The following is a 107,350-nucleotide window of genomic DNA, read 5'->3' on the forward strand; positions in this document are numbered from 1 at the left end:
AAGAGAACCTATGGAGAGCACATAGTAGGTGCTCAGTGCAATGCCGGCTGCACCCAGCTGACCAAGAATTACCCTCCTAGGCCCTAAGGTTTGTGCTGTCTTCAAGGCACTAAAGACTTTTTTTCAAAAAAATTGATTTGAGAGAGAGAGAGAAAGGGAGAGAGGTAGAGAAAGAGAAAAACATTAATTTTTTAAAAATATATTTTTATTGATTTCAGAGAGAGGAAGGGAAAAGGAGAGGGAGAGAGAAACATCAATGATGAGAGTCATTGACCAGCTGCTTCCTGCATGCCCCCTGCTGGGGATCGAGCCCGCAACCTGGGCATGTGCCCTGACCAGGAATCAATTGAACTGTGATCTCCTGGATCCTAGGTCAATGCTCGACCGCTGAGCTACACCTGCTGGGCAAAACATCAATTTTTTATTTATGCATTCATTGGTTGATTCTTGTATGTGCCCTGACCTGGGATCGAACTCACAACCTTGAGATACTGGGATGACGCTCTAACCAACTGAGATACTCAGCCAGGGCAAGACACTGAAGCCTTTAGCCAGAAGGAAGCAGATGTCTAATCTGGAAACCACTGGACCTTGTAGGTTAGGAGACCAAGTCTATCTGTCTTTCCCCTGGGCTGACACTTTGACACCCAAGTAACCATAAAATAAGGAGAGTTGGCCTTTGGAGAACACAGGCTCTGCCGAGAACCCCCAGGGGCAGCCTTAGGAACCTGGGTCCCTCCTGCCTTTCGCTGGGAGCATCCAGCCCGCACCCAGCCTTTGTTTGCACTCTCAGTTATTTGTGCAACCCTGGCAATGGTGCTAGGATGGGGCACATCCCAGATCACATCCTGGAAAGAGGGGAAACACCAGGAGAAAGGATGGTTGCTTAACAGGGTGTGTAAACTGTCCCACGAGTCACCCAGAAACCATCCAGGGAACCAGCAAGGCCGAGTGGTCTTTACTTTTGCAGAACAGGAGACGTTGCCATAGAAAGCTCTGGAAACACCCACATGGCAAACGAGCTCCCTGGAGCTGCAATGAGAAGACCATTGCAGCTCATCACAAATTTCAGGCCGCCACAGTCAGAATCTCGGGGACAGACCCACGATGTGCTAAGTTCCACCTGAGGCAGGAAACCCCATGGAACATGGTGGACGAGGCGGGTGCCGTCCATCACCCTCTCTGTGCACTTGCACGTTTCACCATTTCCCGAGCACTTCCACGTGCATGATGGGGCCCGGCCTCGGAAATGACCTAACGTGTCTGTGCCCATTTCACTGATGAGGAAACAGAGGACTGGGGGAGCTGGGACCAGAACCCAGGTCTTCAGACACTTGGTCTTTCTGTGGCCTGTCACAGCTCATTTGAGTCATGGGGTGTCAACTCGTGAAGAGCTCAGCATTGTGGGATTGGACCCAGGCTGGCGCTGGCTGTGGGGGTGCCCCATGGTCAGGACAAGAGGGCAGGAGGGTGGGGTGTCTTCACCATTCCCCTCGCCTGGCCTTGCCCCCTGCCTGAAACACAGCCCACCTGCTCCCGCTCCCTCCCCTCCTCCCTGCTTTGCGGGACTCGCCACACCCCATTGGGTACCCACCACCCTGCCTCCTGCTGGCTTCTAACCCTGGCACCTCAACCTCAGCCTCTGCCCAACTCTGGTGGAGTCTCCAGGGATGGCCACGCTGCCAAAACCAACTAGCGAATGTCACATTTTACCAGTCCCCATCCTACATCCCCACTGCTGCAGGCCCCCTCTTCCGTTTGGTTCCTGTGACACCCCTCTCTCCTTCCTGCCCTCTCACCCTTTATGTTGAGGTGTCCTTCACTTGACCTCTGCCCTTCTCACTCTATCGAGGTTCCTCCTGAGTGACCCACCTGCTCCCCACCTGTCACTTCCACGCTCAAGACGCCAACCTCCACTTGCAGTCATGGCTGAATTTTAGGCACCATTTTCTGGAAAGTTCCAACAGCAGGTCTGTCAGGAGCTGCACTTTAAGCCAAAAGGTCTCACATACGCTCTCCAATATTCAGATTCCGCAAATCACGCCAGCCAGGAGTGGGGGCCAGAGGAACCGCCCAGAGGCCTGTCCCCAGCTCCATCGAATCAGACCCTGGTCCTGCTGATTTGACTTCCTAAGGTCTGTCAGGCCCGGTCCCTAGGGTCTCCCAGGCCCGGTTCCTAAGGTCTGCCAGGCCCGGTTCCTAAGGTCTGACAGGCCTGGTCCCTAGGATCTACCAGGCCCTGTCCCTAGGGTCTCCCAGGCCCGGTCCCTAGGGTCTGCCAGGCCCGGTCACTAAGGTCTGCCAGGCCCGGTTCCTAGGGTCTGCCAGGCCCGGTCCCTAGGGTCTGCCAGGCCCGGTCCCTAGGGTCTGCCAGGCCCGGTTCCTAGGGTCTGCCAGGCCCGGTTCCTAGGGTCTGCCAGGCCCGGTTCCTAAGGTCTGACAGGCCTGGTCCCTAGGATCTACCAGGCCCTGTCCCTAGGGTCTCCCAGGCCCGGTCCCTAGGGTCTGCCAGGCCCGGTTCCTAAGGTCTGACAGGCCTGGTCCCTAGGATCTACCAGGCCCTGTCCCTAGGGTCTCCCAGGCCCGGTCCCTAGGGTCTGCCAGGCCCGGTTCCTAAGGTCTGCCAGGCCCGGTTCCTAGGGTCTGCCAGGCCCGGTTCCTAGGGTCTGCCAGGCCCGGTCCCTAGGGTCTGCCAGGCCCGGTTCAGGCTCGTGGGCTCGCCGCAGCTTCCCAGCTGGCCTCTGGCCCTCAGACCTCCTCCCACAGCGGTGAGGTGAACTTTCTAAAACGCATGTGCCCTGCAAGCCCTTCTGTCTCCTGTTGGCCCGCACTGGGCTCTGCCTCAGCCTTCGGGGGAATGCCCAGCTGCGCAGGCTGCCCTTAGGTGTCACCTGCCGCCAGACACCCGCAGGCTTTGTCACCTGCAACCTCTGGCCTCACAAGTCACCCTAGTCCAGAACTGCCTGGGGCCCGCTGTGTGCCCTGCAACGGCTGCTCAGGCTGTTCTCACTGCTGAGATGCTGTTCCCTGCCTTGAACTTGGCTTCAGACCTGGAGCCGACCCCTCCCCTTAGGGAGGCTCCTCTTTGGTGACCATCTCTACACGACCTGTGCCTGTGTGTCTCCTCTATTAAACCGAGAGTACCGAGAGGGGGCCCCGTCCTGTCCTCACCCCTGGGTCCCCAGCCTGCGGTAGAGTGAGCCCTCGGTAAAGACTGATATGGAATCTGTCCTATTTCCGTCCGCCAGTGTGAGCATCTTGAATCAACTAGGGGGCGGCCTGGCTCACAGACTGTGATTTCTATTCAACTGTTTTTTCATGAACGTTTCAAACCGAAACAAAGTACACAGAACCGTGTGATTAGCCCCGTGTGCCCACCGCCCACCTGTAATAATTATCAGCATTTGGCCATTTCCGTTTCATCTTCTCGTCACCCGTTGCCCCAACTCGATTTTTTAAATATAACTCAAAGATTACGCTATTTTTTCTCTCTTCTCCACACACCGTATCTCAATGAAGGGGCCTCCGCAATTTGCCGTTTTGCCGGCATAAGGGAGAAGAGCGGGCTCTGCGAGGCATCATCGGCTGTCACTGTGCAAAGAAGCTCTGATTCCGTGTCAAGAGCCTGGGGACTAGGGTTTCGTGTTATCTCACTTAACCTAAAACTCTGCAAAGTAGCCCGATTATTATGCCCATTTCACAGCCGGTGACACCGAGGCTCGGGGATGCTAGGAACGTGCTCACAGTCACAGCTAGTCGGTGGTGTCCAGTCCCTACACAGCCCAGCTGCATGACTTAAACCAATGGCCACCTGAAGCTGTCCCCTGGCCTCTGCCGGCTGGTCCCAGAATTCCCTTCAGGGGGGAGCCCCAGACCCCGCGGGGCCCTGAGCTCGCACTCTGAGCCGCCTCACACCAGGGACAGAGGGGCTGCTCAGCCACACCCCCATAGTGACCTGGGGAAGAGCAGAAGCCTGGGGGGGGGGGAAGACGGGCCGCGGGCTGTTTGGGAGCATAGGGAGTTACAGTCACGATGCATCCCTGTGACGGGGGCACTGATAATTTCCAAAGACTGAGCACCTGAATAAACCTGAAATATAATTATATTACTTACAAAATTGTAGACCGCATACACTTGTGTGAGCAGGGGTTTAAGGTTTTTTCCTTAAGCTTCTCTCTCCTAGGCCTTTGTGCCCTACACTCCCCTTGACCCCAAACTGAAGCACTTCAGGAGGTGGCGCAGCTGAGAAAATGGGTTAAGATATCACCTTGCGGAGACATCGCCGGGGACCAGGATCAAAGGAGTGAAGCTATCACCGTATCAACACGTCACCAGGAGACCACGGTCAGAAGATGTCTCCCGGGGCTGCACCAGCTGCCTTCCCTTCCCAGCCTGTTTGCCCCGGAGACCCCGCTCCCTCGGGGCACCCTAGGACAGGTTTGGGACGCTCGCGTGCCCCGTCTTCGTGGTCGGCGGCCTCCTCAATAAACGCCTTACGATCCGACCCTGCCTCCGCTGAACTGGGCACAGCGACAGGCAGCCGAGCCCCACCGGGTTTCCCGGTAACATGTTTCGGGACTCCGCCGGGACCCTCCTCTGAGCCCTAAGGTAAGCCCCTCCGGGGACTGCCGAGGGACTCGGGTGGTCGCCTGGACTTGGGGGGCTTCCTGCAGGCGCCTGTAGAAGCTCCCGGCAGCTGCTGAGTCGTCTAACGCGGGGACCTTCCTTCCGCGTCCGAGCTCTCCCTGTCGCCTCCCGTCGCCTCGCTGTTGGTTGACTGGGTTCTGTCTGCGCCTGTTCCGACCTGACCTGTCAGTCCCGGCGTTGCAGGCCAGGCTGGCATATTTAGGGCACCTTCTGTTTCTGTTGTTTGTGGGTGTATAACTCGAAAGGCCCGGGAAATGCACTGCAAGCCCGCCTGGCAGCCGGCTGGGCCGCATGCTGGCGCACCCCGTAAGGGGGCACCTGTTGTCCGTCGTTTGTTGCCTGCTGTCTGTTGCCCCCCATCTGGGGTGAACTTGGCCAGCTCCTGGTTGCAGGCGGCCTCTCAGGGTCCTTGCCTGGTCTCGCACCCCAGCCTGGTCGGCTTAGGGTGGAGACGTGGCCCTAATGCAGGGCATTCGGCCTGGTGTTCTGTCTGGCTGTGCGGGTTAAGCCGCAAGCGGGGTCCGCCTGCCGTCTGTCTGCTGTGCGCATTTGTAAACACTGTATATTGGGGTAGTTTTGCCTTGCGTGACCTGGCCTGCAATCTTGCTTAGAATGTGTTTACAGATGGGGTCATATCCCGCTTTGCTGGGGTCCCAGCGGCTTGTGCCGGGCTGAACCCAGGGGGAGGGCGATCGCAGGAACTTGCTGCCCTGCCCTCCTCTCAAGGCATCAGCGGCCGGAGATGCTTAACTAGCGAGGGTTCTGTCTGTCCGTCTGCAGTGTGACTTTGGTTGTAGGCGTTCTTTGCTTGCTTTGTCTTTTTAGGGACTTTGCTCTTTGCCGTTTGTGGACACTGGAACCCTGCCTGCTGTCTGGGGCTTGTGCCACGTAGAATGAAGGTCCTTTGCTGCGCTGGGCTCCTTGGGATAAAGAGTCTAAGGCAACTGTCCCAGGCCCTCCTTTTGGGAGCACTCGCTCATTTACTTTAGGAGTCGTTCTGTTTCTGTTTTAAAATAGGATAAGATCTCTTCTTATGTACAAGATGTCATTGTATTATATTCTACTCAGAAAGGAAAATATGGGAAATAAATCTTTTTAAAGCCCCTAAATTTTCTCCCGCGAGGGCCAGAGCTGTCGAAATGCCCTCAGGCAGAGGGGGCCACACCCACTTTGTAAATAAGAAAAAAAAAAGTATTTTCACTTTAAGGCTGGCTGAGGCTCAGGAGTTACAAAATTTGCCAAGAAAATGCCTTGGGGAACAATAATTGTCTTAAAAATCTCCAGGTTGTTGAGACATAATAAATTAGATATAACTGAAATGAAGGGTCTTTATAAGGCTTTTCAGTAATTTTATACACACACACACAGTTTTCCAAAGTCCTTGGTAAATTAAGACTGGAGTTTTGCTGGGTTGAATAATAAAAATTATTAAATATTGAGGTATTTTGAAATAACAGGATTCTGAATTGTTAATCTGAGTTGCCTACTCTTGGCTTCTTATTACAGAGACTCTAGAGGATGGATTTGAAGCTGTTAATGAATATTTCTTGCATTTTATTTGAAATATATCTTTAAAAAATGTGAATATTGCTAACCTGAGGAATGTTAATTAATTACATGTCACCTAAAAATTAAGGTTTCTAAGAGTTAAGAATTCTAACTAGTTAGAAAGAAACTATGGTTTTGGTAAAAGAAGGCATGAGGCTTGGAGATGCATTTTGAAGGGAAAAGGAAAGTGAGTTGCTCTAAAGCTGATTATTTCTGAATAGGTAAGAAGGTTGGTGAAAGTTGTAGAGGGTTATAAAGAGAAATCTTAAAAGGAAATTATAGGTAATCTGAATAATAAATTTAATTAGATAAATTAATCTAAAGTGAACTAATACACAATTTGTTTAGTATTAAACACATTCTATTAAAAGGGAAAAAGTCTTTCCCATATTTGCTTAGGATGCAAAAGTTTTATAAATTATTAAAATGGTTACATATTATGTTATATTAATCAGGTACTTGTTTACTTAAAAAAAAAAAAAAGCCATCTTCTTAATCATGGGAACTGGTTTTACTAGCCTATGTTTGTGTTTAATATCTCGTCACTTTGAATAAATAAATACTCTAATACTGTTTCGTAATAATAATGATATAAGATCTTTTGGTCAAATAAGTTTGACAACCTTCCCAGTTTGAATTTTAAGAATTTTTTTCTTGACCCCGAATTGGCTTTAGGTCACACCAATAGGCCCTGGAATGCCTCAAGGACTTGGTTTCCTCTCCTTATGAAGGAAAAGCTTATACTCAAGCTATGTAGGAAGCTTTGGCAAGTAAAGAAATAATAACTATATTCTATTTATATATACATGTTATTAAAATAGATGTAAAATCTCCAGGAATCTATAAATTCTAACATACTTTCATTTATAACTGTAATTGTTATTCTGGAATATTGTGTTTTGCCGAAAAGACAGGATTCCATGTCCGTTGCATTATAATCAGATCCATAACTGTGTTGTTTTAAATCTCTTCTTGTTATATAGAGACGGTCACTGTTTTTTGTTGTGATGCATTTGCAGAAATGTCACATCTTCTGAGCGACCCATGGAAAGGACTCTAACTTATTATAAATTACATTCTCTGCGAATAAATTTTCAGGTCATCCCCTTCGAACTGCATGAGAATTATTAGAACTCCATAGAGTATCTGGATTTATAGAAGTACTGGCAAGAAAAATCAGGAGAAACAAAAATTGATTATGGCACTGAATGAACAGAAAATAATTATAGTTTTTGTAACTTTGTTAAAAGTATTTCTGCTTTCTAATCTTTCTGTTTTTCAGACATAAGAGAAGTTGTTTCTTTTCTTAAAGCAATTAGGTAAATTATATTTTTCTCTCTACCTGATCCCTCCAGAGTTTGGCGATTCTTAATGAGCGAGTCATGGCAATACGTTTCTTTGCATGAATTCAGTAAGACCAGTTTTCAGTTGTGGTTTTATTAACCAAGGCTTGGGCCAAATGTCTTGTCTGAGAGAGACATGCCTGTCTGGATGTCACATGAAAGCCTCACGAAAACGAAGACCGACTCTGAAGCTACTAAGAGCACCTTGGAGAAAGCCTGGTACCTTGCTCGGTCACATGGTCCATGGCAGTCTTTCCTGGTAAGGGAAGAAGGTTGCTTTCTTGGGAGATGGCAAGGAAAGAACCTCAAGACATTTGGGGGACCTCAAGAACTTGAGGAACTCACCCAAGTCTATAGGTCTTGCAGGCAAAACCTGATGGCAACTAGGTGGCTTGGCTTCTCTGCCCTGAGGGGCTGATTAAAGCTCAATAGTGAGATCCCAGCAAAGCAGGTTTTAAAAACCTGTATGGTCAAGTGCTCTTCTTATTGGGTTCATACAAGCAATCAGGCCAAATGGAAACTGAATAATACAGTAAAGAGATTGGTCTTAGTTTGGCTTTTTAATAAAACGAGGGTGATTTTAGGGGGAAAAATTGTTTCAATAGGGAAATATTAAAACTGAAATGTTTTTCCTTCCACCAGACCATTTGTCATCATTCTTGTTGTTCTAGCTTTGCCCCAATAATACTAAAATTTATAACATTTTGTCTCCACCAGGTTACAAGCCCTACTTGTACACAGGGAAAACTGCCTTTAGATACCACCACCACCTCCTTCTGTGGCCAGGCCTCACCCTCCCTCTGACAGAGCGAGGATCTCTTGGCTCTGAAGGAAAGCGTGACCCCCTTTCAGCAGGAAGTAGCTATAAGAAGAGACTCTGCGCCCCTCTTCCCTGAAATAATTCAGAGCCAAGATCCTTGAGGGGGGTGTAGGAGGCAGTTAGACACGAACAAAGACAAGGGGCCAGGTACAGAAGGCCATCGGGGTGGAAAGCCCCAGATGCCTAGCAAGGGACAATTATAGGGCAGGTGGGACCTCCACACCCGGAGAGCCTGTCTCAGCACATCACTGGTCTTGTGGTTTGGATTCCCTGACCTTTCCTCAGTAGGGATAACATCTAGGCCTCAGGAAATGTCGGGAGCCAAAACTATGCCCGGAGACTCACCTGCATGGGGACCAGATGCTATCAGTTGTTGAAAGGGATCTTACTGTTTCCTATTAAAGTAGCCCGGGGCTGGGATGGGTCCACAGGAGAGTGTGTCTACTTTACAAGATGTCCAGGAAACTGTCTTTGAAAAACCAGCAGCAACTGAGCTGTTCAAAAGAGAATTCCTCTGTATCTTACGGAAATGGGCATGTCTGCCGCCCCCCTGGCTGGGTCCTGCCCTTACGTACCTGTGAATAGTGCTGGAGGCCCTCGCACCACGGGACGGCCACCGAAGCCCCGTCCTCAGGAGTGTGCCGGGAGCTCCCGCTAGACGAACACCGCGATGGCGAAGCCCATTGTTCAGCCGGGTGAATCTATGTCCCTACGGCTTGTTTGTCACTCCAGTGAGGGCAGGATGAGTGAATGCTGAAGCGACTAATTCGGCTCGTGCTGTGGTAAGAGCTCTGGATTCTGCCTCCCAGGCTAGGGCGGCTGTGGGTCGGCAGCTGGGGCAGGCGGGGGAGCCGTCCTGGGAAACCGAGCGGCCACCGATTCCCCGTTAGGCACCGTCAGGGGTGAGACGGCTTCAAGGGTACGAGCCGCTTCGGTCTAACTGCCAGCTCTCAGCTCACACAGCCTAAGTCACAGAAAGTCAAGGCTGCTCTTTCCCGTGTCCCACAGGGAAGGCGTCTTTCTAAGGGGCTCGCTGCCCTGGCCTCTCGCTGCCGGCTGGACCGGGTAAAGGAAGCCTCCCTGGTCCCTTCGCCTCCCACGGGCATCTGTCTGATTTCCTCTTGTCCACAGCGCCTGCCTCTCCTCTCCCGCCTCTGCGGGTTTGCCCGCCCCAAGCCGGGCAGGCCCGGGCGGCCGAAGCAAGGATTTTAGCGCTACAGCAACATGACAGATGTAAGACTAAGATGTAGTTTAGTACAAATTGATAGACATCAACTAATTTACCTAATCAGAGGGGGAAATGATAGGGCACTTATAATGTCCAAAACCGAGCACCTGCATTAATCTGAAATAGAACTCTATTACGTATAAAATTGGAGAACACACACACTTAGTGAGCAGGGATTTAAGTTTTCCCCTTAAGCTTCTCTCTCCTAGGCCTCTGCACCCTGCACGCCCCTTGATCCCGGACTGAAGCACTTAAGCAGGTGGCGCAGCTGTGAAAATGGGTTAAGGTATCACCTTGTCGAGACACCGCCAGGCGACCAAGATCTAAAGAATGACTTCCACAGGCAGCTAATTTGGATGCTCGTAGGCTCCCTGTCTTCTTGGTTGGCCGGCCTTCTCAGTAATCGCCTTATGTGATTCAACCCTGCCTCCGTGGAACTGGATACAGCGACAGGCAGCCCCGAGCCCCGCTGGGGTTTCCCGGTAGCAGCTGGTCTGACGGGGCCAGGGCGTCGTCCAGTGGGTTTAGGTGAGTGACAGGCGGCCAGGTGTGCTGGCTGTGATGTAACAGACTAACTGTCCGACTATCAGCGGCCTGTACTCACTTCCACTGCGGTGAGAGTGGGTGTGGCAGCTCCCATGGCCAAGACGGCCAGGCAGCCAGGCACGGAATGCCCACCAGGCATGGGGTGCCACTCACATGCCCTCACCCCGATGGTGCTCCATCAGTTGTCATGAGGCCTTTGCTCCAGCCCCCAGCCCTCCTGGGCTCAATGTAGAAGTGACGGCAGCTTTGGTCCACCAGCGAGCCGGGTGTCCTACTGCTTGGAACGGGCTGTGTGGGAGGATAAGGGCTGTTGAGGCTGCTCTGAGGATGTGCAGGTGGAAACCACTCGGGGGACATTTAAGACAAGGTTTCTAATAGGAGCCACGGAGAAGTGGAAGGAGGCTGCCTTACACATAGTGAGCTTCCCATCATGGGAGGTGTTCGAGGGCAGGCCAGCCACCTGGTTAGGTCGCATTAGTGTGGATGGCATCATGCTGAGGGGCCTTTCCAACGGCGAAACCCTAGGATTCTAATTTGACAGCACCACTGAGGTGGCTGCATTGAGCCATGGTATTGGAATTCCTTTCCGTGCAGATGACAGCCCTCTATTTGGGCCTTACGTGCGTCCAGCAGCCTGGAGAGCGGGGCCAGCCCTGAGGAAGGAAGTGAAGAGCAGGTGGAGGGGGCACGTTTGCAGGGCCTCTGGGGAAGCCAGCGTTCAGGGAGCTGCTGCCAGCTGCAACCCCAAGCTTGTTGCTCCCAGGAGCCTGGGCAGGCCCTTGGTGCAGCTGGGCTCATCTTCCTGCAACTAGTGGGGGCAGAGCATGGGGCAAAGAGCAGGGGGCCCCACGTGTGGCACAAGCACCCCAGCTTGTCTACACAATAGGGACACGCTTCTGCACCAGCTGGCAGAGCTTCCCCCGCCCCAACCCCCAAGATTCTGAGCACCTAACACGGGCCAGGCAGGAAGTGTCCCGTGCAGGTGGGGTGAATTCGTCAATAGCATAAGCAACAGGGATGAAGGGAAGCCACGCTCAGCACGCTGTGCCCCCCAGAGGCTCTGCAGCGCAGCCCAGGATCTCCCGCTCCCGCTGCCCCGGGTGGGAGCTGGGCCCCAGGGGCTTCCCCGAGAGAACCACGGGATTCATATTTACAAACACATGTCTGCTGGGGGTGGCGTTTCCTATTAACTGGCTTTGGTTTCAATTCACATTTTGGGAGAGGCTGCAAAATCGTTTAAAAAATCACCATCTCCTGATTATTTAATTTGCATATCTTTACATATTGCAAATAAAGTTAACTTTTGCGCTTGGGCTATCCCTCCTTCATTTACACACAACTTTACACTGTGGCTGTTCCTCTCTGATTGGTAAGCGGTTTTTATGTTTGAGGATGTAACTTAGTACCTCGTAGTCCGTGTTACATATTTCTCAGCGACAGCCGGGGTCTTCGGGTCAGAGATGGCTGCGTGCAGGGCCCTCTGCTCATCTAAGGAGTTGGGGGCCACCCAGGGGGGCCAGGGAAGAAGCCCAGCCAGCTCTGGGCCCCCACCTGGAAGTGTTCCCTTTTGATCTGTTTCCTGTCTCAGGGATCCCGTGTAAGATTTCCATGAAGAATTTGTGGTTAAAAAGACTGGAACACTCACTTCTGGTCTAAAGTGTTCATTCTGCCAGCAAAGAAGCTCAGGACCGGGCCAGGAGTAGGTTGCTCTGGACACACGTGCACCCACACACACAACCACAGCCTCCGAGCCTCGGTGTCCGGCCTGCACAGCCGGACAGCACAGTGCTGGGTGCTGGCTCCAGTCCTGGTGCCGTGGCCTCAGACATGATTGAACTGCAGCCTGCCTCGGTTTCCCCACCTGTAAAGCGAGGACGGGACTAGCAGCACCTTTCCTAGGGCTACGGCGAAGCTTCAGTGAGATAATTCATGTGAAGAGCTTGGGGGAGTGTCAAGCACAGGGCTCAATAAAAGTTAATTATTATGATTTGGCTGGGGCCTGTTACCGATTAGCTGTTCAATTAACTTTTCTCTCCTTCCCAGCCCTGGGGGCTCCGCTGGGCCTGGGCGCTGAGCACCCCCTTAGTCAGAACCCTGAGTGGAGACAAGAACCACGTGCTCCTCCCTCCCTCGGGGCAGCAACGTCTCCCCGTCGCCACAGACCTGGCAGGGGCCCAGCTGCAGGAGACAGCACCGAGTTGTCTCTGCGACAATCAGACGAGACAGAGGGGCACGCCCTGCCTTTGCCCCGTTTCCTCCGGGCACCTTTCCTCTCTGCTCCTCCCTCGCCACTGGCTTCAGGCTGGGGTGCATCCAGCCATGGGTGCATCGTAGCCGGTGGGAAGCGGGATGTGACACCCTGCACCCTGCCGGGTCCACAGACTTGGAGTTTTAAGCCTTGTCTCGAACCCTCTCGGAGGCCGGGAGGGGACCTGGGAATTAGGGCAAGCCCCCTGCCCACTGTTGCTGCCCCCACTCAGAGGATGTACTGGGAGCAGGGCCGAGTCGTCTTCCCTGCACCCCTGGCAGGGCAGGCCCTGGCGGGTCCAGGCTGGGACGGAGCACGAGCAAACAGCCGAGCCCTGTCCTCGTGGGAGCCCCTGGGGAGGTCAGGGAGCCCCAGCTGGACTGTTAGTCTCCCCCAGGAGGAGGTGGGAAGAACACCGGAGCCCTCGATGGGCACAGCTGGTCCCTGCGGTGTAGACCACAGGCCTCCAGGTGGTGGAAACCGGTACAAGGGCCCCTGGGCTCCTCCCAGCTCTGCAGGAGGGGGATGGGGCAGGTCCAGGCCCGGACCACAGCCCCCGATGCTGGTCTGAGTCCTTCTGCCACATGGACGGACTCAGCTCCACCTCCACGGAGAACACCAGTGTCCACAGCCTCGAACTCTCCCACCCAAAGTGTGTCCTCAGCACCCAGCACGTGGAAAACAGGCCGCCCCTGCGCTCGTCAGCACCTGCTCCCGCCAGGCTCTTCCCACCTCTCAGGACGCAGCACACATAAGTTTCTCCCAGCTCCTGAAACCTTTTACAGGCCTCTATCGGCCACGGCCCGAACACGTCTTCCTGCCACATTTACTCGGCTCGGCCAGCTGGCCCTCACCCAGCCGTCTGTCCTTCCGACACTGGTCCCAGAATCCTGGAGGAGACGCAGCAGGCGCTTCCCAGGTGCTCGTCCTGGCCTTGCCACACCAGCGCTGTCCTGAAATTCTCCTCCTGCGGCGTCCGTGGCGCCGTCCTGTCCAGCTGACCTTGCCCTGACCTTGTTCTGACCTGGCCCCATTCTGCCCACCTCGTCTCAGCTGCCTGCTACGCCGGCCCCCTTCCTCAACCCACCCCTCCAATACCGATGTCCCCGGGGAGCCAGGACACCGCGGGTCTCAAATGACACCTGCATCAAGTGGCTTCCAAGTCCAGCTCTTTCCTGACCTCCCCTCCAGCCTCCCCCAAGCCCCAGGCCCTCAGGTTCATTCACAGGGCTTCAGGGACCGGCTCCGGGAGGAAGTCTGCAGGAAGGCACCTCCTTGCCCGGGCCCATCCCGCAGGACTCGGGGACTGCAGGCTGCCTCCCTCCCATGCCCATGTGCCCCTCCACTCCCTTGGGCTGAGTCCTGCTAATCCCCCCTGAAATCACTGTTGCTGGGCCTGTGTTCCTCTCCATCTGCCCCGGTTCAGGGTCTCCGTTTCCCTCCTGCCCTCCGCTCAGCCTCATGCTACTGGCGGAATAATCTCACATGAGCAGAACCACCCCGAGCGCCCCGTAGTCTGTCACCAGGTCGCAGGCCCCTGGGGCCCTCGGCCACTGCAGCCTGGGCCCTGGCCTCCTTGCCCACTGCTCCTCCCCTCCTTGTTTCATCACTGAACTGCTTCTCAGCGTCACCTCTTTGCACAGGCCGTTCCCTCTGCCTAGGATGCCCTTCCTGCCTCACCTGCCTGGAGCTCTCCTCTTCACCCCTCAAATTCCCCTCTAGGAGTCTGGCTCAGGGTGGCCCACTGGGTCGCAGTGTCCTGGCTTCTCTGCCCCATGGCATCCACTCCTGCACTAGGGTCATGTGCACGAGATCCTGGAGGTGGCAGCCTGTCTGACCTACCTCCGTGTCCCAGCCCTGGGAAGGGCCCAGCACACAGAGGCCAAGCCGTGACCGGGGGTCCAGAGTATCGGTTGTGGACAGAAACGGGGGTCCAGGGAGGAAATCGGGGGTCAGGCAGCAGAAAGAATCACACTCCTCCCAACTGGGAGCCTGAGAACTTGGTGGAACCTGCCCAGGGCGGCAGCTAGCTTTCTGATTAATTAGTGAACTCCGTAAATCACTTTGAACATGAAACGCACTTTGTAAAGGCTAAGTATTATTAAAAAGTAAGAAGTTCTCTAATATGCCAGGCTGGAGAGCCCCAGGCGAGTCTAAATAAAATGAACGAATACAGAAAATTAAGCAATTAAAAGGTGATATTTCAGGATTTGCAAAAAGCCAAAAAGGCCCAAATGGCCACGTTCTGTGCTGGGCGCCTGGGAAGGTCACTCCCACTGGCCCCCTGCGCCAAGGCCATCTCCGCCAGGAGTCTGGTTCCCACTCTGCCAGGTCGACCCCAACACGGCCCCCGACACGGGTGTCAGCCAGGGGGCCTGGGAAGAGCTGGGCAAGGCTGGGGAACCCCGCTGTGCTCAGGCTCACAGGCTGGGTGGCGCCTTTGGCCAGTGGTGTGGCTCTTGGCAATCAGTCGTCCTCGCGGAGCCTCAGTTTCCTCGCAGGGGGAGTGGAAGGGCCTGTGGTGCTTCAGCTCGGGCACTGCCCCACCCCTACCAGAGGGTCCTCACCAGAGGCTGGAGGTGGCGGGAGTCGGACAGGACCAGGCTCCAGCTCAGCCTCCGTCCTTCCTGGCCGAGTGACCCCAGGCAGGACACGTGCTCTAAGTGGGTGGCGTGAGTCAGGTGAAGTTCAACTTCATCAGAACTCAGGGTGAGAGAGACAAGGCCCCACCAGGGAGGGCACCTGGCCGGTGGCTGGGAGGGGAGAGCTCGAGCGGACACAGGCAGAGACCCCTCCTCTTGGCCAGCTCCCGGCCAGGCCGGGAAAAGCAACGGGCTGGGGGAGACCTGTGCTTGCCCACAGTCCTTCGAGCCCGGGGGACACCGGGTCAGCCGCTCCGTCTCCACCACAGCAGGCAGGGGCCTGGCCCTTTGGACTGAATCCGAGGCTCGCAGGCAACTGGATATGCGCACGCTCAGTCCACTCACTTGGATCTTAAAAAAAGCCTGTGGCTGGGGACGTGGGTCACACCGGTGGTGTATAAATGAGCGAATTGTGCCCGGCCAGGCGTGGCTCAGAGGTTGAGCATCGACCTAGGATCCAGGAGATCGGGGTTCGATCCCCAGTTGGGGGCGTGCAGGAGGCAGCTGATCAATGACTCTCTCATCACTGATGTTTCTCTCTCTCTCTCCCTCTCCCCGAAATCAATAAAGATATATTTAAAAAATAATAATAATAAGCGAATTGCTCTGCAGGCCACTGGAACAGTGCATTTTTCGGTGGCGCAGCTGGGACTTCCTGAGGCGAGGCATGCTCGCCACCCCGGCCACCGAGGGGACAGCCGTTTTGAGAAAGATCATTCGGGAGAGTTTCCACCGCGTGCTGCAGGCCAGCGCCCGGACGGCGGGAGACCTGCCCTAAAGCGGGGAGTCAAGGCTGCCTTCCAGAACTTTCCGCGTGGCCTCGGAGGGTCAGGTGAAAACAAGGTTGACCAAAGAGGAACGTAAGCTCACGCCTTGCTCTGCACTGAACACAGAGGCGTCTTCCAAGGGCAGTGCTCGGTCTCCCTCCCCGCCTCGCCTCCAACCCAGGGAAAGGGGGACCCCGCTCCTTCTGCACAGCCACCGGGAGCCCCGGGCGCGCAGGGCCCGGTGACAGCCTCGCGTAGGTGACTCCCGAGGGCCCGCACTTGGGAAACTCTGGCCCAGATGTTTAACGCAGTTTTAGCAACTGCATTCATGGGCACTTTTGGGACATAGATATTTTTTGTTTAACAAGAGGAACACAAGCCAGGATTTCAGGCAAACGTGAGCGCGAGGTTTCCCGTCGCCTCGGGAGACTGTCAGCAACCCCGGAGCGCGGCGGGGCGGGGACCGGGCAGGGGTGGAGAGGAACGCGGGACGGCGAACATCAGGGACCTGCCACCCAGCAGGGCTCGCCCTGTTTCATCCCGTCAGGCAGATTAAAACCCCAAAGCTGACGCGGGCGGATTTTGGAATATTTAAGGCAAAAATGCAAATTCTAATTCAGCCAGAGGCTCTGTTCTTTGGACTGACTGTGAAGAAGTTTACGGAAGGCACGCATATTACGTTATAGATTACGTTTTGTTTACGCTGCTCTAGAGGAGGCCGTTACCCTGGGCTTGCCCGGGAATGAACCCGCCGCGGTCACCTCCTACTGACTAGGAGACTCGGCAGGTGTGTGAGCCCGCTGGGCCTCGGTTCTGCCACCTGCAAAATGGGCCGTTTTGAAGCTATCGTCTTCAAAGAGTTGTTACGAGGATTAGTTAGCATAACCAATCCCAGGAGCCCAAGTGCCTTTTCGGAACACGGTAGGCACTTGATGGTATTGTTATTATTACATTTGAAGCTATGGGCTCCGTGGGTGTGAGTGCTGAGCCCGCCCATCAGAGCAGCTGGGAGAGAGCGAGGCCTCGGCCCAGCCTTCTTTAGAAATTGACGGCGCTCTCGAAGCTCCCTTGTGAAATATCGAAACATTGATACGGAAGAAAGGAAGACAAAGCCCAGGCTCTGAATCAACAGTAGGTGTAGCATTTCGGAGACTCCACAGCAGGGTGGGCCCCGTGACTCACCACGGTGATCCTTTTACTATTCCTAGTGACCAACCTGATTTTTTCATGGCACGGCAGTGATTCACCATTTGCTGTCGAGGTTACGTAAGCGAGGCTGTTTTGATCGGCTGGGGTGTCTCTCTCTGCATTTCTATGGCACCCCTGGGAGGCTTTGGGGAATCTTCTTTTTCACACACCCTGCTACATGCTCTAACAAACAGCTGCTGAAATGCTGTCCCCGAGAATGAAATAACGCGTCTCCTTGCTCCCTAAGAAGCGGGCAGCGAAAGGGTGGATTGCGTCCTGGACGGGAGTCAGACGGGCCTCGCTGTGAGGAGCACACACGCCTCCTGTGGCCCTTTCCTTCTCTGGCCTCCGTCTCTCCACCCTACCGCGAGATGCTGGGCTACATCCAACCTAAGCTTGGTCATTCAAAGAATTGACGAGATGGGCCCCTTCTCCGTGAGTCGTTCGGCTGGGCAAGTATTCCCAGCGCGTCTGCCGGCAAACCCCGGGCGCTCGGCGCTGCAGACGCAGACACGGAGACCAAGCCAGAGGGCAGAGCAGGAGAAACTATGGACTTACGCTAGGCTTCTTTTTTTTTTTTAATATCGTTATTGATTTCAGAGAGAGGAAGGGGGAGGGAGAAAGACAGAGAAACATCAGTCCTGAGAGAGTCATCGATCGGCTGCCCCCTGCACGCCCCCGACTGGGGATCGAGCCCGCAACCCGGGCCTGCGCCCTGACCGGGAACCGAACCCCGATCTCCTGGATCCTAGGCCGACACTCACCCGCTGAGCCACCCCGGCCGGGCTGTGCTAGGCTTCTTAATAATAAATTAATATAGCCTTGGGCGAATGGGGCTTCCAGCATTTCCTCCATCTCTCTTGTGCCATAAATAATAAACACAAAGAGGGTCCAATAAACTGGTGGCTCGGCCGTCACTGTGCCAGGGCCTTCGGCAGACCTTGGCCAGCAAAGGAGGAATGGGCTTTTCAGAGACACTGTTCCCCTTGCACCTGCCTTACCCGTCGCCCAACAGGAGCTCATGTCCCAGGATTGGCCAAGAAAGGGGGAGACGGCGACACCGGAGCCAGAGGAGCTTCCTCTCTGTAGGCGATCCCCCTTCAGCAAGTCACGCCCAAGCATTTTCTCTCTTGGCAGAAGCATCAGATGGGGCAAGGGACCAAGAGGACACGCCTGCCACACTTCGAAGACAAGTCTGACAGGCAGATGGCTGTCTTCCCCTTCTGGGTAGAGCACCAGGCTCTGTAAATTATAGAATTTACAGCCGGGCCCATCCTCGGAGAACTAAACCTGGGAGCCCACTGGGTGCATATTTCCAACACAAGCGAAACATCTGGGGCCTTCAGTCCTAGGGGGACGGTGAGAGACAGGCTGGGTGGGAGAGTTGGGGGTGGGAGTGGCAGCCTGTGTGGAAGAGCAGAAGTCCATCCCTGCAGAGACAGTCTTTCTGTGCTAGCCATACGGTTTTCTTTCCGTTTCTCCTATGTGCCACGTACTTCCCAGAGGCAGGGCCTTTGCACGTGCCACTCTGCGTAGGATGTTACCTCCCAGCCACACCCTGATTTGGGTACTTCCACAAAGTCTTCAGACACCAGCACCTTATGGAATCTCCTGACCACAGGAGCACATCCTGAGCCGCTTCATGACACTTGTTACCCACCCAATGAGTTACTTGTTACCCAGCTTTCCATTGGATGGAAACCTGCTCGCGGCCGGGACTGCATCCGCCTCATTTATTGCTGTGTTCTCGGTGCCTGGCGCCCACGTGGCGGCAGAGGGCAGGACCCCAGAACCAGCGGTCTCAGAGACAGAGTAGAGTCCCTGCCCTGCATACTGGCGTGTGGTCCTAGTGAGTCAGCCTGACCTCTGGATTAGTTTACTTATTGCTGCTGTAACAAATGGCCACAAGCCCAGTGGCTCATGCAACCAACGGATTCTCTTACAGTTGTAGAGGCAGACACCCCCCCCTTCCTGGAAGTCACCAGGGCTGCTAGATGTTGCACAATAAGGCTGCTGGCAGCTCCTTCCCCTTGCACAGTCGTTTCTCCAATCCTGCAAGCTGACCCACTGCTGGTAACAATAGGTCTGCTGTGTCGAGGGCCAGCCTGTGCTGGCCTGCACCTCGCAGAGTTATTATCTGCATTTTATACAGGTGAAAACCAGGGCTCAGAGAGGCTGAGTGACTTGCCCAAAGTCACATGGAGAAGAAGTAGAGTGGGCAGGATTTGAACCCAGGGCAGACCAGGGGAAGTGCCCTGCAGGAGCCCCTCCGCTGCCCACCAGCCAGCGTACCTGAGGGGCACGCCGCTCCTGACGGACTGACACGTACTGGCAGGACTCACTTGAGCGTGTGTCTCCGTGGGCCCGAAACACCCACCCATCCAAGTGTCCACCTGCGAGAGAGGGACACCGCGCCCTGGGGCCCATATGGAGAGTCATGTTTATCCAGCACCTCCCTGAGCCCTTTCCACGTCTGATCTCGTCTGAGCCTCATGACAACTACTATCCACTTTAAAGATGGGGAAACTGAGACACTCGAAAGGCCAAGCCCCTTGCCCAAGACCAAGGGACAGAGAGGAGGACATGACCCAGGTCTTCCGAGTCCTGGTCCTGGCCTCAATCCACGACCCCAGGGGGGTCCCCTGGAGGCTGTTTTTCAGTGAGAACAGCTGCCGGAACCCCGGCTGGAGCCCAGCTCTGGCTAGGTCAGGGCCACACTACCGTCCGCAAACCCAGGGGTCTGTCCCGACAAGACACAGGTCCCTGTGCAGACAACTGTTCAGAGTGACCGCTGTCCAGAGGGACCTGCCAGCTCCATCTGAGGCGCAGAGGGCCGGCGGCCTGGGCTGTCTGCCTTCCCGGAGCAGAACCTCGGGCGCCGGCTCCCGATCTGGCTGCTAACGCCAGATTTCTGCTGCGAGTAAAAATGGGCCTGAGTTTTAAAGCTTTGAAGATACAGGTTCTTAATGAAAACGCCGAGAGAAGCCAATTAGAGCGGCATGAGTGGTAATCACTATAATAAGGGTAATTGAGTTGGATTTATTATAGCTGACGATGGGCTTTTTTTCCTTAAGGAGAGAAAGAAAATAATTTACTGATATTAAAACTTTTAAGTTTTCTTTCGAACCCCTGGGAAACAGCTGGGCTTCTGGAACTTCATCTGAAACGTGAGGCTGGCGGGAAATAAGACACCTTCAGTGACCCGACTTTCTCAAGTGGGAGCTCTTCTTGCAAGAAGCACCATCAGGTGGACCCTGAAGGATTTGGGAAGCGGCAAAGAGAGCGAGAAGGTCGGAAACTGGGGAGTCAAACTCTCTCATTCACTTACTGAGTTTTTCAGCCTCTCTGAGCCTTAGTTTTTTCATCTGTAGAATGGAGATAATACGAACACTGCCGGGTTGTTGGGGAAATTAAATTAAGCTAAATTATATAAAATTTAATTAAAGAGGGTATATAATATGCCTGCAAGTGGTAGGCACTTAATAAATGTTAATAACATTCCCTACTAGTAAGGAGTTATCTATGGAGAGAGCTCATGGCTTTTTTTAAATTTTAAAGCAAGATAAAATTTTATTTATCTCATATAAAATTCTACAAGTGAGCAGTTCAGGCTGGAGGGGTGATTTCACAATCTGCAGGGACCTGAGCCATTTCTCTCATGTGGTTCTGCCACCCTCGGCAGGAGGCTTTCACCTCATGGCCCAATGTGGCTGCCAAGCTCCAGCCACTGTGTCTGATTTCCAGCCAGCAGGAACGAGTAAAGAGCACAGAGTGGTTCTCTGCCTCTCCTCTTGGAAGTCACACACAACACTGGCTTACAGACCTTTGGACAGAATTTGTCACGTGCCCTAAGGGGCAACAAGCAATTCTGAGGAATGGAGTCTTGATTCCAGCAGCCGTAGGTTAGGGAAGAAAGGGAGGGACCCTGCGGGAGACAGGCCGTCTTCGCACCACTGCCCCATTCCACGGGTTGCCACGCGGGCTGATGGGAAGGGCGCACGCGGGCTCCTAACCGCGTCTGTGACTTCTAAGGCAGAGCCAGGCTCCCCCCCTCTGCTGGAGGACAGGCCTGCCTTCTGGAAGGGTCTCCTCCAGGTTTGAAGTTGGCAGGGGGTGGGGGAGGCTCCAGATCTCTCCTGTCTGAGTTGCTTGGCGCTGCTCAGACCCCGAGACATCCGCTCACAGGTGGAGGTTGTGGGACGCGGGGACAAAGGCCCTTTTATTTAGGTGTTTATTTGGCAGTGAGCACTTACCGCACGCCCACACCACGGGTACCTTGACCTCTCTAAGAATTTAGGCGTTAAAAAGGTGAATGAATAATTTGGCTTTTGGATAATGTCTATTGATATTGGAAAATCCACAGAATATTATATTCAGTTTTTAAAAACCCAGCACACGAAGCAGCAGGCGGTGTGATCCCAGTTCTGACGACTTTGTATTACATTGACACGCTGGAAAAGGCCTGGAAGAAAGGAGACCCCAGCGGCCCACGGTGTTGCTCGGAGCGTGCTTAGGAGAGACTCCCGTCTTCTTCGAGCACTCGTCTCTCTTTTCCAAGGTTCTTTTGAGCTCGGGTTACCCTCACAATGATAAAAAAGCAAATCGAATTACAGACACGGGTGAGTGGTCAGGTGATCGGATGCGGGCAGGGGCCCGGGTGGGGCAGGCGAGCAGGGGGAGCAGGAGACCCACACTTCTTTGCCCTGGGCTGACTTTCAGGTTTGGGACAAACCCTGGGCGACCCAGCTGCGCCTGTGCCAGCTGGACACCGAACACAGCGGTTCCAGGTCAGGGGAGGCCCTGCAGCGAGGCTGTCTTGCTGCCAGGTTCTCGTGAGAGCCCGACCTTGGGGCTGCTCCTGGGAACCAGCTGACATCTCAAGTTAGACGGTCAGTGAGCTAAACCTTGAGATTTCTCTGTTTTTGAGACCTCTGGGTTGGCGTCCTCTCTCCCAGGACTCTGTTCTGCCCTCTCCCTTGGGTGGGGGCCTTTCTCATTCATTCTTCACACAGGACCTCCGGGCACACCTGCAGGGAAGGACACAGGTGGCCTGGGGGCAGCCTGCAACCTGGAGTTTGGGGGTGGGGGGGCGCCGGTGAGTCCAGTGGGCTGAGGATGGGTTCGGTCAGACCCTCTCTCCACCCCGTATGTCTGTAACAGTAGATTCTCACTCTTTCCTCTCCTACAATCCCCAGATCCCCTGCACTCCCCAGGCTCGAACTCCCTCCTCTCCTGGGCCCCGCGGGCAGGGGCTGCCTCCCCTCGGGTATAGTGCCCGCCTTATGTGCCCCTACCTGCGCTCACCTCCTCTCGCCCCTGCAGCCAGGGGCCATCCCTGTCCGGCTCCCTGCCTCGCTGCATCTCTTTCCCTCTAATTTACTCACCACGCTCCTGCCAGAATAATTTTGTCTATAATCACACCAGCTGGCTGGCTCCCGCCAGACCTGGGGCCCCCCAAACCCAGCCCTTTCTGGCCCTCCCTACCCTTACCGAAGTCCCCTCCCTCCTCGCACCGGCTCCCTGAGGAAGCTTTTGGTTTGCATATTTATTTGGTTTTTTTCTGATCACAGAAGGAGTGCTTGCATCCCAGGGTTTCTGCGGCAGGAGCACAGTCCCTTCCTGCCAGTTCAGAGGAGGTTTGTCACCGGGTACCGGCCAGCTTGCCCAGCTTCTGGATGCCAGCGAACCAGCCTGTCGGGTGCAGCTCCGTGTCCCCCCACCGGCCCCCCTCCGGCCGTTGGGGCTGCGCCTCCGTGGACCTCAGTGCTCCTCAGGACTCCACCCCGCAGGCGCGGCCTCCTGCTCCTGCAGACCCGTCTTGAACCCAGGCCCAGGCTTCCCTCGGCTGCTGGTGCCGTGGACAGAACTGTGTCCCCCCCCAAAACATGTTGAAGTCCTAACCCCCAGCACCTCGGAATGTGACCTGTTTGGAAATAAGGTCATTGCCAACGTAGTTAGTCGAGACGAGGTCATTCGGGAGCAGGCTGGCCCTGTTCCAATAGCCTGGTGTCCTCAGAAGACCAGGCGATGGTGGTGGGACCCCAGAGGCAGAGGCTTCGGCGCACTGATTTGTACTTTCTGCTAAATAAGAGAGTAACCGTTAAGGTTCCTGAGTTCTGTGGGTGGTTGCAGGGGGTTATCAAACCTGAGGGACTCTATGGGGAGCCCCAAATTTGTAACCAGCAAGTGAAAGCGGCCTTGGGCCTTTGGCTGGTGTCTAGAATGAGGTCCGCCGTGCAGAGGTCGGGCCCTTGAGTTCGGCTGGCCCCAGGCAGCCCCCCTTCCTGAGGCCCCTCCTCCCCCGGCCACCCCACAACTGCAGCGCCCCTCTCGCCGGCTCCCTGCCTCCCATCTCGTCTTCTCTGTGTGTCATCGATCTTCCTAAAACTGCTCCCTGACACTTCCCTCTTCACCCTCATTGGCCTCGGGGGCCCTCGGGGTGAGGGGGCCCAGGGCTCGGCCTCGCCCACACGGCCCGTGACTCCTGTCGCCCCGGCTCAGCCTCAAAAAGTTCCTGCTTTGCTTTATCACGTCCCGTCCTTCCCTAGATGTTGTCCTAACGTAGGTCACAGCTCCACCTTGACCTTCAAAACAGCCTCCTCCTCGGAGGTTTATCTTGGACTCTTTCTGTGACTCACCCCGATGCAGGCGCGGGCGCTGCTCCCAGCACCCCCCCCCACTCCCACCCCCAGTGCAGTTGTCTGTCTGCCCTTCCGGCTTGATGTCGGACTGTGCGCGTCTCCACGGCAAGGGCCCCATTATCCAACCCCGTGGCTTCGCCCCCCCCCAGCATCTGGAACCCGGCGAGCAACGCTACGTGCTCCTGGGGCGAGGGGCCGAGTGGGTCACTCAGCCTCGAGTCTCCACTGACTCCATTATCCTGAGACAGTAAGGTCTACAAATATTTATCACCGCAGTTGACACCGGGCCCATCTGGCTCGTATGTCGAAGGCGACTCTCACGCGGGAGATTCGGGGAGCTCCGGCCCACATCGCGTCCCTCTGTGGCATCGCGTGACATCTGCCGGTCACTTGCACCCCGAGGAATCATGGATATGTGGGTTACTGCCTCTCAGTTTAGCTAAAGTAACCGTCTTCAAGTGGAGAAGGGACTTGGATCTAGAAAAAAAATCCTAAAATTGAAAACAATCCTAACGTACAGCTCAGGTGAGCAACAGGCATGATATTAAAAAGGAAAGATCCGGCCTTTGTCCCAGCTCCTGGCACAGAGCCCCTAGGTGGCTGGGGGCGGTGTTGGGGGAGTTTGGGGGCTGGGTAGTTGAAGGATGGCGGCTGGTTGCTGGAAAGATCCAGCCGGGGTTAGGGGGCTGGAAATGTCAGCCCCATACCCTGACCCCCGGGGAGACAGGAGGCTGGACGTTGAGGCCAGTCTCCGATTGTCAGTGATCTAACCATGATGCCTGCGAGATGGAAACTCGTCAGGGGCCTTGGTGAGCACATCCCAGTGCCTGGAGAGGGTCACAGCTCCACGGGCACGGGGCTCCTGTGCTCCGTCCCTTCGTGACCCGGCCCCCTGCTCATCTGTACCCATTATAATAAACCGACAGCAAGGAAAACTCTTCCCGAGTTCCCAGTCATTCCAGTGAATGAGCAAGCCAGGGAGGGGGTGCGGGAACCCCTGAATTTGTAGGCAGCCGGGCAGCAGTGAGGGTCACCCAGGGAGCCCACGCGTGGCTGGGCCTGAAGTGGAGGCGTCTTAGAGGGACCGAGCCTTTAACTGTGGGGCCTGACGCTGCTCCAGGCAGACGGGGTCAGACTTGAACTGAACGACTGGTCACCGGCTGGTGACAGAGAACCGGAGGCCTGGCTACTGGCGTGGGCCCCCCCCCCGGAGGCCTGGCTACTGGCGTGGGCCCCCCCCCCGGAGGCCTGGCTACTGGCGTGGGCCCCCCCCCGGAGGCCTGGCTACTGGCGTGGGCCCCCCCCCGGAGGCCTGGCTACTGGCGTGGGCCCCCCCCCCGGAGGCCTGGCTACTGGCGTGGGCCCCCCCCCGGAGGCCTGGCTACTGGCGTGGGCCCCCCCCCGGAGGCCTGGCTACTGGCGTGGGCCCCCCCCCGGAGGCCTGGCTACTGGCGTGGGCCCCCCCCCGCCCCCCCGGTGTTGGCAGCGCTGTCAGAAGGCACCGCTCAGCGGGGTGTGGATCTGACGAACGCCAGTAACAGGCGCAGGCCGAACGGGACGTGACAAGAAGTCAGCATTTTTATTTTATTTTAATCCCCACTTGAGAATATTTTCTCCATTGCTTTTCAGAGAGAGTAGGAGGGAGGGAGGGAGAGAAACATCGATGTGAGAGACACACACTGACTGGTTGCCTCCCGCACACACTCCGACCGGGGCTGGGACTGAACCTGCAACTGAGACACGTGCCCTTGACCGGAATCGAACCCCGGGCCCTTCCGTCCGTGGGCCGACACTAACCACTGAGCAAACCGGTTAGGGTGAAGTCAGCATTTTAAAAAACAGAGCAAGACCATGGAAAGGTGGACGGGTCTCTCTCCATTGCTGTCGAGGAGCCTCCTCTAAGCACATGTTACGCTCGGGGGGGGCCTGACGCCTCTTCACCGAGCTGGACATTTAAACCGAAGCATCCAGGACCCGACGCTTTTCACGATGGTCACGGTCCCACACAACCCGGGGCTTTCACAATGCTTGGAAATTTAATCAGAGTGTTTAGAAGCTTTGTTTGGGGTTTACTTTTTAACAGAAAAAGTTCGCGCCGCATGACTGCCGGAAAAACGCTAAAATGAATTAGATAATGGAATATAAGGTGGGAACACACCAGAATCCACGCCTCAGCCAACACACACTGTTGGAAAATGTCTGGAAAACAGTGGTGAAAATGACAACAATTATTAGAATGAATTACTCAGGGGCAACGTCACTGCGCGATTGGATAAAACCAGGGATATTGTTCCCGTACCTGGAAAAAGATTATGTTCCAATAACAAAGGCACAAAGAACTACTCTTTTCACGAGTCACTAAAGGAAGGACCACAGGGAAGGTATTTTCACTGTGACCTCTTTAAACAATGAGTTATTGAAAAGCTCTGTAAACTACTGAGGCTGCATTTTACTTGCAATTCTCTCTTAAAAAAAGAAAGAAAGAATTCAGGATCCGGTTACGAAGAGAGCGACCCAGGGACTCATTCCTTTCATTGTTGAGAAAGGGGAAGGCCGCGAGCCGGGAGGGCCGCGGGCCAGCTGTCCTGGGTTTTATGAAAACAAGGCCTTTCAGCACAGTAGGATCTTTTCACTACTTTCCAGTGAGATAGGAGCCAAGAAAATCTTCCGTCTCAGAGATCCACACACAGGTGATCTTCTGGCAGAAAACTGAGAGACCAGGGAGCTGAAGGCAAACAAAACAAGCTCCGAATTGTGATCCTTACTCTGTTACCTAGCAGGTGCTTCACACACAGGCACACACAGCACACACAGGTACACACACAGGCACACACAGCACACACACAGGTACACACAGGCACACACAGAGGCACACACAGCACACACAGGCACACACAGAGCACACACAGGTACACACACAGGCACACACAGCACACACAGGCACACACAGGCACACACACAGACACACACAGGCACACACAGCACACACACAGCACACACAGGCACACACACAGGCACACACACAGCACACACACAGCACACACAGGCACACACACAGGCACACACACAGCACACACAGCACACACAGCACACACACAGCACACACAGGTACACACACAGGCACACACAGCACACACACAGGTACACACAGGCACACACAGAGCACACACAGGCACACACAGCACACACAGGCACACACAGGCACACACACAGACACACACAGGCACACACACAGGCACACACACAGGCACACACAGACACACACACAGACACACACACAGCACACACAGGCACACACACAAGCACACACACAGCACACACAGCACACACAGCACACACACAGCACACACAGGCACACACACAGGCACACACACAGCACACACACAGCACACACAGGCACACACACAGGCACACACACAGCACACACAGCACACACAGCACACACACAGCACACACAGGCACACACACAGGCACACACACAGCACACACAGCACACACAGCACACACACAGCACACACAGGCACACACACAGGCACACACACAGCACACACAGGCACACACACAGCACACACAGCACACACAGGCACACACACAGGCACACACAGGCACACACAGACACACACAGGCACACACAGCACACACACAGCACACACAGGCACACACACAGGCACACACACAGCACACACACAGCACACACAGGCACACACACAGGCACACACACAGCACACACAGCACACACAGCACACACACAGCACACACAGGTACACACACAGGCACACACAGCACACACACAGGTACACACAGGCACACACAGAGCACACACAGGCACACACAGCACACACAGGCACACACAGGCACACACACAGACACACACAGGCACACACACAGGCACACACACAGGCACACACAGACACACACACAGACACACACACAGCACACACAGGCACACACACAGGCACACACACAGCACACACAGCACACACAGCACACACACAGCACACACAGGCACACACACAGGCACACACACAGCACACACAGCACACACAGCACACACACAGCACACACAGGCACACACACAGGCACACACAGGCACACACAGCACACACAGGCACACACAGGCACACACACAGGCACACACAGGCACACACACAGGCACACACACAGGCACACACACAGCACACACAGGCACACACACAGGCACACACAGCACACACAGCACACACAGCACACACACAGCACACACAGGCACACACACAGGCACACACAGGCACACACAGAGCACACACAGGCACACACAGGCACACACAGCACACACACAGGCACACACAGAGCACACACAGGCACACACAGAGCACACACAGGCACACACAGCACACACAGGCACACACACAGACACACACAGGCACACACACAGGCACACACACAGGCACACACAGCACACACAGACACACACACAGACACACACACAGACACACACAGCACACACAGCACACACAGGCACACACACAGGCACACACACAGCACACACAGCACACACAGCACACACACAGCACACACAGGCACACACACAGGCACACACAGACACACACACAGACACACACACAGGCACACACACAGGCACACACAGACACACACACAGACACACACACAGCACACACAGCACACACAGCACACACACAGCACACACAGGCACACACAGAGCACACACAGGCACACACAGAGCACACACAGGCACACACAGCACACACAGGCACACACAGGCACACACACAGACACACACACAGACACACACAGACACACAGGCACACACAGCACACACACAGGCACACACAGGCACAGACACACACACACACAGACACAGACACACACAGGCGCACACAGGCACACACAGGCACACACACAGCACACACACAGCACACACAGGCACACACAGGCACATACACAGGCACACACACAGCACACACAGCACACACACAGACACACAGGCACACACACAGGCACACACAGCACACACACAGCACACACACAGCACACACAGGCACACACAGGCACATACACAGGCACACACACAGCACACACAGCACACACACAGACACACAGGCACACACACAGCACACACAGCACACACACAGACACACACAGACACACAGGCACACACACAGCACACACAGGCACACACACAGACACACACACAGACACACACAGACACACAGGCACACACAGCACACACACAGGCACACACAGGCACAGACACACACACACACAGACACAGACACACACAGGCGCACACAGGCACACACAGGCACACACACAGCACACACACAGCACACACAGGCACACACAGGCACATACACAGGCACACACACAGCACACACAGCACACACACAGACACACAGGCACACACACAGCACACACAGCACACACACAGACACACACAGACACACACAGGCACACACAGGCACACACACAGCACACACACAGCACACACAGGCACACACAGGCACATACACAGGCACACACACAGCACACACAGCACACACACAGACACACAGGCACACACACAGGCACACACAGCACACACACAGGCACACACACAGGCACACACAGGCACACACACAGGCACACACAGGCACACACAGCACACACACAGGTGCACACACACTCTTTCCCTTCAGAAAGTAATTCTAGGAAAGCGGCCGCTCTACCTGGTGCAGCTGAACACAGGATGCGCTTGAACAGGTTACTGTGTGGTTTCGGGGGGACAGCTGGCAGCGTGTCAGTGAACCCGCTCTCGCGTGGCACGCTTACACGCTTGGGGACGTAATGCTCTGACCTGGCGGCCGTGCCGGTGAAGGCGCTGATGGGCGTGGAACTCGCTTATTTAAACGAGCGAAGCCTCCTGGCCCGTGTGCACGATCCCCGAGGGACAGCGGGGGGCCGGGCGGCCGGGAACCAGGAGCTCACCGCCCAAACCCCTGGGCGCAGCCGGCGGCCCTGGGGAGCACGAGTCGGCCTGAGCCCACGGAGCCCCACTGCGGGCGGACTGGTCCTTCGTTCTTCGTTGCCTCACTCGGCCCAGGGGCCCCGCGGTGCCGCCGGGTCGTGGGATGAGTCGGGGCTGCACCTCCCAGGCCTTTGCGCGTCCCCCTCACCTGTGCCTGCCTCTGGCCCGTTGCCCTTTCCACGGGTCCTTTCTCGAATGTTCCTCCGTTTCCATTTTCTCAGCCCTGCCTTTGCTGGGGAAGCGGTCCTGAGTGACAGCGTCCCCGAGGGGCGTCTCCCCTCCGGGCCCAGTGCCCTCCCATCTGCGCGGGCACCCCGGGCGGCGCCTCTGCAGCAACGGGGTGTCTCCCGGGTGCCCCCACCAGGCCCCCTCGCAGGCTGTGCGCACGGCAGGCGCCTGGCCGGTCAATGCGACGCCCGTGAACAACGCGTGATCTGCCCTAAGTGCCCTCTGCACGGCTGGTCGGTTCAGTTGGCACCCACGGGGCCCGCCGCCCAGTGGAGTGAGGCCTGCTTCTGCCTGGGGCGGGCACAGCTCCGCCTGAAGCCCGAGGCACCGGCCAACGCCGGCTGGGCCCCTCAGTGCTGCGGGCCCGGTCAGCCTCGGGTTCCTCACCTAGCAATGGGCGGACCCTGGGACTTCCAGGGTCGGCGTGAGCAGCAGCTGGAACCGCGTCGGCGTCGGTGTCTCGCGCCCCAGCTCTTACGGTGCGAGTTCGCGTGGGTGAGGCACCCAGCTACCACCCCCTACCCGCCCGAGTCCTGGGCTCTCTGGCCATCCTGACGACCCCTTTCACCCCGACCCGAGGCCACACGCTCACCGCCGCTGCCTGGCTCTCGATTTCACAGAAGGAAAGCTGGCAACAAAACAGCACGGGCTGGGGCCTGGGCCTGGGACCGCAGGAAGGGTGCTGGGACCCGGGACCCAGCCTGTGCCAGAGGACAGGGGGGTCCGATGCCCCTCCAGTCAGAACCTGCAGCCCCCCTTTCATTCTAACATTTCCCCCAAAGCCAAGTCCCCAGAACTGGAATTCCCGAAGCTTTTCTCCCCGGCGACCCCAGCAACCCGTCTGGCTGACCCCACTGTTGAAAACAAGTCCAGGCTCAGAGAGGGCTGTGGACAGATGCTCCTGGGGTTTTTTCTTTAATTGTTAATGGTTTATTTCTTAAGAATCTATTTCAAATGTTTCTTTTTAAACCACAGAAACAGGCAAGTAGGCTTTGCGGGCCTAGAAACAATACAGATGTGTATTAGAGAAAACACAGAAGTTCCTCTCTCCCCACTGCACCCCCAGCAGCCCCTGGAGAAGAGACCAGGGCCGGGAAGAAACTGTCGCCGTTAGAAGAAGCCACTGCTTTTTCGCCCAAAGGAAGTCGGCCTCGTGGCCCCTGACACTGTCCCCTCTCGTTCCTGTCACTGTGTTTCCTCGACGAGGGGGGTTGCTGGCAGGCCTGGCTCCCCAGTGCTGCAGCCCAGCTGCGTCCACAGCTCCGCCGGGGAGGGTCCGTCCACGGGACACACACCGTCTCCGCACCACCGGCCGGCATGGGACAGCTGACCCCAGCCCTTCCTTCCGGAGGCTTTCCTCTCCTGGGCGCTGACCCACATGTGGCCTCAGGCTAAGGAACTTCCATCTGGAAAGAGTGGATCTAAGACGTGGCATAACCCAGTCTCAGCATAAGCTGGGTCAACAGTGAGCGTGGCGTCCCCCGGAAAGGCGGGGAGGACCTAGAGAGGCGGCGTTCAGGATGCAGAAAGCTCGTCAGACACGGCAGCGTGTCGCTGCACAGGGTTTGTTGCTGCCTGGGTAGCAGGAGATGAAAAGGTTGGGTGGAGTCAGCTCCAAACGCTGACTAGGCGCTAGATGTGTGAGACATTAGAGACCGAAAACCTGGCCTCTCCCTTCAAGGACATGCAAGGTCAGGGGCCTTTCCGTCCTTTGGCTGTATCTGTCACTCCACTTCGCATTCTTTCAGCGCCTCGTCCCCGGGGTGCATGCCTTGTCCTCACGGCCCAAGGTGGCTGCTGGAACCCGGCCGTCGTGCTGAAATCCCAGCGCTGGCGGCGGAGGCAGGCAGTTGGGAGGATGTTCCCTCTGCAAGGAAGGCCGACTCCCAGAAGCGGCACCTACCACTTACTGTCATGTCGCCTTGCGCAGAACTCAGCGACATGGTCACACCAGCTCCAGGGAGGCCGGGACGGGTGCCTATTCTGGAGGGGCAGGTGCTGGCGCCGAGGATTTCTATGGGGAGGGAGGGAGGCGAGGTACTGGGACATTCGGGGGCAGCGCGTGCCCCCCACGCTGTCCGCAGGAGGGACGCTGCTGTGTGGAGCAGTGGGCAGGGAGAGGCTGGGACCCCGGCCTGCATGCCCCGTTAGTTATAAGGGTCCCACAGCTGCAGGTGGAAGGCCTCTGGGACCACCTGCTCCGGTGCCTTCGGCACCAGGGCGCCGTCAGCAGCTCTCCGGCCGTGGGGTGGCCGCCTCCTGTCTGAAGAGACCCTTGGGCCCTTTGACAGGTCCTCATTACCCTCCGAGGCGGCTGTCATCTCTCTGACTTAGGTGCTTCTTTTTAATTTTAAAAAATTTTTGGATTTCAGAGGGAGGAAGGGAGAGGGAGAGAGAGAAACATCAGTGATGAGTCATTGATGGGCCGCCTCCTGCACGCCCCAGGGGGATCGAGCCCGCAACCCGGGCAGGCGCCCTGATGGGAATCAAAGGTGACCTCCTGGATCCTAGGGCGAAGCTCAACTGCTGAGCGACGCCGGTGGGGGCAGGGGTTCCTTCTTTAGCTTGAACCTAAACCTGCTCCCAACTTCTACCCAGGGATACGCAAACGGGAGCCGGGCGGGGGACACGGACCACCGGATTCCGATGTGTGCAGGCTCTGACTGAGCTTGAGGGCACAGGAGTGTGCCATGGGTGAGCGGTCGGGCGCCCCGGGGAAGTGAGGGCAGGGTGAGGGCAGGAGATAAGCTAAGGCGCTGCGGCCTTGTCCCCAGGGCCACCACTAGTTTTCAAACACCTCTAGCAATAGATCCCTTTCCCAGCCTGAGTCACCCCAAGCAAGAGCCCAAGGTGGCAGCTCCTCTGTGAGGGGAGGGGCGCCGCAGGGCTCCCTGATGGCCTCCCTAGGCCCCCACACTGCTGTGGGCAGTGGGGATCCCCACACCCCCTGAAGTGACACGGCCCTTCTGCCACGGCCTGTCTACAGGCCAACCTGACAAAGGCCCAGGGGTCCGGACACCCCACTATCGCTGCCCAGAGGAGGGGGGCCAGCGGCAGGGCAGGCCACGTCCCCCAGCCAGGCCGCACCCCCGGGGTCAGGCGGCCTGCCTGCCCCCGGCTGGCTTTTTCCATATTTACTCCCAAGAGCTCCTTCAAACAATGCTGAGGAAACACTCGAGCCCCAGCTGGCAGGATACACGTGTCTGCGCCTTTCCAGGGCGGGGCCGCGCGGGCTGTCACGGGAAGGAAGCCCGGCCCGCACGGTCACGCAGCAGTAACGCGGCCCGCTGGCTTCACATGGCTTCGAGGCCCGCGCTGACCCTCCGGGCCGCACACCAGAGCGCTGCGCGCGCCCTTCCCCGACACCAGGATGCAGCGGTCTGGGGGCTGCGCCCCTCCACCCCCCAGCAAACCAGCCCGGAGAGGGCTGCCCGCCGGCCCTGCGAGGCCCCCGCGCTGACCCCTCGAACGCGCACAGCTCTGCTCAGGCCCACTTAGGGGCTCAGGCCCCTCGCCCGGGGACTGTTTTCCAGCCCAATTGCGAAGCAAGCCTGGATCAGCCTCGACCTTTCCCTCCACTGCCCGAGGGCCTCGCGGAAATTCACAAACTGCCCCGGAGCCCGGGGCGTCCCTGTGAAGCCCTGGTCTCTGTGCCCGTTTGCCAGGGCTGCCCAACAAAGCACCCCAGATTGGGCTGGGCTGGGCTGGCCCGTGGGCATCCTGAGCTCTCTTCTGTATTGAGAGTTGGTCTGCGGGAGGTGCAGCACCCCCGGGGCTTTATCCAGTATTCCTGAAACCCAGATCTCGTATGTGGTGCCCAGCACTCCAGGGAGAAGAGCAGGAAAGTTACTCAAAGAGATGGTACGAGAGGCAGTCAGGATGCACCCAGGAGCTGAACCCCACCACAGCTGAGCGGGTGCTGCACTGCAGTGTCCCTCCAAGGGCCCCATGCGGGGTGACTCACCAGCAGTTAGACAAGGGCGATCAGCAGGACAAGCAGAAGAATTGGGAGAACAGGGTCCCGGGACCCAGGCCTGGTGGCTTAGCTGGCTCAGCCCTGTCCTGCAAACATGGCCAGGCTGAGCAGAGGGGCGGGGCTGGTCTTGGCTCCCCACAGCCACGGAGGCCCCATCGGACCCTTGAGCTGCGCTAAGCACCACCTTCCAGTCTGGGAGCTGGGCCTATCACGTTTGGCTTGCATCTTCCCTCTGATGGGCTGCTCACTACCTCTGGCTTCCCAGTTCCAGTGAAATCTCAGGTGTTAACTCCCAGAAAAGCTCAATTTGGGCAGTGACAACACAGGCCCAAACCCCAGGAGTCTGACTGTGGGTGGCAAAACTTATCAGATGAGGGGTTGGGATGTCTCCACAGTTTGAGGAATCTGCCAAATAAACTGGCATGACTAAGAGGGGTGAGCCTCCCGTCTCCTTCAGATGCATCACACTGGTGTCTAACACTGGCATGGGCTTTGTTTTCCTTTCTCCTAACAATTACCTAATATCCACACTCATTGCTTCCCTGAGTGATAAAACTGCACCCAGAGACCCACCAAGTGAGCACTGCCCCTGGAGCTGATGGGCGCTGACGGGCACAGGGAGGCATGCAGGAAGGGGCTGACCCAGGTGGGAGGGGGCAACCTGGGCTCACAGGATGGGAGCCGGGGATGTTCCTGAGGGGGCTTAGGAGAGAGGGGCCTGGCGCATGAGCTCGATGGGCAGAGCAAGGCAGGTAGAGACTGTCCGCAGGAGGTGGGGCAGCGGCCCTCCCTGGTCACCTGCCTTGGCAGTCACTGCGCAGGCTGAGGACGGGCTCACGGGCTTCAGGCAGGCCATGGAGACAAGGGAAGCCCAGCCCCACCGTGGGGCACTGAGAACAGGGTGCTCCATAACCAACACCCAAAACCGTGGGAGCCGCTTGGGCACTGGGTAACCAGGAGGTATTACGAGAGTTCTGAGGCGCACGCTAGGAAATGTGGGTGCTAAGGGCGAGTCTGGGGAGAGCTCACAAAGGAAACAGGAGCTGAAGAACACGCCAGTCTCCTCGGAGAATCCCTAGGTACCCACGAACCCCTTAGCAGGAGCAGGGACGGTGAAGGCCATTCTGAGGTCTCCATGGAAACGGGGAGCATGTTGCTGGCCCCCGGAGGCCAGGCGGTCCCTGTGACACAGCCTCAAGGAACACGCTGGATTGTGTCTGTGGTCTAGTGTGTGGAAGGCAGAGCTCGGGGGCCATGAGTTCTGAGCAGAGCGCTGAACCAACGGCCTGGCTCTCCCGGAGAAACGCGAGAGAAATGATCTGAACACGGAATCGTTAAGCAAAGAGGAACCAGAACTTAAGGTCTGGAAATTTCTCAGCCTACCCATGTCGTGAAAAATGAAAAAAACACGGATGAAAGAGAACACTAAGAGTGTGGCCAAGCGGCCATTTGGTAAAAAGCGGACTAAGAAATTAAGGCAGATGGGGTCCTCTGGAATGTTCCTTCACGGGTGGAAGGAGGAGGGACTTCTCCAGGGGCTGGCTTTTGTTACGTTTTTGTTTCCAAGCTTTTTACGTGGTGGTGTCACTCAAACACATTGGGATCAAGCTCTGGGAGCAGCCACGGGTACCTGGGACTCCCAGCAAGGAGCTGGAGCTCTGGGCACAGCAGGTCTCCAGAGAACACGGCCTAGGGCGCCGAGGAACGCCCACGTTCAACGCGCAGCCTCCTGTGGTCAGAGCGTCTGTGGATGTGGCCAGCCGCCGATTCTCCAGGGGTCTCCACCTGTCCTCCAGCCACGGAGGGGCCTCCTGCTGCTTGGCCCTGGACCGGGGACCCACTGGGGGTGTGCTGCTAAGGAAAACCAGGTCCTGGCCTTGAGGACTGTGGCGAGACAGAGGAGCATGGCCCTCTGTGAACACGGAGGGCAGAGCTGGCTCCAAGGGGGCCCTTGTCCTCGGCGTCCACCTGACATCCATCCAGTGACCCCTGAGGTTCAGAACGAGAACCTGGGGCCCAGCCACTTCTACTCCTAGACAGGACTCTTACTCTACTCGTCCAGGTGGAGCACGGAGCTGGCACGACCCATGGTCCGTGCTGGCAATGCTCAGGGAGCTTAGCAGGGACACCTGTTGGCGAGCCTGTGGGCAAGGCTGTGGCAACCAGAAGATGGGAAATGCCAGTGGCTAAGAAACAGCCTTTTCTCCCTCTCACCTAACGGCCTGTGAGGAGCCAGTCTGAGCTGGGAGGGGGGCCCCGTTCCTTCCACCCAGGGCTCTGCCGCTCCTCGGGGGCATGCTCGCAGCTGGGCCCCCACATCTGATCAATGTGATACACTTATCGTCACTGAACTGTGCACCTAAAAAATGGCAAAAGAGAGTAATCCCCTCTGTCCCCGCCCTTGAAGGGTCAGGCCATTTTTACTTATGTAAAGAACGGTGGTTTCAGCTGAGCAACGGCCCGGTTGCAGAGTGGACCCTGCTCAGCATGGGGCCAGTGTCTGGCTCAGGGCAGGCAGGTGCCACGATGGCGCAGAGGCTGGCCGGGCCCCCGTGGTGCCACTCCAGCTTTGTGTGAGCAGATCACGCAAGACGGGGACGGGAGGGAAATCCGACTGAGTCACCTGCAGGATGTGCGAATCTGGGAAGACCTGCACACTTGGCAACCGTGAAGGAAACAGGCTTCATTTTTTCAAGACTCTCAGTAACCAGACGCTCAGCTGGGACTCTTCTTCCTATTTCAGGAGTTTTCCACACAGTTGTGTGTGCAGGACCTTCACAAACACACATCCCGGGGAAGGAACCGGGAGGAGCAGGGCTTCTTGGGGCTGCTGGTCAACTCCCTCAGCTCCCAGTACTCAAGTGTTTTAGCAGGAACACGGGAGCGGAGGATGACCGGGACAGGGAGGACAGCCGGGGACAGGGAGTGCTGGGGCTCTCGGGGCTGTCCTCCTGCAGCTGAAAACAAGCGCAGGAGTGTGAGTCGAGGACTTACGGGGCCTCCAGGCCCCCCTGCACTGAGGGAGAGGCGCGGGGCCTCCACGGGGCAGCCGCCTGGCTTTATGCCACGACTCGTGCTTCTGTCCCAGCCCAGACACACACACCTGCTGGTCCCCAAGGGGCACCCACAGGGCCCTCCTTGAGGCCTTACTCGGAGCATCCTGGGGGAGGGAGTGAGGGAGTATATTTCATCACACTACTCAGAATGGTACACAATGTAAAACATATCATTTGTTTATTCCTGAAATTTTCCATTTAATATTTTTGGACACGGCTGAGCTGCAGGTAAGTGAAACTGTGGATGGGGGGACAACCGTACTATGACCACAGCTCAGTTTTATACGGCCAACCACCACCGGGAGCTGGGGGTGCCAGGCACTGAGTGCACTCCAGGCGGAGGGGCGCGCACCTGCAGAAGTGACGCCGTGGTAACAGCCGGCTGCGGGTGCGAGACTACTGGTAAAGGTTCTTAATTACAACAGAAACCAGCAAAATAAAACGTACTGATTAGTGTGAGATTTGTAACCACGCCCTTCTACATTTTTCAAATAAACCTGTTGTCATGGCAACCCTCTTAAAACGAGTCGCAACCTGGCTGAAAGACCCTGAGAACTAATTACGACAGTGCTTTATACTTAGCTGCACTTTCTTCTGAGGGGGTTTAATGGACCTCACTCATTAGGCTCTACAAACATCTTCTGAAGTCTTTAGGGGACAGAGATTATTAAACCCATTTTACAGACAGAGACACCGAGGCACGGATGGGTTAAATGACTTGGCCACTGACGGCAGCTCAGCCACGAGCAAGTCTGGGCCAGACCAGGCCTGCTCCTGTTTCCTTCTGTTGTTTCCACTCATGAGATTCCATCTGGTTCTGAGAGTCCTTTATCCTGAAAGGCTCCGTTTCCCACAGTGCACTCTGGGCCCCAGCTTCTGCTGCCATCTGTATGCAGAAAAGGCTGCCAGGCTGGGAAGCTGCAGGGGTGAGTGGAGGGAAGAGAGGCGAGAAGGCACCCACTGGAGGCCCAGAGGGTGTGACCTGCGGCTCTGGGTGGACTCAGCCCTTAAAGTCAACCCCCACGGCCCCCTTCACTCCCGATTCCCAGCCCTCACAGTCCTTATCACCTTCACCGTTTGTTAGATGGGGTCTGCCTCCCCCATGGAAACGTGAGCCTCATGAAGACAGGGCCCTTGGCTCAGTCACCTGCACTGATCAATAAACATGGGCCAGAACCACGATCTGACTTTGTCACTTGGTGAAGGGTGAGGAGGAACAAGTGTCTGAGGGCCGGGCACAGCCCACAAGTTCTGTTTGGGGCACGTGGAACTTGCTTCCGTGGGCCTCTTAGACAGAGGGAAGGTACAAAGGCTGTTTGGGAGGTGGCTCTGGAACACGGGGTGATGGTGGTGGTGGTGACACTAGGTAAGGAAGAGGAATGAAAGATTTAAAGAAGAAATCCTGGTGGACATCAACATCTGCGTGGGTGGGAGGTGAGCAGCCAGCAGCAAGATCCAGGAGGCCAAAGGAAAGACCATGTCCACCATGACCAAGGACTGGAGCAGGGTTGGAAAAGTCTGGTCTCAGAGGTGGCCAAGTTGGGAGATGAGCTTCTCACCCGAGAGCCACAGTATACGAGGGTGTGGGGGGTGGGTGCCCCAGGGAAGGGGGCTGTGCAGGGGAGATGGAGACAGGGATTGGGGCCACAAGGAGAAGACACTCACCAGGCTCCGCAGAAACCCAGAAGATAGAGGAGGAGTGGGGAGCGAGGCTTCGGCTCCCCACATTGTAAGTCCCAGTTGGAGCGCCCAAAGCGGGAGGAGAAGGCCCCTTGCCAGCTGGGTGCGAGCAGAAGCACAGTGAGTTCAAAGGGATGGGACGGAAATCCCATCAGGCAGGTGTCCTGCCAGCTGAACTGAAGACCCCCAGGACTCAGGATTCCGTCCTGGATCTGAAAGAATCCCAAGGCTACTAGAGAAACACAGTTGGCCTCCCTCCCGCCCAACAGGAAAGCGCTTAGCCCTACAACTTTGAAGTCCCACCTGGGTTTACAGTCAGGGAGTCTGGAAGCCACCATGGCAGAGTAGCCACTTCCTCCTCCATGGAAGTGTGTGTGTGGGACTCTCACCCAGCAGGAAACCTGCAGCTGAGGGGGTGTTTCCACCCCCACAGAGAGCTAGGCACCAGGAGCCCACACGGGCCCCAGCGCGCTGTGACTCTCCAGGCTCTAGGCCACCGTAACTTTAAGGGCAAGGACAGAACATTCTCTAATACATTTCCATTCACCTGTATGTGTACATGGGGATGGTTACATGTTTGAGTGGAAGGCGGCACCCCGACTCCCAAAACCATTCATTCAAATGTAAACAGGTAGGCTTTTTCATGGCACTAATTAATTCTGTAAAGTTTACAAGTCGATAAAAAATAAATTTTAAGACTAAAAATGATTAGGACTGGAAATTTCCCTGCATGTTCAGAAAGACGTGGTGTCCTACATGAAGCTACTATAATATATGCCCAAACATAAGGAAACTCCAAGTAGAAGGCAATTCATATTTCCCCAAGGAGAAAAAAAGTAATTTATGCCAACTTGGATATACAAACTTTTGGGGGATGTCGAAGAAATGACCCAGTATCTACTTATAGTATTTATTTGTACATACACTTTTTTTAATACTTTGCTGTCCTCTTTCAAAGTTTTGAGTAGAATTCAGCCACTCTGAGACCCAACACACTGATTTACTTTGGACTTTTCTTGAAACAGAATCTACCTCTCGGACCACAGAAGTGGAAGTGGGACCCACGCTGTCCCCCAATTGGTGGAGCCAGTCTGACAGAAGAGCAAACAGGCTGGGAGGTCAGGGAAAGAGAGAAGGACCGACGCTGCGCCAGGAGGAAGGGAAGAAAGGACGGACAGGACAGAATCCTGAGCCAGTCCTGTCTTCAGATTCAGATGGCCCCAGGCAGTCACAGGTTCCACAGCCAGGTTATGTTAATTAACACATTCACAGCCTTTCAAGTTCGATTCTATCATTTACAAGCCAAAGAGTTACCATTCCAGTGGTACAAAATCAGAGTAATACCTGAAAAACTAAGGAAACCAAAGTTAATTTTCAAATTAACTCAAGGAATGGGTCTTCTCAAAGGAGCTATTCAAATGAAAGTATTTATTTTTATAAACGTTTTCTCCGGTATGTTTATCTATGCCTTGGGAAACAGAAAAAAGTCTGTACTTAATCTTATGTTGAGTATAAATAATACCCAGTAGCTCTGATCTCTTGTTTGAGGTTATTACCATTAATTTATATTCTCTTGGTATAAAAATATTAAAAAAAAAAATCCCAAACTGACACACAGACCAGCAGCACACCTACCAGCACACTTACACACACACACACACACACACACACACACACACACACGGACACAAGTGCACGCACACACATGCACATACAACCGAGGCTGCACAGGAGCTGAGACACAGGGTGCTTCTGGGTGGTCCACTCGTGAGTGGTGGCGCCCCGGAACAGAAAGCTCCTGGAATGTGATCAACCTGTTTTGGGCGCAGGCGACCCCCCCATGTCATGGTACACATTTCCCAATGTTAAGAAACGACCACCTGGTCTACTTGATTAAAACGGGGGAAAGGACGACGTTTAGGGGGAGGGGCAACATCTTTTACAACCTGGGGATGACGTTCTGACCCGGAAGGCGCAGGGACAAGTTGCTAGATCTTAACCTCTGGAGACATGTCAGGAACTCACGGGGAAGTCCGACATGTGTGCTCCCCATCTGCGTTCAACGTGCTCTAGTGATGACCTGCTTGCAGGAGGCAAGCTCCCTCTGAATCACGTGTTGGGGTCACATCCAGACTTAGTGAAAGGGCCGTCCTCGCTTGTGTCTGGACTTCAGGTGAGCAGCAGGGCGACGCAGGGCTTTCCTTTCCTGTCGGTGCAGTTTCTCAGCCTCCTGTTGCTTCTTCTGCTGTTCAGACTTTTTAAAAGAGAAAATTAAATGAGAGGGAAAGAGATTTGGTAATCTTCAGAATGCCAACAGCACAGACCACCAATCACAGCCCTGCTGCAGGACAAAGCGGCCCATAGGACCCAGGGTACACGGTCTGGCACCTGGCCTCTGCTCTGACCAACGCTGCCTGGCAGCACCAGGACAAGGGCCCACTGTCACTGTCACACAAGAAACTCTACACCCCTGGGCAGGACAAGTACCCTGACCGAGCAGTTAGAACCACCACACAATGCTGCCAGGACGCTCCAAATGGATGGTCCCTCAGAAAAGAGCCAACTCCGAAGACACCAGTGCTCACAAAATGTCATCAACTTCTTAGAGACTATCTTTTATTTATAAGCCAGAACCACTGGTTTATTCACACTGTCTTAAAAACAAAAAAATACTCATGTGCATTAAAGTGTATTATAACCCACCCACGACTAAGCACCGCATTCACCAGAACTGGTTCCAAAGAATTTTTGGCTGTTTTTAAAAAATAAAACTCCCCTTGAAACCCAGAGATCTGCTCCCATCAGACACTGATAGCAGTTCGGCAGATAAGCCACAAGTTGCTGGCTGGCAGCTGAGAAGGCATTTTCTCAACACTCATTTGCTCAGGCCCGCTCCAAACTCTTCCCTACTCTCAGCAAAAATTCTTAGAAGAGAATCAACACAGAATCCACGGGAAGGTAACAGCTGAGCAGTTTTACAAACACATCTGATGGTTTTCACAATATATTTTTTGAGCTGGTAGAATTGCAATGAGCTGAGAAAACACTGTCAGGGACACAAGTTTCAAAAGTTGGAAGAAAAGCCTTACAGAGCCCTATGGTGCCTGCTGGACATTGACCAATATTTGCTCTAAATGCAGACAGCTGGACCTGAAAAACTTCTTATACTTGGAATAAAATAATTCTCATGGAGGTGGAGGGAGGGGAACTGGAGGAAGGTGGTCAACAGTACAAACTCTGATTACAAGATAACAGGCCCGAGAGCGCCACGTGCGGCGTGACGGCCACCGCCGCTGCAGGGCGTACGCGGGAGTTGTTGAGAGTGAACCCTAACCGTTCTCACCACCAAGAAAAAGGTTTTCTTTTTTTGCCTTTTCTTTCTATTATACATATATGAGATGAATGCTAACTAAAAAAAAAAGTTCTTATCATTTGGCAAGCCTGATGCCATCAGAGAGGACTGCCGAAGAATCAGAGGTAAATGGGCAGAGGAAGTGAACAATATACACATAGCCAATAAGCACATACAAAGACGCTCCACATCACTAGTCATTAGGGAGACGCAAATCAAAACCACAGTGAGATGCCACTTCACAGCTACTAGAGTGACTGCAATGAAACAGACGGACAACAAGTGTTAGTGAGGGTGTGGAAAAAATGGAAGCTTCGTACACTCTGCGGGGAATGTACAGCAGTGCAGTCACTTTGGAAAAGTCTGGCAGCTCCTGAAAAAGTTATGACATGACTCAGCAATTCCACTCCTGGGTGTACCCCCAAGAGAAATGAAAACACATGTCCACGCAAAACCACATACCTGAAGTTTCATAGCAGCACTATCCATAATAGACAAAAAAGGGGAAACCCAAATGTCCATTAATGGGTGGATAAGCAACATGCGGCATTATCCACAGGAAGTATGACTCAGTCATCAGGAGGAAGGAAGTTCTGATCCATGCTACAACGTGGATTAACCTTGAAAATTCCGTGAAATGGAAGAGGCCAGTCGCAAAAGAAAAAACTATATGATTCCATTTATAGGAAATGTCCAAATAGGCAGATCCACAGAGACAGGAAGTAGACTAGTGGTTGCCCAGGGCTGGGAAAATGGGGGTATGGGGTGACTGCCAAGGGTTATGGGGTTTCCTTCTGGGGTGACAAGGATGTTCTAGAATTAGATAATGGTGATGATTAACTTAAATCATGAATTGTATCTTTAAAAGGGTGAATTCTATGGTATGAACTACATCTCAATTTAAAAAAAATCTGAGGTAGAACCTTGGCCATTCTTTCCCACCTGGTAACAATATATATTCAGGGAGATCCATTGAAGGAGAACAATGTTTTTGAAAAATAAAACCATTAGTTTTACTCATTAGTTAATAGCAAATGTTTAAGCAGCCTGTCTCTCCTATAACGTGTGCCAGGCCTTAATAAAGCTGGCTAAAGAAATGACTTATAAACCAGTTGCAACAGGACCTACACTGGCAGAGTAATTCGCCTTCTGGACTACAGATCCCTAGGCAAGCTGCACGTCGCTGCCACGAATGTATCAGACTCACCAGTTCTTTAAAGTCCACATAAGCTTTAGTATTCTCTTGAGGCCTTAGATGGCCAGGACTTTGGCTTTACAAGGCTAACTCTCAGGTGGCCCAGTGACCCAGAAACCAACAGTGACAAATCCTGGGTCATAAGGACACCAGAAAAACGCCTGGCTCTGCCAAACCAAACAGTGTGCTCTCAGCTCATGAAGGGCTCTCTGTCTGCGGGGAAAATGCTCCAACAGGCACAGTTGCCTCAAGAGAAGAGCTTCGGAAGCAGCTTGAGGTCAGACACTCACAGCACTGCCGGAAGCCGAGTTTTGGTTAGTGAATTAAAAAAATAACATTAAAAATCAACTTACCCTCTTTAACGTGAATGTCAACTGCTTGCTGCCAACTGTGGTGTCTGATACACTCAATGTCCCATTTTTTGCCTCAAGTTTCAACCGATCTTCTAGGGTTTTACTGTAAGAAATTTAAGAAAAGGTAAAGTAATTAGCATTATGTCTTGATTCACCATTTGAAACAAGTTTTAATTAGGATTGATGGCACAAAGAAAAACCCTTTACACATGTACATGTGGTGAAGACAGGAAATGGATTCACTTGACACATCGGTGGGAAGAACTGGGAGCCATTTCTCCTGCTCAATAGGTACACAGTAAAAAAAAAAAAAGGGCTGTCCGAACACCCACTAATTTAATTTTTTTTTCTTCAAATATATCTTTATTGATTTCAGAGAGAGGAAACGAGAAGGGGAGAGAGAGAGAGAGAGAAACATCAGTGATGAGAGAGTCATTGATCGAGCCCGCAACCCAGGCATGTGCCCTGACCGGGAATCGTACCCCGATAGCCTGGATCCCAGGCCAACGCTCAATCGCTGAGCCACGCCCAGCCGGGCTAATTTATTTATTTTTTAATATGTCTTTATTGATTTCAGAGAGAGGAAGGTGGAGAGAGAGAGAGGGAGAGAGAGAGAGAAACATCAATGATGAGAGAGTCGTCATTATTGGCTGCCTCCTGCACGCCTCCGACTGGGGATCGAGCCCGCAACCCAGGCATGTCCCCTGACTGGGAATTGAACCGCAATCTCCTGAATCCTAGGTCGATGCTCAACCGCTGAGCCACGCCCAGTCGGGCACTAATTTAACATTTTAAGTGGTGGTTCCAAATATTTCAGTGGTTGCTACTTATCTTACTAAATCATATTTCTGAAGCCTGTAATTTAGCGCCATGGTCAATGGCCCTTATGCCACTGAAGCATTTTGTATCTAAACCAGGCACGAGTTTGGGGTGTGAGTGTTCAGTACCTCATTCCCCTTCCACAAAGGGTGAACACAAACTAAGTCCTGCAGGTCAAGCCACAGAGCAGTGCTAGAATTCTGACTCTCCCTCTCCTGGTCTTAGCCGGGGCCACACTCACCACCCACAGCATGAACAACCTGAACCATGAATCTTCCATTTATACAGAGAAGCAACTATGCCGACTGTATACCCCACCCCATTCAGCCCTGGTCACTGCACTTCTCAGGTGCCTTTCACCTTCTCACTTGAATGACCTCCTGACACACTTTACCCCAAACTTAAAGCTCATTCCATTTCCTTATCATGTTCCCCAAACTTCTCTAGGGTCTCTCTGTGTGATCTGTGTCCCTGTTATGGTTTGCTGTGCCCTGCAGTTCACTGTCATCTGCTTAATTAACACCTTCCCATCACCTCTTCACAATCTAGGTTAAATGTGAATTCTATACCAATTATGTAACACTGCATTGCATGCTGTTATAATGTTTTATTGGAAAATCAAAACACTGGCCCTTTTTGTTAACTTGGTTTAGAGGGAGAAAATGGAAATAAACCTAAAGATAGACACTTTGAGTAATTTTTAACATCAGCACGAACCTGTCTGGAAAAGGCTGAAGCAACACCCTCATACCCTGTGATGAAACTGGGAGAGAGGGGAAAAAATGAAAGAATGTGATTCTGTCTTCTATTCTGCTCCCATCTCAAAATAGAGAAAATACACTTCCCTCCTCAACCCTCCTACGAATTTAAAGCTGAACGTACCCTTTTAAAGTTAATCCTGAAAAACTAGACTGAATAAAAAGGGGGTGATTTGTATGAAAGAGCCTCATTTTTCCTGGAGTCTGACCTCTGACTAATCACTGAGTACAACTCAGCTCCTGAAAGGCCCCTCAGCTGCTCCTCGGACCGTCGAGGCTGGCGTTTGATGTCCGCCCCGTGAGAGTGCTCTCCAGTTTATGGCGACTGTAAGGCACTAAACACACCTCCTTATATAATTTGAGACATAAAGTGGCTCTCTTTTCCAAGCAATAATGTTATTAAGAAGCACTTTTAAAGTACTTTTCATCTTTAAAGTTCTTCACAGACTAACTAATTAATCCTTTCAACATCCCTGAGACAGAAGTATTTATCCTTTACAGATGGCAAAGGGGAGGTAAGACATTAGATGACTTGCCCTGGGCGACACAGGAAGACCCGGATTCAGTGTAAGAACTTCTGGCCTCCAGGCATGTGTCAGACCACACTTGTTTTATCAGTTTTGTTCAGGAAATGTGTCCATTAAGGATTCTAAATGACAAGTTTCCACACGACAACCTGCATGAAATTAAGACTCACTTTGGCTTTTTTAAACCAAGAATTCAAACGTGAGATGCAAAGGGACGCGCCCTGCGTGTGAATTGTCAGCCTAAGCAGATTCCTCGACCTGCTCACTTCCTTTCTGTTCCCTTCAGAGCCATAAACCCTGGAGTTTTAAAGTTAACAGGGATGGTGAATAACTGTGGAGCCACGGAGACAAGGTGGCACACAGAAGACACTAATTTGGGAAGAAAAAGACTTTTAAAGTAAATTGTGGGAAATTACTACTCTTTTAAAAATGACCTACTTCCTCCATGGCAGGCACATAAACCCTGGGTCTCTCTGCGTATTTGGATGCGCACCTGTAAGAACTTGTTCTGTCTGGGCCGCGGGGAGAGACCGACTATGCAGGAGCTGTGGCAGGAGATCAGACACGGGCCGAGTGTGGAGCCTGCTACATGAAAGCCGGTTAGTTCCACTTCCCTCCCTTTGAAAGTCAGTTTACAGACGGGGCTGCTACCAGTAGTTCTGAAGCCTGCTGCTTCAGTGTGAGCCTGGCCAGAGATGACTGGGAAGTAGACAGGCCCCCAAAACTGTCTACTGGAGCAGAATGGAAGAGAACAGAGCGCTGAGAGCCGCCTGCCGGCCTGGCAGAGGACACTGTCCCCTGCCTGCCCCTCCTGCCTGCCTGCCTGGGTCTGGGTCTGCTGGCCGTGGGCTCCTCTGCAGCTGACAGTAAAGAATTTAGGGGACAATCTCACTGTCACAAGATACACAAAAAACCGCCCAAATTTGTGGGGATTGCCAAGAAGACAGAGACGGGATTCAGAGGGTGGAAAGTGAGAAGAATTACTCAGGACAGGCTGGAGCGGGCATAGGGAAGAACCTACACTCTCAGCAGGGCTGTACTAAAAGAAAAGATTAAAAACGGGCACAAACGACAAGGGAAAAACCCAAGTTAGATACTGACCAGAGGCCCAGGACAGCGCAATGGTTTGCCTGCTTGAGTCTGTACAGCAAACACACTAATATTTAATTAAAACTATCTGATTAACAATAATGCTCAACTGAGAGCCTTTTAAATCACTGCATGAAAATGGACCAGGGGAGTGAAGATTTAGTCTGGCATTTAGAAAGGTGAAATTAACTCAAAATAAAGGAATCACCCTCCATAGTCTACATCACAGGGAATGGAGAAATGGAATCCACAGATATATGGTGAATTTTAAGTATTTGAAAATTTAAGTCCTTGATTTAGATACAGTGTAATGCTGACAGATATTTACATGTGCTGTAAAATCAGTGGCTGCAGTTTGCACACATTGCTTCGAAACCCCCATCTCATAAATCTGACAGCCCGCTGATCAGCGCAGTTAAATCTCTGAAAGATTCCTAATACCCACTGCTCTTGCAAGTGTGGGGAACAGGCCTCTTGTCAGAGTGCCAAGTGCTCCAAGACCTCTAGGAGGGCAATTTGCCCTTACCTATCACACACCCTTCTAACCCAGGAAATTCCATCTCTAGGTAATATATTCTAAAGGAAATTCTAAAAAAAAAACACCCAAAGAGGCCCCAAATGGGGCTTGTGGTAAGCCCCACCAAGACTTAACACTTTGGGCCTTACACCTGCTCTCCACTGTGCTCCTCATCTCGATGGCAACACTGCCAGGCATTTCAACCTCACCCGGCTACTCCTCTGTCTTCTGATGTGAAATTGGTGAGCGAAGAATGTTGTGGTGGGAGCCTGTTTTCCATTCCTGTTCTACAGTGAATGCGATGGATCTAAGTTCTTCTCTTCCTCTACCCCATAGTTCAGGCTTTGTCGCTTCCCACCGGGACTAGTGTATGGTTTGTCAGCTCCTCTCAGGTGTCTAGTGGCTCCCTGCATTTTCTCTCTAAAACTGAGATTTCTCATGAACAGTTTCTGGGAAATATGGACTTTTTATGCCTATGTGTTTTTGTTTTTATTTTCTACAACAAACGTGTACTGCTTTTATTATCAAAGTATTCACACAATGGGGGAGGGGTTGGAATAGGTTTCATTACCTTAATTTTGGCTTAAAGCACTCCCCTGGCTCTCCAGTGCCTGGGTTGGGCCCAGCATGCCTTTCTGGCCTCGTCTACGGGGGCTGGCTCCATGCTGCCTTGCTCTCGCTGCACAAAAACAGCTGTCCCCTCAGCTGTCACACCGCTGCCGCTGCCTGAGACGCCATCCCCCCACGCTGCTTTCAGTGCCCATCTTTTTCATCTGTTGAAAGACCAGCTCCAACGCAGCCTCTCTTACGGACTTCCCTAAACCTCCAATGAAGTCCCTTCCTCTCTGGTGCCCCGTTTGCCTGTCTGTTACGGCTCATGAGGATCAGCTAGGCCAGGACGGCCGCTGGCGTGTGGGCTGTGCTCCCCTTCCAGCCCTGGATCTCGAGCACTCAGCTCACACCAGGCACTGCGCCAATGCCGGGCTGATGAATGGGGTGGGAGGCTGACAGTGGATGCATGAGCTCACCAGTACCGCAGAGCATACTGTAAGGTAAATAAGTGTGCTGACAGACACATATGTTCATCTAAAGCCATGTTACTAAGCAAAGCAGAGAAGAGAGCTCACTTGAGTATGCATTACAATTCACTATTCACTGTTCCTTTACAGAAGTAGTTTAAAGCTGGGCAAGTCCAAGTGAACATCTAAATATAATACACTCAATTCTGACGTGATTTATTAATTGCCGGTGGTAACTCCCAGAATAAACATAAGGAGCCACTTTAGGTCCCTGGAGGATAATGGGTCACTGCTTGAGTAAATGATATTAAAATACTACAAGTTCAAGATTTGCCACAATAATCTGGTCAAGACTAGAACTCAATAGCAGTTTGTGCCAAGATGCCAGCAAATTGCAGGCTGTCCATACCAAAGGGTAATAACAACGGGATTTTCTTTTAAGCTCATATAAGTATTATTACTTACATAGCTCCTCTTCTCAAAAAATGTTTAATTTATGATGTTTAACTTAGTAAGAAGTTTAAGTGCAGTGTATTAACTTAGCTATTATTTATTCACTAACTACTAAACTTTCATCCCCTTTGCTTTTTACAGTATATCCTGCTAAATCCACAGGCAGAAAAAGAATGTCAGTGAGATCAGCCATGCCTCCCACCCCCAAATCACAGCCCCATTACCATGGTTACACTACAAACAACTGCTCCCAGATTTCCCCAGTCAATGGGTTGGGGGCAAATAAGTTCCTTTCCAGCAGATACTGAAAAGGGCAACTTCCTGAGCAGGTTGACGTTTGGCCAAGGCCTAGAGGACTCACGCTTTCACAAGACTGACCATGTGCCTGCTCCTGGGTAGGCCCCGACTCAGGAGCCAGGGATGAAGTGAAGGAAGCAGGACGGGAACAGCAGGTAACCTAACAGACTCAACCCACAGCCAGAGTCCCAGGAACAAGCCCTGGACAGGGCTCCAAACAAACGACGGAAGAGTATCGGCCACATGAGGAGCGAGCTGCACACGCTGCTGGTGGGAACGGAGAATGGAGCAGCCCCCTTGGAAAGCAGTTTGGCAGTTTCTCGAAAGGTTAAAATGACGTTCCTGTGTGACCAGCAGCGCTTTCTATCGACCTCTCTCTGTGCCTGGCTGCTCCAGAATGCCACTCGCTCTTACCTCTCAATTCTCCTGCAGGCTTAGCATTGCTGGCAAATTTCCCAAGTGGCCTTTTCAATAACCAGGTAAACTGAGATGGGGGTACACATAACTGAAATTCTAATTGTTAAAAATAACTTGTTGTTAAGAGGCAAAGAATGTTACCTCAGTTGCGACTCTACAGAAGACTACAGGTCTGTAGAGCAGGGAATCTGCAGGCTGGGGGGCCCGGTGGGGAAAACACAAGGACAACACGAGAGTGTGGTTTTGCAGTGTAACTGTGTCCTAAGATACACTCGCCAACACTCAGGCTACACCTTGCATCGTACTGTACGCAAACACGCTCACTCCACAGACCAGACTGAGGCAAGGCAAGGCCCTGGCACTGAAGGGCGCGTCACTCACTTCATAAGCCTCTGCTTGGTGGCAGAATCTTTGAAGCTCCTGAATTCTTCGCCTGCTTTGATCTCATAAAACTGGGGTTTGAGGACCGTCTGCTGGTCCTCCCTGAGCTGCTGCTGCCGCTTCACTCTTTCTTCCTGCTGCAGGAGTCTGCGCTGCTTCCTGACCTCTTCAACCCAGCCTTTTTCGTCGTCTGAACTCTCAGAACTTTCTGCATCACTTGGTTTTCCTTCCGGTTCTTCCTCCTCTTCCTGAAAATAAAAATAATGAGACGCAGCTCCTTTCCCCAACCAATCACTGGCCCATTATTTTCTCTTAAATAGCATTAGCCCATGAGACTACGTGACCTCGCACGCATCGGGGAAAGTGTCCAGAACTGAACAAGATACACTCCTGAGCTGAAGGCCAAACAAACTCACCTCAGCTCTACTCAAAGGCTCTTCTCACTCAGAGAGGATGTTACACTAAAGAAACAGCAGCAAATTCTGCAGGATAAACAGTACTTACCTTTTCACGATGTTCTTGCTGCTCTAAGAGTCTTAGTTTCTTCTTTCTTTTTTCACTAATTTTTGAAACAAGTGGATTCAAAAGCCTAAATTCTTCACTCTCTTCGTCTACTTGGAAGTCAGGGTTCTCAAACATAACTTTAAATCGATCATCAGTGAGAATATTAGGAAGGCTCTGTAAAAAGAACGTGAAAATTTAAAGTTAACATCTGAATAAAATCTGAGCAGAAAGACGGCTTTAAAATGTCTCACTCAATTATAAATTAATAAACTGCATAAGGCGTAGTGCATCAAATTATTATGGCTTTTTTAGAATTAGTTTTCAGAACGTTCTCACTGCCCCAGCCCTATCTCCTGCCTGCACACAAGTTCCATTACTCGGTTTCATAGGTGACAGGCATTACATGGCCAGTACACATAGAAGCTCAGAGCAAGCCTTTCTGGTTAACTCTACACTTAATACATCAGAATCTTCTTCAATAACATTTTTAATACAAAACCACTTCTCAAGGAAATACATGTTTTTGGAAATGGCTTTTTAAGTGTATAGCTACTGTCCTGAATTAAGTTAGTGAGTCTTTCGACTTCATGTTCCAAAACTGGAAGAGGAAGCAACACTGACAGTAAGTCAAGAGTTAGCCTGGTGGGAGCTGGTGGTGGGAGGTTACTGACTCCAGCTGAGCTACCTGGAAACAGGAATATTTCCATCCCTTCTAGAATAGCCTCACCATTTTCCCTGGCCATTTAATTGTTCTCAAGGATACAGCAGAAGAGTCATTTTGACACAGTAAAACTTTCCTATTGAGACCCATCCGGATAGCACAGAACTGACACTAAATTCCTTTCTATTTGTACAGTTTCTGAACAGAAAGTTTACTAGAATGTGTCGTGAACTTGTATGTTCATGCTAACAGATGGCAATCTCACACCCTCGGGGTTCTGTACTGCTCCTTATCTGCCACAGGCTTGGAAACATGATAAATCAACCTACTTACCATGGTTTATAAGCAGCCTGCCGCACAGGTTGGAAAGGCTCACCTGTGTGGGGGGACTCTAGCTCTACTGGGTGGGCTTTACTTTACTGACTGTTCCTCTACTATTGAGTAAATAAGGCTGTGAGTAGCTGAGCTCTGAATACTGTACTTGCGCAGCACAGCCACACACACACAAACTACTAAATCCCAAGGCATTAAGGAACTTGGGCTGTTTATTACTCCTAGGTACTTGAAATCTGAGAAATCCTTACCTAAAATTCCTATATACTGAATGTATGTTCAAGACCTATCAAACAACGACTAAATATCATTTCCGAGTCAGGTTTAGGTTCAAGGAAGAAACAAAGATAGGTAAGATCTAGTCCTGACCCCAGGGTGCTCACCCACAGTCTAATGGAAAGAAAAGGATCCGAGGTGCCTTATGAAGGAGGCTAAACTCGCCGAGTGCTCTAGGGGCAGAGGTAAAGTAACCCTAACAAGAGATAGCTCAGAAGGGCTCACGGGGATGTGGCATCTGGGGGAAGGCTTGAAACGCGAGTAGGTTTCAGGAGATAGAAATGTGAAGGGCATTTCCAGCCCACGGAGGAGTGAAGAGTCTGATGATGTAAGAACAAGGGCAAAATCTGAAAAAGCATTTTTTTGATGGGACATGACTATAAAGGATTGCAAACACCATGACTTCCATTCTGCAGGTGAGGGATGGAGCAGGGAGAAGAGCACGAGGGGGACGAGCAGGGGACTGAGCCTCAAGACCCAGAAGGTCAGGAGAACTCCGCCTTGAGTCTCGAGCAGCAAGTGAGGGAGGGAGGGCCGGGAGGGAGAAGCCAGGCTCACGGGGAAGACTAAGCGGACCCTGGGAAACCGAGAGAAGAGGAGGGCCCCGGGGATGTAAGGGTGGGAGCCACACGGAGAGGATTAGTAAGGTACGTTTCTAAGTCAGAGTGGATAGATACAGCTGTGGAGGAGACGCGAGGGACAGGAGCAGAAAACGGTTAGAGATTTCTCTCAAGTGTTCAGCTTAAGTGACTAGAAGGCTGGTGATACTGTGAGCTGGGCACCAACACTGGAGATCATCAGAAAAGGAGGTGTGGACTGAAGTGAAGGGCAAGAAACGATGTCCTACGAAAACAAGCTGTCTTCCAGTAAGTGAGTAGATAAGTAAACTGTGGTCCATACAGACCATGGAGTATTATTCAGTGCTAGAAAGAAATAAGCTATCAGGCCACAAAAAGACACGAAGAACCTTGAATGTATATGACTCAGTGAAAGAAGCCCACCTGGAAGGCTACATTCTGTATGAGTCCAGCTCTATGAAACTGAGGAAAAGGTAAAACTACCGAGACAGTAAAGAAGAGAGCAGTGGCTGCCAGGGGTTGGGTGGGCCGAGAGATGAACAGGCAGAGCACAGAGGATTTTTTGGGCAGTGAAATGACTGTATGACACTGTCATGGTGGACACATGCCATTATACATTTGTCCCAACCTGTAGAATGTACAGCACCAAGAGTGAGCCCTGATGTAAACTACAGACTTTGGGTGATGATATGTCGATGCAGGTTCACCTCTGGTGGGGGTGTGGAAAGTGAGGGGCTGTACGTGTGTGTGGGGACGGGGGTTACGTGGGAAATCACTGGACCTTACCCTCAATTTTGCTATGAACCAAGAAGTCCTCTAAAAGATTAAGTCTTTAAAAAAAAAATTCAGTGAATGAGAAAAATTAACAAACAAAACTGATATTATGCTCCACTGAAGGCTGGCTACGTCTAGCGTGACGACTCACACACGTCACCTGGGTTCTGAGGGATATGGCACCAGGCTCATGCCAAGGGGAGGGGTCAAGTGTGTACATTTTGGACTTATCTGTAAATACAGGATAGGTGGTACTGTCAAAGATCCAAATATTTTCAAACAGCTATTAACCTATTACATATTTTCAGGTAAAAAAAATAAACAGCACCGAAGGGAAATTTTTTCCTTTTCATCTTACTGTATTTATTAAATAACAATATTTAATAAATAACAGAGAAATGTGTTTAAAAGAATATATGTTGCCAGTACTCTTAAGATTTTTTTTCTTCCTTTAAAACAAATAAATTGCTTTGCCTAAAGACAAGCAGGAGTCGGAGGAACAACTATAAAATACTCTTCTGACCCAGCTGTAAAAATATTTCCTGAGGTTTTTCCTAGTCTAGTTGTTTGTTTCCACAGCTGTCTTTTTTTTTTTTTTTTAAAGTAGGTGAGATGTAGCCAGTGATGTTCTACAGTAGTTTACAAGCGTCTGGCTGGTGATCGCCTATAAATACTCACGTACATATGCTAAACACTTGCCATTCAGATTTGGGAACATCTCTAAGTACTGTTTATATCACAGCCCCACCTCAAAGAAGCATATCTGTAGATCTGAGTAGGATGCTCATTAATATTTTCTCCTGACATAGTAACACACAGGAGGAATGTTTGACATTTAGAACAAGTTAATTCTTCCAGTGCTGTGACAGCTGGGAAATTACGGTGATGCAGGCTGCTGAGTAAAGATGGTGGTTTGAACACAGCATCCCTCCTAATCTCTGCTAAAGCCCTACTCACTAAACAACAGAAAGGAGACTTTCTGAAGCTGCAAACCCGTAAGGACGAAGAAGCCAGGAAAGGGAACAGGAGCAAAGAGATTTTGGGAGCAAGAAAGGAAGCCTAGCACCCGACTCTCCAGCCAGAGGCATCATCTCTGACAAGGAGGTATAGTCTGGGCTGCAGCAGCCCGAAGGCAAGGGGAGCAGCTGGCATGGAGGGGTGCCACCCGCCCGCACCCTTGCAGTCCTCTAGACTCTAGGGCTTACTTCTTGGGACACTGGCAGCCAGCTGTCATTATCTAAGCAAGAGCATCTCACCAACCAGAAGAAAGGCCACAGAGAATGCTCTCTGCAGCTTCCCCAGCTTGGTCAGGTCCCCACAGTGATGAGCCAGTGCCATCTGGATGTATCCACTCGGCTCTCTATCCTTCACTCTTAAATATGAACATGACCATGGGTCATAGCAGAAACTACTTCAATTTTTTTCTCCCCAATACAATTTCCCAGCTGAAGAACCTGAGCTCCTGGACTGAAAGGGCTCCCATGGCTGGCACGTCCCCAGACTCTTCCTCCTTCCTGCTCATTCTTGGATTTTGGAGAAAGTCCTAAGGAGCTCCCTGAGGAAAAGAGCATGTACAGGTAGCTTGGTGTTGTGCAGACACGCAGGTGTGACAGCTCTTCACTCTCCCCTGACTCCACCTGATGCATGTGAGGGCTAAAAACCCCATCCCGGTAGGACACCATGGTCCTCACAGTTCTGTACCCACCACGGGGTGCGGGGAGGGACCCCAGGACAGTGGCTGTGGACCGGGATTCTCAGATGCCCTGGCAGGTGGAGCAGGGCAGGAAGATGCAGAGGAGGCTTCTGGAAAATAAAATTAATCTAACAACTCATCTTCCCATAAACATCTTGAGATGCAATTGAGACAACGGGCAAAGAATTGAGAGCTAAGTAGTGATGACTACAGAGAAACAAACAAGAAATCCATTATTAAGTCCAGGGAAGAGAAGCTGCGCAGGAAGTGTGATCAGGAAGGGTGACTCCCACTGGCCATGAAGAACATTTGCATGGTCACAACCACGAAAATGCCAAATACTGACTTACTCAGTGTTACAAAAGAACCTTATTGGGGGGTAAGGTTGTCAGAAGACAATGCCTGACATTAACAGTTACAAAGCAGCACTATGAAGAGACACTGAGGTTTTACACCAACAGAATCAGCTAAAAAGGCAAAAGGGTTTATCTCAGGAGAGGTGAATATGGGGGTGGAGGAGGAAGGGGGAGGGGGGAGGGGAAGAGGGGGAAGAAAGGGGAAGGGGAGGAGGGACAGGACAGAGGGATGGCCAATGTTCTTAAAAAACCTTGGAGAAATATTTAGTTTTTAAAAATATGTGAGTACTACTGTAATGAAAAAACAAAAACAATTTAAAAATATATATATCTTTATTGATTTCAGATAGGAAGGGAGAGGGAGAGAGAGATAGAAACATCAATGATGAGAGAGTCATTGATTGGCTGCCCCCTGCACACCCCAACCTGAGCCCGCAACCCGGGCATGTGCCCTGACCAGGAATTGAACTGTGATCTCCTGGATCCTAGGCTGACGCTCAACCACTGAGCCATACCCAGCCGGGCAAAAACAATTCTTAATTGGTACTAAAAGACTTTTAAAAATAACATTTTGGATGTTAGAATTAATCTGATGCAATGCAGTGTCTATGCAGGATTATACCTTTTCCCTAGAGAGATGAATTACTCCTTTAACATAAACTCTTAATGAAGATGCCTCTTGCATGATCTCCACGCCACAGGATCACTGGGCTGAGAGGTCATGCATGACAACACCTGACTGAGCTGCTGCAGAATCCGAGAGAAGTACATTCATACAGACCTGAAGGCAACAGCAAAACATGGCAGAAAAGGCAGACAGGAAGAGAACGGTACTTGTAAGAAAAATGGTTCTAACCAAACTCAAATCCTCACAAAACACATGGATGGTGGGAGCTGTGCCCTTCTAGCTGCGTGTGCACACGGAGCTTGGCACACATTTGCTGAAAGGACAGATGAACATTTTTACTAGAACTACCACCACCACACGTCTGTTTGGACAAGGTCCAGTTAATGCTTCATGACATTGTGCGGTGGGTCACTTTCCACAGTAGGTCCAACGTCACCTGACACAAACCTCTCATTAGACTTTCTGTTATCAGTGGCGGCACATTTGAGAACATAGTTCACTGTCTGCCCCTATGAATTTCGGTTGGAGCCAGAGAAGAGCAGACCCACACCTCCCTGACTCTCAAATCAGGAGTTATCAGAGCCAGTAAAGCTCCTGAGGGTTTGAAGAGCCGAGTTCAAAGGCAAGACTAATGAACTGCTGATGGATTTAACAATTCTTTCAAGTATTCTTTACAGTTATAATGAAGGATTCTTCCCTTCGTTCAGGAATGGTTTTAAGGTCTTCATTTCAATTAGATAAGCCTTAAACAACAAATCACACAAGCTTTGTCTAATAGCAGCCTCAGGCTTTCAGAAGGCTCTAAGTATTTCTGAAAAGAAATTGAGCTCTGACAATGGCCTGATTTGGGTCAGCAAGCCACAAAAAGCAAACTAGGGGCACATTTTACAAATCCCACTTTCTGGCAGAAGTCAATCAGGTGACAGCTACAAAGACAATTCCAGCTCCCAGCACCCCGAGAGGAACCGCTGTTTGATGGAGGTGAGGCTGTCTAAGGCTCTTCCTCACACTTGCAGGAGAAAGTACAGAGCCCGGTGCTTCTTACAGGAGGAGCCTATTAATGTTTTGACAAAACATTTTAAAGGCACAGGCAGCCATGCTTTTCCCCACCGATCACCTTGCATGTTCCTAGCTCCCATGCACCCATGCACATAAGGATGACCCTCCTGTGTTATCAATCCCAGGGCTGCCCCAACTTCAAGTCTGTGACAGAATGGTGGAAGATGGGAAAGGGGGCTTTCCACATAAATTCGTAAGCACAAGGGGCTTTTAAAACAGCTCTTGAACAGTGAACCATGCTGCACAAAGGATCAAAACAAATTTTAATTTACGTGTCCTACCCTCTCTAACATTCAATGTAATAAGGACTCCTAAGCATAAAACACAGCTAGGAATGAGACACTTGCAGCCTAAGTCAGCTCCACTCTTTTCCTACTGAAGCTTCAGGGCCTGGAGATCCCAAAATCACTTCCACTTAGCTTGTAAAATGGCATTAAGGAGCTGAACAGTTACCTCCCTAACCGTCCCAGACAGGGCTAACGAGAAAACCAGCGCGCGTCCCGGAGGAGAGTCAGCACGGCAGGAAGCACGGTAAGACGCACACTCATTTCATGCCCTGATGCGAACTGGGGAGGGGCATGGCCACAGCACAGAGAAGTAACTGTTTCAACACTGGTATATTATTCACATAATGACAAGGAAACATAAAAGCCACCTATGTATTTACTTACGGAAACTTCTAGAAATTAAGATTTAAATAATATATTAAAAGAACATAATAGACCAGGAGGAGAGGCTGCAGAAAGGGTGAGGAAGCGGAAGGAGCAGCGTGTGAATCCACTTAGAAATCACAGCACCAAGAATGCCCCTCTCCGGTCTTATCCTTGCACCTTATGGAAGAAATAACCAAGCCCCCCCAAGCTGAAGGTCACCGGGAACAACACACTAGTAAGTAAGCAAGGGGACCAAGATCCTCAGTGGCAGTTCCTTGGCATCGCCAAAGAGGGTGGAACAAACATAAACACAGGAAGAGCTCACTTATTTCACGTTCCCTCACCTGGTTAACGATGAGAGAGAACAGAGAGTAAACAAGCAAACAAACCCTGAGCACTCAGCACAGCTGCCCAAAGCCACAGGGCCAGGCCCTTCACTCAGGCACAGGCCCTGTCCCGCAGGCTCCTGCGGAGGGAACGACCTTTACAACTCCTAGTATAAGCGAGCTGGGGTCCCACCGCCTGATCTGCAGATGAGAAAAGAGCACTGGGAGGAAGTCTTCATATAGCTGGGAAATGAGAAAAGCCCCCTCCTGTCTTGACAATATCAGCTAAATAAAGCACTAAATTTGATGACTGGCTTTGTCTATTTTCACATTAGTAAAGGAAGGTGGGCACAGTTAAAGGATAGCGTGCATATGCCCAATATGCCAAGTCTAAAAATTGGCTACTTCTGCAATTATGACCAAACCTAGCTAGTACATTTAAACATTTAACAATCTAAAAATTCAACAATAAAAAGATTAACTACAATACACCCACAACATAGAATATACAGCTCTTCAAAATATTTACAAAGAAATTTTAATAAAATCGGAAGCCACTTGTGTTATTTTATAGAACCAGGACAAATATTTTATAAATACAATAGTATCTTGCTAGTACAGTTTGTAATTTTAAGAGAAACAAGACAGGAAAGAAACTCACTAAAATATTAATGACGCTTTCCTCTGGGGAGAATGAAATGGGTGACTCTCTCATATTTTCTGTTTTACAAACTTCCCGTCCTGAGCACATACTACCTTACAAGCAGGGGAGGGGAACAAAACACTAAATGTATTTTTAAAGTAAAAATAAACAAGCTTTAAGCTACTATCAAGACAGTGGAGAAGCAGTGTATCAGCATTCTCTCTGCCTTATAACACTGTACCTTAACTTTCTTTTTCCACGTAGACTGTTGCCGCTCCTCCTCCTCCTCGATTAATTTAAGTGCCAGCTCTTTGTTCACTTTTGGCAATTTCTATAGAGGAAAAGACAATCTGCATTAAAATGCCTACATTTTGGCTTTAAAGGTTAAAGCAGAGAGCTGGACAGAAGCATCCCCCCACTGCCCTCCGCCCTGCCACTGCGCTCTCACCACTCTTCAACACGGGACAGACGACCCGGGGAAAGGAAAACGCAGTCTTTGTACTGAAGGAGTGAGTGAGTGAGTGAGTGAGTGAGAGAGAGAGAGAGAGAGAGAGAGAGTGTGTGTGTGTGTGTGTATTAACCCGTGTCCAGTGAGGAAGGACTATCCTGCGGTGGGATAACCGTAATCGAGAGGGGCTGCTAGGGGGCCTGGAAGGCAGGAGGGGGGACGGGGCTTGCTCGTCACTGCCTGCTTCTTGCTGAGTTGGCATCACACGACGACACCTTCTCACCATGGCAGCAACAGGTGGTTCCAGGAGAGCGGGGGATTCCAGTGTGAAGCTTTCTGATGCTCCCAGTAGCCCCTCCTCAGAGGTCTGTTGCCCAGCCCTGGAGTGTTAGCTCCATAAGTAACTCTTCCTGCACCACCGACTTCTCTTATCAATACCTAGTGTTTTTGTATTTTCAGTTCTCAATTACCTGGTTAACCATTCTTTACATTAAAGTCCCTCTATTAATATAACCAGTGGGGTCTGATTGCTATCTGGACCCTGAAATGATCTAATGTCTATTTCCTGTGATCCAAACAGCTAGCCTGAGACTCAGCCTAATGCCAGTAAGAAGCAGAGATTAGCAAAGGCCCAGCACTCTAAAATTTGAATACCCACTGGAAACACCATTGATTTTCTTAGTAGGGCTGACAGTACCAGTCCACCTGGCATTATTTCCCACGATACCATTGCTATAGAGTCCATAATGATAAAACTGTAGAGCATCTAACCCTCATGACAAATAAAATATACCAAAGATATTAAAAGATGGAAAATCTCAGAAATGGATGACAGGATTCTTTGGAACAACAAAATGAAAATTAAGTACTTTTCTCTAGTAAAGTCAATGGTGAGCTCAACATTTACCTTTAATTGGACTCTCTGTGCCCGTGTTTCTTCTATCTTCTGTCGGATCTTATCTTTCCTATATTCTTCATAAGCAAATGGATTTACCATCAACTTCACCTTTTCAAAGTAAAAAAAAATTAAAGAATTGTATTTAGCAGCACGTTTCATATACACCATGACTATTGTGTCAGAGAACAGACAGGTCTCTCACAAATCGTAAGTATGTTTCATGAAAACGTAAGTCAGTAGAGAAGAAATGGCTACAGACTGCTCATTAGTAACAGCACTTCTGTATTTACCTTGTGATAGAGTCTGATGTCCATGAAAAATCCATGCATATATGCCCGGAGAAAAGGTGATCCAATGAGATGTGTGAGCCCTGGGGAAAGTCAATTGGAAGAGGGCAGGTCCTTAGCGAACCTCTTACAATAGTAATTCACATTCACCTAGTATGTTTAGACACTGTACTGAGTACTTTTCAGGCATTATCTGTTCCAGTCGCCAAACAAGTCTATGGGTAGATGCCATTATTATTGCCATTCTACAGATGATGAAACCAAGGCACACTGAGGTTAAGTACATTGGCCAAAGCCATAGTAGAGGTGGGATATGGACCCCTGCCAGTCTGTCTCCAATGCTCACTGCCTTCTTGACAGAAATTTTTTCTAAATATAGGTAGCATGCTAAAAAAAGTATTCCTTATTTAAGAACCAAAAAGCTCTAGTAGGTTGAACTTGTCTGAACCTTTCTCTAAGCACAGATTACTCATGTGACAATATACACTATGCTTAGTATCTGATTTGGCAGAGGATAAGACTTGGAAAATCAGATGAATGTGACTCCACCGCTTCTAAAATGTTCAAATCTGCCCCCCAAAACAAAGGAGAGCAAACATAATTTTATAATCATTTTATCCTAGTTTCTTTTCTTACCTAAATTCTCAAGGTCTTTCTTGGTGACGAATTTGTAATCATCATAAACAGTGCTCTCTGGGTTCTCCTCCAGCTCCTCCGTCAAGTTGTCTAAGAAGGAGCACCACCTGGGCGCAGGGCCCAACACCTGCCGGGTAGACGGAAAGTTAGCAAATGGACATTCTCACATGTCAACTGAGTTAGTTATGTTACAACCAGACTTCCTTAAATATACTTTTTAAGCCCTTCATTCTATCCGAAGTACTGAAAATACCTGCAACGTGCAGTCAACAAGCATATAATGGGAGAGAGCGAAAACGGGGGACCAGGCTTGTCAGGAAACCTTTTAGGTTGGGACCGAAGATATTAATGATATTCTCACATCAGACTACAGAAACAGAAACAACTCAGGCACTTATAATAACATCCATCCATTTATCTATCACCTCTTTCATTCAAAACAATACTAGAATCTACAAAAATACATTTGGTATAGCAGATTTTTAAAGTTTGTCATTCACAAAAGAGAAAGGTCCAAAATGAGAATTACCTTTTTCAAGGGTTTTCAACTAATTACTTGATAATTATATCTGCTCTTATATGATCTATTTCATTTAATTCATTAAAAATTAAAACTCTGTATATAAAATTTATCATACTTAACCTAAATTGGGATGCCAGGATCCATGAATTAATCCCAATGAAATGTTGAGGAACAAAGGACTGAACAGAATTTATAATCAACTAATAAGATCTGAGTAGTCCTTCAGTTTGCAATCCATAAACTACTGATTGCCTTTTGCTTTTGGATCTGATACAGACGCCGCACCCACCGAGGAGAGGCCGAGCCCAGAGGAAACTCCAGTTCAGTGGGAAGCTATGCTGTTGAAATCCTCTCTGAAGTGGGGGCTTTCAGGAGAGAGAACACTGCCTCTGACAAATAGAACTTCCACTGACTACCTGCCTGTGAATTCTGACAGTAATCAATCAATCAGGAAAAAAACAAATCATAACAGAAATGATGAAATCTAGCTTAAACTGTTTGGAGAAGGGAAGGTGGGGAGGAAGAGAGTTATAACAAAGAAAAGTGGCCCCTAATGCCCTCTTCAATAAAAAAAGGATATCAGATATAGCCATATTAATATATATTTTGCCTGATTTGAAAGGATGACTCCACCCCTACCGCCGAAGGCCATGAACATGAAAAACAACTCTCAGTGAGCACAGGAGTCCTATCAAGAAGTTTCATATTACTACAGTCTGTACAATTTTTGAAAACAAGATTATATACATGAAGTGGTTTGACTGTAACCCTAGAAGACAAACTTTCAAGAAATGCAAAGCATCTTTTAAACATTCAATGAAGAACACTTTTTAAAGAAACTGCTAAGATTTTAAGCAATTTTAGGATAGTCATTGTAGTCACAAGTATTGATACCAAACACTGCCACATTTAAAGCACTGTGCTACATCAGTCCCTGCCCGTGATCTCCCTGAAGGAGCATCAAGTCAGCTGGAGCAGAGAGGCGCGCGCACGCCTGCACACAAGCAGCCGTTTAACGCGATGCACTGAGACTGCGCGGAGTCCACAGGGAAGATAGGCGAGAGCTGCAGAAAACAGGGCTGGCTGGACACTGAGTGAGTATATCTGAAAGGATTTCAAGGTGGAATGAACACATGAGCAAGCTGGGAAACCACGGGGCACCTTCTGAGAGTGAGAGTTCAGGCACCTGCCACTACAGGGGGACCTGCTTCCCATCAGCCTTAAGTCTCCCATGGAAAGCTGCACCCCACGGCGGGTACAACCCGAGAGAGCCATCGTTTCTCAGACAGGAAGGAAGTACCACTATCACTTCTCTAGAATGTAAGGTCCAAGCTCCTACTCTCGGAAGAGCAGGAACTTCATGTGTTTTAAATAGTGAATTGCCAGTACCTAGGACATTGCCTGTCAAGCAGCAACTGTTCAATAAATATTTCTTACAAAAATCTACTCATACACAAAACATGTCCAAATGCATTCATGACTTTCATGTGCATAAGGTACTAAGACTTAAAAGGTCCCATTTGATAATTTTTTTAAATTGTCTAATTGTCCTTATTCAGATAAAAATACTCAGATGCCTCACTATAAAACCACTGGATATGAGAACACTTTTTGGTAAAGTCAGATGGACACTGGTTACTAAAAGACCTCATAATAAAGCAGTTTCACCTCTGAACCTTAAATCAGTCAGACACACGGCTGAAATATCAAAACAGCAGACCAGATCTGATTCACTTTCCCAGTCCTTTTCATAATGTTCCACAACGTGCTTTTTGATCAGTTATCTGGTCCTAATGGAATTGTTTCAAATTGCCTCTCAGGGACAGGTCTGGTTATGGTAAATAACCTCTGCAATCAAATTCATGGTCATTAAATTTTATAGGAGGAAATAGTTCCATCAAAAACAAAATGAAATCTAATGGGCTGATTTTATTAACCATGTTTCCCTAGTTCCTTTTCAGAGAAAATAACACAGAACAACCATAACAAAGTTCAAATGACTGATTTAAGAGGTATTAAACCTCAGGTTTTAACCACAGTAGAGCTTTCCTCAAAGGTCTACCGTTAAGGTGCCCAAACAGTGGCCGCTTAGCCAGTAAGGAGGGGCTTACCCATGTGCATGCACCCTGCTGGACCTAGACTGAACCCAACATTAACTAACTGGTAAAAATCCCTGCTGTCTTCATTCATAAAATATATTAAACCTCCAACTAATCCTTTAAAATATATTAACTTATTTCCTAAATTTCAGGCTTTACAACTTCAAGAAAGCATTCTTTAACCAGTGGTATACTATTACTACTATATCAAAAGTTTCTGGGTTTTTCTGTATTGTCATTATATTCCTATATTTATACTTCAGTCAAAACTGATTATTACTTGTTTATCTACATTTTTATGCACCCTAAGAGTTCTGTTTCAGAAAAAGGGTGAGGACTGCTCTATTTAAAACTTCTATTAGCTGTTAATGACCTTCCACTTTTTATTTATAAAAATTTCCTAAAGTCACAAGTCAGTAAAAGTAGTGAACTGGAAACTGATCCATTAAGCTGCTATAAAGGGATATTGTGGGTCCCTTAGCAACTTCCCTATCTTGTCAAGCAATCTAAATGGAAACACTTGCGCCTCCAAAATAGGAAAGACTCTTTATCGACATGTTATGGGAAGGCCTCAACTCAAAGGCAGCCAAGTATCTGCTGGTTCTAACCCATGAGGTGGAAGAACCAATTTTAAAGTACATAAAACTACATGCCACGTGCCCAAGATCACCTGCCTTGATGACTACAATCTGCCTTTAAAATGTTAATTACATGTTTAATTTTAAAACTCAAAATTCTCATAGATTCTGGTAATGGACAAAAATGACTACGGGTGGGGAGGAAAGAGGGTGAATATTAAAATCCTCAGGGAGCTGACAGGGAAGGGTGGCCCTCCCCACTCTACTTCTGAAGAACTACTGTGCCTCAGGAGACTAGGCTGAGGGCATTAGATAGATAGTCTTAACAGGTCAAGGGTGATTAAAATAACAACAAAGAAAAGTATTGTTAATGTTATTGGAGACAAAGATCCAAACTATACTAATTTAGTGTAAATGGCTCCATTTTTCCAGTTACTTATAATGTTACTGAGTATGACAAAATAATTTTATTTTCCTATTATTAATATGAAAGAAAATAATAATATAGAACAGCAATTAAATTTGACATTGTCTTGTATTTCTAATGATTAAAAAAAACAATTTAAAAACCTTTAGCAACTAAGAAAATTCTTAATTACTCCAGTAGAACCATACCAACAGACAATAAGTAGCTTAGCACAAAAATGGGCTTATGCATGGGAAAGTTTAACTGAAATACAATTACATCAGAACACACAGAAGCATATAATACATCCAAGTACATGCAGCTGAGTTTTAAAAATCTTCTTCTAAAAAATTTTCAAAATGTATTGCAGCATAGTGTGAAGTGGGACTTATGTTTGAATAACTGGAAAGAGAATGGTGATAGCATCAGAGAGTATAACTCACACGGCAGAAGGACTTATTATTTTAAGTTCAGACAATAAAACTAGACCCATTAAATGTAAGGAGGTAGATTTTCAATCATCACATATTTACTGAGTTTATTATGTTCCAGGTACAGTATACTCTATAAAATTAGGTAGCAGAATGAAATCTAACAGGAAAAGAGTTGTTTCACATACAGCAATATATGTGTGGAAGGATTAGAAGATTCTTAATTTTCTTAACTTCACTGTATTCATTCAAAAGCTTAAGTGAGCATTTACTAAAAGCTAAGTGCTAATGATGAAATATAAGTAAAACAAGTTTGGGAAACAATCAAGTGCAATACATTGTGATTAGTGCCATAGAAGAGAAATTTTTAAATGGTTCTGGCAGCCCATTACCTGCTGAGGCAGGAAACTGAGGGAGCATTGAAGGAGACACACTATTATCTTGAAACACTCTAAGAGGTCATGAATTTATACTCAGTAAAACATAGCTGCCACAGTTAGAATTTAATGCCACATAAAATTAATATATATTTTACTCATTAATTATAGAGAAGATGCCTGGTTAGAAGAATTGTCAATTTTACCTTTTAGTGATCTAATATTACTATAATGTGAGAAACTCAATTTAAACATTATTTATATTATGGCACCACTGAACAGATAAAGAACTGTACTTAATGACAAGTAACAATGAACAGTTTGACTATAAAATCATTTTACCACCTTGCAACCATGTAAATCATTAAATATTTTGTTAGCAGAAGTGTTTTTTGGGGCAGCCTAAAAGTAGATATTTATATCAGTTCTGGAACTGGAGCAATAACAACAATAAAAATAGCAAAAATATTAGTAGCAATAGCAAAAAAATAATAAAACACTCTAAAAGGTAAGATTTTATCCCTCTATAAGAATTTTAACCCACAGCCAACAGAGATCTGTCACTCTTACTATAAGGCCTTAACTCTATCAGAAACTACTGGGGCCGAAAGGCTTTGAAACTCAGGATTTTTTTGCATTTTAAAAGGCAAGACAGTCTGTATACTGTGTATTACATAAACTCTCCCGAGGGGTCTAGGTTGGTGGTCCATAATCAAACACATTAGTACCAGTGATCTGGGATAAATACAGCCTAGAAAAGCCTCATCATCATGCTAATGAGCAGGTCAGGTTAGGTTCTGCCACCAATGAGTTACATAAAATTGTTCAGGGCTTTTGGATTTCAGAAGTGCAGATCAGAGACGAGGAAGGCATATTATACTGTAAATGCCACTATTATGATAAATGATAATTTTCCTAATTGCACAGCCTGCAATCTCCAGTAGGATTTTGCCAACTAAGAAAACCATCTCTGCAATATGTACACTCAAAGGAAATTTTCCTTTGCAAATGTTTCCTCCATTATTAACTGAAAGGCATCACCAGCACCAGCATGTATTTTCTGACAGCTGGGGCTTAATAATAACTGATCATAAACCTAAGAGAAGAGAGACAGCTGGGTGAGCCGAGGGCGTGGCCATGCACTTAAGCATGTAATTGCACTGGCCACATAACGAGCTGCCTGATTGCATGCCCACATTTATGTGCATTTCGTGAGTAATTATGAGTCATTTAAAGGTACTCTACTTGTAGTGCTTTGTTCTCTCATTCCTAAAAATCAGATTAGCAGAGAAGCAATTTAATTTCACATTTATTTTAAGAAGGAGAAAAATTAATACCTACTATGATTTCAATTTTTCAGATGAAAAGTAGTTTAGGCACTGAAATGAAATGATAAAAATATAAGGCTAAGTGAAAGAAAAGTAAGATTGCTTATGCCACTATCAGTGAAACTGATAGTTAACCTACGTGGTGGGGCCTCTGTGAGTACAAGTAAGCCTAAGATGGAGTGCCTGCACTAAGGGTCGGGGAGACAGGACACCCCAAGCAAATACTTAAATACAAAAATAAAACTGACAGTGACAACTGCAGAGAATGTTCAGTTAATAATGCCACACTATGTATTTCTGTCTCTTCTCTGTCCCAAGCCTAGTTAAAATGACAGTAAATGAATACAAAAAGGTATTAACCTTCAAGAGCCAAAAGAACAGGAGAAAACACAGTGGTTAAGGAGTTTAAAGGTCGTGTTGGGGGCTCACAGAGGTGAATGAAGAGAAAGGAGAGCATGTTCCTCTTCCTCAGAGTCTTTGAGACCCAGCACCTGCAGGCTCCGTGCATCGGGGAAGATGGGCCTGAATAGAGAGGAGCTGATGGCACTGATGAGTACTCAAGTTCCCAGCACCCTAGGAGACCAGAGCATAGCTGGAGAAAGTGGAGGATAGCTGTTCCACACGAGTGTGGGGCTGAAATTAGCACAATTAAACGGCAGTTTACATATCAAACTGTGTGCCCCTTGGCTCTTTTTCTTAGCTCCTAGAATGCCAGAAACCAAGCATATGCTGCTGTGCGTCCACTCCTGCCAGCCTAAACTCCCATAATTCCAGAAAGAAACTGGGGGATTCTCTGCAGGAAACAAAAGATCCCCGAAGACAGACTTCCAGGTGTGATATCTGAGAATCCTCCAATAGTCACTAGTTGAAGAGTTAGCATGAAAACAGTAGTAGACAAAACCATCACATACAAAGAATTCCCAACAGGCATTTGAGTGCCTCATTCTTAAGTAAGAAGAGATTGTCCAAGGTCACCATTCACTCACTCATCGGTTATTGTCCAGCAGCTTTCTCTTCACTATACAGACAGCAGTGAAGAAGACGGACAAGCACCTCTACCTTTACAGAGCTTCCCTTCCAGGGAGGAGAGCAATAAGCAAGCCAAGGAAAGACAGTGGAGAGGAGGACAGATGGCGGTAATTTCTGATCTATGGGGAAAATAAAGCTATGAGGGTGATGGAGAACGGGGTACAGGGGAGGAGGAGCGGACAGGGAAGTCCATACTAAGGTGACAACCGAATAGAGACCTGGAGGAGAGAAAGGGAAGAACCAGGAGAGTATCTGGCAACTGGAGGCCTTGAGGTCAGAATTGCTTGGCATGTTTGGGGATCAGCAAAACCCCCCACCTGGTATGGCTGAAACAGAGGAGTGAGGGAGGGTAGAGGGCTATATCATGTAGGGTCCTGTAGACCATTACAGGACTTTACCTTTTCCTCTGAGTGAGATGGAAGCCACTGGAAGGTTCTGAGCAGGAATGACATGATCTGACTTGTATTTACAGGGGTCACTCTGTAAAGCCTGGGAGACTTACTGGTTCCAGGCATTTAAGGAAATCTCTGTTCAATCATCAGCTGACAATTCCGTGAACCAAGCAGAGACTTTGGTGCTTACAGTTAACAAAGAAATCAGATTTTACAGACTTAGTCCAGGAGAGCCATCAAACAAACACAGCAACAATAACAATGACCCCCTCCGCCTTCCTGGGGGAGGGGAAACCTAAGTTCTATAACTGCCAAATTATATTATCTAAAAGTTTTCAACAAAAAATTACAAGACATGAAAGAAAACATGGCCCAAACACCAGCAGTGGGGGGTGGTAGGGGTGAGCAGTCCACAGAACCTATCTTTTGAGCACTGAACTTACAGGCACATACTTTAAATCAGCTATTATAGATAGGCATAAAGAACTAAAAAGAAACCATGTCTAAAGAAATAAAAGAAAGTATAAGAACAAATGTCTCATCGAAAAGAATATCAATAAAGGGACAAACATTATAAAAAAAGAACTAAATAAAAAGTTCTAGAGTTAAAAAAACACAAATGAAATTAAAAATTCAATCGAAGGGCTCAATAACATATATAAATTGGCAGAAGAAAAAATCAGCAAACTTGAAAATGGGTAAATTGAGATGATCTAGTCTGAGAGACAGACAGAAAGAAAAGTGAACAGAGCCTGAGAGCTGTGGGGTGTCATTAAAGAGACCAACACACACATCATAGGAGTCCCAGAAGAAGAGAAACAAAGGGGCAGGAAGACTACCTGAAGAAATAATGGCCAAAATGCCTCAAAATTGGTAATAATAATAATGATAATATGCACATCCAAGAAGCTATACACACATCATAGTCCAACTGTAAAAAAAAGACAGAGATAACCTTGAAAGCATCAGGAGAAAAATGACACCTGATGTAGAAGGAATTCTTAGTAAGACTAGCAGGTGATTTCCCATCGTGTCAAAAACAACTCCATATGCAATAATTATAAATCTAAGTTGATAGGCATACAATGTTTAAAGATATAATTTGAAGCAATAAATGTATAAAATAGGAGGGAAATGACACTATATAGGAATAAAGTTTTTGTAAAATATTGAAATTAAATTGGTATTAATCTGAACTAAACTGCTATAAATTAAGATGTCAATTTATCCCAGGGCAACCACTAAGAAAATAACTCAAAAAATATAGTAAAACAAACAAAAAGGAATTAAAATGGTATGCTAGAAAATATCTATGTAACACAAAAGCCAGTAATGAAGGAGTTGAGGAACAAAAATGACATAACACATTTAGAAAACAAACAGCAAAAAAGCAGACATAAATCCTATTTTATCAGTAATGACATTAAATTTAAATGGATCAAAAATGCATGATCCAACTACATACTGTTTACAAGAGACACATTTTATTTATTTATTTATTTATTTATTTTAATCATATCTTTATTGATTTCAGAGAGATGAAAGGAGGGGGAGAGAGAGAGAGAGAGAAACATCAATGATGAGAGAGTCATCGATTGGCTGCCTAGCCTGCAACCCGGGTATGTGCCCTGACGGGGAATAGAACCCTGATCTCCTGGATCCTGGGTCCATGCTCAACCGCTGAGCCATGCCAGGCTGGGCACGAGATACACATTTTAAATTCAATGACACTAACAGGTTGAAAGTAAAAATATATAAGATGAAAAAAACATATACTATGCAAACTACAGTAGCCAAAAGAGAGGAGCGCCTATAATAAGAGTAGACAAAATAGATTTATGATAAAAACTGTTACTAGAGAAAAAAATATTTGATAACATTAAAAGGATGAACCCATCAAGAAGATATGACAATTACAAACATATATGTACCTAAGAGCCCCAAAATACATGCAGCAAAAACTGAGTAAAAGTGAGAAACAGACCACTCAACAATACTGGAGACTTCAATATCCCACTTTCAATAATAAACAGAACTAGACAGAAGACAGCAAAGACACAGAAGACCTGAACAACTGTAACTAGATCTAACAGACATCTAAAGAACCCTCCACACAGTAAGAGCAGATACACATGCTCCTCAAGTGCACATGGAACACTCTCTAGGACAGACACATGCCAGGCTACAAAACAAGTCTCAGTAAATTTAAAAGGACAGAGATCAAACAAGGTATGTCCTCTGATCACAATTAAATAAAATTAGAAACCAGTAACAGAAGGAAATTTGGAGAATTTATAAATATCCTTTATGTGTATCACAGAAAATCAAACCCAGTAGCACATAAAAAGGATCACCCACAATTTCCAAGTGGGAAAGGCTGGTCCACATATGAATATCAATACAGTACCCCATATAAACAGGATAGAGGGCAAAGCCCACATCATCTCAGAGGCACAGAAAACGTGTTTGACAAAATCCAACCTTGACCTACGATAAAAACATTTAACAAAATAGAAAAGAATGTAATTCTAAAAAAAAAAAAATCTATGAAAAACCCACCGCTAACACTGTAGTTAATGGTGAAAGACTGAATGCTTTTCCCCTAAAATGACATTTCTGTCTGCTTTTCATGAAAATGACAAATGATGCCATAAAAAGCATGAAAAGACCCTCAGCTTCAATTCTCAGGGAAAAAGAAAGAGCACGATGCTCGGCCGGGCGTGGCTCAGCGGCTGAGCATCAACCTGGGATCCAGGAGATCGAGGTTCGATTCCCGGTCAGGGCACATGCCCGGGTTGTGGGCTCAGTCAATGACTCTCTCACCATTGATGTTTCTCTCTCTCTCTCCCTTCCTTTCTCCGAAATCAATAAAGATATATTTTAAAAATAAATAAAGTGATTTGAAGAAAAAAAAAGAGTATCTTAAGATGGCCCCCATCTTTTGCACAGTCCACTGCTAAGTAGGGAAAACACATTTCTTTCAAGGTCTCCCATTCCTTCCTTCCTGAAGAGCCTGGCCTTGAACCTCTGCTACAAATCCCATTTGGTGTTTATCACCATGTTACACTTGAAATCCTATGCAGTTATCCTAGAGGTCGCACCCAGGGTCTACAGTTACAGTAACTCCAAGCAGTGGTAACCTCCTCTCCTTTCAGTCCTTTCCTCTCCCAATGTCCCAACTATGCTAAAAATGCTCAACCTTGACGGCTATGCCTGCACACAGCCCCAAATTCAAAGAAACTACCCCAGGGGGCTAAAGGCGCAAGGCCAATTTTATCACGAGAAAGTATTTATCTTTTTGATCACACACCTGGCAATGAGCACTCTCCAGGACCTTGTTTTGTCATTTTATTCCTGCCAAGAGTGAAACAGATGGTTCGGTGTGTCATCCTGGTTACCACATCAGTAGTTTCCTGGCCCTAGCCTACTTCCTTGCAGGCAAAGGAATTTACTAATAATTTTTCAGCATATCCTTATGCCTCCTAATTTTTAATTCTGAAGTCTATGTAAAAACTAAGGGTATCCTAATGCAGTATTTAAAAATATCCAGAGATGGGAACTTGGCAGAAACAGAGGAAGAATAAACTGCTTTTAAATGTATGTATACTTTTCCCTCAAGGCCGTGCACCTTAGCAGTGCTCTCCTAGGGGGATCAAAGACATTCAGCAACTCCTGCTTATCTGCAGGGCACCATGCATGGAACTAGGAAATCCTGAAGGATACATTTTAAATTCAAGCAAAATAAGATTCGCCACGGGTTTCCAAAGGCAGCCGAGGCGAGCATTACTGGCTGAGCAAAAGAAGAGGGTCAAGGAACCCAATTTTGACTCACAGCAAATGAAATGTAGCCGACCACTAACTGTTTAAGCGGCTTTCTACAACCCTAGGTAGCATGTCATTTCAGAGCCTTCCCACGGGGGTGAAAGCGTCCTCGTACATGACCATACGTTGTCCTAGGAAGGCACATAATATGTGCATGCAGGGCTGTGAGGGGCAGTAGTGTGCACAGTACTAATCTGCTCTTAGAGGTGTTTGAGGGCGGATTCCAAACACTTCATGTAAAATCTAACCATTTTCAAAAAGAGAAGAAACACTACATACATAATAAAATCTTTAAATTCAGAATGACTGGAAAGCTGTGTAGTCTGGTAGGAGAAGTGATGAGAGGTAAAAGACCACCTGCTATGGTTGAACCAAAAATTTAACTCTGGGCTTTCTGGCAGCCAAGGTCAAAAGAGATGTACAGTAAGGTAGAAAGACATTATTTACTTGATAAAGGGAAGTATACAAATATGTCTGAAAGAGAAACTCCTGGAATTAACCTCAAGAAGTACATCACAGATCTTTCTTTAAGGGACTCCAACACTGAGCAGTGTTTCTTTAAAAGAGCTTTACGAAAGAAATGTCACATAACTGTTAAACATCAGAGAAACGCTGTCAAACTGCAATCTATGAAGACCAAAGGAATGAGGTCCAAGAAAGGAGCCCAATGATCTGACTTGGCTCTGGCACAGTTAGAGCTGCACAGTCCAATAAAGCAGATACTAGGCACATGTGGCCATTTAAATTTAAATTAATTAAAATAAAGTAAAATTTAAAATTCAGTTCCTTAGGTGCATTCCAAGTGCTCAACAGTCACACATGGCCATGGCTACCATATCGACAGCAGATCTAGAATGTTCTCATCATCATAGAGAGTTCCATCAACAGCGCTAGCTTACAGAATTCAAAGAAATGGTGATAAACATCCTCGAAGAGAATTCTAGGTAAGCGAATCATGACGTATGCACGTAATAAAACACTATGCAACAACATGCCTATTATAGTGCCTGAAATACAAAACACAGCACAAATGCTGACCATGGTGTGGCGGACAGGACTCCCCCTCCACACTGCTGCTGGGAACGCACAGCGCTTTGGAAGACAGCCTGGCATTTCTCACAAAACTAAACACACTTATATGACCCAGCAACTGTGCTCCTTGCTATTTACCCAAAGGAGCTGAAAACTTACGTCCACACAAAAACCTGCACAGAACGTTTAACTGCCCAAACGTGAAGCAACACAATACCCTTCAACTGGTGAACAAATAAACAAATTGTGATATTTCCAGACAGTGGAGCAGTACTTAGCAATAAGGAGAAATGAACTATCGAGCCACAGAAAGCCACAGAGGAACTCAAAGATATGTTACTAAGTGAAAGCCAATCTGAGAAGGCAACAAACTGTGATTCCAAATACATGCCATTCTGGAAAAGGCAAAACAATGGAGACAGTAAAGATCAGTGGTTGCAGGGCCTTGGTGGGAGAGGAAGGGAGGGATGAACAGGTAGAGCACGGAGGATTTTTAGGGCAGTGAAACTATTCTGTACAATACATAATGGTGGATCCATGTCATTATACATTTGTCCAAGCCCACAGAATGTGCAACATGAATCCTACTGACCCTGCGTGACAATGAGGTGCTGATATAGGTTCATGGAGTGTAACAAATGTACCACTCTGGCGCAGAAAGAATGTGGACGGTAAAGCAGGGTGTGTGTGTGTTGTAAGGAGTATGTGAGAACTCTATATATTCCACTCAGTTGTGTGCTGAACCTAAGTGTCTTCTAAAAAATAGTCAACTGAGTGAGTGAATGTGTGAAACTTTGTGCAGACATGTCAACGATACAGACAGGCAGCTCACTTTCAATATTCCTCACTACCATCACTCACACATTGTTCCTCAGGGTCAATGTATAACCTAATCAAAGGCCTGTGCCAATGTGAAGATCAAGTACTCATTCCCGTTAAACTATTTTCAACAACTACCTTCTCAAACAATTTAAAGTGCTAGTAATATAAGCCTATCCCACCTCCAACCTTCCAAAAAGCATGCGGGGAGAAGCTGATAATATAACACTGAAGTGAAGAGATGGGAAGAAGGGGGTTCATTGTCTTTCTCTTTACTTTTATGTATATTTGAGAATTCTCTGAAAGTTTTTAAAAATGAAGTATAATAATATTCACTCCTTTGAATCAGCATGTATTCAGTGAGAGCCCACGAAGTACCAGACACTGTTCTAGGCACCAGGACATGACAAGTGAAACAGGGGTCCTGCCCTCATGGGGCACTCACCCGAGCTTGCGGGCACCAGAGGCAGACGAGCTTTCTTGGAATCTGAGAACATGGAATCAGGTAAAGGCAGCGCAAGACCAGAACTTACTATTACTTTTCGGTATAAGTTGGGCCTTTTAAAAGAATGTGGCCCGAGTTTCTTACCTATTTGTATAACCCACATTCTATTTTTAAGGAAAAGACAAAACACAAACAAAAAACCCGAGGAGGCCAGGGCCTATTTATCCACGAATCTGTCACATGAGTCAAGCAGGTAGGCCCACTCTGAAGCTAAAACCCACCCTGGCTGTGAACACTCTGTCCTGCCACCACCTATGTGCACCACTAGAGCACCGGAACACCAGACTTCCCCTCCAGTCGACAGGAAGGAGACCAACACGGCGAGCACCACGATGAAGGGGGCAGCCAGAGCGGGGAGACAGGACCCTGGTCAAAAACGGATTCAGAGTAACTAGAATCAGAACTGAAAGTCATTTATTTTCAAGAAGATGGGCATGCCAGATGTGTAACTGTTTAAACAAAACAAGCATCATCTGATAAATTATAAATGTCATATGCACATCAAACATTTTCATAGGGAAATTACATGTATTTTTACCCAGGCAGAACTAAATTAACTTCTGAAAATGTGACAGGATGCTCAGAAAATTACTTCCTGAGTGTCACACGTTAATGCTTTCTCTATGTCTGCTATTTTTGTGACCCAATAAACTGTCATGGGAAATGGAGAGGATTTCCTTTGTTGAGAAAAAACACCACGGATACCATGTTGCTGCCTAAAGGTGTTTAAATGAAAATAGGAAGCTCACATTTCCCCTTTCTAAAGATATAAACAACTTGTTTGTATTAGAACAGAATGCTTTATTAGCCACCTGACTTGGGTGCCTTACTTCCCATTTGATAATGATGAATATGTAACTGAAAAATTACAAATACAACACCAAGCCTTATAAAGCAACTTCACACATAGATAAAATTCAACTACAGCAGATTTGCTGAGCCTGGGTTAGAAAGGAGACTCATAAAAGAAACGCAGTACCCCTCCGCATCAGCTTTGCTCACCATTAGAAAAAGGTGATGGAAATACACCAAGCGTGGAATCTAACTCTTCCACTACCTGCCACACTCTGCCTATAAGTAACTCACATTTTTTCCCTCCATAAATTGGGTCTTCTACCTTTTATAAGATGTCTTATCCTTTCAGATCTTTCTTATAGGCTTGGCTTGATCTTGAAGATTTTTTTTTGGAGAACAAAATTAAGCATATGTCCCATTTGCATTACTGTGAATCAAGACATCTAAGAAATACGCACCTTTGAGCTCAAAGTTGAACTCAATTTAAAATGAATTGTGGTTTTCATTTAAATGTCCTTTTCTTCCTTTCAGGAGTTCTGAAACATCAGTCCTTCCCTCACTCCCACTTCCCGACAGCTCCTCCTGCATCCTCAGTAACGCCAGTTTCCTCCTTCAGCCCAGCGCCCCGGCATTTCCTTCACCTTACATCGGGCGCCTTTCTCTCATGATCTTACTCTTTCCCTATTCTAAAAACACGCCTTCTCAGACGGTGCCTGGTATCATGATTCCTGAACTGTTTTCTGAGCTGTCTCAGACCCTCACCATAGAAAGTATTTCTCAAAGAACATTTACCATGTTAACAGCCCCACGGTCACCCCTCATGGCACCTTGGCCTTCCCCACCCCCACTCACATGTGGCATCACTGCTGCCATTCTGCTTAAAGTTCATGCCTCGCTGAATAAAGCTCACAGACCTTCTTTTCACAGACGCTGCTGTTCAGCCCTAACTCGCTAGCTGTATTTTTAATATTTTCCCCTCCCCTACTCTATCCACTGCAATGAATACTTCTGAAGTTTAATTTCATTGTTTTATATAAAGATCAGGTTCAAAGTCAAGCAGGTAAGACTTAAACACTCCAGGTGCCCTTCAGTGGGTCAAAAGGAGACCATTTTCCTCAGGTGTTGGAACAGGGCCAGGCACAGTGAGTGACCTCCATCTAGTGGCCTTGTCACACCAAAAACTCCAGATCGTAAATGATCAAAACCACACTCACTGTAGTAACACTATGAGAGGTACTGGGTCCAAACACCTTTTGAAGGAAAAAACAGATTCAAGCAGCCTTTTTCAAATGGCGTTCCTCCTCTCAGCCACATAACACAAATAATAAATGAGCGCTTTCTCAGTTTCCCAAGAATGACACATAATAAACCTTCCTGAAGGCAAAGGGGAGAAGGTAACTGGTCACATATAGGTGAAGTGAGGCTTTAGGGAACTGGGACTGATTCTCTTCGTTAGGAAAGGCTCTTCCTCAATTTTAGTCTGTGACATATGCCCACCAAGCGGAATGGGTGGCTGCCTAACTGAAACTGCTCTCACTCTCTCTTTCCCCCCCAACTTGAAGGGCTTAAAAGTCACTACAATACCAAGAATTACCTAAATACCAAGAAAGTATAACAAAAACATTAGCAAGAATGTCTGACTAGTAAGACTATATAGTTGTTTTTTTATCTCCTTTCCAATATTTAAACATTTAAAACAATAACTATATGTTACTTTTACATTCATGTACAAAACCACTTTTTAATGATCTCCAAGAGTCACAATAACATGGACAACATTAATTGAGTGGGGGAAAAAGCAAGATATGAATGATGTTTCTGATTAAAACGATGAAAAAATATAGCTAAATGTCAATGTGCTTGCCTTTGGGTGGTGGAAAGGTACTCAAGTTTTCTTCTATGTATCTTTATTTGCCATTTTCTATAGTGTGTGCTCTGATGACAACGGGGGAAATGAACTTCACTTTTAAAAGTTTCTTATTTTAGTAATCAGACTGCATCATTGCTTCCAGTCTCAATAATTAACAGCAAACCCAATGGCTTTCAATGGTTCTTTCTCAACCTGTATTTATATGATTTGTAAAAGATTAAACAAACCCATGTTGCATTTCCGAAAGCATTTTCCTTGCTCACACTTAGGATTTTTGTCAGAACCTTTCAGCATATCTTTGTCTTGCTCAGTATCACATTCTCTCTAAAAACTACATAAAGGCTCATGTCCACATAACGCTAAATACTCTTTGCCACTAGAACCCTTAAAATGTGCTCACTGCAAGAAGTATGACAGCAATAATCAGCTGAACATCTGCCATGGATCAGGCACCACGATAACTGATGACAAGGTACATCTACTGCGCACAGCTGCCTAACATCATTCCCCTTTTGTAGTTCTAAGAAACTAAAGCTCAGACAGGGTAAGTAGCTCATTCAAGGTCACAAAATTTGTAGGTGCCAAAGCTGATATTCAAACTCAGGTCAGACTAATTCCAAGATTTAAGCTATTTCCACTGTGCAACGTGGAAGGAAGAAATGTCCTAGATCCAGCTCAGCCACCAACTGATCATTTGACCTTGGACAAATAATTGATTCCTCGGCTATAAATTAAGGGGGTGGACCAGATGACCTCAAATGTCCCCCCTCCTGCTCTGTGTTTCGAAAGCCTCCCCTATTCTTTACAGCAGGCTGGGAAATCCTTTAGTGTGGAAACATTTTAGCAACTGGTTATTCGGTTTGTGTTCTGTCTTGTACATCCTCTGTATGCTGCGAAATTCCCCAAGGGGCAGTTTTCTTTGCATCTGGCACCACCTCCCTACACCAGGAAAGTATGTTGCTATAGGCACTGTAACAAAATCTAACAAAATCACTCTGTCACTGTGTCTAACAGCTCTCAGCTTAAACGAGCGTTTTAGATAAAAATGTGATCACCACTCTTAGGGTTCTACATGGATACTAATATATTCAGGGCCATTTCAACATACACTAGTGGGCCAAAGAGCTCTCATATCTGGGGAACTATGCGAATATCAAATTAGTAAATGTATGTGAGCCTTCAGTATTGGCTTTAAAATGAAATGTACCCACTGGGTCAATTATGGTCCAGATCAAAACCCAGATCTCAGGAAGGAGCATATACAGTGTTTCCAGCAGCTCCCGCTTAGAAGCACGGTACACACACGGAGAAAAACAAGGAAGTCCTAGGTGCAAAGCCAACTTTTGGACACACTTTAAAGATGATCCAACAAAAGTTAAATGTCCTTACTTTACATTCTCCTTCTGTGTTTTCCTCCGGAAGAGTCTGGCCTCCTAATCATCGCCATGAAATCTCCTGGACCAGGCCCTACTCTGAGAAACCCGTCCGCATTCCCCACACGATGACTGCATCACACCAGGTCCTCAATCCGGCCGATCAGAATGCATTGTCAGAGCACAGGACCTGATCCTTGGCCTACTGTATAAGGATTACCTGCTGGCATGTATGCTATCAGGCAGGCAATCAACTACCCGGTAACGAGTGGCTTCAGGAGCTGGCGGATAAGTGGGGGGCTTGGCTCTTGGAACATTTCCAGCAGAAACTATGCCAACTGTCCTGGCTGGGTTTGGGGTGGGTGCCAAGGGAGACTTGGAGTCCCTCTGGAGTCCACACAGTTGCCAAAGATGCTAATTATAAAGAACCAACCTTAGATTAAATTACATTTCAGGGGAAAACCAAACTTGAAAAACAATTTCTGGCATTAAGTCTCAGGCTGCAGTTGAATTAGGCCCTAGAATTTAAAAAGCAAACAAACATGTTAACGAATCCTGGTCTTTGAGGAGGTAAAATAGGAGAATGACTGAGAAAATGGGGGAAAGACCGGAGAAAATCCACTTGAGATCATAAGAGACCAGCTAGCTAGTGGGACAAGTAAGTGACCCCATAAGAGAGTAAGAGAGTAAACCAGGAATTGCATTCAATCTACAAAGAGTTCAAGTATTCAAGAAAGATGGTATCAGACAGAAAGGCAAAAATTAAAACAAGCTAGAAGAACATTAGGTTGTCTTCATTCTTAGCATAACCCCAAAGGGAGGAAGTTTCCATAGCTGATATCAACAAAAATCGCAGTCCAAACTTATGCTTGGCATGGATCACGTATGCAATGTCTCTCTGTTCTGTGGGTCTCAAATAAACTTTTGTGCCAAACATCAGCTTGGTAAGTTTGATAAAATCTTATGAAAATGGCAGGCTTTCAGGCCCCTGGGCACTCCTGCTTTGAAGAAGGGTTACTGGTTCCGAGTAAAGGCAGTGGCACTATAGAACCTCTCAGTGCAAGGAGCAGGCTGAAAAGGTAGGTCAGGAAGGAACCCTCGAGGACAAGTTTCAGCACAAAGCTTAGCTAAGCAAGAATAACTATGCTTGCACCGTCCCCACATGCACAGTAGCCTGGGAGTCATCTCTGGATTTTTTTCACAGCTTCCCGTTAAATCTGAGTTAGAAAGTTGAAATTAAAGTCTTATAAGATAAGCTAACACTTGCCAAGAAAGCAGTTTCTCACCGCCTGGCTAGCATCCGGCCCCTCTCACGCATGCTAATGAGGGTCCCCACTACCTGGAACATAAAACCCACCCTGAGAAATAGACCCAGAGAGTGGGAAGTGAAGAACTCCTAGAGTTCTCAGACTCTGTGATGGACACCACTAAACACATCTTAAGTAATTTTAATACCTTAGAATATTTCTACAAATACAAACTTTTATATAAACTCTGACTTTGCACCCATAACATTATAACCATAACTGAAAGAGAGTACATCCAAATACTACAGTGCTTACAATATCAAGGGGGAAAGAGTGGCTATTATTTTCTACTTTGTAACACGTGGGATAAATAGGAATATACATACACTGTGGCATAATAAAAAAAGCCGTATGTTTGTTGCATTTAAAGGTCATTTCATAAGACGTGGAACGTGATGGAGAAGGGAAAGTAATTTGTACTTTCTCTCCCGGACTCGGGGACGCCTTCCTCATCCACATGCTTACCGGGCACGAACCGGGCTGCCACCTTCGGTTCCTCCCTCTTCCTTACTTCCCACATCTGATCGGTTACCAGGCCTATCTCACAACCTTAACAATCCTTCCAATTCTATCCACACCGCTACCACCTTAGCACAAGCCGGTCAGATGGCCGCACTGCTAAAGCACTCAGGGCTGCCCCACACCCCAGGGGCTCTCACTGTCAGGCAGCCCCCCGGGGCAGCCCTCGCGCTCTACCTTAGGCTGCGTCGACCTTCCCGCTGGCTGACTGGCCTGCCTTTGACATGGGGAAGGCTCCACACTGAAGACACTGGCTCACGGGCAGTGGCTGAAGATCTAAACACAGTAAGCACTCCCGAGAAGAGGGTGAAGAGACCTCCCCCAGGGCGAGGGGCTTGGGTCAGGGCCACACTGACTTACGCTGCCTCTACTGACAGCGCTCCCACAGGGGCTCACCAGTGAGAAGACCCTGAAATGCTGGGTGAGGGAAGGCAGTCCTGTCGTCTATGCTGGCCCCATCGATGAACACCTTGGGAGTGTGCCAACTGGTCACTCAAGGACAGCGAGCCTCTGAAATTACCACCTTCTCTTAAATTGTACCAGAGCCCCAGGAGCTCCAACTCCCCAAATGGGAGGCCTGGCCCAGGTAATGCAGGTCCCATCACCTTCCAAAGGAGGGCTGCAGCCTGTTCTTGTTGCTTCCGGACGAGATCCTATCTAATCCCTTCTCCTGGTGGCACAGCCAAAGTAGCCTCCCAAATGTAAATCTGATCCTGCCACTCCCACCTGCACCTTTTCCAGGACTGTGTGCCCAGTATCGCCACACCTGGCTTTCCAGAGCTTGGCGACCTGACTGTGAGCGTCTCTTTAGCCTCAGATCTCACCCCATCCCCATTGCTCTCATGCTCAGCCATGTGGACTCCTTCCTCTCTGACTCTGCACACAGTCCCCTCTACTTTCAAGACCTTGCTCCCACTCTGCACCCGCCCTCCCCATCCAGTTCACACAGCCATCCTCAGGTCTCTCTGGAGCAGTCAACTCCTCTGGAAGGTTCCTCTGAGTATCCTCCACACTTCCACCAGTTCCCAGCCCCATCCTGGGCTATGCCTCACCTCTTGGAGGAATGAACCCCTGGATGAAAGGGGAAGTACCCTATTCAGTCATACCACCAGCATATAGCACTGTGCCTGACACAGTTGACGCCATCAATAAACACTGAACAGATGATAAACTGACAGGAATGCGAAAGATGCATCTGTGAGAGTTCAGGCAAAAAGAACAAATAACCTAGGAAAATGGAAAAGCCACTGTTTGAATGGCCTTCATTCTACTAACAACTAAAAGGACCACTGCAAGGTGCTTTCAACAACAAACTGGTTTCCTAAAACCACAGAAAGTCACAGCGACCAGCAAACTTTGTTTTGGAAGTGCACACATGGTTGCGCCATTATAAAAGGCCCACAATAAACATGAAGAATTTTCATAAATGGAGGCTGACTGTGGCTCTAGAGAGCTCACCACTCTAGTTCTGATCTTCAACACCCCTCACCCCTCTCTCTCCTCCCCAAATCTCAGAAATGGGAGGTGTCTGCCAACCATAATCTAACACCAACTTTGTACTATGCGGTGTTCTATTTACGATCGCATTTCCCAAGTTTCTTTCCTATTATAAACTCAAAGGTAAAGGGGTGGGAAAGCTTCCAGCACATGTAGGAGAAAAATTCTTTAAGAAACAAACAAAAGGACAGGACTGCAAACTGCATGTCATCGTTGCTCATGGCAATCTAGAAGTTTCTTTATATGCAACTTATTTTTAAAAGAAACAAATTACAGTGAGGTGACTGGAACAGTACTAGACTTTTATTTCAGAATTTGACCTTGATCACTAATAGCTTAAAGTTTAAGATTATGGCCCAACCGGGCGTGGCTCAGCGGTTGAGCATCGACCTAGGATCCAGGAGATCAGGGTTCAATTCCCAGTCAAGGCACATGCCCGGGTTGCGGGCTGCAGTCGATCAACGACTCTCTTATCATTGATGTTTCTATCTCTCTCTCTCCCTCTCCCTTCCTCTCTCTGAAATCAATAAAGATAATTTAAAAAAAAAGTTCAAGATTATGAATACCTGAAAACAAAAAAACAAATGTAAATATGATGAATACAGACTAATTCCTACTGTCCATTTCAGTGGGATATTAAGCAGCTTCCCATAAAGGAATGGCTAAGCACTGTTTTACTGGCTCCAGGGAGCAAAGTGAACCACAGTGTGTGACTGACATGGTCGCACGCAGACCCAAAGTCCCTCAATCTGTCCAGTTTAAAATAAAGTACCTTTGCATGTCCTATTTTTAGCTTCACTCCTTTTCATACTACTTACTGGAATGTAATAGATGCCCATCTTGGGAGTTTCATTGGCAGTAAGAAGCATTCCTAAAAAAAAAAACCACAATGAGAAGGTAAATACATGGGAAAAGAAAAGTACCTTTTTCTACTTGTTTTCCAGAACACAGTGCACAGCAGCCAGCACCCTAAGCCAGGGCACCCTGAATCAGGGTACCCTGAGTCAGGTCATGGGCTTCTGGTCCTGACCATCCCCGATGGGGCTCCTCAAGGCTGAGAGAGAGCACCTGCACTAGCTGGGGAAAGGAGCACTCCCCCATAAAGTGCTCAGGTTGACATACAGTTGCCATCATTTTTAAGGGGAAAGTTTTAAACTTCAGACAGACACACAGGTAAAATGTAGTTTCAATATACTATTCCTTATAAATAAAAATGAGGGAGTTAAGAAGAAAGGCTTCTTTCTGTCAATCAGGAATCAAAGAACTGATGTAAAGTATTCCCCACAAAATGTCACAGCAAAGTCGTTCCTAATATTTCAGGTAAAGTTCACCTAAATGAAAACAAAACAACCTAAGGGGAATGCTATGTGTAGCTACACCTGAAAAGGCCAATATGGAATCTAATAGCCCTATCTGCACACTACCCTTGCCCGGAATACTTAACCTACAGTGCATCGTGCCATTAGATCCAACTTCTATTTTAGAAAAAAAGCACAGGAGCTGGAGGAGCAAGTTTAACATTTGAGACCTTGAAAAACATCACATGAATCTGGGGCAAGGGCCAGTCCACAAAACACTGACCAGATCCTGGAAAAGCCAGTGTCATGGAGAAAGAAAAAAAGATGAGTGCACCACTCTAGACTGAAAGAAACTAAAGACGCACAACCACCGAAGCAATTCACACTTTGACAATATCCTAGTTTTTAACAGAGGGCTGAACAGGCGTCTGGGGGACAACTGGGGAAACCTGAAGTGGACCAGATGTGAGATGATACAAAAGCGACATGTGAGGTGGGCCAGCGCACTCCGACTACAGGAAGCACAGAGCAGCTCTTCTCCGACGAGGCCTGTGGGCACTCAGCGGAGGAAGCACCGCCACGCCCGCAGCCGACTTCCAACACCTCGCACCCAATCAGCATCCTCGCTGTTAGGGATGTCTAGGTCTAGACCACCACTGCCCTACACAAATACCACGCAAGACACGCAGTGATTTTAACATGTTATTAGCCCAGTAAGTCCAAAACATTTTCCTTTTAACATGTAATTGACATAAAAATTAATGATCTTCGCATTCCTTTTTTTATACAATGTCTTTAAAATCTGGTGTCCATTTTACACTTAGAGCCCACCTCAACTCAGAGTAGTACTGCAAGTCCTCAGTGGCCACATGTGGCTGGTGGCACCCAAAAGGACAGTGCCAGTCTACAATTTTCTCATCACTGTCTGCCATTCTCAGACTCTCCTTTAGTCCAGCTAAACTTGTGCATCACCTTTGTTCCACCTTCATTTCCACCTGGTTTTGCTCATCTGCAGACCTACCCAAACCCCATTTTGGACCATTCAACACTGACTAGGACCCCAGCACCCTCATCTGCAGTTTATTCCTGAATCGATCAGAATCTGTCTCGCCCCCCACTATCAGAACAAAATCCTCTGACTACCACAGATGAAAAGCTAACCACAAAGACCCAGCGTTTCTCATCTTTCTCAAGAGTAGCATGTAACTAGAAAGGGCTGGGCTCCAGAATCAGGAAAGGTTGGCTTCACCAAAGCTCTGCCACACACCTGGGTGTGACCAACCCTGGGCAAATCACCCCATTTTCCTTACCTACAGAGATGTAAAAAAGATGGACAGATGGACAGAAAGAGAAGAGAAAAAAACAAAAACTGTGTGCCATTAACTACACAGGGTTTTACAAAGATTAAATACTCAGAAACCTAAGCATATACGTTGTTTTTTACAGGCAAAAGGAAAGAAACCATTATTTGTACAGTTGATCCTGGAAAATATATAGAGTTTGTATGATGCTGTCTTTTAAATGCCGTCTTTTAAACGTTAAATGATGAATGAATGTGACAGCACTCAGACTGGTAGCACACGAGCATCTAATAAGTCTCAGCTTTCCATCCTGCCTCAACTTCGGTTACACTTAGGCCTTGCTGGGCAATGCCCACCGAATCGCTCCTAAGCTCCTATTCTACTTCAAAAACCTGGCTCTTTCACTGTCATTCTGCCATAAGAGGTCCTGTTCTCTTCCTGTCTCTCCATCTTCCCAACATTGGCAATCTCACGCACTCCCACTTCTTCTGGGATAACCTCTATGTACATGTCTTGAAAATGTGCATCTGCACACCTGCTCATCTCAAGACCACACTTTCTCCTGTGACCTGGACGTGGATCCCCATCCAAGGGTGTGCGCAGCTGCACGATCACGTGGGAAGCATGTTAAAAACACACATTGCTGGGCCTCCACCCTGGACACTCTTGAGTCAGTATACCTGGGACGGGGCCGAGGAATCTACTTTTTAAAAAGCTCCCCAGGTGATATTGACGGGCAGCCAGGTTTGAGACCCTGTCAGACACTGCCACTGTCCCAGCTCGTCCTAATATTCAAACGTTCAAAAAAGAATAATCTTTTTCTCCCAAACTTGTTCTTTCTCTGTGCTCCCAATCTCAGCTCAGAATATCACTTCCTACTCAAATTAGTTCAAAACAGATCTACCCTCCACATGACGGACAGGACTGCCTTCTGAAAGCAGTCTGAGCAGGTCCAGACCACAGAGCCTAAACCTTTCAGCACATCTTCCTGGACCTCTACCACCTGTCCGCCTCCCGCCTTCCAACTTCATTCCTCCTAGGGCCACCACACCCTGGAAAGAGGTGCCTCGCCTTCCCCAAATGGGCCCCAATGTCAAGTCATACTGTATGGTATCATGTCGTAGCATAGCCCATTCTACCCTCCCCTGCCTGACTTGACCCAACCCGACCAAGCCCTAGCCTATGCTCCCCTCCCCTCCCCTCCCGTCCCCTCACTCATCACTGCACACTCAATGCAGATAAACATCTCCATGCTCTCCTCTAGCTGCCCTGCTGAGTCTCTCTCTAACCCGTTGTCCAAGTGCTATCTACACACAATAGAACTCTGCCTGCTCTGCCTGTATCCCTCTATCAAAATTACCTGTATGTCTGTCCTCAGAGTACAATACTGCTTGAGAAAGGGAACTGTTCTCATTTTCTTTCATACCCCCAAATTCTTCACAAACTGGCCCTGAAGGTATTGTTAGATCCTGAAATCTACCTTGTAATTTGCATACAACACACCAAAACTCACGGTTTCATAGCCATGTGTATTATCAGGCAACCCTGGCCCTCTCCTAATCCCTAACCTAGATTGCCACACACTATTACTCATCACATAAGAAAGCTGAAGAGCTCAGTAAAGCAGCATCTCACTTGCCACCTGCCTACGTCCTGTTACCAGTTTCTGCTACCAGCCAGGCTGGCTGAGGACTGAGTCACCGAGAGGCTACTTTCTGAATCACCCACACCACTTCCTGCTCTTGATCGTTCAAGTACGTACAGTATCCAAGAACTGTCCTGACGAAGCCAAACCCCGTCTTAGGAAACAAAATTAGTGTAAAACCCAATAGAGCATAGCTTGGATTTGTCTCCCTGCATGGCCCGTGGTCACATGCTGCATACCTGAGTTGGGATAGAGGCAGACATCATTAATGTCATGTTCTGGCTCCAGGGAAGTAAATACTTTTCCCTAAGAGAGTAAGCAAAAAGGAATCATTAAAACAGTTAAAAGAAGACAGCTTTTAGCAATCTCATGTAAAGAAAATATACTGGAGATATAACTCAACCACACACTGGTATGTGAAGAAACAAAATCTCCTAATTGGAATCACAGAATTTAAGTTTAAAAAACATCTTAGAGAATTCATTTGATCAATTTATCAAATGCTTTTCATTTTAGAGACAAAGAAACTGAGGCACGGGGGGGAGAGGTGAATTATCCAAGAAAATAAATACAAAGTTTTAAAGGTAATGTCTAACCAATGTCAGCCCAATAAATTTAATAAATGAATAAATAAATAAATTAAATAAAGATAATGTCTACACAACAGGAAAGGGTAAAGTTTAAAATGAAGTTGCATATCAACGTAAAAAAACTTCTCATAATCTGGAAAATACCCGTTCAACTTGGTGATCAGGGAAACCAAAGGTGGCGAGGTGGTCAGCACAGTAGTAGGAGGACACTACCTGTTGCACCTATGCCACAGGCTCTGAGGGGGACTGACTCAGACAATGGGTATAAAATAACTTACAAAATACATACAGCGAGGTTATTACATAGTTAAGCCTAAGACATTTTTATTGTAAATGTGAGGGGAAATGTGCTCTTTTTAAAATATGAAGAGAAAGGAAGCGAGACAAAGAGAGAAGATAAGATGGGTATGGAGAAAGGTGATGAGACATATACACAAGGAAAGCCAGTCAAGCAAAACCAAGACGTCTGGGTGTTGGTCCAGAGGGTGTACTTAGTCATAACAACAATGCCAAAATAAAACTGACTGTAGCAACTACAGCACAATGATGTCAGGAGCTGATGCTGAAAAACTCTGCCAGCTCCTGCATGTTACCTCATCAGCAGAGGCTTCCATGACGGGGCATGTGGGGGGTAAACTGTGGGAAAGTTGGGTATTTCGTGCTCAGTGAAAAACAGCCACCAAGTTCTAATTCAAGACAGTAAAATTCAAACATCTACCTCCCTTTCCTCTCAAATTCCCACTGAAACAGGAAGGAAAGGGAAGAAAAGGAGGGGAAAGAGAACTCTTAACGGCACGGAACAAGAAAGACAGGAATCCCGCATTAGGGAAAACAAGGCTGCAGGTAATGGGTCTGGGAGGGCACGTCCGAACTGACAACAGTTGTTGCCTTGAACTGGAATGGAAGCCAGATAAAGGGTAATTTCTACTTGCCTAGTGTCCGATGAATTTTAAAAAATAAAAGGTCTGTATTTGTAGTATTAAAGATAAATACTGTTTTAAAGTACATTAGTTTGGATTACCAGAAAAAGGGCAGAGAAAATTCCACCCTATTACGCCACAAAACTTCCCAAGAAAGCCCTCAAAAGCCTCCCAACTCCAAGCCAAGAAATGTAAGCAGCCTAGTTGGTTCCAGTTGATCTTCAGGTGATCCTTCCAGGAACTGAGACAAGCTGGAAGCCCTTCCTCTCTCCCTAATGTAAGCCGAGTCATAGGAGCTTAGCAGACACCAGGGCCTGAGAGCAGAACACACCCTGAAGGTAACTCTGAATTTCCACACAGATCCAAAGGGAAGAGAGTAAGCTCAGGAAGGTCAATGCTTTGGGGACTAACAAAATGAAAAATTGATGCTTGCCCTCCAGAAACTGATCCTGAGGCTGCTGGACCTCCACCCACTTCATCTCAAACATGAATTAAAAGGGGGGGGGGGAAGAGTGACATTTTTTGATTAAAGATGCTAAGCTTGTATTAATGCAAAGAACGCTTAAAAGCAACTGCTATACTGAATGAATGTTTTCCTATTTAGTTGATGAACTAACCTTCCACTTCTCTCAGAATACTTGGGTTTTAAAATGAAAAGCAAAAGGCAGATTAAAACCAGCAATAGAGGATTTTGTTACTTTTTAAATGGTACTTGAGCTGAAGGGACAGACCATCAAATATATATATTTTTAATCCTCACCTGAGGATATTTTTTTCCATTGCTTTTCAGAGAAAGTGGGGGGGGGGGGGGGAGAGAAACATCGATGTGAGAGACAGACATGGATTGGTTACCTCCCGCATGCACCCCAACCAGGGCCGGGTATTGAGCCTGCAATCGAGGCACGTGCCCTTGGCCGGAATCAAACCCAGGATCCTTCAGTCGGAGGGCCTATGCTCTAACCACTGAGAAAAACTGACTAGGGAGAAATAGTCTTAAGAAAACAGTTTTTAATAGAAATTCCAACAAAAACATACATACTGAGTTCTTATTCCACATTTTGATAATCCGAGAGTCTGCAGACAAAACCAAATCTAAAGAATCCTGGAAATGGACCGACTTGATGGGTAGCCCATATTGGTGATCCTTAACCAGCAGTGGCTTATCCGAGCGAAGGTCATATAATAAAACCTACAAGGAAAAAAACAAGTTATTTCTGTTTAAACAAACTAAATGTCTTATCTTAAAAAAAACAAACAAACTTTTAAGACTTACATTTGCTTCACTGCCTTTTTATGAGCAAAATGAACACCCTCACCCAGGGTACAAAGATCCCAAAGCCAGCCAGCAAATGCTCTAGAAAAACTTCTTAAATGATCTTAGAGAACATGGCTTTATGAGTTAACAAGGAGAGTGATTTTTAAGCACACTAAGATTGAGAACCACTGAGCTATACTGAGAAAGGAACAAAAATGGAAGCCCATAAGAATTTGTGTCATTTGGGAATTCAACAAATATAAACACTTAGGGCCTACTGTGTTCCAGGCACTGTCACAGTAAGTGACAGAAACAAGCATGACAGGCATAAAAAAGACAGTTCAGGGAGATTCGAAACAGGTGGTGGCGGCAAGGCTATGACTGAGCCGTAGGGGTCTCTTCTGAGCCCTGTCATTAGAGGACAGAAGCCTGGGGAAGCTCAATCTTTGTCCCAGGTGACAGGTCCTCTCCAGACCACGATGGCAGAGGTAGTAAATGTCCTGGAAGCACGGTCTCGGGCCTTTTCTGGGGGAGAGAAAACTGGCACGTGTGGGCTCTGCCCTGAAGGGAGGAGAGGGATGAAAGCCCTGCAGCTGCTTCACTGGTGCTCCGCAGACTAGCAGATGCGGAGCTGTGTCCCTGGGTACCCACTGCAGGGGATCTGGTGAATGGTGCTAACTGGAAGACAGGTGCCTGGGACAAACACATTTTGGAAATACTTATTCAACACATTTCTTGTCCACAGAAATTCTCAGAGCCTTCAATATGTATTTAAATGCACTATGAATCTGCAAGAGTGGGAATCTGGCAGAACTGCAAACTATTTTGACCACAGAATTCTGTTCCAGATACTCTGAGAAATACAGCTTTAAACCACAGTGCAGAGGACATACCCCACTGCAGTTCTGGCTCAAGAGCCTCTCAGACCAACCACTAAGGACAGAACCGAAGTTTCTCAAGGTGCTGAAAGAATGTATCACTCTGGAGCACTCTCTCCACTCTGGCTAAAACATACAGGGTGGGGCAAAAGTAGGTTTATGGTTCATATGGAAAATAATACAATAATTAATAAATAATAATACAAGAATAAACTGGGTTTTGAGTACTCACACTGTAAACCTACCCCGTTTGCCCCATCCTGTGTAACGCCTCACTTTCTGTTTCCACAGTGAAAATATGTGGCTGTTTCCCAAGATACATACGTCTATCTGGAACACTAAAGTGTGATGTTTCCAACTTAAACATACTTACCTGCCCCGTGGATGTTCCAACTGCCATGGTCAAGGCACCGTTAAATTTTAAAGCAGAAATTGTTGGTAAACTGTTTATCCTGAAAGGCAAAATATTCATGTTCCATGTAACAAATTCACTATTAATCTTTACTTCAATTCTAATAGGGAAAATAATTTCTCTCGCCTTTTTAAAAAAAAAAAAAAAAAATCTTTATTGATTTCAGAGAGAGAAAAGGGAGAGAGAGAGAGAGAAACATCAATGATGAAAGAGTCATTGATCGGCTTCCTCCTGCACGCCTCCAACTGGGGATCGAGCCCACAACCTGGGCATGTGCCCTGACTGGGAATCAAACCCTGATCGCCTGGATCGTAGGTGGACGCTCAACCGCTGAGCCACGCCTGGCCGGGCTCTCATCTTCTTTTGAATAAGTGAATTGCATCCAAACTTTCTTAGAACAAAAAAATAAGTTCTACATATAAATGTAATCTACCTTTAAAAATCTGTAGATTATCTTCAAAAACTGTAAGAAATATTCTCAAAGTAGCTACACACAGAAACTTCTGAAAATATAAAAGCAGTTAAAAAGATTCAGTATGACACTATCTCTCACTTTAACTGAGCCAGGATAAGGTATTTACAGAAGCATCCCCTTTTGCTTAAAAGGAAACAATTTAATATTCAGGCGTGGGTATACCCATTTCCCTTTTTAACGTTAGCCATGTCAAGCTAAAATAAAAGACTAGGGTGCAAATGGGGACCCCACAATCTCTAAAAGTAACAAAGAATGATGAGTAGCTATGGCCATGAATCTGGAACATCCTTCTCACTCAGCAACCAAGAGTATCAGCAGCAAAAGCAATGATCTGTGGGGGAAAAGGTGCTGGACTACTAGTCAGAAGCAAACAATGGTCCTAATTTCACTACTTATTGTGTGTGGCCTTGGACCAGGCAGCTGGCTGCTGGCATCCTTGCGTCTCTTACGCCACCTAGAGCCTCAGCCCAAAACTACAATGAGCGTCGGAAACCTTGAGGCCGCTCATCCACGTCATTCAGCCGGTTACTCTTCAAAAAGAACCTCCAACCAACACGCAGTAATATGTTCTTTTTCTTCACTTTTCCCACTTTTCTGTTTCCTAATAAAACTGTCATCTTCTTCAGATAGGTGCTTAACTTCATCTCTCAGTGTTTTACAATTTTTGTTGTTATGAATGCAAATTGTTTTCTATTTGTATCTAACTGGATATTGCTGATAAATAGCAAACTGATTTTGTACATTTATTTTGTAACCAATTTACTTAACTCTCATATGAGCTCCTAGAGTTTTCCAATGGATTCTACTGGGTCTTCCAGGCAGACAATTACATCTTCTGCAGATACTGAGGGCCTGTCCTCCCTACCCAATGTCTACACTCATCTCTTTCTCTTACTGTATCAGCCCCACCTTCCAGAACTCTACTCCTGTCAAATAACAGAGGCAACAGCTTATAACATTTGTGTAGGAAAAAATTAAATTAAGCTAAGCATAAAAAAATAAAACCACCCGAAACTGAGTCAGCAAACAAAACCACTTTTAACATTTTGGTTCACATCCAGATTTCACCCCTATGATGTGTTGTTTTCTCACAAAAATGTGGTAATACCCATAGGCAAGTGTATGATTTGCTTTACCACTTCAGGGTATATTTGGAACATCTTTCCCTAGAAATAAGTATGCTTTTGCAACATAACTCTTACTGTCTAACATATGCCATTGGTGATATTTCCTCATCTGTAAAATACATAACAGTACCTATATCAAAGGTGGTTGTTGTATTAAGTCAATATAGTATATAAAGAACTTAGAACAACAGAAAGTACTATCTGTTAGCTATTATTTCTACCAAGCTGTATTCAATCAATATCCTTGGGTTCTTTTTGATTGCAGCAAATAATCCCATGTCAAGGATCTGATCAAGAGAGTGACAGGTCTGCATATGTGTTAATACACACATAGAAAAATGTTGGACAATATACGTACCAAACATGCAATAACAATACTCTGGAGAGTAGGAAAGAACAGGGGTTCACATTTCTTACTAATTCAAGTTTCTAGAGGCTCTCATCCTCCAAGGGTGCCAAAGAGGAACAAGATTGTATCAAACACACTTACTTAGCATTCTAAGTGCCTCTTTTTGCTTGTTAACTGCAGTGTGGACTCCTGGCTCTATCCTAGACCCTACTCTCTGTATTTTAGAGAGGAATTCTATCTGACTTACACACTTAGTGAGCCTTCACAGGAAAGGATTTCTACATAATCATCACAAAAACTACCACCTCAGACATATGTCTAAAGAAGTGCATCCTTTAGTAACTGATTTTTTAAATTTTTATTTTATATATCTTTATTGATTTCAGAGAGAGGAAGGGAGAGGGACAGAGAGAGAGACAGAAACATCAATGATGAGAGAGGCATTGATCGAGCCCGCAACCCGGGCATGTGCCTTGACTGGGAATAGAACCCTGATCGCCTGGATCCCAGGTTGACACTCAACCGCTGAGCCACGCCAGGCCAGGCAAGTAACTGATTTTAATTTAATATTGATACATCTGTAATCAGAAGCGGATATTTAAGCTACAAATTTATTTCTACTTACTCGGAATCTGCTGTGACGCTACTCAACGCACAGTCCAAGAGGCCAACCCTGCTTCGAACTCGTGGGTCCCAGCATTCCACTCGACCCTAAATGAACAGAAACCAGCAACTTCAAATAATAGCTGCTACTAGTAAATATTTAGATACCAAAAAAAAAGTCCTAATGATAAAAAATATAAACATACACAAAGATTGGTTTACAATATTAACCATCTTAAAAGCAAGACGTTGAATATACGTGGAAGGCTTGACCTCATTAAGTCATTTACTATTATTACTAATGTGTCTCACAAAGATTTAAAGCAGTGATTTTCAACCCATGTGCAGCAAGAGGCATAGAGTTATGTCTCAAGAATTTTTAAAACATGCAGTACCTGACTATTTAGTCAGAGGCACTGATCTCTTTTCCCTTAGAATGTCAAATTTAAAAAATGACAACAGCCAACACAGCAATAGCTGTCCTGTGTGAATGAATAAAATTTCTACCTCTTTTTTTGTCAGACTGGCAAAAAATATATTTTTGGTGTGCTGCATTTTTGGAATTAGTTTATGTGCCATGAGATGAAACAGGCTGAAAATCGCTGACTTAAGTAAAGGAAGAGAAATCTCATAAACATGCAGCAGGGAACTCCAAGGTCTGGCCTTTTACGTCTCTTCAAAATGAGTTAACAGACTTTACAGACAAAAAAAAGTCACATTTCTAACCACAACGATTTTGTGGCCTAACTGTGACTATTTCTATTGCTAACGCCTGCAATCTAATATACCTCACAAAGTACAGAATGCAAGCCCTCACTGTCTTATTTTGCCAACAATAACAAATAATATTATAGTAACTGACACAGAAGAAATAAAAATTCAACACATCTTCAAAATTAATGTAAACATGAACTGTTAAGTCTGGGCTGACTATGCAAATCAAATCCCGAGCCCAACAATCAAGGAATTTCAGGAGCCCCAGTCTTTGGGCTGGGGGGTCTGTTCCCCCTCACTGTGTCTCAGGGCTGGTCTGTGTAGCCTGCCCCAATATATAACTTCCTTTCAGAGCATTTTCCTGATATTAGCCTACACTGCTCTGTAAAGACTCTATTTAAAAACAATTTTTTCAGCCCGTCTGGGCATGGTTCAGTGGTTGAGCACTGACCTAGGATCCAGGAGATCGCGCTTCAATTACCGGTCAGGGCACATGCCCGGGTTGTGGGCTCCATCCCTAGTCGGGGGTGTGCAGGAGGCAGTCGATTAATTACAACTCTCATCATTGATGTTTCAATTCTCTCTCTCCTTCTCCCTTCCTCTCTCTGAAATCAATAAAGATATATTTTAAAAAACCTATTTAAAAAAAAAACTACTTAAAAACTTCCCCTTGGTAATCTCAAGGAAAGTAATTATCAACAGTATGCCTCACTGGCCTGATTTAGGCATAACACTATTAACATACTCAATATAGTTTTACGTATTTCCACTAAATCAACATCATGTGCCCCATTTCAATTCCTAATCTCCTAACGTAAGAATAACTTGAGTAAAGACCTAACTTTCATCCATGTAGGATTAATTTAATAAACTACAGAACATTCAAACAATGGAATCTGCCCATCCATTTACAAATATTAGTTTTGTATTGTAAGTAATTTTAAGTACCAATGTATAAAAATGCACATTTATATACCATCACGTTAAAAAAAAAAAAAGCAAATGGAGAACCACAAATTTCATTTTTGTAAAAAACTTTGAAAAACGTATTACTGACACATATGTGTACCTGCACATACACAGGAGAAACACTGAAGGGGTAATACTGCAAGTCACTAACGAGTCCCCTCTGGGTGTGCAGTTTGGTGACTAAAAGGCACAGAGGATACTTTTTAAACTTCTTGACAAGTATGAAGGACACAGATTCAGAGGTACAGCAGTTTGAAAGGAAGTGTTGTATGGTACTATTGAATGGTACTATCCAGGACACACAAACCACAATCCCATCTGCCTTTCCAGTCCATAATATTTTTTTCATACAGATGCTTCACTGACTCTCACTAGCACATTTATAAAGTTGGCAAGGTAAGGATTATTATCTCCATTTAACCAATAAGGAAATAGCCTCAGAAGTAATTCAGTCATCAAACTAACAAGCAGCAGAGCGCTGGGGCTCCATGACACAGTGTCCTGTTACAAACAAGGATGACTGTCACATAGCTCTCCAGAAGCTAGGATCCAGCAGTGACTGCCCATCGGGCTCCAGAAAGTCAATGTCAAAGCGTGGGCATCAAATGCATGGTGGGGCAGGGCAGCCTGTGGCAACCTTAACAACATTCCATATAAAAAGTGCAACAGTGGCTCGTTGCTTCATTAGCACCCTGCTCTTAGGAACCAAGCAACTCTGTCCTTAAATAAAAATTTGGTCACTATCAAATGTAGAACAAATACTTAAAAAAAATCAAGCCAGTTACACTTACCTCTACTGTTCCTGCGGCAAACAAGCCATGCACAGCATTTACGTCACAAACGTTACTCTCCCTAGAACAGTGAAGTGGTGAGGGGGAGCACGTTAGCGTCGACTTTAGGAGAGGGGTACCCAGTTAACTTCCTCAGTAACCAAATACCATGGAGAAAGAAGACACAGGCTTTCTCGCTTACCTGCCTGTGAAAAACACCGAGGCATGAAAGGGTTAAGTGTCTGGCACAAGCGACCACAGTGTCTGACCCCTGGGGAGATGCTCAGTCTCCCAGGGGATGAGACAGGGAGTACTTCCTGCTGAAATACTAATCCAGGGCCATGACAATAAAAGGGTCATTCTGCTTTCTCAGTGTACTTTCTCCCAAGGCAAAAACGCAGGCTGTACCTGTGCCAGCCCTGAGACCTGACTAGCTCATGTCGGGGGTACAGCTCTAGGCCTCATTTCTTTGTCTGTAGAATGGATACGTCACCTACCTCATTTAGTTGTTGGGAGGGTTAAATGGAAAAGTTACAGACTATTCAACACAGCGTCCAGAGCTTACAAGACACTCAATAATAATGGCTATTATAAACAGAAGATTGTGCAGCTAAAGAGCAGATAACTTTTTATTATTCAACAACGCACCATGAAGTGACTATCATTTTAAAAATAAGAGCATTTCAAGTCAATGTGAAAAGAAATACTGAGAATTTAGCCTGATTTTTATCACTACATGTTCTTCCAACCCTTAAAAACCCTTTTAAAGCAATAAGGAAAACCCAACAAGCTCTTTATATACATATATGTAACCCAGCTTCCATCCTTTACTAGCTGTGTGACTTGGACAAGCTACTTACCCTCTCTGAGCCTCAGCAGCCCTATCTGTAGAATGGAGCTAATAATAGCACCTACCATAAAAATCTGGTACTTAACATGAGTTACTATATATAAAACACTGAATACTGCCTGACATAGTAAGCCCCTTCACTATTATTGTTGTTACTATTACTCAATATAATTATTATTATGACATTCATTTTTTTTTTTTTTAAACATGTCTTTATTGATTTCAGAGGGAGGAAGGGAGAGAGAGAGATGGAAACATCAATGATGAGAGAGTCATTGATCGGCTGCCTAGCCCGCAACCCGGGCATGTGCCCTGACCGGGAATCGAACCCTGATCTCCTGGATCCTAGGTCGATGCTCAACCGCTGAGCCACGCCCAGCCGGGCATGACATTCATTCTTAAAGGACCTCTCTTTAAATAAAACAAGTGTAGACAATAATGTATGATAAAAGGAAAATGAAAAAGCCTTAAACTTCTGCTAGCAAAAACATAAAAAATAAAACATTTTAAATGTTACACCAAGTTAATTCAAAATTTCTCCGCAAGATATCATAAAACAAAATCATGAATGAAAATTTAAAGAACACTACAAAAAATAAACTGAAAAATTTAGTGAGTTTTAAATCTTGAGTATATTTTTTAAAAAATAAAAATTCTGAGAAATCACCAGGACTTTTAGTGATTTCTTTAAAGAAAAAACTTAATGCTACTCCTTTTAATTAAGTTGCCCGGAGTATTGCTTAAATGCAATACATTGTTTGATAATAACTTGAGCATCTGGCTCCATCTCCTGGCCAAAATAAATACCGCAGGGTTCTTAAAACAAAATACTCACGCAGCATCCATCTGTAAAGGATTTAGGTACCGTCCTTGTTCTAAGTTTAATCTATAAACTTCAGAGCTGCAAAGTAATACACAAAGTTTAAAATATGGTAAACTACAATAAATGTTTCTTCAAATAAACAATTTTTAGAACTATATATATATACGGGGTGGGCAAAAGTAGGTTTACAGCTGTGAGTACACAAAATTTATTCTTGCATTATTTACTAATTGTATTATTTTCTATATGAACTGTATGTGTACTCACAACTGTGAAACTACTTGTGTGTGTATGTGTGTGTATCACTCATAAGGCATCACTTCCTTTTGTGAAATACAAAAGTGGACTCTAAACTAAAAAATAATCACTTTATGTGTGTGTTTGTTCCAGTACAAAAGTGATTTAAACCACCGATGTGCCAAGGAAATATTACGAAGTCAACAGGTAGACTATTATTTATAAACACCATGGGGAATGCTAGATCCAAAATGTATCTGGATGGGTATATAAGACAAGACTAGAAGGAGATACAATAAAAGACTCATGAGGGTTTCCTCTGGAAGGTATGAGTGATTTTTTCTTCTTTATGCTTTTTTATATTTTCCAATTTTCTAAAATGGATATGTATTATTTTTATAATCACAAAGAAGGCAGCATTTAAGGATAAAAGCTTTTAAATACCACACAATGGTGCTAAGAAACTGACTTCCCCACTAATATGACCCCATTAAGCTCCCCACGTCTCTCTCTAGATTTAGAGTGCCACGCTAATGAGTCAAGGATGCAGTTCCTACAAGAGCCAGTCACTTTGGAGCTACACCGTGAGCAAATGAAAGGCAGGGATCGTGGCGTATTCTTTCAATTCCTCTCCTCAACTCAACAGAGTCATCTGGGGAAATGAGAAAACAAAGGGTGTTAGACCCAATACCTTGCGCCAACGAAGTATAAGTCACAGGATGGATAATGGTAAGAGAAATCTCTCCCAAACTTTGGAATTCTGGTTTTGTAGTAAAACCCTGATTGGGAATGGAATTCAATGTATCTGTCATTATGTAAGAAGACAATCTGAAAATGAAACAAGAAAATCTGTTTGCTTAGGATCCAGGTAAAGTGTTTATTTCAGCGCTAAAACTAGCAAAGCAAGAAAACCTCTGATCCCTCTCACCCTCCTTCTTTCTCTCTGTAAACACACATGTATATACACACAACTTTCCATCATGATTAAAAATTGTGATTAAGAACCAAACCTCTCCAGTGGGCACCAAATGCCGTCCTGCATCTTAGGCAGTTTTTCTGCAAACCTTACCTTGTAAATGAAAGGCCTAAAACAAACGCCCTTCGTTTATGTGGCAACAACACTTTATAACACAGAGCACTGCTCAGTAACCTCAATGAGTAATTTCCCATTTTAATAATCTCACCATGACCACACAGGGTTTGATAAATTTGTATAAATTCAACTTTAATGTATTACAAAGTTATCTTTAAAATCTGCAGGTAGTATTTAAAAGCAAATTATGAATATCTAGACTAAATACATCATAAAATTACATGTCCCTAAATACACGACAAATGGCTGCCACAGGCAAATGGGTAAACTGTACACCAGTTTCCAGAACTGAGCACAATATGTATGTAGCCATGTCAGCCCAGAAAACTCAATTTCCTTTAAGAGAACATCTGACATCATTAAACGTTTTTCATTAAAATTAAATAAGGCAAGGAAAGAAAAAAATGTATATAGGTGGCTGTTCTGACCTGTCTCAGAATATGCCATATCACTTATTTGCAGGGTTAATAAAATTAAACATACAACACTGCTATTTTACTTTTCACATATGAATATGAAAGCAACCTGGCAAATAACACTAGTTTTAATGCAATAATGAAATGACATACCTAGACTCTAAGATGGTCTACAAAACATGACTGCTACCAATTCTTAAAAATACAGATTAAGGCCCAGCTGGGCGTGGCTCAGCGGTTGAGCATCGACCTAGGATCTAGGCAATCGGGGTTCGATTTCCGGTTGGGCCACATGCCCAGGTTGCGGGCCGGATCCCGTCAGGGGTGTGCAGGAGGCAGCCGATCAATGACTCTCTCATCATTGATATTTCCATCTCTCTCTCTCCCTCTCCCTTCCTCTCTCTGAAATCAATTAAGATATATCTAAAAAATATATATAGACAGATTAAGGTTTCATATTTTTTATATTAGACTGGACAAAAGCTATCTCTTTCACTGTTTTAAAAGATACTATATATTATACATGTGACAAACTAAAAATATATTAATAGAAAATGAAAGGTTTTACTACACAGTCATTTTTAACTATTCTTATCATAGAAATAAGTCCCACCCACCCAAGCCTTGAGGATAGCCAGTGCAAACCAGTCGAGCATACCTTTGAATAGTCATCAGACAGTGTTTCGAAGGTGACAACTGAAAAATAAGAAATAGTAGGAAAAAAACAATCATCAATTCTCAAGTTTTTAATAAAAATGCAAACTTAATGCAATGATTCTAATTCAACACAAAAATTATATACAAATGCTGGGCTTTTTTCCCGTTTTTGCACCCACATAAAACAAGAACAAAGTTGCCATATTATATTGCTCCCACAACACCAAATGAAGAGTTTAAAGCTTTACCATTTCTCAGTACTGATCAACTAGATTTTCTGCAGAATTGAAGGCAATTAAAAATAGATAATTCACAAAACATAATGACTTCTAAATTTTCCCACAGTTTTTCTGAGATGTTCAAAATAAAATAGACATTAAAGAACATTCAAAAATTGTTGCTTAAAAAGATAACAGTAACCTTTTATTCATTCACAGTATATCTGGTAAACAAAAATAAGGAGTGAAAACAGTTGTTATTAGCAGCACATGGAGTTTGTATTGGGTGGAACAAGTTAGGAGGATACATATCCCACCCTTTTCCCTCAATCTGAGGGAAAACATGAGGCCACCTGATAAAAAATACCTGAAATTTCCCATTTTAGGCCGCCCTCTGTGCTAGGCAGAATGGCCCCCCACTGACTTTCCCTGTATACAGTTCCCTTTTCTGGAGAGTGTGGATGAAACCTGTGAATGTGATGAGACACCACTCTTGTGATTCAGTCATATTATAAGGCAAAAGGGAGACTTATAATCACATGAGCCCTTTAAAAGCAGAGTTTTCTCCCGCCTGCAGCAGAAGGGGAAGTGAGAAGGAGAACAAGAGGATCCAGTGAGCCGTAGCTGGTTCGAAGATGGAGGGGACCAGGTGACGAGGAATGTTGGCAGCCTCTAGAAGCTGAGAGTGGCCCCAGGCTGACAGCCAGCAGGAAACAGGACCCAAGTCCTACAAATGCAACAAACTGCACCCTGCCATCCTGAAAGTATGGAGGTGGATTCTCACCCAGAGCCTCTGGATAAGAGTTCGACCTGGCCGACTGCGGCAAAGTCTTGATGGACTTCACCCACAGAACTGTGAGCTAGTAAGTGGATGTTTAGGCAATTTGTTACACAGCAAAGAAAACTAATACACAACCCATTCCCATCTTAACAAGCAGAAAAGCAGCCAAATATAAAAAGCTATTTTCATGAATTCAAATTTAACTTCCTACTTACCTTCTGAATCTAAACACCTTTCAAACTTCAAGGATAATTGATAAGTGTCATAGCATCGAACTCGAGGTTTATATGTTCCTATAAAAAAATTAATGTGAGGTAAAACCTAAAGAACATACTTTTCATTGTCAATATCCTGCAGTATGTTGAGTAGACTCTGCTCAGAGGTAAGTAGGATTCACTATAACCATATCAAAGGAAAATAATTTAGAAGCAGCCCTCCCCAACGTCCCAAGGGGAAATGAACAAGAATATAAACAAGCAAGTTACAGAAAATGAAATACAAATAATTAACACACCTCACGAATAATCTAACGCAGTAGACTAAACACTGAAATCACTGTCCATCAGAATGGCAGAGGTGAAAAGACGGCTAACACGGTGCTGGTGCGGGTGTTATAGAAAGTGCTTTCACACTCTGTTGGTGATTACTACAAACTGTTGGAGGAATGTGCACAATGCAAGGCTAGGGCCCTTCACATTTTATCTTATATGCTTCCGCAGTGCTTGCGTTTTACATGTTTATCATGTTTGCAATCAAAAAGAAAGATCTTTAAAAACCAATAAAGATATTTCAAAAAGAAAAGAATGTGGCAGTCCCATGTTTACTGGCATGTATCAAAGCCCAAGGTCTCACTTTAAAATAGTACAATGTATAAATATATATACACACACATAGTATATAGTTACATGCCACTCAACAATGGTGACACGTTCTGAGAAATGCATCGTTAGGCGATTTCATCACTGTGGGAACAGCGCAGGGTGCACTCACACAGACCTAGCTGGTACAGCCCACGACTATAATTGTATGTGCTGTACTTTTACACGACTGACAGCACAGTACAGTTTATTCCAGCCTCACCACAAACATGAGCAATGTGTTGTGCTATGATGTTACAATGGCTAAGACATCACTAGGTGATAGGAATTTGTCAGCTCCATTTTAATCTAATGGGACCATGTATACATAGCCTGTCGTTGACCAAAACATCATTATGAAGCACATGACTATATGTAGTATACTGTTACATATATAATATATAGTATACATGTTACATATACAATATAAAGTACATATAATATATAATATGCAGTGTGTATATTGTATGTAATTACTTACATACATAAAACTATGTTAGCTAAACATGAAACTGGAGGCTAAGAAATGTGGACAGTGTTACTACTGAGACAACCATTACACAGAACAAAGAGATAAGCATGTAGCTGTATAAAGTTCTGTCAAATAAGAAAGTGGTTGAAAAAGGGACATAAATGGATGATGTCAGGCCGCAAAAAAATGTGTGTGGACAATACACAGGATATATATACAAAAATCAAACCAAAAATGGTTGGGTAATGTTGCTCTAAATTATAATACATTAAATGTTCCCATATTCATGGCTCTTTGATACTGATGAATAATGCTAACATAAAATTTTAGTGACATAAAAATGTTAAGTATGTGACAGAAAATTATGTTAAGAGTGACCTTTCTGGGTGGGAATGTAACATGACCTGACCACTTTGGAAAAATGTCTGGTGTCTTTTTATTAAACTCAACGCATGCCTACCCTTATGACCTAGCAATGTCCTCAAAATAGACTGCACATAGTGCTTTATCAGTAAAAGCCAAAAGAGGAAATAGGCCAGGTGTCCACCCAGTGCACAAGGATAGTAAAACGTGGTAAAGTCCTATGAGGAAATGCTGTTTGCTAATAAAACAGGTCAAAATACTGGTACATGTAACAAAATGTGACTCTCAAATACGAAGTCCAAGGGGAAAGAGTCTTACACAAAGAGAACACATAGTGTATGACTGCATTTATATAAAGTTCTAAAACAGGCTAAGCTTGTCTGCGGTAAAAAAATAAAAATAAAAATCAGAGCAGAGGTTGCCTGTGCACAGGTGGAGCAGGGTCAACTGTAAGGGGTGTGAAGGAAGCTTCTAGGTAAAAGGAATGTTCTAAACCTTGACAGGGGTTTGGGCTACACAGGTGTCCCATTTGTCAAAACTCATCCAGTGGTATGCATTTCACTGTATGTGAATTTACCTTAAAAAGCCATAAATAAATACTGAACTTGAGTTAATGATATACACGCTTAGGTATTTAGGAGTGGAGTATACTGGTATCTGCAACTTGCTCTGAAATGCACTCAAAACCAGGATGGGGGATGGATGGACAGAAAAACATATAATGAAGCAAATATGGCAAACTACTGAAGATTCCAGGGGGTGGGTAAATGGATGGTCACCGTATAATTTTTTCAATATTTTTATATGTTTTAAATTTTTTTATAATAAAGTGTTAGAGTAATTTAAAAAGTGACCTATGCCATCACAATATTTCCTGATATGAAATTTACATAAATCATTACCAAAAAGATGCTTACCAGTTGCTAAAATATATTGCCCATCTTTTGAAACCTTAATAGTGGTACAAACAGTAGGCATTTCAAAATCCTGAATAAGTTCGATTCTCCTCCGGACATCTACGAAGAGAGAAAATACGCAGCTGATCTAATTATCACATGATTACTCTATATCATAGGAAGACACAGCATGCAGAGCCGTCACTACAGCCAGGTCTGCAAGATCACACATTCCAAGCCTTGGGAAAACCCACAAATGTAGCACACCACTACACAGCAAGGTTTCTTCTCAGCTCATACATTATTTTTCTAAGCTAAGTATCTTATTTTAATTTTTCAAAAGAAAAAGTATCATCACTAATTGAAAAACATTTGGTTTTAAGACCTGGATAATGGGGCAACAGAATAAACATCAAACCGCTATCATTACTCAATCATGACTAAGACAAAAATTTTACCATTTTTTTTCCTCCTAAATAATAACAATTTTAAACTTTCAAAATCCTAAGTTTATATTAGAAATGGCTACCAAGTTGCCCCTGTTGGCAGCACTGATCTACAGCCAAGAGGATTCAAGCTAGAAGAAGACTTGGAGAGCTCTCTGAACCAAAACCCTAACAGACTCACAAAAACTGGTTCTCTCCTACAAGAAGTGTGGACTCTTGCTGGTTGCTATCATAATAATGTGCCCATTATAAGGACTATTTATGACTCTATGGCCCAGTACTGCCTTGTCTATTAAATACAAATATAAGATTCAGCCCACTCAATCTGGAAGACATGATAGTTTTGAGATGGGTTGGCAGAAATGTCAGTGAGCCATTTTCCCCCCTGAGTAATCTGAATCTATTTTCTTACATACTAGAACACTCGACTAGAAGGAGAGAATTAGAAAAAATCAGAACCAGTAAACATTACCAAAGCAGCAATTTTTGTACTCCTTCGATGTAAAGTTTGAATTTTCGAACTTTAGTACTATATAAAGCCCAGTCTTCCAAGATGCCTGCCTTGGGGTATTTATTAAACATCCAGAAAAACCCTTTAATATAGGTCTTTGATTTTTAGAGAATAACAAATAAAACATATGGGAATATAAGTCATCTGTCATTTATGACAAACTACAACAGAGAAAATATAATGAAAATTTGTCCAAAATAATTTGAGTTAAAAACTGATCTTACATGCCTATCTTCCCTGCTGCCATAACTTAAAGAATCAAAATCTTCTGCAATGATCTTTTATTGCTCATGTTCACGTCCTGTATGTAAAATTACTTTATTCAGAAGAAAATGTTAATTGTCTCTATATTGCAAATACTGCAAATGGATTTAACAAATGGAAAAAGATTTTGACACACTGGAGAACAAAGCAATTGTGGAACTGTTAGGAAACAATCCCCCTTGGGTCTCTGACATTCCTACACATCTTGTTGGGTATGGCAGGACAGCCAGACCCTGGCCACTCCTTTACCTGAGCCATTTCTCAGGGTTATATATGAAGCTGGGAACCTTGACAGGTACAATAACATGTCTCCTCTAGACAAAGAGCAGGTTTTCTTACTGCTTGCTATAAAAGCAGTGGGCTTCCCAGACTTGGTGTTCCTCAGTTGCAACACAAACCCACTGCATAAAGACATCCATCAGGGTCATACCCAGTGCCCCATGGGGCTTAAGGGGAAGTAGGAATGACAGATATGCTGACATGCGTACTATATGCTATGTCATGTGAGAAATGGAGTCCTTGTCTCTGGCCCAGGAGTATCACATCTTCTGCTATTATCCATGAAACAGTAAAAGGCTAACTTATTAGCTTTTAAGCAGTTAAAATCAAATCCCACACTCACCAGGAACATTCCAACCACAAAAAAGATTTCTTAAGAAGGGAAAGGGCAAAAAGTTTGTCTTCCACTGCGTATTTGTAAACCTTCACGTAAGTATAGTAACAATAAATGAGTGAAAGGTTTATAACATGGATTATGAATGTAGCTGAAGTAGGAAAACTAATACTCACCAACATCTTTCTTCTGCAGTGCTCGCTTCTTCCTGTCAGAAAGCCACTAGAGAGAATGAAGAGACTTTATTTTAAAATATATTTACCCGAATTGTTTTTCTGCTGACAAAAATAACACATGCTCACATTAAAAAAATTTAAAACCTTGTGTGAATATGTAATATAGAAAATAAAAATATTCTGCAATCCTAACCCTACTGTTAACATATCCTCTGGATTTTTTTCCTTGTACATATTTACATATATTAGATAATAAATTTTTACAACTACCATGTTTTACACAAGAGAAAACTAATTCACTTAAAGAAAAAACAATAAGCCTCAAATATTATGGGTTATAATTAATATATGGAACAACTCCATCTGTTTAAGTGAAATTTTAAAAAGCAAGCCATTAGAAGGGGTGCTTGAGTACTCAACCTATGATCCAGGAGATCGAGGTTGGATTCCGGGTCAGACCACATGTCCAGATGGCAGGCTAGACCCCCAGTAGGGGGCGTGCAGGAGGCATCCGATCAATGACCCTTCCCCATCATTGATGTCTCTCTCTCTCTCTCTCCCTTCCTCTCTCTGAAATCAATAAAGACATTATTTTTTTTATAATATATACTTTTTACAAAGAACAAAAGTACATAAATAACTGACTAAACAGCTGACATTCAATAATAAAGCAATGATACTTTTGAAAGTCATAGTTACCGGATTAGCGGACTTTGTTCTGTAATTAATGTCCCCCAGTCTGGCGGCAGCAGTAATGACGCTGCACGGACGTGAGGAAGCATTCATCACCCGCCCCCATCCTCCCCGCTCGCTGAGCCTATGTCCTCCACACCTGGGCTCCTGCTTCTCCGACAGGCCAAGTGCATCCCCACAGTGGGGCACTGGCACCTCCCGTTCCCCCGGCACAGAGACTCCTCCCCAGACCTCCACAGGACCGGCTCTTCCCATGACCCACGTTCCTGCTCAAACACCACCTCCTGCAAAGAGGCCTTCCCCGAAGGCTTCACCCACCACCCTTCACCCACAGCGCCCCTCTTCCAGCCACTCCTCGCTCAGAGCGCTTACCCTTACGGGGCGTTTCCTTCCGGGTTGCTCACTCAGTAACCTTTCTCCCAACGGGGAACCTCACCTAGCGGGTACCCCAAAACTTAGAACAGGGCTCCCCGCGCATCGCCGCTTCTCAACAAACGCGCAGGACGAGCAAGACCAGAAAGGTCACGTGTGAAGGACAGTTGGAAGACGAGCAATTATTTAACCCGAATTCTGAGAGGGAAGGAGGGAAGGATCTAATCCCCGGCTCCAAGTCTTTCAGGCGTGGACGCGCGGAGACGAGCTCTACCGAGCCTGACTTCCGAGGGCAGCGAGCACCACGCTACCGGGCGGCACGTTTTTTAAAACCCCGCCCCAACGAGTCTTCTGAAAACGTAAACGGGCTTCAGCAAAAAAAACGTTTCCTCTCCCTGGCAGCGCCCGCCCGGGAAGAAACCCGGCCATCACTTAGAAGCAACAAAACCCAAAGTTCAGCGCTTCCGCGCGCGGCCCTGGAGCGGTGACCTCTCCGGATCCGCTGCATAACTGAAACGTGGGAAGGCCGTCAGAGAGCCGCTGATGTCCCCTGATGGTCTCCTCTGATGTCCGAGGACTCAACGAAATCACGTTACGTTCAGCAAGTTTCAGAAATACTACCCCCCGCCCCCCGCACAAACTCTGCAACGCCGCGTCCGCAGGCGCCTTGCTAACAGGATTTCCAAAACTCGGCGTATAACCGGCACTCGGCAAACACCCGCTAACGCGGCACGGACACGAGGGAGACGGGCCTGTCCATGGCCGTCCCCGTTCCCCCCTCGGCGCCACGGCGGCGGCGAGCACCCTTCCCCAGGAGCCCGAGGGGGCGCGTCCTCTGTCCTCCAGGACCTGACGAAAGTCCCCTCAGAGCTCTCCGGCCCTGCTCGCCCCTCGGCGTGGTGACAGGAGTGTCCCCGTCCACCGGCACCGACAACTCCCGCGACCCCGTCTCCGGCCGGGACCTCCCCGAGGGGGGCGACGACGGCCCAGCGACAACAAGCCGGGGGCCAGGCCGAGGAGCGGGGCGGCTGCCCCACGGGGAGGACCGTGGCGACTCACCTCGGGAAGGGACTTGCCGCAGCTGAGGCTGTAGATCTTCACCTCGTTGAGGCTGGACACCTGCATGGTGGCGCCGCGAGCGGCGGCCGCGCAGGCTCCGCGTCGCTCTCCCAGCCGGCGCACGCGAGCGGCAGCTCCCGGGGCCCCGGCGGCGCGCGGCGCTGGCTGATGACGCACTTCCGGCGCCGGAAACGAGCCGGGTCCCGGAAGAGGCCGAGCCGCGTGGGAGGGACGGGGAGTGGCCGGATGGCGGAGCCGGGGGACCAGCTGGGCTGCGGGAGACCAGGAGGCGGGGAGGACGAGCGAGGGTCCCGCGGGGCGACCCGGGGGCGGGGAGGACGAGCGAGGGTCCCGCGGGGCGACCCGGGGTCGGGGAGGACGAGCGAGGGTCCGGCGGGGCTGCCGGCGACCCGGGGTCGGGGAGGACGAGCGAGGGTCCGGCGGGGCGGCCCGCGACCCCGGCCCGGGGAGGGTCGGGAGCGGCTCTCCCTCCGCGCGGCGTCCTGAGCGGCACGGTGGCCTTAGCGTCGCCTCCCCGGCCGGAGAGTCGCCGTCCCGGGCAGGGGGCTGGCGGCGGGCGGCTGACCCCAGGCCCTGCGGGCTCCGCGGAGGGAATTCGGGGTGGAAGTGTGTTTTCTCTCCACTGTTTCTGCAACATTACATTACAAATAAATGCAATTTAAAAATCGGTGTCTTTTAAAAAATGTTATTTTGGTCTGGATTTGTTAGACATTCATCCGTTAAAGAAGGAAATAAAAGAAAAAGCATAAAAAAAAAAAAAGTAGTAGAAGAAAGTGGAGATCAGGGGAGAGGTGACTTAAGCCTGATGTCCTCTGAGTCGCGAGCGTGGCCGCGGCAGCCCCAGCCCCTCGCGCGCGCCGTTTTCCCAAAGCTCGCAGGCTCTGGCGGGGGTCCCCCGTTCCCGGGACAGCGCTTCCTGCGGCCGGGGCTCGGGCGCTCTGGGCTCGGATGAAAACCCGAGAGTGCGGGTTAACCGTGCCGAGGGCCCCTCGGCAGCTGGAGCGTGACCCTCCCTCCCCTCCGCCGGTGACC

The 107,350-nt window shown here is 47.6% G+C and overlaps 1 protein-coding gene across 1 annotated transcript; it reads right to left on the minus strand.

Moving 5' to 3' along the window:
- Window positions 1–39,458: 39,458 nt before the first annotated feature.
- NOL10 (nucleolar protein 10) lies at window positions 39,459–106,478 on the minus strand. Its single transcript, XM_081157156.1, has 21 exons — window positions 106,298–106,478; window positions 104,174–104,219; window positions 102,185–102,283; window positions 99,791–99,868; window positions 98,578–98,615; window positions 97,102–97,238; window positions 96,186–96,251; window positions 94,522–94,582; window positions 92,070–92,155; window positions 89,455–89,533; window positions 87,988–88,137; window positions 85,678–85,744; window positions 82,013–82,065; window positions 60,493–60,619; window positions 59,860–59,939; window positions 59,579–59,677; window positions 58,465–58,554; window positions 50,244–50,417; window positions 49,740–49,987; window positions 43,463–43,565; window positions 39,459–40,816 (listed from the first exon to the last, which is right to left on the minus strand). Exons 1-21 carry the CDS (start codon window positions 106,361–106,363, stop codon window positions 40,697–40,699), a joined length of 2,067 nt encoding a protein of 688 aa, XP_081013282.1. The 5' UTR covers window positions 106,364–106,478; the 3' UTR covers window positions 39,459–40,696.
- Window positions 106,479–107,350: the final 872 nt, after the last annotated feature.

The sequence above is a fragment of the Miniopterus schreibersii genome (genome assembly GCF_964146895.1).
Source record: "Miniopterus schreibersii genome assembly, chromosome: 13".
Taxonomy (NCBI): domain Eukaryota; kingdom Metazoa; phylum Chordata; class Mammalia; order Chiroptera; family Miniopteridae; genus Miniopterus; species Miniopterus schreibersii.

Bases quoted from the DNA above. Each gene is read 5' to 3' on its own strand.
- NOL10 (XM_081157156.1), bottom strand. From the start codon at position 106,363: ATGCAGGTGTCCAGCCTCAACGAGGTGAAGATCTACAGCCTCAGCTGC. The intron at 96,252-97,101 runs GTATTGGGTCTA...ATTACTTTGCAG, and splicing joins TTATACTTCGTTGGCGCAAG to CTCTGAAGTTTATAGATTAA. The intron at 60,620-82,012 runs GTAAGTAGTATG...TCTACCCGGCAG, and splicing joins TGGGCATCTATTACATTCCA to GTGTTGGGCCCTGCGCCCAG.